Source organism: Peromyscus eremicus, chromosome 14 (genome assembly GCF_949786415.1).
Source record: "Peromyscus eremicus chromosome 14, PerEre_H2_v1, whole genome shotgun sequence".
Taxonomy (NCBI): Eukaryota; Metazoa; Chordata; class Mammalia; order Rodentia; family Cricetidae; genus Peromyscus; species Peromyscus eremicus.
Genome location: NC_081430.1, coordinates 70,489,532 through 70,626,749, shown reverse-complemented (window position 1 = coordinate 70,626,749; position 137,218 = coordinate 70,489,532). Strand labels below are relative to the sequence as shown.

General features: G+C 40.1%; 1 protein-coding gene, 2 long non-coding RNA genes and 2 pseudogenes across 10 annotated transcripts; 1 reads left to right on the top strand and 4 right to left on the bottom strand.

The window, feature by feature from the left end:
* Positions 1-13,004: 13,004 nt before the first annotated feature.
* On the bottom strand, positions 13,005-13,841 carry LOC131923991 (non-structural maintenance of chromosomes element 1 homolog; annotated as a pseudogene).
* Positions 13,842-30,086: 16,245 nt separating this feature from the next.
* On the bottom strand, positions 30,087-111,100 carry Lrrc9 (leucine rich repeat containing 9). Of its 7 annotated transcripts, none has more exons than XM_059279123.1 (32): positions 110,920-111,100; positions 103,641-103,721; positions 103,145-103,363; positions 102,196-102,336; positions 101,511-101,574; positions 100,939-101,009; positions 98,661-98,807; positions 96,685-96,840; positions 93,273-93,454; positions 92,200-92,331; positions 85,198-85,374; positions 84,754-84,886; positions 78,582-78,714; positions 76,067-76,189; positions 74,959-75,074; positions 71,428-71,640; positions 66,370-66,489; positions 64,062-64,253; positions 62,684-62,809; positions 59,664-59,798; positions 57,714-57,891; positions 55,783-56,003; positions 52,351-52,473; positions 48,225-48,355; positions 46,971-47,079; positions 46,228-46,367; positions 43,838-43,974; positions 42,670-42,887; positions 39,371-39,439; positions 34,374-34,514; positions 31,751-31,822; positions 30,087-30,309 (listed from the first exon to the last, which is right to left on the bottom strand). In XM_059279123.1, the coding sequence occupies exons 2-32, from the start codon at positions 103,686-103,688 to the stop codon at positions 30,097-30,099; spliced, it is 4,380 nt and encodes a 1,459-aa protein (XP_059135106.1). In that variant the 5' UTR covers positions 103,689-103,721; positions 110,920-111,100; the 3' UTR covers positions 30,087-30,096. The 7 variants fall into 7 exon arrangements, with proteins under 7 accessions (XP_059135106.1, XP_059135101.1, XP_059135104.1 ...); XM_059279118.1 differs by having other exon boundaries at positions 98,661-98,843; positions 110,920-111,099; XM_059279121.1 differs by having other exon boundaries at positions 84,769-84,886; positions 98,661-98,843; positions 110,920-111,099.
* A 6,193-nt stretch (positions 111,101-117,293) lies between these two features.
* On the bottom strand, positions 117,294-120,764 carry LOC131924201 (uncharacterized). The gene is made up of 3 exons (XR_009382818.1): positions 120,675-120,764; positions 117,835-118,979; positions 117,294-117,583 (listed from the first exon to the last, which is right to left on the bottom strand). It is a non-coding gene; the product is annotated as an uncharacterized LOC131924201 (long non-coding RNA).
* Positions 120,765-124,664: 3,900 nt separating this feature from the next.
* On the bottom strand, positions 124,665-129,212 carry LOC131924374 (uncharacterized). Of its 2 annotated transcripts, none has more exons than XR_009382873.1 (3): positions 129,106-129,212; positions 125,687-125,889; positions 124,665-125,545 (listed from the first exon to the last, which is right to left on the bottom strand). It is a non-coding gene; the product is annotated as an uncharacterized LOC131924374 (long non-coding RNA). The 2 variants fall into 2 exon arrangements; XR_009382872.1 differs by lacking the exon at positions 129,106-129,212 and adding an exon at positions 128,582-128,673.
* Positions 128,241-130,137, top strand: LOC131924373 (secretagogin-like; annotated as a pseudogene).
* Positions 130,138-137,218: the final 7,081 nt, after the last annotated feature.

Sequence of the window (137,218 nt, the reverse complement as noted above, 5' to 3'; positions counted from 1 at the left end):
CTCTTTCAAATTCTCAACACATATAAAAGTTTTACCTTATTATATTGTGGGTTACTAAGTGTTATATCTTAAAAGCATTATATCTTAAAAATCAATATGTATATCTTAATTACAAAACATTTCCTCAGGGGGGCTGTAGAGGTGGCTCAGCAGAATTCTTGACTCTCACCTAGTAGAACTTCAGCCAGACTCTGGAGTGAAAGACTTTTTTTTTTATCTTATCGTGTCCCCTTATTTTTCCCTTCCTAGTTGTCTCAAATTGATAAACATGTTTTGACAGTTCTACAGATTTGGTGATTTCATTTTTCTTCCACTTCTCCAGCTTCTCTATTTCTTGAGACAAAACAGTATTGGATTTGAGCCATTTGATAACTCTGGAATACTCTCTAGGCGGCCAGCTGAAGGGGAGAGCTGGGGAACTCTCACTTTAAATCAAAAGCTAGAATGACTAAGCGTGGTGAGTCAGGCATGGCAAAAAGCCAAGACAGGCTGAAAGCTAGGCCTCCTGTGAGGGGGATGCCCAAAACAGCTTGACCACACAGCTGCCATGACAGACTTAGAAGCTCAGACACAGCTTCTGGCAGGCAACACCTGGACCCAGGAAAAGCCATAAGCTGACCCCACCCAGGGAAGGCCTGAATCTAAGAGGAAATACCTGACATTCCAAATATTCCCTATATCCCTAGACAAATGTCAGCCAATCAGGGTCCTGAACCCTGGACATCCCCTCACCCCAACCTCTACTATGATTAAAAACCCCTCCCTGCCTGGGTTCTGGGCTCTCTGCTCTTAAGCGCTGTATTAGACAGGGAGTCTGAGCTTGAAAACAAAGGTTCTTTGCTTTTACATATGGGATTTGGTCTCCATGGCGGTATTTTGTGGGTCCCCATGATCTGGGTATAACATTTGGTGGGTCATCCAGGATCACCCAAGCCCACTGGGACCACCGCCAGTAGAGCTTGAAGCTGGCCAGTATGTTTTCTGGGTGTCTGTGGTTTGTGCTTTTTTATGTTAATTTTCATTTGGATATCCTTTTGTACATGGGCTTTTGGGATATCCTTTTGTAAGTGAGCCCAAAATTTGTGAGTACCTGCAGAAGGTCCTTTGGATGTGTTTGGATCCCTGTGGTTGACTTGTCTTTGAATTTGTTTTGTATAGACTGGGATGGCATGAAGCTGATGTCTGCTGTTTGGTTTTGTCTCTAGGTGTCAGGAGAGCTGTTTTGTTGCCTTATGTGTTGCAATTTTTTTTTTCCTGACTTATGAAAACTGTAGATTCTTATTTTAGGATTTTTGAGTCGGTCAGCTGACACCGTTTCCCTGGGAAATTGTTTGCCTTTTTGTTGGAATGTTCTGCCTATATGAATGTGTTAATGTGTGAGTAATGTGGCCATGTATGTGTGTTTTCTGCCTGGGCTAATGTGTTGTGACGCCAGATAAGAAACTATACATCGACAGCCTTTGGGGCTGGATGGGCAGCAGCAAGGACAGAGGATCCCCTTTGGTTGAGCTGGGACAGACTAAGAGTATTCCTACCCCTCATTGCTTCCTTGCTCTCTGACCCAGAGCACACATAGTGGCGGCGGGCAGGGGAGCGCGCTGTTGCTGTGCTACACACTGGGTGAGCAGCAGGGACTCTGGTCACAGCCAAGGAGTGGCGAATAGGAAGTGCCCCCCAGAGGGCCTGGCCGGGGCATGGAGTCCCTTCCAGTCTGTGCTGTCATGCACTTGAGCATCTGGGGTTAACAACAATATTTTGTCTCATGCTGTGTACTGTCCCCTCCCATGCTGATGGGTGGGGCTCCCAAGACCTGCCCAGGGGACTGCCCACCAAACCTGACCAAAATTTGGCTCCAACGATGCGATGGAATGTTACTGCCTATGGTTGCTAATTTTTACGGTGGCTATGTTATAATGCTGTAGCCTGGGGTGCTTTGATCATTCAGATCCAATAGATTCTTCATGTTGGTACAGTGTTGATACAAATTTAGAGTTATTCTTGTTATGGTATATGCATGTATTTCTGTTCTTGTTTAAAATATTGTAGCCATACAATATATTCTAGACTACTGAGGGGAATCACAAGAAAGACAAAATATCTGTGTTTAAAAAATAAGAAAGAAGGCAGGAGCCTGGAATAATAAAGAGAAGGAAAGGAAGAGAGGAACTTGTCTGAAGAAAATGTCTGAAGAATCAAAGGAACGGACTGAAAGTGCATAGAAGATTGTAAAAGGCCAGAGGGGATGTCAACTATGTTTGTTGTGGTTTATTAAACCTGAAAATACTGATTTTGAAAGTTAATTCTGGTTGGTTTGCATTTTAAAAATAGCTCATGATTCTTCACTGCAAACTGTTTATGTTAAAAATGGAGATACATATATGTATGTGTGTATGTGGACATATATGTGACTTGGATTTAATTCTATGTGTGAATGTAAGCTAACTTTAACTGTATGTATGTATATGTAACTTGGATCCAACGGTGCATACGTGTGCAAGTAATTATTGTCTAGAAAAACATTTTTTAAACAGCAACCACATGGCTTTCCTCCATCTTGGCAGGTGACCTCATCATGATGTAGGCAGACACGTAGCTGGCAGCCATCTTTTACTAAGGTTATAAAGATCTATTCAGATTAACAAAAGCTAACTTAGATATTTACACCTAAGTACTTATGTCTTTGTCAAGTGTTCAACAGCAAGCTTCTAGAAAATTTAAATAGATGGCTACATGTGTTTAATAAATAAGGTATTTTGATAAATATTAAAGCTGCATCTCAATGCTTTTATACACAAGAAAGTACCTTGCTCTGGAAGCTAAACTTTGTAACTTAATAGTCATGTAGGTGATAGTCATCAGAAATTGAGATGTTCATTTCTTGAGATGCAGCAAGACAATGACCTAGGAAAAGGGCTTGGAACAGCTTCTGACTCCATGAGTCTAAACCCTTTGGGGATTGAAAAACTTTTTAAAGAGGCAGCCTAGGATCACCTGTATGTCAGATGTTTGCACTGAGATTCATAACAATGGCAAAACTGCAGTTATAAAATAGCATTGAGAAAGCTGAGAACCAGAGCCTTACTCAAGGTCTATTAAGGCTTAAGAATGTATGTCTAGCTTCTTTGCCTTTGCTAACTTTGTTAAGCTTAAGCTATTTGGATAAACTAAGTCATATAAATGTTTTATATTGATATTTTGTTTTGGTTTCTTTACTGAATCTATATTTGGTACTAGAAGAGCTTCAATTTAAAATCATTGTTTAAGGCTACTTATTATAGACTGTTAGAGAACATAAGTAAATAGTCATCTTATAATCAAGTTCTTTAATTGTTGTCATGCTAAGTACTGATGTAATTAATAATAAGGATAAGCTTTACTCAGTCCTTTGCATATGTTTTCAGTGTTGAGCTTAAAATAAATAACTAGAAACAAAGTTTGTCTATTCAGGTATACCTGGACAGCCCTCATACTTCATAGATCTGCAGAATATGGCATTTAAAATGTTGATCTAAAAGCTTATTATATCAGACAGACTCCCAGATCCTAGCAGTGACCCAAGGTCTCCAAAGAATATTATGTATGGGATACCACAATGTCTCCACCTGGATTATGGCAATGCTGACCACAGGGCAAGATGCCTTAATGCAATACCTACTGCCAGGACCTGGCCCAGTCAGTGGACAAGCAGCAGGACATTGGAGAATTGATTGCACCCCTTTTGCCTAGACAAAATAAGATCAGTCTTCCCGTGTTCCTCTTCTACAGGGGAAACTCTGCCTTATTGGCCTGATGGCCAAAGAAGATTGATGCTGTTCTGATACTTTTACCACCAATGCTATGGAGACCTGGGTATGGACTGGTCCCTGTCATTTATAGAATTGAAAACTGCTTGGTCTGCACTCAGATATAATTCATTCTTCTTATATCTGTGATAGTACTGATGGCTAGGCTAGCCATAACTTTGTCAGCTTGGCAGCATCAGACAATCAGATCCTATAGCCAGCTTGTTAGCTCATTTTAAAGAAAATGTTCTAAGATATGAAAGTTTAAATAAGTCATAAAGGTTTAAATATGGGTCTGAAAAAAAGATCTGAAAGTCTATGAAAGTTTTGAAGGTCTAAGAATGTTTTAAAATATACAAAGGTCTGAGTGTATGAAATCTTATAAGCTTTAAGGATCTCAGAAAATGATTTAAGATATAAATAAATGATTTAGATTATGAGAAATGTTTTGGATTGCTCCCCCCTTCTATGATATAAAAGTTCAGAGCTTAACATTTAATAGAGTTCTGATAAGCTGGTAGAGCAATGACTACTTACTGTTCAATCACAAGCTCAACATTTTACATTTATTTTGGTTGTCATCTAAATATAAACTTAAAGTACTTCTCATCAGGCCAAAAAAAAAAAATCGCTGTCCAATTTATACCTGACTCTCTAGACAGAAAGAAAATGCACATGTTTTTAACTCAAATCTATAGTTCTTGCTAGGACTCAAAGGTGTGAGTCCACTCCTGCTGTTTTACAGATGTCCATCACCTGGTTTGTCTATGATATGGATTCCAGTACATATTGGTAATACTAATGTATCTAAAATTTTTATACCATTTTGTAAGATAATTCGTATAGGCCTCAGAGAATTAAAAGAGTAATAAAACTTGGATCCACTTCACAGAGGTTGGAAGGACTCCAGACAAGTATAGCTTACATTTTCCCAACTTTTTTATTCCTAAGTATGGTATTTTTTCTCTCTCCTGGTCTTGGGACTCCTGCTCTTTCCAATTACTAAGAATATGGGCCTAAAAATTCCAAATAATTTCATGAGTGTTAACTTCTGTCCCTACTTTAAATTTGTTTCAACAGTTTTCAACTTGGCTGGCAGACACCTCCAAACTTCAGTTGCTGACTACACTGCTCTGGATGACTATGAGCTCTGGACCTTTTGGAGGCTGACGTGGACCAGCCCAGCCAATGTGATTATTCCCTGTCTCTACAGCTAGGTTAGATAGCCATATGTTTCTGACAAATGTCCCATTGCCCAGCCTTTGACTAGCCTTTCAGTATTTTTGGGGGCCCTGACAACAACTCCCCAATGCCAGCTCAAAGCAGTTCCAGAAGAGAATACATTGGTCCATGTTCCCTGCCCAGAATACACTGAAATGTTGGGTCAAAAGGAAACTCCCTGGAATAGGGGACAAAGTGGCTAACTATAATGCCCATTGACATACCAGAAAAATAGGGTTAGAGTTGTCAGTTGACACAAAGATCAGAACTACAGGGCCTTAAGAATGACAATAGATACAGACGTCACTGCCGTAGAAAAATCTGTTAGCTAATGGTTCTTAGATCCCAATACCCTAAACCCCTGGACAGGTAGGACTCATGATTGAGTCCTGTCATTGGTACTTGTGAAGGGGGGATGTGAAGGGGCCCCAAAACAGCTTGACCACACAGCTGCCATGACAGGCTTAGAAGCCCAGACACAGCTTCTGGCAGGGAACACCTGGACCCAGGAAAAGCCATAAGCTGACTCTACCCAGGGAAGGCCTGCATCTAAGAGGGAATACCTGACATTCCAAATATTCCCTATATCCCTAGACAAATGTCAGCCAATCAGGGTCCTGAACCCTGGACATCCCCTCATCCCAACCTCTGCTATGATTAAAAACCCCTCCCTGCCTGGGTTCTGGGCTCTCTGCTCTTAAGCGCTGTATTAGACAGGGAGTCTGAGCTTGAAAACAAAGGTTCTTTGCTTTTACATACAGGATTCAGTCTCCGTGGTGGTCTTTTGGGGGGTCCCTATGATCTGGGCATAACACCCTGGATCAACCAACTAAGTTGTAAATGGAAAGTTCTTAAAGGAAATTAAAAGTGATGCCATGAGAACACACAGATGAAAAGAAATAACTGTTTTCTTCTAATATGGAGAAAACCTTAGTGATCTGGATGGAAAACCAAACCAGTTACACTCTGTTCAATTCTATGAAGGCTGGGAGAGGTAATGAAGTTACAGAAGCAAAGTTTGAAGCTAGATTAGGCCAGTTCATGATGTTTAAAGAAAAAAGTGATTCTGTAACATCACATGGCAAGGGAAAGCTGCAAGGACTAATAACGCAGCGATCGGGAGTAACCTGGAAGACCTAGTTAACGTATTGAAGGTGGTCACACTGAACAGCTGATTTTAGGGCCTGGAGATGTGACTGAATTACTTTATCCCATGGTAAACTTCAGTGATGAGGAGCTACATCTTAGGAATGAGCAAGAGGAAGTAATTTTTTTTTTTTAAGGCAGGACCCACTCCTGGAAAAGAGACTAATGTGTTGAAATGACTGTGGGAGCCCATTTTCAGGTTCCTTGTGGCTTTACCCAGCAGGTCCACATAGAGAGAATGATTAGGACCATGGGCCTGAGTACAGGTATCTGAGATGATCTGCACTTGGCTGTGCTGAGGGGAGGTCTTTTGCTCCATCCCTTGGCGTTTCTATAAATACCTTAGGGCAGAGACAGTCGGACCCATTGGAATAGGTTCCAGGCCCTCTTGAGGCTATCCTGTATTTTCTCTCTGTTTATCTCCACAATCTAAGTCCTTCTATCTAATATTTCCTGCTGCTTGCACTCAAGAAAACTCTGAGGGGGTGTGGGGTTGGTGGGTAAATGCCCTGCAAATGACAACAAAGAATTTAGCCTGTGTAAGTGTGCTTGATCAAGTAGTAACAAGGTTTGAAAGAATCAACTCCAATTTTGGAAGAAGTTCTACTATGGCTAAAATGTTATCTAATAGAATTACATGAAACCTTTTGTGAAAGCAATAAACCAGTGCCGAAAACATTGTTGTCTGAAGAAATGGCCCCAGCCACTCCAAAACTTTGTAGCCACCACTCTGAACCAATCAGCACTGAGATAAGATTCTCTACTAGCAGAGATAATTCTGAAGGATCATATAGTCATTAGCAATTCATTACCAGTAAAATATTTTACATTTTATTTTAATTTTAATTATGTGCTTCTGTGTGTTTCTGAGTATGGATTTTTGCATTTCAGTGTAGTTTCCTGCTGAGGCCAGAGGAGGGTGTTGTGTCCTCTGGCACTGGAGTTACAGGTCTTTGTCAGCTGTCCAGTGTGGGTACTAACTGTGGGGAACTAGTTGTGAGGAACTCAACCCAGATCCTCTAGAAGAGTAGCAAGTACTCATATAACTGCTCAGTCATCTCTCTTGCCCCCCCATGAAGTATTTTGTAATTAAGGTACATATTTTGTTTTTAGATATAATGCTATTATACATTTAATAATCTATAATATAATCAGATAGAAATTTTATGTGTATTGAGAAACTGAAAAACATGTGACTCTGTTTTGACATTTGATTTACTGAAGTAGGCCATGTAGGGTAAAAGGGGCAGCCAAAGAAACACACCCTGACACTGAAACCAGAGCCGAAGAAACACACCCTGGCCCTGAAACCAGAGCCAGTCAAAGAAACACACCCTGACCCTGAAAACAAAGCCAGTGAAGCAAACACACACTGGCCCTGAAATCTGAGCTAAAAGGTTAAAAGGGGCCAGTGAAGAAAACATGCATTGGTCGTCCTGAAACCAGAGCTAAAGAAACATACTCTGCCCTGACCAGTTGAGCACGAAACTAACCAATCCCTGACCATGAAACCAACCAGTCCCTGAGCACAAAATCCAGCCAATCTCCAAGCTTGTCTAATCTCAGGACTGAACTCTGACCAATTATCACCCTGAAAATCTTCACCCTGGAAAAACTCCACCCCTAAGAAGCCCTATATAAGCATTGTGCCTGTTCAGTTGGGAGCTGCCCTTTTCCACCCTGGTAGGCAGTCACTCTCTTGGATTCCTCACTCTCAATACATTTGTGAATGAGTTTTAGGTGGTGAGCTTTCCCAGGAGTGGAGCAGAGGCAGAGAAGCAAGGGACATCTCTGCTGGGAAACTCCCTTAGTGGAGCAGAGCAGAGAAGTAACAATTTTTGCCAGAGAGGGAACAAACTGCTACATTTCCACAAGGGTTTCCCCCTTAGCAGAGTGAAGCAAAGAAATAACAATGTTTGCCAGAGCAGAGAAGCAATGATATCTCTGCTGGGAAAGTCTCTTAGCAGAGTGGAGCAGAGCTGAATTGTAATGGTTCTCTCGGAAAGGAGCAGGATTGCTACATCCTGTGGGGAAACCATCCCTCACTGCAACACAGCTATAGGTATAGCCTGACTCCCAACAGTCAGGACACCTTTCTTTTCAGAGCTGTAGGTATACAGGATACCTTCCCTTCGTAGCTATAGATATAGCCTAGCTCCCGACAGTCAGGATACCTCTCCCTTCACAGCTGTAGGTAACCAAGATACTTTCCCTTCACAACTATAAGTATAGCCTGGCTCCTGACAGTCAGGATACCTTTCCCTTTGGAGCTGTAACGTTTGCAGGCCAGAACTAAACAAGAAGTATGTACAAGGTATGCTTTATATGTTGAATCTTCTCTTTATTTATATTTCTTTTTTTTCTATGAATACATTTGTAGCTGCATTTTTAGGTATAGAGAATGGCCAAAACCAAAACATGTTACTAACATACTTGTTTTGTTAATAAAGGAAAAGTTCTTATGTTCCAACTATTTCCTAAAAGCAGTGGATAATTTTTTAGTGCAGCATTCGATTCAGATCCAGGAATCTTTAAGACCCACTATTCTTGTTAAAATTTTACCTATACCTTCAACATCTACCACCCTGATTCTTCAACCTTATTTCAAGTTGTGGACATAACCTGGACACATTCCAGCTTGCCAGTTGTGAGTCCTCAAGGCAGCGCCATGAGTTTTAATGTTCATCTCAACTGACTCATCATGCAAGGGAACTCTGAAGCCAAGTTGTTGTTAGTGTAAGGGCACTTGTCTTTGCTTGTGTGAATGACATTGCACCACTCTTATACATTTGACACTCCCAAGAGGCTTCAGAACTGACATATTTGGAACTTAACCCAAAAATTATAAATGAAAATTAATTTTTTCCTCTAACTTATACAGTAATTGAGCCTTTGGGCTTTCAGAATATAATGGGCTAAAAATTTTGTGTTAATAGTGAAAAATAAACATGACTTACTTTAAAAAGATGAAACATTTCTAGATGTAAATTGTAGTTCGCCGAAAGCACATGGAAGAAACCTGTGAGATAGCACTGATATGCAAATGATGTGCAAATTAAAGACACAGTTTGCAGAGAGACTTATTGTTCAATGTCTTCATAGTTTGAGAGGTTATAAGGAGATACAGTCCTGGTCTACCCACATGACTCCCTCTTTGTTGGGGAAGACAAGCTCCATCACCCCTGGTCGGAGTACCAAGTTAAGTATCTTTGAAATTGCAGTCACTGCTAAGAAGTCCAAGGACAATGTGGTTAAGAGGAGACACGTCAGAGTCAGGAAGCCTAGATCAGAACTCTGACATCATCATTCATTGCTCATGTGATTTGGAGGTTGCTTCATTTCTTTGGTCTACAGTCTCCATGTCTTATGAAATAAAGACAATAGGTGTTTTAACCCACAGAAGGTTACGTAGATCGAGTTAAATCATTTAGCACAATAACTGGCAAAATTTAAGTACTTATTAATGGTGACCGCCTGGGTTTTTAAAATTTTTTTTATTTTATTTTTTAATAAAGAGGCTTTAAAATGCTCTTTATTCTCGGGAGTACTCACTGTGACCCAACTAGAATTAACCTGTCGTTGGTGTTGAAATAGCTGCTACTGATACATGTATTTTTTTCTCAATCTCTCTAAATATTGCACTATCTTACAACAGGCTATGAGGATGTTAAGTGGCAGGGAGTTAACAAGGGTATGTGAAACATATTGAAACATCTTTCAAAATAGAACTTTTCATGTCCCCCAGACACACATATGACTGTGGAGTAAACAATGACTAACACAATTATAGCTCTGACTTAGTTGGTTTTTAGCATTCTTGTAAGATGTATTTTATTGTTCTGAAAATTTTACAGTAATTCTTGATGGGGAATGTTACAGGGTTAAAAGGATAGCTTTTGGATTTTGTTATCAAGAATTTTAAAATCTTTCCCAGGGTTAGTGGTGCCCGCCTTTGATCCCAGCACTCAGGAGGTTGAGGCAGGCGGATCTCTATGAGTTTGAAACCAGTCTGGTCCATACAGAGACTTCTAGATCAGCCAGGGTTCAAATATTGGTTGCAGTATTAAGGCAACTCCATGTAGTTAAAAGGGAGGTTTATTTTTTGGGGTAACTTACAAGTAAAGGCATAGGTTACAGGGTCCAGGAAAGGTGTAGTGCAGTCCAGTGATGTTCTCTGGAAAACTCTGCTTGGTCTACCTCCAGCGTGCCTGATCCAGAAACCAAGAGCGTTGGCACATCCGGATCTTGGGTCTTAAGGGCTCCTGTCTCAGCCCTGCCTTGTAGGCGTGACAGTTACCGAAGCCTCAGTGGGGGTAGTACTTCCAGGTCAAAGCTGGAACCCACTACATTCAAAGAGAATTTTTTTCAAAGGAATTAAATTTCTTGGATAGTTCTTACATTTCGCTGTCATTTGCCATCAATAACCTTTTTTTGTGGTTGTTGATATTGTTCTTGTTTTTATGACAGGATATGGATCAGATGGTCTGAACTCCTAACAGTCTTCCTGTGTCTTCCTCTCAGGTGCAAGGGTTACAGGTGTGAGTCACACATCCAGCTTCATTTTTAAGGGTAGTTATTGTTTTGAACTATCGTTACTGGAAATTTGAGGGATATAGTTGTTCAGAAAGAGAACACAACTATTTGTATACTGGAAGCAATTACTGGTTTATTTATTTAAGAGTGTCTCATTGTGAAGCTCTAATTGACCTGGAATTTGCTATGTAGACCTCAGATTCACAGAGACCCATCTGCCTCCTGCCTCCTGCCTCCTGCATGCTGGAATTTCAAGTTGTGTGTCACCATGCCTGGCCAGTGTTGTTTCACTTTTAAATTATGGTACATTTAATAAAAAAAATGTGAAGATAAGTTCACTGGACCTTCAAATTTTAATAGTATTCTATTTCCTTAAGTATCTATCTATCTATATATATATGTGTAATTTATGTCTATAAAATTAAGTTACCCACATCTGAATTACAAAGATACCCCTTTATTTTGTCATCTACAATGGAGTTGATTATGCAGACTTCAGTCTTTACCCCAACATCAGAGACTGAGATTGGAACACAGCAGCTTCTGTTGACAGGGATATCAAGGATATAATGCCTTATTATTAATACTAATCTCTAAAGTTAGAGATATGGTAACTTGAAATAGCTATTCTTCCCTTGGTATTTGCCTTCTAAATTTTGATTATAAATGTGCTAGCCATTAGAGTCCTGTAAACATTATTTCCTCTTTTTTTTTTAAAGATCTTCATTTGCCTAGAAAAGCCCACATTAGTTTGAATTACTTCTTATAGTTTATATGGTGGTGATGTCTTCAGGATAATATAAACATTACAAATTAGAGATTGTTCATAGTTATTTAGAGGAAGTAAAACCACACTTAGAAAAGAAATTTTATACATAAAATATAAATTGTAGGTCAGAAGATCAATTTTTGAAATTTAGCTTGGCTGCAAAAAAATTTAAAATGCCTTTCCACTTAGAAATTTCATCTCTGGAAGTCTTCTTAATAGCTATCACACTAAGTGAGATAATGATTTCACAAAGATATGCTTAAAACATTTGTAAGAAAAAAAATAAACATTCCTTCAGTAGAGAATGAGTTAAATTAGATGTTTTTCTAAAAGTAGACCTTCAGGTAGTCCCATACAGAGATATCTAGCTTGTATTAAGTTAAAAAAAATCAATTTGTACAGTATCTTTAGATCTAGGTAAAGTGGATATAAGCCTGTGCATGCTTGGTATGTGTTTATTTCTGAAGGATAAAAAGAAACCAGTAGGCTACCTCAAGAGGTTAAGTGGGTCTTGAGAAGAGGAATATGTACTTCATTCCCTTTTGTGTTGTTAATAACAGTTTTAACCAAAAATTAGCAATCTTTAAATCATATAATTGCTAACAAGGATTAGCAAAAATATACTTAAAAAATCCCCCCAAGCTATTAAATGATTTGTCTATTGTGCCTTTGATAATAAGTCATAGTGGGCAGGGCAGTAATGGCACATGCTTTTAATCCCAGCACTCGGGAAACAGAGACAGGCAGATCTCTGTGTGTTCTAGGCCAGCCTGATCTACAGAGCAAGTTTCAGGACAGTCAGGGATACACAGAGAAATCCCGTCTATGGAAAACCATATGTATATATCTGCAGTGGATTTTTATTTCCATAATGGTACTTTCATACAGAAAGCAATTTGGAAAGTATCTTCCCATAGTAAAGAAATAATTACAGCATTAATACTTCCATAGGAAGAGGAATTCTATATTTTTGGTGCTATATATTAATGTTGAAAATTACTATAAATCATTGGTATACCAGTAATTTGGGGCCTATGATGATCAAGATTGCTTAAATCCTGGACCAGTGTACAGTGTAGTGTTATATCAGCAGGTCATCCTCTGAACTCCTTAAAAAATTAATGTTTTATTGAAAAATGGGAGTAATTCTCACTTATTAGTTTTCAGATGTTGCATATCCAGAGTTTTAGCGTATATGTAAAATATGAATATTATTGTATATACACAGATACAGATGTAAAACATTTGCACATATGTAAATGTATGTTATCTATAACATAAAAAGTAAAATACTTGGGAGTCTTGTAAAACCAAAAATGACTAAGTATCATTAAGAGAAATTTTCATATGCAGCTTCTCTTTAGCAATGTAATTTTAAATATAACAATTTTAATTAATTTCTGCCAAGGTTTTATTTTATTGGAGTTTCTTTTTAGGGTCTTAATTTGAATAAAAATCAAAGTAAAGAAGTGAATATTGGGATAAGTATTTTAACTTACTTTATTACTTATTTGCCAACAGGAACTTTTACTAAAAACATGTCAAGAGCCAGAATCAACAAGGGAGGCAGTTCATGTGCCCTGTAGATGGCCAGGCTCTGCCTAAGTGGGCCATGAGGGTCAGCTCATCAACAGCCGGAGCCATGCTGGATGCAGCCAGTGCTGCCTCGTCTATAGGGACTTTCTGCTGGGCTTGGAGATGCCAGCCTCCCTCTCGCTCTCAGGGTTGGAGACTTCTGATATGTCATGGGGCCAGTAGTCTTTACAGTGGGGGCAGTGTGGTTCGGAGGTGACTGACATACTCGGCCATGCAAGGGAAATACATACTAATACCCATGCCTCTCAGCTTTGACAGTGGATGAGGAGGCTGTGGCAGATCTTTGCATATCTTCACTGCATCCAGGCAGGTCTCTTCGGGCGAACTGCTCCACCTCCAGGATGGCCGGACCGTGCAGCGTGAACTCCCCTTCCTTCTCAATCAGCTACTCGCTCTGCACGAACTTCTGCAGCGCCGGCTCTGCTTTCTTCTTCCTCATCCTTTTGCTTTTGAGTTGATCAACCAGATTCAAAATGTTTGTAGAAGAAGCAAAGCCAGCTTCTGAGTCGATGATCAGTTCCAAGATCTTTCCAAACAGATCCAGCCCGTTCTCTACAAAATCAGTGGCCATTTTGGAAAATGAAGTTGTAGCAAGATTCAGCAGTGTATAAATGGATCTCCTTTATCCCAACATACAAGGACGCCAAGACACTGTTGATACTGTTGATGAAGTCCTTCAGCTTATCCACAGTAGCATTTAGGTCATGGATCTTGTCACAGTAGCTCTGCAGGCGCCTAACCTCCCACTCCTCCAGCACATGTGAGTCAGCCGTGCTGAAGGATATGATGGACATCCGTCACGGCACCCAATCTTCTGTGCTGCTCTGCACGTCCCAGGAAGCCTATGACTGGAAGCTGGCCAGTGGCTTAACTAACAATAACACTAAGTAATCTCAGTACATTTCCCCCAAACTCAGGCTTTTACCTGCCTCATTTATGTGTAGTTTACAAAATTTACAAATTAATTTACTAATGAAAAAAATCTATTTTTAAACTCAAAAAACCTTTATTGATTTCAAGCTAAATACTAGATACTTGTTTTTACACAGACATTTGCTTCCTAAAATTTAGTGGAACTTGCATATACAATTAAAGAAGAGCATGTACAGAAAAATGCATTTACTTATATAGATGACTGTTTATTAAGAAATAATGGATCATTTTTATTTGTGGCTTTTATATAAAACAAGCCCATGGACTTAATTCCCATATAAACTTTTTCTTATGGCATTATAATAATTAAAAGAAGAGCATTTTAGAAACAAAGCTTCTTTTAAGGGCTTATATACCTTGCTTTAACACATAAAATAAAAACACTCATTTCCATACTGCAAATGCCAAATGAAAATTTTAGTCTCAGTATAGAAGCATATACTCTGTATAAGCACATTCTCAGTATAGAAGCGCATACTCTGTATAAGCACATTCTCAGTATAGAAGTGTATACTCTGTATAAGCACATTCTCAGTATAGAAGCGTATACTCTGTATAAGCATATACTCAGTATAGAAGCGCATACTCTGTATAAGCATATACTCCGTATAGAAGCACACACTCCGTATAAGCACATTCTCAGTATAGAAGCGTATACTGTGTATAAGCATATACTCAGTATAGAAGCGTATACTCTGAATTTCACAGCTTACCCCCAAGTCAGCTTGTTACTATGTCATTGGGTTGCCCAATGGTACTCTAGAAGAGAACAGAGGGGCTGTGAAAACATTAGTTATATTTCTTCTTATTAAAACTCTGTTTCACTAAACTCCTTTTCAATAAATGGTTTAACACATAATATGTTTTTAAAATACTTAAGTATCAAGTGAGCACACCCAGAGGGAGTTTTTTATTATCTTTTCTACTGATGCACAGAACACAAAGCATTTGCTCCTTGAGCACCTCAGAACAGGAAGAGCCTGAGGTGATCATCTCCCTTTTGCTTGACGTCAGTACTCTATCACTGCCTCCTCCTGAGGAAAAGAGTTGTTCCCATTCATGCACAAAGCACCCCTTCCTGAGCATCTGGAACCCCATCCTCTCTGCATGATCGTCATTTATTAGACCAGTATTTCCTCATTTCTTATCAAGCATGAACTAAGTAACTGATTTTTGGGGGGGGGTGGGGGAGATGTTGTTTAATTAATGAGCATGGGTACTTTATTCAATTTTAAAATGATGAAAATTTTAGAAAAACGTTCTTAACTGGAGGAAAATTTTGACTTTCACAGGGCTATGGAAAACTTATTTGGTAAATACTGCTGTCTGAGTTCTAGTTTACTGTCTACTGCAGATTTGGTCATTTGACCCTGGAAAAGCTGCCAGACTCTCCAGTCTTCAGGGTAACACCCAGTGGTGAGAAGAGATTGGGATACAGGGCTGAGTTTCCAAGTAACTCTGTTTCTGCTCTTATTTTTTTTTTTTTTGGTTAAATTGATCATATTTATGGGTAGAAATAAAGGCGAATTTATAAAATTTTAGTGAAAGTAATCTTTTTCTTTAAAAAATGCATAGCTTTTCTAAATAGCATAGTTAGATTTAAGAATGAGCTTTACCTATTGCTATACAGACCAAAACCAAAACAGGATTTGTTTCTAACTGCTAACTTTTTCTGAGACAGTGACTTCTGTCACTATTGACACTGGGTAACATGCCACCTTAGTCAATTAGAATTCATTAAGAACCAACAGTTTACCCACTGAGAGCTTTCTCTTTAAGGTCAATAAAATAAAAATGTTAAAGCTGGCATTGTGAATATTACCCCTTGTAATGGTGAAGTTACTTTATTTTTAGCCTCTTTTTGATTAAAACTGTGGTCAAAGATGACAAAGCCCTCAGAAGTGATTCTGAGGGTAAAGTGCCGGGGCTACCCAGGCTGCAATCACAAACAATTAGGAAGAACGTACCAAACACTTCATTTCTTTTTCCAGGCTGCATGGCAAATTGCATTTAACATTTCAGGCTTGTTGCATTTTAAAATAAGGTCTCAAACTAAGCAATTTACAAGACAACTTCAATCAAGAGATACTGCTTAAATTTTTGTTATTGCTATAGAAATGAAAAGAATGATTGTCTGTGTGATTAGCCTTGAAGATTGCTTTGGGAAGAGTTTGACAGTCCTTGTAACATGTCTATTATCATTTACAATCTGTGTAGAATTGAATATTACATTGACTCTCAAAGACAGATTTACAAGGCTTCCTCTTTATCTGCTAATTTTAATTCCATAATTTTAACATGAAGAAGAAATCAATCCTTGTGGTGTTAATGTGTAGATAATGTACTTTTAATCATGAGCGAAATTGTTTCCCAGTCATTAAAAAAATAAACATACAGTGGAATAAATTTAACCCAATTGATGCCTCCTATGTGCAAAAATTTGTGCTAAAGAGTTTGGCAGACAGATATATCCAACTTGAAGATGTTGTGGTTTAATGACTAAAATTTACAAAAAAGAAAAAGAAATGAACAAAATGAGTTAAGAAAAATTGGCACTTTTGTGTTCTTATGGGTTCTTTGTGCATGTGTGTTTCTTATAATTTTTTTTTCTTTTTCTTAAATCCTGAATTTTAAAAACTTTGCTTGTTTTCTAGAGAGAGAGAAAGAAGGCATGGAGCTGGGTGGGTGGGCAGTTGGGGAGCATCTGGAAGGAGATGAGGAAGGGCGAACTGTTCAGAATACATTGTATGAAAATTATTTTCAACAACAAAAAAAGAAAAGAAAAACAGCACCGACTGCAAGTAAGTTGTGTTGAATATTGCCTGCACTACTTCATTTGCTATGTATAAATTAAATCATATATGGATTAAATTGGCCGTATGCTGCACAACCACAGAGGTTCGCTGCATGCCCACTTATTTTGTGTTTATTAGGTGATAGATAATTGGTTAGAGGAGTAGTGGTTCACAGGAGAATAGCAGGACCTCCTGACATGTGCTCTTCTGTTTAGAATAGTGCGATGATAAAGATGTATAAAACAACTTTGGAAAGAAATTTAATATTAGCAATGGCCAAAAATGCATATCTTTTAACTGATTAATATTTTCCTATGGGAATTATTGAAAGGGAGTATTTATCCAAAAATATGTTTTTTATATATTTAAAAGCCAGAAAATAATTTTAGCAGCTGGATGGTGGTGGCACACAACTTTAATCCCAGCACTCAGAAGGCAGAGGCAGGCAGATCTCTGTTTGAGGCCAGCCTGGTCTACAGAGCAAGTTCCAGGACAGCCAGGGCCCCACAGAGAAATCCTGTCTGGAAAAACAAAACAAAACAAAAAATTTAGCAACTTGAATGCTGCATCCTTTTATAGTTGAGAAAATTACAGTATTTTTCTTGGTTGAACATAATAGACCCATTAAAATTATAATTACTGCCAGGTGTGGTGGTGTACTCCTTTGATCCCAGAATTTGAAAGGCAGAAGCAGGTTTGTCTCTTTGAGTTTAAGGTCATTCTAGTCCACACACCTAGTTCTAGAACACTCAGGGCTACACTAACACTGTCACGCACACACAAAAGATGATTATGCTGTCTTTGTAATATCATGGAAATATTTAGATAGATAGTATAAAAAGTTGTATGTGGTATTCTAATTCTGTAAAAATATGCAAATGAGAAAACTTGGAAAAATTTAACTGACAATTTTGTTAACATCATGTGGTGATATATTGTGTCCCCCAATATATTGTGCACCCTAATAAAGCTTATCTGAGGATCAAAGGAAAAAGCTAGCCAGTATATTAAACATAGAAGTCAGGCAATGGTAGCATATGCCTTTAATCCTAGCATTTGGGAGGCAGGGATCCATCTGAATCTTTGTGAGTCCAAGGTCACACTGGGGAACAGAATCAGGCATGATGACACACACATTTAATCCCAGCACTAACCATCGAGGTCTGGAGATCTGTACAGACAGACAGGAAGTGATGTAGCTGGGCGGAGAGAGGAAGTGAGATGCAGAACAGAAACGTATATAGGTGTGGGTATACAGGGAGTAGGTCTCTTTGGCTGAGGATTTCCAAGTGGTAAGAACATGGCTGGCTTCTTTCTGCTTTTCTAATCTCTCAGTTTTTACCCCAATATCTGGCCGTGGGTTTGTTTTTTTTTTATTAATAAGACTGTTTAACATTTTGTCTTACAACATCATGATGATGTCTTGATGTCACTTTGAACAATCATTTAATGTCTTTTTTTCTAAGCATCACATATTATTTTGATATAGTAAACTATTATAGTGTGCAACAGTATTTTCGTGCATTGTTGTGGGGATATAAAGTGATACAGCTGCTGTGGAAAGTAGGATGGCTCTTCAAAAAAATTAGTTAGAACTACCATATGATAGCAATTCTGCTCTGAGTATGTACCTAACAGAACTGAAAACAAGGATTCAAGCAGAAATTTGTGCACATATTCATGGAAAGGTCACTTAAATAGCCCAGAGGTAGATGAATTGCTAAACCAAATGTGGTGTATGTACACAATGGATTCTTAGCCATCTCTAAGGAGGAGGAAAACTGTGACACACACTACAATATGGATAAACCTTCAAAGCATGCCTGGTGAAACAGTCCGCTCACACATTTGTTATACTGATATTATATATCTGCACTTATATACGGTATTTATAGCAGTCAGATCCATAAAGACAAATAGTAAAATGGCAGAAATCTTGCCTAGAAGAGAGGAATTTATTTAATGAGGACAAGGTTTGGAGCTTTTCAAGATAAAATGATTTTAAAGATGAATTATGATAATGATGATGGTTGGAAGAAAACTGTACACTTAAGATAATTTAAAATGGTAAACTTCATGTGCATTTCAATCTACATTCTACAGAAACAAAATGGCTAAGATGGGATGAGAGCTGTACTCGGTGGTCAAGGGCTTCCCTGCATTCAGGAGGACCCGGGTTCCATAACCCAGACATGGTAGCACACACTTCCTTATAACTTTAGCGCTCAGGAAGTGGAGGGAGTCCAAGTTCAAGGTCATCTCCTACCTAAAGAACTGGAGACCTGCTAGGCTTCTTAAGACCCTATCTCATAATACATACATACATACATACATACATACATACATACATACATACACATACACACACATACACACACATACATACATAATTTTGTAACATGTAAATTATATATAATATTATCAAAAATGAAAAAATGTTCTATGTATTTCATTGCAATATTTTCAGAAAGGGATCAAAAGTAGGGTCTTTTTTTCTGTTAGAAATAAAAAAGGGGTCTAGTTTACAAAATAAGGTTACAGTACAATTAAAAATTTGAATTTATAGAGCAGCTTGATAAAGAATCTTAAATGTCACCAAATTATATTCTGTATAAACCGAAATTAGTCATTTAAAAATCTGTTCTATTTGAGTATTTTCTATGCCTTTCTTTCCCTTAGTCCATAGGTGGTTGCAGAAAATGTCAATGTCAGTAGGTAGTAGCAAAAAATGTAGTCATGAGACTAAAATGAACTTTGAGCATTCAGTCACAACTTTAGAGGTGAAAGATGCTTACACAAGAGGTAAGAAGCTGGAGGTCCAAAGCAGTAAAGATTATACAAAGACATAATTACATAAACTTCTTATATAGTTGCTTGTTTTCATGGTTCTGTTTTGGGGATGTTATTTTTTATATTCTCATAAGTTTGTTTTCTCATCCTTTTGATCCTAAGAGAGGTTGTATTCTCTTTACTTTTAGGAGTAATATATTTTATAAATTTGTTTTACATCCCTACTACCACATTCTTGTCTTAAACAATATTCTTCAAATTACTGTAATTGAGACTCAAAATGAAAGTGATACTGTCTTTTGTACCCCAGACTGAAGTTAGGCATCACACTAAAAACATTTTTGGTTGCAAATGACAGCAATTTAATTGCCCCAAAGGCACGTCCTGGTTATGTAATTGGGAAGTCAAATGGCACGTCTAAGACATTTGGAGACTCAAACACTACTGCCAACAATATTCTTTGTTTTCATTGCCTTGTTCTTTAAACAAGCTCTTCAAGTGGCAGGCAAATGGCTACCAGAGACTTGTGCCACATCTTCACAGTTAGCCATTGTGATGAAGGACATAAACTAAGGAAATCGCTCCCTAAGTCCAGATCCCAGCTGCAGGCTGTGTGTGCCCACTCCTGTGACTGGTAATCCCAATGTTCACTCAGAACAGGGATAGACTTTCAAAGAAGAATCTGGAGAAGGACTGGGAAAATTAGGCACAACAAAAGAATAGTTTCATTGTCCACTGAGCCAGTGTTTTCCCACTTTATTATGGAGGCTTCTTTATTTAGACCACTGATCACCCCTGCTCCTGTCCAGTCCACTGTCTCAGCCAATGGACTGCACAGTTGTCCTCCTAACATTTGAATCCCTTTCTTTTATGGAACTTGCTTCCAGTTGAAAGGCTGACCACATGTCCTGTTAGGGAAGGTGGAAAGTTCAAAGGCTGTTCAAAGAAACAGTTCCAGTTCGTTTTGATGGCAGCCAGTACTGTTGGGGCCAGGAGCACTTATGTAGTGTGCCCTGCGTCTGGGACAGAGAGCAAGGCGCTGGCAACCTAATTAATGAATGACTTAATCCTGATGGTGTCACTCAGTTCCTGAGGTCTCATTCCAAAATCCGAGTTTTCCAGCCTTTCTGTTATGAGAGCTATATAATGACACCTATAAAGTATTTTTTTTTCTTTCAGGCAAAACAACTGCTTGGTATACAACTTATTCATAGTAGTTATTTTGAAGAATAATTATTTTCTTCAAGATGCTAATGATGGGAGAATTAAGGTATGATTCATGTTTCTCATGTATTTCACAACTTCAAATTCTAGAATTTATTATTTCATGGCACCTCTTTTATGATGATACTAAATTTATTAAAGCAAGAAAGCATATCAATACATTTAAGAAACATTTTTCTAAAATATAAAAAGATACAACTCTTCTTTCAACTAACTAAAGCCAGTCAATATTAACACTTCCATGTTCTATAAATAATGTGTGACATCTAGTTTGATTCTCTGTTTCAAGTTTGTTTAACTGTACACTTGCACCTTTGCTATTAATATAAATTAGCATCTTTTCCTTTTGAGTGGAAAGGGCTTGGCATAAGTACAATGATTGTTATAAGGCTGTAGAATTTACTATATTTATATGACCTATGTTTTCCCTTATACATAGAAATGCATATAAATATGTTTATAAAATACCAGGTGTAGGCTATGTTTTTTTCAAAATTCTAATGGTGGCAGTTTAAACACTGTTTTTGTTGTTAATAATGGCTCAATACCTAAAGTGTCCTTCCAAGGTAAATTAACCAGGGAAATGCACCAATTTTGACTTCATTGTTGAATGACTGCATTCATCCCTTTTAGACTTAGCTCTCCATTTGCTGTTCCTCAGCACTCTATAGAATTCCAGCTTGCTCCACTTTTCACCTATTTTTTAACAGTTTAACACAGACGGTTGGATCAAGTCCATTGCTCCAATTGTATGGAGCTTAAAAAGCTCGGCAGTGCCTCCCTCCTCTTCCCATTGTGTCTGGCTTCCCTGAGTGCTCTGCGCGCTGTGTTTCGCTTGGGCATTCTCTTTTCTAAACCTATTTACGCCCATTCTTTTCCGAAGACACTTGTTCATCTGTGATCTCAAATTGACTTCTCCCTATTCTCTGTGTCCTTAACTAAAAATGCACCATTAACGCTGATTGAGCTCTCGCGAAGCTCTCCATAAAGTGTGAAAGGCTGTGTGAGACTGGGCCACAGTGTTTGCAAATACCTGTCTGAGCCAAATCGAGAGGAAGAAATGAGAAATAATTGGAAACGTAAAAATGCTGTTGACATATATATATGTATATATATATATGTATATACATATATATATTTGTAACAGATTAGTCTTTTTGGCTGTTTATAGAAAGAGACAGTTATAAAACATTTTGGAGGGAAGAGAGGGAGCCCCATGTTACACTTAAAGATGGAATAAAGAATAAAGCCAAGTCAGTAAACCGATCACAAGAGTTTATGGAAAAACCCTCATTTTACAGCAAGGGAGATGTAAAGAGCACACAGGTCATGGATAATATCTAAATATCCAACTTGATTTTTTTCAAATAAAGTATAGCCATTGCAGTTATGGTTTATACAATAGTAAGATTATTGTCTTTTTTTTTTCTTTTACAAACAATTGCTGGTAAGGAATATTTTTACACATTTAGAAACTAATTAGAATCATTCAAAATTCAAAAGTAGAGGAACATTTAGAATTATGGGTTTACATTTACATAACTGTAAAATCATACATTTTAATACTTGTGAAAAGCACTCACCCTTGTTTACAGTCTTTTGTTTGGTAAAAATGTAGTTCACTTAAAAGTGTGCCAAGCTGTTTTATTCTGGTACACTTTTCCCTCAGGACACACGGAAACACTGTCCTGATTATAGATGGACCAGAAAGGAAGTGTTCTAATGGCCAGCTCACTCTTTCCTGTAGCTCCCAGCCAAAGTTGCAGCCTGCGATCGCTGGAACCGTGTGTGGAACAGGACAATGTAGAGACACAGAGTTATGTTGACTCAAATGACCAGAGTTAAGGTGAAGCCCCCAAAAATATAGAAGGTAATTAATACTTTCAAATATATTTCTACATTTATCCGACTAGCTATTCTATTTTAGGTTACAAGTTTTTGTAGTATTTTTCTATTAAATCACTAATTATAAGAAAATGTCATTACAAAAATAAAATTTTAAGATAAAAGTACATAAGTTGAATCTGAGAGGTGTGGTTGATGTATTGTGCACCCCAATAAACTTATCTGGGGGTTAGAGAACAGAACAGCCACTATATTAAACATAGAGGTTAGGCAGTGGTAGCACATTCCTTTAATCCTAGCATTCCGGAGGCAGAGATCCATCTGGATCTCTGTGAGTTCAAAGCCACACTGGAAATAGCCAGGCATGGTGACACACACCTTTAATCCCAGGAAGTGAGCCTTTAATCCCAGGGAGTGATGGCAGGAAACAAAGTTATACAAGGTGTGAAAACCAGGAACTGAGCTTGGTTAAGCTTTTAGGCTTTTAGCAGCAGTTCAGCTGAGATCCATTTGGATGAGGACTCAGAGGCTTCCAGTTTGAAGAAACAAGATCAGCTGAGGAATTGGCGAGGTGAGGTTAGCTGTGGCTTGTTCAGCTTCTCTGATCCTTCAGAATTTACCCCAATATCTGCCTCCAGGTTTGTTTTTATTAATAAGACCTTTTAAGATTCGTATTACAGAGAGGTACATTTTAAATAGTTTACAAAGTAAGTTAAATTAAAAATTTAAAGATTAATGATATAATAGTATGATTAATATTTTTATAAAATAATAATGTGTAGAAGCAGATTATTTTCAGTAAGATAACTATGTGTACCTAGCCAGTCTAGTTTTAAAAAGCAGCTATGAACTTAAATAGCAATTTAGTACTGATTTTCTTAGAAATATTTTAATGATGAAAGAAAGTCTAGAAAGATGAACAAGAAAATAGTTAAGTGCTCCAAGGCTGTTTGGGATCTCTAGGGCTTTTGCAGAGGCAACTTTTTCTGATGAAAAATCAGTTTCTAGTCCATAAACAAACTGACTTGATTAGATCTACTTAATAACCAAAGGAATTTGACCATAGTTGCTGTCTCTACTCATAACTAAGAATAATTTATTTCCTTTTATGTCAGTAACATTTCACTGAAGCTGTAATTAAGATCTAATATTTTAAAACATCGACTGCTTCTTATAATGTATAATAGCTTATGGGTACGAACATAATGCATGTTGCAAATACAGGATTACTTTAAAGCTAGTTGTTAGTGGCTATAAACATATATGCACTGTACACCTGTACAACAGGACATCATGCATATTTTAGACAAAAATATTTACAATCATAGTTAATTCAATAGAAGACTCTAGGGTTGTAAATTAGAGTGAGCAATAAGATCCTTACTGAACAATTATAATTACAGTTAATTGTCATCTGTAGATAGCAGAAGATTGACTTACCATCATCCACTTTCAGTTCAGCATAGTAGGCTCCTGCTCTGTAATTAAAACATGCTAATTTCTCACATTCCCGATTGCTTGTGGGATTGAAAATCAAGCCACAATGCATTTGATTGACTGCATGTAAAAATATGCCTATCAAGGTATTTACTGAGAACAAAGAAATAATACTTGCATTGTAGAAGTTATACTTTTTATTCAAGCCAAATATATCAGAGAAGAATGAAATAGTTTATAGTCTTTATGTACATTAGCTATATAGAAAGCTTACACAAGCTGCTGGCTAAATAGCACGAAATTATTAATTGCTAATTCATGTGTATTTGAAAAAGCAATGGATTTGGAGTTGAAAAAAATCTAAGATTAGACATGTTATATACCATCCTTTTCGTATGCCACACATTCTTTAAAGAGATAGTACATGGCATGCCTATCTAATAAGAGTATTAGAATAAGTCATTCAAAACGTGTGCCAGGAATAGAAGACATCTACAATCACTCCTATTAAAAACATCAGTTACATTCCTATAAAAACATCAGATATTTTGTTCGTTTCATTAAATAGGAACGGGATGGAGACAAATTATTGCCTATGAATAACATGTAGCTTCACCTACTCGATAGTCCCAGAGGAGTTGTGCATCACATCAGTGACATCTGCTATCATGGCAGAAAAATGTGGTGATATATTGTGTCCCCCAATATATTGTGCATCCTAATAAACTTATCTGGAGTCAGAGGACAGAAAAGCCACTAGATAGACATAGAGGCCAGAAAATGGTGGCACACATGCCTTTAATCCTAGCACTCCAAAGGCAGAGATCCATCTGGATTTCTGTGAGTTCAAAGCCACACTGGAAACAGCCAGGTATGGTGACTCATGCCTTTAATCCCAGGAAGTGATGGCAGGAGGCAGAAAGGTATATAAAGCGTGATGACCAGGAACTAGATCTTGGTTAAGCTTTTAGGCTTTTGAGCAGCAGTTCAGCTGAGATCCATTTGGAGGAGGACTCAGAGGTTTCCATTCTGAGGAAACAGGATCAGCTGAGGAACTGGCAAGGTGAGGTGGCTGTGGCTTGTCTGCTTCTCTGATCTTTCAGCATTCACCCCAATACCTGGCTTCAGGTTTGATTTTATTAATAAGACCTTTTAAGATTCGTGCTACAGAAAAAAAAAAATGATCTGCTGTGCCAAATCATGTTCAGAATCACCCCCTTATTGTTTTCATATAAAAATCACCATTATTTACATGAAAAGCTACTGAAGGCTAGCTATGTGTTCACTGTATTCTATACAGTGCCTGGCAATGCCTAAACTCATGTTTATTATTATTCTTTGTGTCACTATTAAGTTATGTATTATAATTATTTTACATTCAATAAGAAATTCAAATGTAGTTAAAATAATATTTATAAAATATCCCTGAATTAAAAGAATTAACATAAAAATAAAACACAACATTTATGAAAAATCCATAGGAGAAAAAAAAATCCCAGAATGTTAAATAGATGTGGTATAAGTTATTCTTTTCTGCTTTATACTTTTCTGTTCCTAAACACTTTTCCCCAGTGGAAACCTATTACATGTATTTGTCCTAGTATTTTAAAAAGACACATTTTATTATAAAAGTTTGATATTCTTTTCTAATCATAAAAGGAAACAAAGAGCATGGAGTCCTAATTTCATGATGGGTGCACACACTGTCAGACATTGCAATGTTGGAACTGCAGTGCAACCCAGACACCTTCTGGACATCTTCAGAACTGCACAGTTATTCTCTGAACAAAGGCCTGAATGCAATAACTATTTAAAAACCACATGTCAAGAAGTGCAAAATCAATCTGTAATTAGGTTTAAAATTTAACGTATTACATGATTAATTTACAAAAACCAGTATTTAAAGGATTAAAAAGGTTTTGCATGCATATTGGAATGATAGTTTCCAAAATACCTTTGGAACTATTTTCAGGTAGATTATAGGGTATGCACAGTCGGATAAAGACGCCTTATGTTTATACAAGTAACATTGCAGTGCTATGAAATTATATGCAATGTAGAGTCAATACTTTGAATATAGGGTACTTTCTAAATTGTGCAGCCTATTTATATCAAAATATGACTGGCAACTTATTCATCATTTTTTCTGAGACAGGGTCTCTTGTAGCTCAGGTGGGCATCAACCTCACTATATAACCAAGGATGACCTTGAACGTCTCATCTTTCTGCCTCACTCCCCTGATAACTGTTTGCCACCATGCCTGGTTGATGCTGGGATGCGAATTGAACCCAGGGCTTTGTGCATGCTAGGCTAGGCAAGCACTCCGGCACCTGAGTCACATCCCCAGTTCCTTAGTCATCAATTTAAAAAACTTTATTTAACAACCAAAGTCAAACCCATATTTGATTGTTTTGTGCTATTTTAGACAATATAAAAATTTAGCAAAATTTCAGATGAAATATAATTATTAAAGGTCAAAACTTAGTTTTGAATGTGTATTCTTTTAGCCTGAAACTGCTTGTAAAATCATATCACTACAGATGCAATTGCTTGAATAGGAATTAAGACTCAGCTGTAACTCTGAGTGCCCATAGCTGGCTACATTTAGGAGCTAGCAAGGATGCCCACTTTTTACACTCATCTCTAAGCGGGTTTGATGGCTGTCCTGGCTTAAGGGTCTTTCTTTTCTCCCCTTGCAAAGCATAGCACTAAAGAGTGGCAAAACTCACCTTGCTTTAGCAATGGTTGTGTTTGCTTTGCTGGCTCCTGGTCTCCGAGTTACAGCAATCTTATTTCCTATACAAACGGTTGTGTTTGTAGTGGTATGATTGTACAAGCAGTCTCAGGCTGAAAAAGACCTGGTCAAACTGAGTTTTGACCTTTAATAATTAATCAAAATTCCAATAAAATGGAGTTTCATGTAATTCTAATCGAGTAGTGATTCAATAGTAAAAGTCTTCACAGGACAGACCACAATGAGATTTCAGAACTAACTGCTTCTAACGCTGGAAGCAAACATTTGGATTTCTAGAATTTGCTTCATGTCCTATCACTTTTATCTTCTGAGATTGCTGTGTACTATAATAAGTAGCTCATGACTGTTATAGAAATTGGGGGCAAGTACCTAAAATACCCATAAAGTTTAAGACCAATGGTATTAAATCAGATTAACCAAGGGCAACATCTTCATATGGAACTGAAGTACCTCAGCTATATCAGTAACGTAAGTTTTTTTAACTGACTACTGTCTTCTAGCTTTTTCATGACAGCTAATATAAATGTTTGCTGGTTCATGCTCATTTATATTTAGGTAGTTACACCTTATTTGATTTGAGACAGTTACTCCCAGGAATTCTTTAAGAAACAAGGTAGGTATCAAATCACATAATGGCCGCTTACCAACTTAATGGTTCAGATAACTGGAGGTAACTTTGCAGTCAGTGCATTGTATATACATCCAGTTCCCAAAAGACAATGTAAGGATAGAACCTCATTCTGATGGTTTAGAAATTATGTCAGCCTGGAGATTCACCTGACTGCAGCCAGGGAGTAAGTTCAGCAAGCTGGAGCTGTAGGGGTGGAGCTGTGAAGAGGCTGGAGGATGATGGGCAGTTCTCGGAAATTCAGGCAGGGAGGTGTTGCACAGTGGAGCCCACTCCAAGTGAGCACAAAGTGGGGGACGTTCTTATAATAGAGTTGGACTTGGGGGGGTGGGTCAACACTGGAGACAAGGCAAGAGGGAATTTTAAAGAAAGCTTGGAATATTTACAAAATTCTCTGCCTTCACAATTTCCGAGTGTCAAATTTATTTGCTGTTTAAAATACACGTGAGCGGCATTCCACACTCCTGGAGTGCGGTGAGTCGAGAGAGCACACAACCGTGGCTGCTCTGGAGTTATTTCGATGTGTTCTCACTAGTGACTACTTCCTATGTTTGGAACATTGTTCAATCTTAATTGTCATTTTAAACCTTTGAATTGTTATACAAAACTATGAGGTTTTGACAAAGGTTTCATGTATGTGGGAAGGAGGTCCTATGCTAAGAGTTTTTTTTCTCAGCAAGCAAAGTAAGCTATAACATATATGGCAACAGCCACTATTTTTATACATGGTTAGCGAGTTTGGAGAGTTTTTACACGGAGAAGAATGCTAACAACACACAGATAGCTTTACCCTCCTCCGTCTTGATGGATCTGGTACATTTGTGCAGTTGGAGATATAATGTTCTGATGTGATAAAGGAGGACAGAGATTATTCCTCTGAGTTGCTACAAAGCTGTTTCTATATGGAAGCTCCAAAGATTATTTTTCAGAATGCGTCTGTTCTTGTTTTGTTTGTTTTTCTGAAATCAGGAATTCAGATAGTTAGGTTATAAAATAGTAAGGAGCATTAAGCAGAGTTCCAGGATAATCAGAGGTATGTAAAGAGACATTGTTTCAAAACCCAAACAAACATCCCCCAAAAGAAAAACAAAAAAACCTTCTAAGAATGTCATAATTACTAATACTCAGTGTAGCTTACATTTTTGCAAACTAGTCGATTTTATTTTATTTTATTTTTTTTTTTTGTTTTGTTTTTTGAGACAAGGTTTCTCTGTGTAGCTTTGACCTTTCCTGGAACTTACTCTGTAGCCCAGGCTGGACTCGAACTCACAGAGATCCTCCTGGCTCTGTCTTCCCAGTGCTGGGATTAAAGGCGTGTGCCACCACTGCCTGGCTCAATTTGATTTTTTAAATTCAAAGAATGTAGATATTCAGAACTGTGTGCTGTAGTAGGAAGTATACACAGAACTCGGCCATGCTTTTCAAACTAAGAATTTGAGCAGTATAACTGGAAAATAGCAGAGTAAGGATTTTTCCAGAAAATCCTAAAGAATTGCTGCATGACAAATCTTGAAGAACAAAGACGGAGTCAGGACTGAACTCATTCAGAAGATAAATCAGCACCCCTAAAGACGACATTATACACTCAAAGAGACTGAGAACTACTTGACAGGTCCAACTGTGTGTAAGCAGAATCTTTTGAACAAAAACATAATGAGCCTCATTATGACTAAAATGCTACTGTCACAAAGATGTAGAAATATGAAAACTAAGATAAATACCACAATGATAAATTATGCTGAGTCTCTCTATTACATTTATTTGTGAGTGTGTGTGTAGGTAGGGTGTGGGTGGTGCATTTGACAATGAGCGGGGAGTGTTCAGAGGACAACGTTCAGGAGAGGTTTTCTTGCTCCATCATGTGGGTTCTGGTCCTCGGGGTTGGTTTCACCCATTGAGGCAGCTCACCTGGTTTCCTTTACCAAGCTCTTCTTTAAATGTAACAGCCATGTACGGTAATCTCCTGCTCTTAGTAGGCTCCTAGATAATTTTGTCATTATTGTGAACAAATAAGGGGGAATTTAGAAGGAATGTGAGAGATTCTCTCTCAAGCGGGGACACTATCCCCAGCTGTTCAAAAACAGAGCGAGTGAGGATCTGCAGTTAGGGAACAGGCTTCTTCTAAACCCTAACTAAAACGAACATACTAAAATATTTTCCATGTCCTGTTCTTTTACTATAGTCCATCCCTTAAAGCCCTGGTTCTCAAAATCCTCCCTCTTGCTAGCTTCTTGAGTTCCTGATACTCCCGAGGAAAGTGCGCTCTCTTTGGAAGACACTCTGTGTCTCTTTGAAAGACACTCTGTGACTACAAGATTCTGTTATGTTTTAAATTCTCTGATTTCTGCTTTCAGCAGAATACTCTGCTGGACTGGTTTTGGTGGTTGTTCACTCTGACATGCATAAAACGTAAAATCATGAGAAGAAGTCAGGGGATTCTTGTCCACATGGTGAGAGTAGATCAGTCTCAACCCATTCGTACTAACATAGAAAGAAAAAATAGCATGGTATTTGAAATCGGCATGGCCACAGACAACCTGCCAAAATGTGTACTACTAAGAACGCAAATGAAACCATGTAATTTTAAGTTTCACTAGAAGCCAAATGAGATTGCCATTTCAAATGTTTTTTTTAAAGTTTTTTATTGTTGTTGCTGCTGTTGTTGTTTGTTTGTTTTTACATTCTCTCTGAAACTCTTTGTAAAAATACCTTCAACTTCAGGAGTTAAGGTGAAGTCAGGTCCCAAGAAATGGCTAAATCCAGCAGGCAGAATAACATTCGTTATTTTAATGGGAGAGGCTTTAACGTGGCAGAGGGATCCACCGTCTGTAGGAGAGCTGGTAACGGGCACGAGCTACATAATAAAATAAAACAGTGAAGAGCATCTTCCCGCTGAAGCGGAGATAAGTAGGCATCCTTATCACAAGACCCACTACACAATCAACCTAAAAACTTTTACATGCTTGCCTCAGCTCGGGATTGGTACCTCTGTAAATAGGGACAGGGTAGAACCCTGCAGGCACGGGGCTGACATCCCTCAGATATTATATATGGTCTGCTTTCCTACTTTCAAAGCTCTTAGCAGGGAAGAGCAAAGCTGTGAACACGAGAACGTGCTTCCTTTGTAACGGTTCTTTTCCTTTCTTCAAATATGTATTTTTTCCTTTGTGTGTATGAGTGTCTTGCTTGCTTGCATGTACGTATGTGTACCACATGCATGCTGGTGCCAGCACAGGTCAAAAGAAAGTGGTGAACCCTTTGGAACTATAGACAGGTATAAGCCACCATGTGGGTGCTGGGAATGGAACTGCTTTCTGCATAAATGTATGGCTGCACTATTTCCTCAGGGCTGTGAGCTTGTTTAAAGAGATGAAGTCTGAACATATGGTTTGATTTGTTTAGAGATACAGGCCTTTGCTCTTTGTGGGGAGTAACCAGCTTGACTTCAGCAAGCACTACCCAGAGTGCAGCTTTGAGTGGGCACCTAGGCCCTTTAACTAAATGCCATGCAGTCCTCAGTGGCCCGACAGCTCATTCCTGGGAGTCCCTTTCTGTCACTAACTTGGCATGCTGTTAACTTTTCTATTAAAGCCAAACCCCTAAAATGCTGAGGTGTAAGTGTCTAGACCGTACTTCTTTGCCCTTCTGCTGTTAAAAAGAAACAGCCACAACCAAAATAAAGAAATGTGAACTGAGAAACTTGAAGTCTTTTCTATTCTTGTTTATTCTAAATAGCTAAAAGAAATAATAGTTCAGTTTTGTTCTAGCCATGAAAGTAAGAATTATTATTGAATTTTAAAATACATTTTTGTAAGACAAATATTTTAAATACTTCATTTATTTTGCTGGGTATAGATGGATCAAAAATAATTTTAAATAAGATGTTTGCTTATGTAACAAAAGTAGATAGTTAATTTATTTTTTATAGCACTATTCAAAAGGCAAGAATAATTATATTGAATAAATCATTATAATGTTAGAGTAATGGAAAATAGAAATTCATGAGAGAAAATACACAAACACTAACGAAATGTAATGCTGAAGGTTGAGTCTATATATTTTTTGATAAACTAAGCCAATTTCAAAATTATATATTAAGAAAAAGGTGTCTTAAAGTTATTGTAAGTGATGACTTGCTTTAAAATTTAGCAATATGACTTTAAAATAGAGCTTACACATTTTGACTAAACAATAGTTCTTCCACGTGTCCCTGTGGAACCTCACATTGCAGTGTGGTAGGAACATCTTCCCCACAGATGATACTAGCCTCATCTCTAAGCCTATGAAGACCTTACCTTACATGGCAAAGGAGCTTGCAGGTGTGACTGAGGTAAGGACTTTGAAGTGGGGAGATTACTCTGGATTATCTAAAAAGAGGGAGACAGAGGGTCAGGGTGTGAGAAAGAGCTGTGAGGATGGAAGCGGAGGGGGAGGGAGGCTACTGCTGGCTGAGGGCAAGGAGCCACGGTCAGCTAGAAGCTGGGAAGAACGCGGACTGAGTTCCTTTCCAGAGCTTCCAGAAGGAGGAACACAGCTCGGCCCATGCTTCCGTCTAAGCCCGTCTCAGATTTCTGACTTCCAGGGCTGTGAGTCAGTCACCACGTGCTACGTGAAGCAGTGAATTTGTGATGATTTGAGGCAAGCACAATAGAAAACTATTTCACGGGGCATGTGTTTTTTCAATAGGTGGCTTGAAGATCAAGAAAGAGGGCTTAACCACTGAACTAAATTTCACCTGATCTGTTGTTCTCTTTTGGAAGAGTGGAGCCTGCGGCAGGAATTGGAGTACATGGTATTAGACAGTACCATTAGCTACACTGGTTGTTAGAATGCAAAGTTAGAACTTCAAGTTTTTTTAACCTATAGATCAATCTCTTTTTTTAAAACTATTTTTTATTAACACTGAACAATTATGAGCCTCGAGGTCCCTATATGTCTAACTCTAACTTGTTCTAGAAATGCCTTTATCAAAATATGTCAAGATGAATTTTTAAAAATTGGAGTTAAAAAGTCAAGGAATCAATAAAAATTGCAAGTAGGGGTAAAGTTATTTCTGAGTGGTAGGACACTTGCCTAGCATGACCTGTGTTTGTCCCTCAGCACCACAAAAAAAGAAAAAAATACCAATATAATTCATATTTATCTTTTAACAAAATTTCAAATGTGCATATGTTTGATGAAGAAGAAATCTCTGCCTCTTTGGAGGCAAGCTCTCAGGTAGCCCATGCCAAGGATGACTTTGAACTTCTGATCTTCCTGTCTCCCAAGGGCTGTGGCCATAAGTGTGCCCCACCATGCCTAGTGAAGGTCATCTTCTAAGCGAGGGTCTATGACTGACAATTTGCCTAGCTGGCCTTTAAGATTTTGCCTATAGTTTCTTCTGCTGGTTTCTTTAAGACAGCACAAATTTAAAGACATGGAGAAAATTTGGAGACAATAAGTTCTCTAGATTTAAAAATTAGTATTCTTACATAGTTTCTCTAAATTTGTATCTTTTCTCCTGCATTTTATAGCTTTTTAAAATCCCATTCCCATTTTGACTGCGCGCGAGTGTGTGTGTGCGCGCGCGTGTGCGTGTGTGCGCGCGCGTGTGCGTGTGTGCGCGCGCGTGTGCGTGTGCGTGTGCGTGTGCGTGTGTGTGTGTGTGTGTGTGTGATTATTCTTTATCCAGACTTTCCAAAGTATTGAATTTGGTTTTCATATGAACATAGAAATCATATTTTAAAGTTTGAACTTGTGTTTCATCTGCTGACTTAATACAAACCACACAGCAGGTTTTTGAAGAAACAAAGCCATCTCTCTAGGAGTGTGTGACTACTGCTGACGGGAGAAGTAAAGCGAGGAGAGTTGAGTGGATCAGAAGGGCCTGAGGAGAACCTGTCCATCAGCACATATTCATCCTGAAGCTGAGCAAGAGCCCAGGAGGAGGGCATCTGTCTGGAACAACCTCACCTGTTCCTCCTTCAAAATCCTGTTCTTTCTTTCTTTCTCTCTCTCTCTCTCTCTCTCTCTCTCTCTCTCTCTCTCTCTCTCTCTCTCTCTCTTCCTCCCCCGCCTCTCTGGCTCAACAGGATTTCTCTGATACCCTGGCTGTCCTGGAACTCACTCCTTAGACCAGGCTGGCCATGAACTCAGAAATCCTCTTGCCTCTGCTTCCCAAGTGAAGATCCTGTTCTTAATGAAACCTTGGATCCTTGACTCCAATGTCCTTGGATTTTTGCTTCTAGTTACATTAAAGGTTCAATTACACCCCCTTCCCCACCTGCTCCAGGTCTTTGTGACATCTCTTTGATTGCCTTACAAGTTTCAACTGGTTCCCCTCCCTCCTCCATTTCTTCTTCAAGCTTTGCAAAGGTTCAACTCTGATAATTCTACGTGTCTGTTAAGAAGCATCATCCTTCTGTGTTAAATTTGGTCTTTAGAGGATGATCATGAGCAAACAGAAGTGGCTATTGATTAAACTCTTAAAGAGCCTGTTTTTATTGTTTCTTCATTCTATAACTTTGTTTCTGTCATTTTAGGGCTCATGAGTAAAGAACCCAGCACTCTTACAAATCTGTAAGAATAGCAGCACACATCTCTATTAGGTGAACTACACAGTCCAGAAAGTTGAGATCAAAATGCCCCTTCTTCCTCTCTGCCTAAAGTGAAGCAATTTTATGGATAGTTTTATAAAAATGGCATGTCCCAGTTTCTTACCTTCTAGTATCATCTGAGCACTGAACAAACAAATGTTAAATAATCTGTCTTATATTAATGCATTATTAGGAAAAAGAGCTGCCTTTGACAGTAGTCACTAAGTAAATACTACAGTTTACAAAACCCCATATGCCTAAACATTTAAGTCAAAATGTACATGGTATCATGTTCATTTACAATAATCTACAATAAACAGAAAAGTGTAAATAGCGTAGTTACCGAATTTTTCTTTGCTTGTAGTTCAGAGAAATGAAACTCAGCCTTTGCCCTATCATCTGCATTTATAGGGATTCCATCCAACATCTGTAAATTAGGCAGGCGGAATATGACCACATGGCGGTGCACCATTTTTCTACAAATCTAAAGAAATGTAAAATAATAGTTTATTCCCCAAATCCCTTTCATTAAAAAATTAACCTTCAAAAGAGAGCAGTTTGGGAAAGGACACAAAGATGATGATAACAGCTGCTTTACAATCTTAGGCCAGGCGGTGGTGGTGCACGCCTTCAATCTCAGCACTTGGGAGGCAAAGGCTGACAGATCTCTGATTCTGAGGCCAGCCTGGTTTACATAGTGAGTTCCAGGACAGTCAGGGCTTTCCAGAGAAACCCTGTCTTAAAAAAAAATCAAAACCAAACCAAACAAACAAACAATATTAGATGCTACAGGTAGAAACTTTTTCCCGGAAGGTTTCTCAATCCTCTGTGACGTCCAGTGAAAATAGAAAACATTTTTAAACTAAGGCTCCTCTTAAGAGGTTTAGTCTCTCTCCTCTGCTTCTTCCTCCTTTTCTTCCCCCTCCCCTTGTCTTTCATCACCCCCTCGATGGATCCCGGGCTGGTTTGAACCAACAGTCCTCTGGCCTCAGCCTCCGGGTGCTGGAATCATGGGTGTGTGCCCCCAGAATCACAGGTGTGTGCCCCCACACTCAGACTGCCATCCCTCTTAAGGCTGTAGCATTGCCCATTAGCTAGAGAAAAATCTCAGCTTGTGGGTAGAACTCTATGAAAGTTCACTTATAAGGAATTAGCTTATGTGAGGTTTTCCAAAAGACCCTATTCCAGTTAATTCAACATCTTCTGGTCGGTATGATTGGTCTTTTCAAAGCATTAACCTGCTTTAAAAATATTGCATATATGCAAAAAAGGTAGGTAGAAAGACTTCAGTAGAGTGGTCTCTTGGTGTTAGAAGGCTCTGCTGGCCAGGATGGCTCTTGCTTGGGGTTTGGGACCCGGACCTGGGAACGTGCTTATTATTCCTTGGATGATAACGGTAGGTGACTATATCTTGATAATTACTAAAAATAGTAGGATTTATACTCAACCTCTTTCCCATCTGGAATTTGGAATTGCAGTTCTTGATTGAGAAAGGGTGCCCATGTAATCAGTTATTGGAATGCTGAGTCTCTAAGGGGCTCCCTTGAATAAAAACATAACACATAAGAGATGCCATCTTTGTGGCTGAGTGAAGAGTGTGCTCTGTGTCCCCTGCCATGGGACAGAAAGCACAAGGAAGAACACATACAGAAACTTCCAGACTCAGTCTTTCTCTTCCTCATACCCTGTGGTTGTGCATCCTCACTATGCCATTATAACCAATCTTGATTGTGTATCCTTACTATGCCATTATAACCAATCTTGATTGTGTATCCTCACTATGCCATTATAACCAGTCTTGATTGTGTATCCTTACTATGCCATTGCTACTGATCTTAGTCATAAGGAAAACATGAAGCTGATTGAGTCTCTCTAGAAAATCTCTGAAATGCTGGTGATCTTGGGGACCCCTAATACAGAAAGTGTACAGCACTGTATGTAATAGCAAAGAACAACAAATTCTTGGAGACAGATGACTAAGCTGGGCCGCCTGGTGGCTCGTGCCTATCATCGAAGCATTCTGGAGGTTAATGCAGGAAGACTGCCATGAGTTAGAGGCCAGCTTGGTTTCTATAGTAAGTTCCAGAGCAAGCTAAAATAAAATAAAAAAAAAAAAACTGAAAGGAAAATGAACAAACTGCTTGAAATGAATGTGGTAGGGGTGTGCTCCGTGATGGAGAAAGACCTCCAACACATATAACAGCCAAACTAACCACTGACCACATTCTAGGTTACAAAGCCATTTTCTTAAATACCAAAGAATATAGAGCCTGCTTCATCTGACTGAAATACTCCAAAACTGGAGGAAAATGATGAAGATACAGCTAGGAACTAGAAAAAATAGATTTAAAATGAATGGAAACATATGCACAGCCCTCAATCATTTACACATGAAAATAAAGTCTTTTGAAGAGTAGAAGATTTTGAGATATGAAGATTAGTAAAAGCAACATATATAAAAACTTTCAGGACATTGTTAGAGCAGCACTGTGTAACCTACAACTTACTGATTAGAAATATATTGAAAATTAATATTAAGTTAAAATGATTAAGAATGAGAAATATGAAAAGTAAAACTTTCTTTGAAAATTTTCAAGAAAAAAAAGAACATGATAAAGAATAGATGTTGATGAAACAGAAAGCAAACAATGCCCTTGATAAGGAAAACTATGGTGTTCTAAAGAAACAAGGTTCCAGCAAGATTTATCAAGAATAAAACGCAAAAGTAAAAATTGATAACCTTAGGTATAGAGGGGTGACAAAATAGGTACAGTGGAGAATTAAAAGGACATCACGAGCTTACTGTGATAGCCATACATTAAGAGTCTAAAGAACAATATCTAGAAAAATTTAACTTCCCAATGTGAGCTTCTGAGGAAGTAGAAAATATGATGGGATTTATACTCGTGGAGGAATTTGAGTAAGCAAGTTAAAGTCTGGCTTATAAAATAACTGGAGTCGAGCTGTTTTAGAGATAAGGTCCAGTTACTTTTCAAGGACCATACGGGTCTTTAAACCATCCACAGACTAGGAATAGAAGGAGTGCTCCCAAATAAATCTTATAAAGCAAAAGACATTATGCCAGATTTAAAAGTCTGGGATAAAAAGACAGAATCATAGCTTTTATCTGCATAGATGCAGATATGCTACATCAAATACTATCAGATTAAATCTAGTAAGATATAAAATAAATTATATTCACCCCAAGAATTTAAGGGTAGTGTACTCTATTAAGTCTGTTAATGCAATTTTTTTGGGGGGGTGGTTTGAGACAGGGTTTCTCTGTGTAGCTTTGCGCCTTTCCTGGAACTCACTCTGTAGCCCAGGCTGGCCTCAAACTCACAGAGATCCACCTGCCTCTGCCTCCCGAGTGCTGGGATTAAAGGCGTGCGCCATCACTGCCGGGCTGCAATTAACTCTTAATGGTTAGAGTGCCTAAGAAAAATCCTCAGGCCAAAGCTGCTGTAGTTATTATTCAATTTCTGGCATAATACAATGTTTCAAATTTTATATCTTTGTAGAATTTATTTGTATGTCTAATCCTGGCTCTACATGAGCTAACTTTTCTAACAAAGAAAGGTTCTGACACCTCATTCTTTTATCATCTTTCCACACCATTCTTTATCCATCAGTAAAAGTCCCTAGGGCAGAGGTAACTTCAGCTAATCTAACTTTGTTGCTGTATAAGCCACGTAATTGCCTTAGCATATAGTAGAAAGAGTCTTGTAATCTGATGTGCGGCCAACTCTGCTAGCCTACCAAATCTTGTTGACCTTATAGGTTTACTTTGTTTTGATTATCTTGTTACTGAGTAAGTACAGGGACAGATGTTTCAAGAACATCTCGTAACCTTATAAAGAGACCTCTGGCTTCTTTATGTGTCACAACATCAAGGCCTAAGGAAGACCTTCAAGTAGATAAGGATATCTCCCTAAAAGCTGGAGGGGCAGTATACTCAGGACTTCCCTGGGGAAAAGTAGAAGCAGTACTCCTGGGAGAAGGCATAAATGATTCTTAAGAGATTTCCCATCCCCCAATACCCCCAATTACACAAATATTAAAAGTCCCCCAAGTATGCAACACATAGAGATGAAAACCGAAAGTGGCACATCAGCCACCAGGTGGCTCAGCTCTGCTGGATCTTTGTCAAGCAGCTGTGCTGGCTTTATGACTTCTGCCATTCCCACCAGCTATGGCTGTGCCAAGCTCTCTCCTCCCACACAGAGAGGTTTCCACCAGGGCTTTCCTGGTCCTTTGCAATCAGACTACATACTTCCGTAAATCTATCAGCATGCCTATTCGGTATTTTCAAGACAGGCATCCAGCCTGACCTGATCACTGCCATCTTGGGTCACGACCCCTGCAAGAGTTCCCAAGCAGTCCTGACCCATTTCCCCACAAAGTTTCCCAGCACTATAAATTAAAAAAAAAAAAAAAAAGAAAGAAAGAAAGAAAAAAAACAAACAAAACATTAGAGCATCGTGCAAAGCTTTCTGACTGTGTCTGGATGCCACCACCAACAGGAATAAACTTGACCTCTTTGATCCCAGCTTGAAATGAACTATTCCGGCATAGACGAAAGACCCTTTGTCCTAACCATCATATAACCCTCCCTCTCTGACTCACAGTCCTGCTGCCCTTGACGGCCTTCTGTGAAACCCTGGACCTAGCTGCCCCGTGGCCTTTTCAGTCTTACACCTTCTGCTGTCTGTTCTTTTTGCTGGGTTTTCCTGGAACACTCAGCACACTACACATCAGGCCATCACTCGGTTGCCATGCTTCCCGGTTCGCTTAGAAGTTAAACGGGCATGGGTGCTAGTTATTCGATCCCTTCAAAGACTCCAATGAGAAAAGCAACTAATGTCTCCCAAATTAACTTACAACAAGTGCAATTCGAATTAAAACATCAACAAACTTTTCCCTTAACTTAAATTGCTTCCTAAAATTCACAGGAAAGTGAAAGGGTCAAGAATAGTGACGACAATGAAGAAATTGAAGGATCTAATTAGAAAGAAGAGACGGAAGAGGAGATAAGGAAAAACACTCTCCAAGAATTTAGACAATACAAAATGTTAGTAACTAACACAGCATAATATTATGGGCACAGCAACAGGCTGGTGAGCCAAAGGATGCTGCAGTGCAGAATGGGAGGAACACATGCTTACATCTGACAGTAATGGCTGGCAGTGCAGTCATGTGGAGACAAGACTAAGCCCCACACTGTGCTGCGTTAACTAGCTATGTATGTAGAAATAGAAAAAGCAAATAACTTTCTCATATCTTCTAAAAATTTACATATGATAATCGGGAAATTACTAGGTTTTAAAGGTAAATACTCACTGGATTGCCATAGACAGTAAGCTCTCTGAGAGAAGGGATGACATCAAGTTTTTCCAGTTCTGTGATTTCCTGTGTAAAAGGTAAGGAATTGTCATCTGGTTGGCTTACATCTCCTAACGTAAACCTCTCTGAAGTAGTTGTGTGCAAGTTTTAGATTTCAAGTAGCTCTAACTGGATCCTCTGAGTGAACCCAAGTGAAGACTGTAGACTCCCAATACATGACTTGCAAAGACAGCACTGTGACATGGAAAATGAGCCACACAGCAGTACTTGCAAGAGAACAGCAAATTTTCCAGAAGAGTTATAAGCCACCCTAGGGCTTAGATGACAACCTTAATAATAGAAGAATGTGTGATACTGGCTATACTCTGATACACTAGCTGTGAAAGACAGAACAGATTACAACTGTTTCTCTGGTTAAATGTTTTGCCCTCCACAATGCATAGGACTATTTATTAGTATCCACTTAACATCACTGTAAATTTCTAATAGTGTAGCTTTGGCAAAATTTTAAAAATTACTTATTTTTATTTAATATGTATGTATTTTGCCTTCATTGTATGCTCAGATAAGTTTAAAAGTAGTGGAGAATCTGGATGTCAGACAGAGGAGTCACCTAGCTATGGGGATCAAATGGGACTGTGAAGCTGAAATTTTTGTTTGTGGTGCAATGATTCTTAGACCCAACACAACAGACCACACTTTTCTCAGTCTACATTATTGGACATATTGGGGAGGTAAGTCAAGAGCTCCACACCATAGCCTATAGGTCAACGAGAGACCACATCTACCTCTCATCTGAAGTACTCATGCTTTGTTAATATTTAATAGGTTTTTCTCTTGTCCTATCATTCTTGGCTAACCCAGACATTGTATTCTGACTGCTCACTTGTAGAATTAATGCTTGTATCAGGTTGCCCAAATTGGTATGAATGCAGAGACAAAGTCTCTCCTCAAAAGACAATCTGAATGGACAGCCAAGGTTTTGAAAGAACATGGTTTCAGAAGAATTCAACTAGGTTTCCAATTCGCTCTTACTCCCAAGCCTTTATTTTCTCCTCCAGTTAACTGTGTATGGTCACACAAAGGTACAATAACACCGACTATCAGCGTAAGCTCAGTGGTAAAACAACCCATCTAAACTCACTGATGAATACCATAAGAGTAAAAATTAAAGGCTAAAATTATTCAAGAACCGCTAAAACTCAGTCATTCCTTCAGTGATTCGTGAATAGTCTCCTGTGATTTGTCACCGGTTACCATATAGTGGTATTACATTTGACAGGAAACCCCACTAAGCATGATTCTGTTCAAGTTGCTGAGGAGGGTGCTACCATACCAAGCTCATCTACCATCTCCTCCATCCCTTATGGCAAGCAGGGTGTCGACAGGTGAGCAGGGACATCCTGAGGAGAAGCTGGTCACCTAGGCTAAGCTCCTTTAAGCATACTGTTAACTGAGTGTCCCGGCAAACAGAGCAATGGCCTTCTCCAGGAAGCTTCTTACTTGTGGCATTCTCTTAACAGATCTCTCTGGATGAAGACTGCTTATAGTCAACTAACCTGGAATCTACAGAATTACAGGCCATGGCCTCTAATAAGATGATTAAGTATAAATGGAAATGTTTCAGGAAACACTCCCCTACTCTGAGACCACTGCTGTGGGATGGTCTGTATGTCAAATGTGCTGCTGATTGGTCAATAAGTAAATCACTGATTGGCCATTGGCTAGGCAGGAAGTATAGGCGGGACAAGGAGGAGAAAAAAGCTGGGAAGTGGAAGGCAGAGAGGGAGACACTGCCAGCCACCGCCATGACAAGTCGCATGTGAAGATCCCGGTAAGCCACGAGCCATGTGGCAAGGTATAGATGTATGGAAATGGATTAATTTAAGCTGTAAGAACAGTTAGTAAGAAGCCTGCCACGGCCATACAGTTTGTAACCAATATAAGTCTCTGTGTTTACTTGGTTGGGTCTGAGTGGCTGTGGGACTGGCGGGTGAGAGAGATTTGCCCAGACTGTGGGCCAGGCAGGGAAACTCTAGCTACAGACCACTGCACAAAATCTGAGCTGGATAGCCTGTGTGGTGTGGGAAGAAGGAAACCAATCAAATGTCCAAGGCGTCAAGTATTAATGATTGAACTGATAAGCAAAGCTCATGGAGGGTTTGTTTGTTTTTGCCAGGCTTTTAAAGCCAAGGCTTTGGGCATGCTGCACACACGCTCTACCACAGAACTGCTCCCCCAGCTCTAAGTCTCTTTGGTAAGCTCACTTACTGTTGCCAGAATATTTCCATAGAACATCAATTTTTCCAACTTTTATTTCTCCTAAATAAAGTGTTGGAAAGCTCACTGCCAGTTTGGACAGGCTTTCCTCAGACTGGTGTTTGAATCTGGATAACTCAGGTACATACATGCTATTTTTCTCACTATGTGTGTTTCTTACTTGCTAAGTTAAAAGAGACATCACTCATGATTTTCTTCTAATCTTGGAAAGACATTTCGTATTATCCCCGAAAAGACTTAATGAACTGTAGCAAATAGAGCCACAGACAAATATTTGTCGTGTCTAGTGTCTACCTTGTACCATGTGCTATAGTGACATAAATATGGACAAGATGGACACAGGTCCTGCTCGTGCAGGGGGAGTGTACAGTTCAGCCTGTCTTTGAAGCTACCTTAGAAGTGTGGGTAGCAGAAGCAGCATGCGTGAAAGTAGGTATGTAGGTCATTATCAAAACGCTGATACAAACACCAGCTCTCGTACCTGTATACAACCTCAGGAGACAGTCTAAGAAGGCCCAGCTTTAAAAATTCAGCTTTTAAAAGTAGCAGCTGAATTCCGAGTACATAAAACAAGGTACTGACTAAGGAAGACCTGAGTGGGAAGAGCTGTAGTGTAAAAGCCAGGTCAGTGAGATAGACATGAATACCAAGTAGACCAAGGACACAAGGCAGAGTGAATGGGCTAGAGGAAGGCTTCAGCTGAGCCTCAGAGACTGCCTAGACCATGAGCATTGAGGACTAAGTACAAACTGTGAGAGAGGATTGGCGAGACCAGCTTTAGAACTAAACTAAACTAACATCAGTGGGTGGGTGCGTATCGTCTGGGTCCTAAGTCTAGACGTGGTGAAGACTTCTTTGTATCAGAGTACAGCACATGCCTTGTGATATGCCTGAGATAGACTTGATGAACAGCGGTCACAACACTCTCACTGGTGTACTTGGGAGCTTTATGCTCACATCACAGGGAATTTCAACTACATAAACCTCAAAACGACAACACCCCCAAAGAATGTTACCTGGATTTTATTATATCCTAGGAAGAGTTTCTCCAGTTTGACCAAAGACTGCAATTTGCCCAGCTCTCTCAGTCTGTTTTCCTCTAGATGAAGGGTCAGCAGGGAACTCGGCTTGGCGAAAGCGCTGTCATTAAATGCTCGGATGCGGTTATGGTCGACAACCAGCTCCTGAAGGACGATCAAGTTGTCCAGCCCTTCCACCTGGCTGATCTCATTTCCTAAACAGTTATGACATGCTGCATGAGCCCCGACTTCCAGAATCAAAGTCTATGTACCCATCTTTATTTAAATATTTATCAAATGATTTCTAAAACTAAAAAAGAACATTTATTTTGATGTCTCAAAATTGTAACACAAACTGGTCTTTCCCTAACCTCTAATGAGCAGCCTTCCCCCAAAAACTATCTAGCCTTAGCAATCCAGTTTATCAATCTGTTAATTCAGTTACAAAATAATCTTGGACTAGTTTTCCTCTCTTCTTGATATATCTAACTAGTCATTTAATCCTAATATTTACTCCTTTACAACTGACTTTTAGACTTACCATTTCTATTGATATCACTGTGGGCCAGGTCATTATTGGTATAGGTTAATACAACTCTGAATCTAAACTGCATTTGCTTTCGAATTAGACAGACCTAAATACCGTAACACATTGGTGCAAACTTGGGTACACTATTTAACCACATTGAACCTCAATTATTTCTTCTTCCCTACTCCAGGTGTCCAACAGCAGGGAAATAGTTAAGAAAGTATGATGGATAAATATACAATAGATTTTTTTTCAGTCATAAAGAAGAACAATAATATACTCTTTGCAAGAGAATGCATGCAACTGGATATAATCACAATAATCAGATTACAAACTTCATATGTGGAAATGAAACTATCTAAGGAAACAAAGGGGACCGACTAATGAGGGGCAGAATGGGGAGGCAAGGGAGGTAGAGAATACACTCAGCCTACAATATATAGTTGTATGAAAATGTCCCTATATAATAGTACCTGGTACAATGAGTATATGCAATCAATTGTTTAAAATAATCATATTTGATAAATTTTTGTTGTTAGTGATCATTAGAGTAATTGATGATGTTTACACTTGCTTGTTAAAGCAAGGTGATAATCCAGTCAGTTTACAGGGTTTATAAACAGCATGTCTACTCACCCTGTAGAAAGAGGAATTTTAAGTTTCTTAGTCTGTTCAGTTGTAGCTGGACTAAGTTACAAATTCCATTGTATCCCAAATGAAGAACCTCTAAACTTTGCATTATTGGAGGCAAATTTTCATTGTTCATTGCATCTCTGAAACACAGTTATGTTTGAGGTCATTAACTTGATTTGAAAGCAATTTTATCATAAAAGAAGGTCTGAAGTGTACTTACTACAAAGTGAAAGTAAGATAAAAATTTGTATGAACTTTTGATACATGATAGTTGAGTAGTGCTTTTATAATAACAATAATAACTTTTATCTCTTAAAAATGTTTATAGGGAAAAGAATAAAGTACAGAAAGCCACAATGAAAAGTGAAGTCAATACAACCAGGTGAGAAAAAGAAAAATGTTGTATTTCATTAGAAAGGAATAAGTACACATACCTTTATTCTCAAAGGACATAATTCCTGTATTATTAAACTCTAACAGATCTACCAAAAATGCTAATTGAGCTAATAAATTACTTCATCAAAGCTACAAGATCAAATAATAAAAATGTTATGAAGTTCCAGTGCCAATAAAAAATTTAAAAATAAGCCGGGCGGTGGTGGTGCACGCCTTTAATCCCAGCACTTGGGAGGCAGAGCCAGGCGGATCTCTGTGAGTTTGAGGCCAGCCTGGGCTACCAAGTGAGTTCCAGGAAAGGTGCAAAGCTACACAGAGAAACCCTATCTCGGAAAAAAAAAATTTAAAAATAAAATTAAGAAAACAATTCTTACACTTTTTACAATAGTGTAAGAGAAAATAATTTCAGAACACTTTAGAATAAATTCCAAAAAAGAAGCACAAAATTTATATATAGATAAATACATACAAGTGAATGAAACTGATGAAGGTATCAGTAAGTAAAAAAATTATTTCATGTTTGTGGATTAGAAGTCTGAATATTATTAAGATGAATTCTTTCAAATTGATGAGTAGATTAAATACAATCTCGATCAAAAGCTTTCTAGGAGAAAATGAACTGTCTTAAAATTTAAAAAGAACTCAAAGAACTATGAACATCCAAAACAATATTGAAAAAAAAATAAGCTAGCTGGCTTACACTCTTATAATCTATATATTGAAACAGTACATAGCACGGTAGTGAAATTAATCTCTGGCCCCTGCAGTGACAAGGGACAGGTCTCAAAGGCAAGCTAAGTGAAAGGAACTAGACACAAAATGAAAGTAAAAGGAGGGCTTGGAGGTGGAGGAAGTGAGCAGTGGGACGGAGCAGGATACGATAACAGGGGATTGGAGATAACCAAAGTATGTTATGTACACATAGGAAATGCCATAATGAAACCCATTATTTTGTACAATTAATAAATGCTAATAAAAATGAAAAAAGTATGCTGTGGGATAATGCTGTACACTGGTTTAATAAAATGCTGATTGGCCAGTAGCCAGGCAGGAAGTATAGGCAGGATAAGCAGACAAGGAGAATTCTGGGAAGCGGAAGGCTGAGTCAGGAGACGCCAGCCCACTGTCCAGGGAGCAGCATGTAATGGCACACAGGTAAAGCCACAGAAAATGTGGCAACATATAGATGAACAGAAATGGGCGGAGTTTAAATGTAAGAGCTAGTCGGTGGTAGGCCTGAGCTAATGGCTGAGCAGTTTTAATTGGTATAAGCCTGTGTGTGTTTACTTGGGTCTGAGTGGCTACAGATTGGGCGGGACACAGGAAAACTTCCAGCTACAGAAGTACTTTCTATGTAATTCCAATATTATACAATTCTAGAAAAAGGCAAAGTTACAGGGAAAGAAAGCAGATCACTGGCCATTGCCAAAGGCTGGGATGTTGGGGAGGGGGGTTGTAAAGAAAAATGAGGGTGTTTTGAGGGGCAGTTACTTCACACTGTGGTGTCAGCTGTGGTTACAGGGCTGAATATATTTGTCAAAAATCATTAAATGGCACACCGAAGGTGGTAACTTCGTTATATGCAAACTACCTCAATAAAGATGGCAAACACAAGGAATGTTCTTCATTGAGAAAAATGAAAATAAAAATATTTTGACTTGGTGATACACACACACATTTCACATACACATGCACACATACCTCTGTCAATCTTTCCATCTGTCTATCTGTCCACCTGTCTATCTGTCTAGCCACCCATTCATTCTTTTATAGATGTGTAGGAGAGCAAGAGATATGTCTTGAGCTTCACAAGTGATATATTTCCCATTAATGTTAGAATTGGGGAAAAATGACAGACTCCCTTTTTATTCGTGAAGTTTATTTTTGGCATATAGTTTGTTAAAATAATTCTTAAAATCAGCCAAATATGTGTATTAGATTGTGTTACTTCTTTGGTTGTTTCTAAGTGTGACAAACTAGAGACTTTCAGAGCATACCTGTTTAGTTTTGAGGCTCCTTGCTGTCCATAGCCACTAGAAGGCACTTTCTGGTAGAGTAGCTGTCTGTTGCTTAAGTGAGTCTGAGGTTTCAGTCTAGGTATGATTGATTCAATATGATTATAGTTGAGGCATAAGACCTACAGAAAGAACATCTTATTAATCAAATGTCCATGATACATTGAAATGGTATGACTAATACTTGGAATAGAGAACATAATTCATAATATATTATTGTGAAAAATAAAATAATTTATCCCAAAGTATTTAGATTTAGCTTGGAATGTGTTTTTAACAAACTTACATGTTGGGGAATCACTACAAATAAAATATCCAAGACACTAGCCAGCCATTCAGCTTTCTCAATCTGCACTCCTGATTTGTCTAAGCCTGATACAGATGAAATAATTACTAAGGAAGTATTTTTGGTCTGTGTTTAGATGCTGAGAATCACCTCATTCTCAACTTCATTTCATAAGTGCTCACTAGAGACATGGCCTCGCATCCCATCTCCTACTGAAGAGTGAGATCTGTTTGTAAGTCAATGATGTAAGATAGATTGTTAAAAAATAAAAACTCTGGAAGGGAAAACTAAGACTTTTTCTTGATTAGTGAGAACAAAATAAAATACAATTGAGGGAATAATTTCGACACCTTAGTAAGGAAATACATTTTAGTGTAAAATGAAGATTAAAACTTGTGCTGAAGTCTGTGAGAGGAAAGACAGCTTTGCAGCAACATGCCTTCACATTGGGCAGGTAGATGAGGCCGCTGAAGGAGGTGAGGTTGTTGTTCTGCAGGTTCACGTTGCACACGTTCCTAAAGTGGTCAACTGGAATCAGATCCACAGTCCTGAGTTAGAAAGCAAATACAGTCATTACTTTAACGGGACAGGGTGAGCTCCCTCTAAACGACTCCCAAGTTCTGTGCAATGTCAAATATTGGAAATCCATGTCCAGCTAAGTGTATATTTTTGTTGCACCGGTATGAAGAAAATGACATAGAATTTGATTACTTAAAAAACTACCATCTCTATAACCATTAAACAATTACTGTAGAAGACACTTATACAATAAACATTTCCAGTTGATTCACAAATGAACATACAAGTCCATGAAATCACAGCAGACTTGATAAAGTAAGTCTATCAAGTACGTAAGATAACCAGGTTGTAAGCGTCCATGGACATATGTGAAGTGGGCGGTTTCTGAAGTGGCAAGAAGTGACAGGAGTGGACAGGAAGGAGACAGTAGTAAGGGCGTCGAAACCAGACTTTTCTGAGATCTGTGGAAGACCTGCAAAGCATTGGTTTCAACACTCAGTTGAGAACGGTGTTTGCAGCCCATGGTTGTTGAGAGGCTCTGGAGATCCACATGCCAGACAAGTCGGAGCCTGAACATAACAATTCCACATTCACATTCTGTCATGGGTCTAAGGATCCCGTTAGAACTAACAAGATACAATTAAAAGTGTTAACAGGGTTTTTTTTTTTTTTTTTTTACTAATTTTGATTTTCATGCTTTTCTTCAGATGTAATTATGTTTTTGCTATTCCTTAAAAAAACCAACCAATATATACATACTAAACCTAATATGACTAGTGGTAAAAGAAATAGGTGAAACGAAATCAGATGAAAAACAAACCCTCATGGTAACTTTTTTTGTTTTCTGTTTTTTTTTTTTTCTTTTGAGACAGAGTTTCTCTGCATAGCTTTGTACCCTGGAACTCACTCTCTAGCCCAGGCTGGACTTGAACTCACAGAGATCCACCTGGCTCTGCCTCCTGAGTGCTGGGATTAAAGGCGTGTGCCACCAACGCTGGCCATGGTAACTTTTTAATCATAATTTCTGATAATAAAAATTATTACATCATTTCAAGTGGTGTCTAAGATAGACTAGGATAATTACCGAGTATATTTAAGAAATGAGAGTTCAAAAATGTGGTGATAATTATATTTGTAATTATAATGACAAATAGACACAATAAAGTGATTGTACCTGATGGATGATGAAGTCCAGTTTAGTTCTTGCATTTGGACAAAGTTTGAGTGGCCTTGGCGTTCAGCAATCATGTCAGACGTAAGCCTACCACCAAACAAATCTTTTGCATTCTCGATCTCCGGAGGTTCCTTGAAGGACATTTAGAAAGTGATGACCTCTCTTACCGATGACCTCTGGTTACAGATATAAATGACCTGGACACACTTACTCTTTTCAGTAGAAACAGCTACTTCCACCTACCTAGCACACTGTATAGGTAAAACACACACAAGATGACCAGGGCCCTAGGGACCTTGGGGCCTGAGGAAGGATACCTTGATTTTGTTTTTTGCCTCATATATGTCCGATTGGGTGCTGGGGAGCCAGAAAATAAAAGAAAGCCCATAACCATCCAACTTTCTCTAGTCAGCAGACAAGCAGAGGAGAGCCTGGCATGACAATAACTGTGAAACTTTTAGATACGAATAGACCTGTTCCATCCAAGCACCAGAAAGTAAACTTGGCCCGACCACCAAGTACAGAACAGGCCTCTCAGTACTGCCAGCCCAGTACTGCCAGCCCAGTACTGCCAGCCCAGTACTGCCAGCCGACAGCAAGACACTCCTAGCTTTCCTTGTCAAAGGAGAGACTGAACCTGCATTTCCTCTCAGCACAGTGCAACCCCCAGAAAACAACAACCAACCAAACCAACTTTCACCACCAAGTGTTTGTTACTGGGGACCACATGGTGGGGGCTGGACTGGGTTGCCACTACTGTCTATCATAACAGGGGTCCCTGTGGAGTATTAACAAGGCATTCCTGTCTCTCACAGCCAGGATGAATCCCTGGAGGCCCACGGAGGATGTATCAAGGTATCTATCCTAGCCACACAGAATCAATCATCTTCCCACTGGTGCACCATCGGGGAGGGCTGCTGAGACACGTCATCTCTGCTCTGCTGCAGACCCAGAATTGCCCACTGAATAATTGAAAAGTCTTCTCTCATCATATTAAAAACCAAGAAAGTGCTCAGTGTGAAAAGACAATCAGCAGATCCTCTGGAATGGCATAGATATGAGTCATTACTGACAATCAGGCCTCACAAAAATGCTTCAGCAGTTATGAACACACTTGCATCAAATGAAAACACGAACTACCAGCAAGGAAATAAAATAGAAGATATGAAAAAGAATGAAACCAACTTTAATGCTGAAAAACACCAGAGCCAGGCAGTTATCCCAGGGCAGTAATTTATCAGTCTGTTAGATAAAATTGATAAGACATTCATTCGCTCCACATTTACTTACCCTCCCTTCTCAGATTCCTAACTCACAAAGACTTCATATTTGAAATGAGAATGAATATTCTTCACTCAAGATGATTTTTTGCAAGCAAGAAATATGTACGGAGATGGAATAAAATGAAATTCCAGCTACCTAGACAACACCTTAGTTCTTCATAGACTATGACCTCCCTTAGTTAAAATATATATCAATAAAGACCTGCCTAACTTGAAACAAGCCGTGTGGTATCTCTGAGCTGCTGTGCGCATCCTGCCTTCATCTGCGCCATTCCTGGTCCACTCACACCTCAGAATCCTCCAGGGATGTGCTGCCCTTCGCATCCCCCTGCTCCCTCTTTTCACTGCTTTTTCTTTCTTTTTCCTTTTTGTTTCCTGAGCAAAATATTAAAGCCTTATTCAGACTTCCTTGCATCCTCTATTCTCTTTCTTTAGACAGTTTAACTATCTGCTATCTTCAAACTACTTTTAAATCTTAAAAAAAAAAATGAAAGAAATTTTCATGGCCAAAGTTAGTCCCATGATTTCAACTGCCTGCTTGATATTTCTAGTCAGACAACCTAAGGTCTCATCAAACACAGTATGTCTGCAAGTGGCCATCTCCTCCCCCCAAGCTGCTTTTCTTCTGCTCATATTGCAGTATGAGGTCTTTGGCTACAGTCATCTCGGAGAACATCAGGGCTCTGTTGAGGCTCATTAGGGGAAAGCTATTTCCTCCTGGTCAAAAGCATGGAATCTACCTCTGGCCTGAGTGGAGACATGAGATACCCTCCCCCAAGAGCTAATTCACCTGGGCCTGTCAGTGACCGTTCCAAGAGAATTACCCCTCAGGAAGGTTTATTCACTTAAAGCCATCCTAAAGAGTTGGGAAGAATAATTATTCCCTTAATGAGATAATGTACTTTTCCTTCAGGAAATATCATCCTCAATGTAGTTATTCCCGGACCCACCACCATGTTGATCTTTTAAGGTCTATCCACTAGAAAAGTGTAACTTTCTCTTTTCCTTTTCTATCTCTTTCTTTTAGATACTAACCAAAGCCTAAGCATGTTTTCTCTGGCATTTTGGGTTTTCTTACTCCTGTTCTGAAGCTGTTGTCATGTGACTAGTTGCTGACCTCCATTGCTGAACTTGTCGACCTAACTCAGAAGGCGTGGCTTTCTCTCTTCCTCCATTTCATAAGCCTCCCAATGGCTGCCGAGATCTATAATTTGCTTGCTATGTTGTTTTCTCTTAAATGTTAGTAATATTGACCTTGAGCTTCCTAATGAGTCTCTTTTAAAATTCTTTTTGGAAGGATAAGAACCCAAAGAGGTAACCCCAACTTCCCCCATAACGCTTTTATTGTAGTTGTGAACTTTGTAGACAGCTTTCCATGTTTGCTGCCCTTGAGTAATAAATTCTGTTAATTTCCTCTAGTAATTCTCTCAAGTTTCAGCTTTCTGTTTCTGTTTGTTTGTTTACTTTTTGAGACAGGTCTCTTTACATAACCCTGGCTGCCCTGGAACTCACTATGTCAACCAGGCTGGCCTCTAGCTCACAGCCATCCGCCTGCCTCTGCCTCCCTCAAGCTCCATGTAACAGGATAAGAGCTTGACAAACATGGAAACATGGGAAGAACACAGTTTCCTAGTGTAATGTTACCTAGCTCTCATCAAATAAAAACGTGCATCAGACATTCTAGAAAACTGAGAGACAACTCTTGATGGTTTAGTACTCTGAAACACGCTGAAAAGATTACTAATCCTAGCCCCGCATTTTTCAGGGTTCCACTGAATAAAGCATCATCATTCCAATAAATGAAAATTCTCCAGAACGGTGTATGTTGGGCTTATTCAGTCACTAGCTTTCACTAGGGGTGGATTCGTTATGTATATATAGTCTTGTATAACTAATATTGCATTTGCTCTAAACGTGCTGGAGCTCTTATTTCTCTTATTTACATGTCCTCCTTTGAAAGGTGTCATGAGAAAATACTTCTAGAGATAAATGTAGGTAAATTGTTCTATTCACTGATGATGGGTATTATGTAAGTATTTCTCTTCTCACTTTAGCATCTCAAAACCTCAGAGCCAATTTTATGATTCAATAATAGACACGTATAGGGTATTGTATTCTCTCTGTCTCTAATTCTAGTTTTTATCTCTTCTAACTTATACTGTTCTTAGTCTTGATATTCACTATTTATTATTTATTCTTTTATTGTTTTCTTATATATTATGTTTCCTATAAGCTGCTATATGTCTTTTGTAGAATGGGGTATGTAAAAAATCTATGAATTAATAATGGAACATGAAGAATAGGCTGGAGAATTGGACTTCAAATTAAAGGGAATGGGGATGCACTGAATATTTTTCAGAAGAGTGATTATATATCCAGAACCATATATTAAGAACTTTCATCTAATAGCAATATTTATGGAAGTAGAGGAAATAACTGTTCTTTTTTAAGTTACTAAAATATTGCAGGATCAAAATAATGAGAAACTGGGCAGAAGGAGGTGACTCAGAAAGCTGGCTGGGTATGGGGGTGCACACCTTAATCCTAGCTCAGTGCCTCACGGGGTCTTTTCCTGCTGAACCCACTCTTCACTTTGGAGGCACTGTATGAAAAGGTAAGCACCCTCTTTCTTCTCTGTCTCATGTAAGACGATTAAGAATCGGCCAGGTGAGAAAACTGTGGAATCCAGATCCCAAAAGAGCTTTGGAGATGTAGATTTTAATGAGCATGATGAAGTTTAGTATAATACAAGAGATAAAGCAATATTCAAGATGCTTATGACCTATGAGTATGCAAATACATGCACTGTGGATCAAATGTTATGATTCACAAAAACAACTTACAATTGAGATTCCATCCAAGGCCTTCAGTTCCGGAAGATGAAATATTACAAACAACCGGTAGTTTTCCTGATTCCATATAATAATGTTTCCATACATGTCTAGAATGACCAAGTTGCATAAACCCTAGATAATAAGGATACATTCAATTTATGTATATATATGCAAATAACACTCCAGCAAGTTATTTTTCCAGGAGTTAGACAACCTTGAATTTTAATATTTGAATTATCTATAATTCCATAGAATTTGAGTGCTTTTAATTATACTTTAAGTACAAAGGTTTCCCTTTAGACCAGTAAGATGTAATTGTATGCAACATTTCTGTGGTCTATGCTATATATCATGATCCCTTTTAGGATATTGGTATTAGATGTATTATCATTGGCAAAGGTGTAGAGAAAATGTTCATATACTTAAAGCTATATACCTTGATCATGGAGTAATGGCTTATAAGGTGGTATGTTTATGTATTCACTATGTAAAGGGGATGAAAAACAATGTCACTTGAAAAGAAGACCATCTTAAAGTGCATCATCAGCTCTCTGAAAAGTTAGGACAACCAGTCTTATGGAAAAATTTACCTTTACAGTAAAGGAATGGCCCTGAGTAGGTATGGGAGGAGGAAATGAAGCTTCTCAGTACCATGGTGGGCTTGTTTTCCACTGACACTGTTGGTACCCAGGTTGCGTCTGTAGCTTTAGAAATATATTGGGGAAGAGGGTGGAGAGAAGGCTGAATTTAGGGAAAGACTGATACAAGTTGCTGGAAGGAAATACCATCACAGCAAATGAAATAATGTGTCACGCATAGGAAGTGGCCAGGAACTGAAGAGACAATGAAGTCACACATTGCATTTGAAGCTAATCCCTTCAGTAAAGCCTGTTATACAGTAGTCTTGAGTTAGTAGTTTCTTAGGAAAGCTAAAGAGATCAAATCTGAGTAAAGGGCTGAGGATAGCACGCTTGCCTACATGCTTAAGGCCCCGAGTTTGATCCTCAGCCCAGTACTAGAAAAACAAAAACAAAACAAAGCAAAATCCAATAAACAAATAAACAAAACTGGCCAGAAAAGTTCAGAGAGATAAAATACCATAGGCAGTTATGGAGAACTTGTACTGAGAACAGAACTGTTAAAGAATGCCTGGTTTGGGAACCTTTAGAATTGTTGAAGAAAGCATTTTTGATAGAAGGAAGGTGTCTTAGTTAGGTGACTATTGCTGCAATGAAACACCATGACCCAGAGCACCTTGGGGAGGAAAGGGTGTAGTGACTTACATATCCCCAGTCACAGTCCATTGAGGTAAACCAAGGCAGGACTCAAGCAGGGCAGGAACCTGGAGGCAGGAGCTGATGCAGAGGCCATGGAAGGGTGCTGCTTACTGGCTTGCTCCTCATGTCTTTCTCAGCCTTATTTCTTATAGCACCCAGGACCACCAACCCAGTGGTGGCCCCATCCACAAAGTGTTGGGCCCTCCCACATTTGTTATTAAGTAAAAATGCCCTACAGGCTTGCCTACAGCCTAATTTTATAGAAGCAATTTCTCAGTTGAAGTCCTCTCTTCTTAGACGACTATAGCTTGTGTTAAGTTGACATAAAACTAGCCAGTACAGAAGATATGGATTCTTATATTTGAGCATGAAGATGAGATTGATTTCAAACTACTTAGGAGCCATGATGAAAACAAACAATAGAACAAAAGCTAGTGTGGTTCTCAAATCAAAACAGACGTGTAGATTAGTGGACCAGAACAGAAGACCCAAGAACATGCCCGTGCAGATGCAGCACAGCCTTCTGGATCCGACAGATATAAACATTATACGCTGGGTAGAATGACTTCCTTAATATGTAGTGCTGGGGAAACCGGACACCCATGTGTAGAAGAGCAAAATTGATCCCCATTTCTCACTCTGTAAAAGCATCAACTCAAGGGCAAAAGAGAAGACTCAGTGGTTAGGAGCATTGTTGTTCTTGCAGTGGACCCAGGTTCAATTCTCAGCACCCACATGGCGGCTCACAACCACCTGTAGTTCTAGTTCCAGGGGTCTGATGCCCTCTTCTGGTCTCCACAGGCACCAGGCATGCAGGTAGTACACATACATACATGTAGGCAAAACACTCACACATAAAATTAAATCAATCTAAAACCCAAAACAAAACAACATCAACTCAAAATGGATCAAAAATCTTAGTGTAATACCAGAAGTAAAGTTAGAACACTGAGAAAATGCCTGAGGTAAAGATACAGGGAGTATTTAAAAAGTCATCCAAAGCAATGACTTTCTAAGAGGAGTCTAGTATCCAGGAAACCACAGCAAGGTTTGACAATCAGGATTGCATACGTTAAAAAGACTCCTTCACAGAAAAGAAACATTTACCAGAGTGAAGAGACAGATCACGGAATGAGAGAGACTCTGGTTTAACACCTAAAATATCAAAAATATTAAAAACCAAAAGGGCAAATAATCCAATCAATACACGGGCACATAAACAGAACAGGCACACACAAATGAAGACATCCAATGGATAACAAAAGTAGGCACACCTACAAAATAGGAAAATGCAAATCAAAACGACATTGAGATTCTATCTTATCCCTGGCCAAAAAGGCTGTCAGCAAGAAAGCAAAACAAAGAAAAGAAAAAACAACCACAATAAATATTGCAATGATGTGAGGAGAAAGCAACTCTTACATGCGATTGATAGTGATGTAAGTTATTCCAGCCACTATGGAAATTAGAATAGGAGTCCTTATAAGATGAGAAGATCTACACACTGCTCATGAGTGGACGGCCCCCAGCTAAAGTCAGCTGATCATGCCGACACATGCTTACTGCAGCACGTGTCACAGCAGCGAAGCTGCAGAATTAGTTCCCATGCCCATTAATGGATGAACAGATACAGAAAATATAGTATATATGTATATGTTATGTGGTATTCAGCTGTAAGGAAGAACAAATATACGCCATTTGCAGGACTGCAGATCACTATGTTCAGGGGGAAAAAATGATAGCCTCAAAAAGACAAGTATTGTGTGCTTTTGTTGGTATACGGTGTTAGTGCGGAGGGTAGAAGGGAGACTTTTTGGGGTGCGAGAGGAAAGGAGGGACAGGAAGGGGAGAGGGCAGTAAAGGGGGAATGGACATGATCAAAGCAAATTGTATGTGCCATACAGATGTCATAATGAAAGAAAGAATTTTGCACAATTAATACATGTTGATAAAAAGTAACCCTATAAATCTATCAGGTTGCCGTCATATTGGTGTCATTTATGTACTTGCATTAAACGAAAGCAAATGTATTGCACTAAACCTTGTTATTTGAGCTTTCTTCTTTATAGTTTTCAACAAACTCTGTTCAGTGAGCGTGGCTTCCATAGTGTACACAAACAGTAAATGCTTGGAAAAGCAGAAACTTGTTAGCTCAGGTGGTCACCTTTAAGTTGTAGATCTCTTGATTCACAGCTATGTAGTTATTGCTTAGGTACAACTCTATCAGAGTGAACATCTTCTGTAAAGCACTCAGTGATGTGATCCTGTTGTTCTCGAGAGAAAGGGAGTGGAGATGAAGCATGTTATCAAAAGTATGCTTCTCCAAGCCAGTGAGGAGGTTGTTGTTCATGCTGAGGCGACTTAATTTAGTCAGCCGGGCGATGCCTAAAATGCCAGCAAAGTCAAGGAGCAATTCAGACAGTAGGTTAGTTTCAGACAGAATGGTCTAGCCACTGCACTGATGCTCTTAACAGTACATTTAAACAACTTGAAGGACTCTGTGACAATAAATCATTCCATCATTTTTTCTTTGTGTTTCAGAAGGACACAGTCATGTGCAAAAGTTCCACTCATGCACCAAATTTTGATTTTGAATTTCTAAGTAGATTCATTTCCTTAGGTGTTAAAGAAAGGCACTTTGTAGGCAACAATTTCTCCTTCAAAAAATAAAGATAAAATCGCTACAGCTCTCATAAAACACTGAAGATTAGAAACCAGAGTGTAACCCTCTGGAAATTATAGAATCAACTGTATTAATAACAACCATTTGGCCCAAATTCTCATATAACACGCTTAAAATTATTTTTAGAATGAAGTTTTGAAGCTGGCTACTCCAAGCAGGCTCTAACCTTAGTGTTTGCAGCGGAGAAGCATGCAGGCAATGGAGAAGCATGCAGGCAATGGAGAAGAAGCATGCAGGCAATGGAGAAGCATGCAGGCAATGGAGAAGCGTGCAGGCAATGGAGAAGCATGCAGGCAATGGAGAAGCATGCAGGCAATGGAGAAGCATGCAGGCAATGGAGAAGCAGGCAGGCAGGAGAGAACAGTTGAAAGGAGGAACTTTTTTTTTTTTTAAAGATAAGGTTTCAACATGTAGCTCAGATTGGCTTCAAATTCACAGTTCCTAGTCCTCCTGACTCAGACACCTGAGTGCTGGGATTACTGGCATGTATCACCACACACCTGGCAGATAGATAAGAACTTTGTAGTCATAGTTTGCTACAGGAAAATGATATAAATACTCCTCCATTTCCTCAGCTGTACAAAGGGCATGTCACACCTACTTCTATGGGGCTATGGGATTAAATAGAATAATTTTTAGGAAGGGAGAATAAAGATAGTTTTTAACAGAGCACAGAAGATTTCTTTCAATTCTTGCCATTAAAGGCCTCAAGTGAGGGTCAGGAGAGAATCTGAGACAGTCACAAGAATATTTAATTTTGTATAGTTTAGAACATGCCATCTAAATGTTGAGCTTTTTAGTTTCAGGTAAGCACAGACTGAAGTGATCTGAAGAATCTAGGATACTTGGTGGGGGAAGGCAATTTCACTTTACTCTCTGGTATAGGATAAATGTTTTTATTTTAAACAAAGTAGTCAGAACATACTCATCTCATTATGAATGAGGCCTTATTAATGCAGAGTAATTGGTTTGTAAGTGAAGTCATAGAAAATGTATACACATTTTCCATTTTTAATTTCCAGTAAGTATAATTTTCATTTTTGTTCTTCTTTACATTTCTAAATATAACCTTAATTCCTTGCAAAAGGTAGTGGACTGTTTGATGTTTTTCCAAGTAACCCTCATCCATACATGTCTTCAACGTCACAAATGTTAATGGCCACCTCGTTTCTACTCACTGGGTTTGGTAATAGATGGTGATTCCTTGCATTAGGAAAGGAAAGAGCCATGACAGTCGGCTGCCGCAGCTCATTATGCTTAGAAGTTCATCACCAGTACTGTCAACGATATTCAGAAGACCCAGACCCAGGCCTTATCGAAGCCCCTCTAGACATCCTCCCCTTTGGAAACTCTGTCCTTAGCAGTACTGAGTTACTTGAGACTTGGTGGCTCTTACCAAGGTCCTGTCTCACCTTCTATTTTTGAGATACAGTTGCCATCCAATATGAGCTCCTCCAGGTTGACACAGGACTCCAAGCCTTCCATTTTGGAGAGGTTATTATTGCTGAATGATGCCCATTTCAAATTCTCCAATTTTTCTAGATTTGTGATTTCAAAGAGATGTTGTCCATCTAAATTTAAGGCAGTTATCTATACAATAATTCATATTACATGTTACTTCTGAATCTTGCAAACAAATTCAAAATCATTAGATTTAAAAAACTAACAGAACAGTCCAAATGTGACAAGTAAATGCTAGAATTCCTTTAGGAACTGGAAATTCTTTGTTTACGGGAAAGGTAAAGCTTGAAAAGACTCTAACAGGGGTGTTTATTGTGTTATGGACACAATGGTGTGGCAGTTGAGCTCCCGCTGCAGCTACAGGGGGAGGGGGGACATCTGCTGGCAAAGAGCTCAGTGCCTTTGGGGACAGCCTCAGCTGCAGAGGCACTTTCCCTCGGGGATAGTCCTTCCAAGCTTGGCTCATTGTTAGTTGTAGATGTAAAAACCATTTGGGACACATTTAAAGCATCATTCTGATTCCAGAACTTGGGACCACCAAGGCTTTTACTCAGCCTGCATTGCAGCCCAATATTACCATATATTATACAATAAAAATGTCACCAATATTTCCCATTTTCAAGAGTCCTATTAGCTTCATTGCTGTCCTTCATGTCTAGAAAGGACTCTGAGATGGTCAGGTGGCCTTATACAGCCAGAAGCTGTCGGGGTTGTGACTTGTCCCTGGCTGAGGCCTGGATAACTCTCTGATTCTCTTGCCAAAATTCCTGCTCCCTCGTCTTTAAAATGTTGGCTTGATCTCTGGCTCTGAGCATTAAGTTGGCTGAAACTTAGTATAAAAATCTACCCTTCAGTTTATAGCCAACCTTTATCCTAAATCTCCAATTCTGTGATAACTACAGTTGAAGACGAGCCCCTGTAACATTTAGAACTTGGCCTTAGCATTTCATGTTTTATACATACATACATACATACATACATACATACATACATATATACATACACACATACATACATATGGTACATTTATTATCTTAAAAATGATAAATTGCCTCATATGTTTTCTTTATTGAAGCATAATTGACCAATAAAATGATTAATATCTAAGGTATGTCATTGAATTTGATAGCTTTGTGTTATAAATTAAACTGTGATCTCAATTAGATGTGGAATCTAGATAATCAACCTCATGGAGGCAGGGAGAAGACGGGGGGTTTCTGCGGATGAAGATGGGAGCCCGTGGGAATGGAGTTGAAGGGCACAAAGTTTCAACTTTTCAAGAAAAACGAGTTCTGAGGGGTTAAAATATGTTATGACTTGCTGTGGGATGTATGGCAAATGTGTTGCTGATTAATCAATAAAACACTGATTGGCCGTTGGCTAGGCAGGAAGTATAGGCGGGGCAAGGAGGAGAATAAAGCTGGGAAGTGGAAGACTGAGTCAGAGAGACACTGCCAGCCGCCACCATGACAGACAGCATGTGAAGATGCTGGTAAGCCACGAGCCATGTGGCAAGGCATAGATTAATGGAAATGGGTTAATTTAAGCTGTAAGAACAGTTAGTAAGAAGCCTGCCACGGCCATACAGTTTGTAACCAATATAAGTCTCTGTGTTTACTTGTTTGGGTCTGAGTGGCTGTGGGACTGGCAGGTGAGAGAGACTTGTCCTGACTGTGGGCCAGACAGAAAAACTCTAGCTACAATGACTCCCTTTCAAAACAGTGTATCGTACAGTTGACATTTGCTAAGAAGGAACATCTTAAGTCTTCTTTCCTGTTTTACTTTATCTCTTTAATTTTTGGCCCTCATCTGTCTGTGTCCTCTTCATGGTTCACACCAACACTGGATACAAAGATCCATTTAAATAAGATGGTATACGGTTTGTTAGAATGAGCTGTTACCTTCGCGTACCAGTTCCCAGTCAGATGAAAATGTGGTCCTAACTTGTAAATCTGTGTCAGAATTTTGGCAGAAGGCCATATACTAAGCATCCGAGGTCTTTCCTCCTTAGAACTAGAGTTCTGTAAGAGAGTTAACTAAGAAAATAGAAAATATGATTAGTAAAAGTAATAGCACACTGATGTTCATTTATACATAGCTAAGAAGTTTTGTTTCCCAGGAAAGATGAATAGCCTAATAAACGATTTAAAATCATTTCCTATCTCTTAAATTATCCTCCAAATCCATGTAAGTTTTAACTTTCAGTTTTTCTTGTTTTGCAAACATTGAGGCATGCTAAGACAACACACAACTTCAAGAACGCTTATACTCCACAACCCATATAACGACCTCAAGAGACCGACTTACGATCTAGAACAGTACTGCTGTCACGCAAGCTCCTGTGGTCCCATCTCAAGCCCCTCTGCACCCGTCCCTATGGCAGCATTTTTGTCTACCATTCACTTGCTTTCTTCTCTCTAGTCTTGTTTGTGTCCATACACAACACGTCATTATACCTTACGTTGTTTGAACTATTTGGAAACCAACAGTAAGTTTTCTGCTACATTGCTCCTTTTCAACATTAGGAGGTTTATGCTTCACCATTTAGCTGGAATTCATTGGTAGTCAGTAGCATGTAAGCTCCCTCTCTGTGACTCTCTCTCTCTCTTCCTCAGTCTCTTTTCCAGACAGGGTCTCATGTAGCCCAGACAGTCCTTGAACTTTCTATGTAGTTTAGGATGACCTTGAACTTCTGATTCATCTGCCTCCACCTCCCGAGTGCTGGAGATTTTGATGTGCACACCATGCCCGGTTTATGCAGTGCTGAGGATTGAACCCAAGGCTTTTTTGCATGCTAGGCAAGCACTTGAGTACTAACTGAGCTACATGTCTAGCCTTGTATAGTATTCTCTTAATGACTCTGCTGACCATGAATACTGATGTTTTGTCCCAAGCTTTTGTTATTAAGAACACTACCATGGTGGCTATCATTGTGTCCTTGTTCATGACTCCTGTACATACACAAGGGTTTCTTCAAAGAATATGATCCCAAGCAAAATAGAAGTGTGTGTGTGTGTGTGTGTGTGTGTGTGTGTGTGTGTGAGAGAGAGAGAGAGAGAGAGAGAGAGAGAGAGAGAGAGAGAGAAGACAGAGACAGAGAGACAGAGAGACAGAGAGAGAGAAGAAAGAAAGAGAGACAGACAGAGACAGAAACAGAGTCAAAGAAAGAGAGAGAGAAGAGAGACACAGAGACAGAGACAGAGGCAGGAAGTGAAGAGAGGGGTGAGGAGTCAAACAATTTTTCTAAAGTGATTGTAACAATTATAATTACTATTCCATATTCTGGCTGAAACTTACAATTTTCACCAGTCTGTAAGATTAAGGATAATTGACTGATTACTGTGGTTTGAACTTCATTTTTTAATTCTAATGTGGTAAAGAATCTTTTTTCTAAATTAATTGACTGTTCTGATATCCTATCTAGTAAAATGTCTTTTAAACCCCTTCCTCCCCCCCCTCCCACTTAGTTGGTCGTCTTTTTCTGTACATATTCTGGATATTGAGAGAGACTACATTTTGACACTTGGGTTGTAAATTTCCTTCCCTGGCATATTACCTATTTTTTCTTTCCTTATAGTCTCCTTTAAGGAAAGGCTGTGCCAGTTTTATTGTAGACAAAATCTATCTTTCACGGTTATGCCTGTTGCTCCCTTCCTTGTGAATAATTTCTTAAACCATGGTCACAAGAATAAATCACAAGTATATTTTCTTCTAAACCACTCTTGGTTTCGCCTTTCCCAGTGGGGTTTTAGTGCACTGGCCCTAGCACTCTCTACTGAGCAGCCAAGATGGTCTGTAAAGGTGAGTCTATTGTCTGTCAAGCTCTCCCACAGGTTTGAGTCTCTCCTGGGTCTATGATCCAAGCTGTTGGTCTGTCTTTGAATTTGGTACCAATATCACATCTTAAAAATTTTAGTGGTCTTTGATTTCTATTGGGACAAATCTCTAAGTCTTTCTCAATACATTAATTATAATCTTATCAATAAAAGTTTTCTTCCCTTCATTTTGAGTAGATCCCAAACAAATTGTCATTTAAGTTTTCCAAAAAAATTAAGGCAAAAGAGCTAGCATCTTTTTTGAGCGTTGGGGATCAAGTCCAGGGCCTAACCTGAGCTGAGTAAATGCTTTGTCACTGATCTACAAGCCAACCACCCAGAGCACAGGATTCTTTATCTGTATAGTGTAGGTACTTCTTTCTCCACAGGCAAACAGGCTAGTTTTTTTTTTTTTCAGCCAGTTACACATAATACTGGTACTAAGCAGATACTGCACTAACTACTTTCTCAAAGCCTTCTAAGCTTACTGAACACACAAATACTGCTATTTGTGTACAGGCTCTAGAAAGTTCATGAGACTAGAAAATAGTTGCCATGGAGATATTGGGGGGGAGGGGAGTGGCATTTGGGGCTGTTCCAAGGTAACATTTATATGGAGAGGTATGGAGTAGGTCCATTGAAGTAGAAACATCGTCAAGTGGTAAGCACACTATATATTGATTTTTATTAATATGTTAGGAGAGAATGTCAAACTTAATGAAAGAAAATAAGCACAAAAAGTATTTGTAGGGGTGATTGTCTGTGCTTCACCCCTGAAGTAGTAGGCAGCCCGTAACTGCCCGGGGCAGAGACAGGGACCCCTTAAGACCTGAGATGCCTACATGCTCGCTCTCTTGGCTACCTTGTGATCCTGGATGATGGATGCTGGACTGCAGACCAAGTCAGAGTTCTCCAGAGAACCATGTTGGACTGAGCCTCACATCTCCTGGATCCCGTGACTGACCCCTTTGCTTGCTGTAAATTTACCCAAAATAAACCTCTTTTGACTATCAGATAAACTATGTGGAACTGCCTCATTAATTTCCACTATAAGTATTATTTATATGTTCCACCTAACACAAGGAATAGTAACCTACTACTCCAACCTGAGTAATCTTTGCTCCATTAATGAACTTCAGAGCTGCTTTGGTTTCTTCTTCAGAGATGAGGAGTCCATCTAAGTGTGTAAGAGTCTTTAGTCTGCCAATAACACTCAGCCTCAATGTGGTTGGCTTGGGAAAAAAAATATCAAAAAGTTAATTTACATAAAACATCACATGTATTATGGCATGGGAAAGTAGTTCTTTCCTTTCCACATAATTGAGAACTGTACATCTCTCTTCTGACTATATACTTATAAAACTTAAGACTTAATTTAATTCTTTGAATAATAGTTGGAATTAAATTATGTAAGGATAAACCTGTTGGATTTTTTTGGTGTGAGTCTGCCACTCTGGGAAGGAGATACCAGGAGCTGTTGCAGAGTGTGTGTGGTGAAAAGGATGATAAGGAACCACGGTGGTGATTCCTGCTTATGAATAGGCAGGAAGCCAGGCAGCTCCGTGCTGGACTCAGCACGGATCTCCTGCCTTTGATGTCCAACTTGACTACAGAGAGACAGTGACCATTCAAGAAGTCTGCTTTGGCCAAAGAAAAACATTGTTCATTTTTACTTAGCTTAAAAGAAGAATTTCAATGATATAAATTATTTAATGGAATTGGTCATTTTACTAGTACTTTTAAAATAATAAACATAGCCTTACAAATGTCATTTAGTTATTTATTGAGATGGGGTCTCACTACAGAACATAGGCTAGCCTTGAACTCACCATTCTTCTGCTTCTGTTTCTCAAGTGCAGTGTCTGGCTCTATGTATATTTTAGAAGCAATGAAGATATTTAAAATTACAAATTTGGGTTCATTTAAAATACTTGGAGATAACCTTAAATGTATACCATGAACAATAATAAAATAATGTTCAAATTTTCTTTCTATAACAGAATATGATTTTATAATTCAGGTTTAATAGGGGACACGATTGCTGCATTTAAAAGAGAATAAATAATGAAAATTGCAAAGTAAACTTATATGTTTATCATCTAGGGTTTAGGGCACATTGTAAAATGCTGTTCCCTTCTTAACAGTATGCTTCCCTCATCGTATCGTATTCTCCTTGGCTCCTGTGTGTCATTACAAAAGCATTCTAGCACACTGACATAGGAATTCTCTAGAAGTTTGCAAACGGCTATGACATCAATCACTCTTAGAGCAATAATGCATTCAAACTGTCACAGGTTACAAGATACCTGGCATGACATCACATTCGATTCATTAGATCACCACCCTAAACTCACTTATGAAGGACTTTAAAGGAAGTACAAGACACAGGGGTGGCTTGCCTATGTCTGGCTACTATTGGCCAGCAAGGCAGAAGAACGGCTCTGAATGAGAGCATCTGCTTCTCTAATGGTGTCTGTCACATACCTTCTGCCAGGGGTTGTGCTGAATGTCAAGGGTGAGAAGGCTCGTGGTGTGTTTGCACAACACGTTGATCTCCTCACTAGTCTTCTTTAGCTGGTTCCAGCTCAAGTCCAAATGCTTCAGTTTCATCAGGCCTCTGAATCCCTCCAGAGTTATCACGTGGTTATGGCTGGCATCCAGATACTCAAGGTTATACTGCAGCACATACAGAGAGGAGTCTGTGTTCACCAAGTGCTTTTCTCCACTTCTTTTAACACATCCCATGCTTTCTTCTAAGGCTCACGAAAACCTACACAAGAGTCACTCTGTCATAGCGTAACAATACTCTGGGTCAATTTTTCAGTTAGATTATGGCTTTGACAATGGTGGATTACTGGCACACACACACACACAATACCAATCCTTCTCAGAGACTACAGCTTAGGTTTCCCATTTCTCTGAACACAGAACTGCAGGGTCTTTCTGCACAAGAGGGCAGGCAAATGGTGACTTGCAGGACAAGTTGTTACCCACAATAAAATATGTCTTTACACCTAGACTTCTGGTTATAGTTTTGAAACAGCTTCATTCACAGAACACATCCTTGGAAACAGAAATGTAATTTTGTTCTATAATTTTCTTTTCTTTTTTCTTTTCTTTCTTTCTTTCTTCTTTTCCTTCTTTCTTTCTTTCTTTCTTTCTTTCTTTCTTTCTTTCTTTCTTTCTTTCTTTCTTTCTTTTTTTTTTTGAGGTGCACGAGTCTCTAAAGCTGGGCCTCATGGTATAGGCCCATGATCCCTGCTTCTTAAGAGGCAAAGCAAGAGGATAAGAAGTTCGAGGCCTGTCTGCTCTACAGAGAGACTTCAAGGCTGGTGTGAGACACTGGTTGAGAACCTATCTGAAATAAAAAGATGGGGCAGTGCTAGCACGTTTACGTAGCATGCACAAGGCCCTAGTCTCAATCCCACCAGGACAGTTAAAAATCACACAGTTTTAAATAATTTTTCAATAATAAATGAACACATTATTTATTGAAAATTTGGAAAAATAAAAGATAAATAAAAGGAATAAAACTGGAAAGCATTTGTAAGTCTATTGCTAGAAAGAAGTGATTGTTTTTGTTATTTTCACATGTATACTTTCCTATCATTTCGTATGCTTTTGGGATTTTCATTCATTACATATTGTCCAAAATGATTTTTCTTTTTTTGTTTTTTTTCCAGCTCTTTTGATTTTTAAATGCCGAATGCCATTTATTGAAGGAGGGAGGAGATCTTAAATACAGGCTTACAGCACAATGGGAGAACCCTGGTCTTTTCTGTGTCGAACACACAGACTGCAAGCCCAGCGCCACTTTGAGATCTTTGGCAGCAGTTAACTCTACAGCTCACACACAATTGAGCCTATATAATAATGAGTATTCAGAGACGGGTAATTCTTGGGGGGCACTCACCAACCTAACACAGAGCACCTGTGTAGCCTGGGCAGGTGTCTCCATGACAGGTAAGGTGACCTGCTGATGTCCCAAAATGATTTTTCATAGCGGCATATCATAGTATTTGGTGTGTTACTATTTCTAAGAGTCTTGCATATTACACTACGATGTTACACTTCTAGTTGCTAGCAACAACACAACAGACATTGCCAAGAAGGACACTAACTGCTATGCTGTGAGCTCTTAGAACCAAAATTTCTCCAGGTAAACAGTGGGGAATGATACAGGATCCGAAGGAAATCTTTAAGAGGGACCTGAAAGGCATAATGCGAAGATACAATTTCTACACGGTGGTGATAACCTGTTTTCTGCTATTCTAGACTGTTTGTGCACTGCCTCTAAAATCAATGATTAGAAATCAAATAACTGGTTACCAACAATAAAATGCGTTTTTCCTAAGATGACAAAGCCAAACTATCATGGGAGCAATGTGCACTTGGGTGGCAGCACTCCCGGGGCCAAGTGCAGGACAGGATCTAGCAGAGGGATCTAGGAAGCTGCACAAGGGGGCTTTGGCCCCAGGTAGCAACTCCCCTCTCTTTCTATGAGGGCTGCTTATGAGCAAGCTCTCCTTTAAGAGTACTCCAAGCCACACATCTGCATGGTTTATTTTAATATATCTTCATTTTATTTGTAGTAAATAATAAAATACATAATAGGGCCACCTAATTAACACAGCGACCACCTGTGCTGTACATTAGATCCCCAAAACATGTTTGTCTCATAATTGAAAGTGTCTCCCCTTCGACCTACATTTCCTCTCCCCCTAGGTCCAGACCATCATCCCGCCTCTATGCATTTGATTTTGTGTTTACATTTCAAAAGAGCAGCTCTTACCAAATGGTATACATCATCTAAGCAAGTAAATTCATTAAAGCTAATATTCAGTTTTCGAAGTCCGGTTAACTTGGAAAGATCTCTCAGTTTACTCAAGCTATTCCCATGTAGATTCAGATTCTGAAGCAAAATAAAATGTAAATTAAAAAAACAAAATACGTTACTTTCTGCAACACAATCTAGGTGTTAATAATATCTAACATATTTAGAATAATTATCATCACTTCTTGGCCTTTTGGTTAAGCTCAAGTGTAGAATAATTAAATCATCTACAATAATGCAAAACGAGAACACAGTCGTTTTGAATAACATCCAGAGAATGCTAATACAGTAAGTAAATATGCTGCATGATGTTGAAAGTTAAAAATAGTTTATAACAACATCAATGGGCCTGGTATATTGGCAAAAAATATTTTTAGTGAATAAATATTTTGATTAAGGTATTTATTAGAAAAGATCTGCTTCTCAGGTTAGCCAGTGAACAATGGAGGCTCTCCTGATTTAAGACATCAGGCAGAAAACCTCACAGGAAAGAGATGACAGGGTGCACCTTGGCTGAGCCACTGGACCAAGGAAGAAATTCTGAGAGTCTTGAAACAGGGGGCAGAATGTCAAAGAAGGACATGACAGACCATCTAAGACCAAGCCTACACCAGAAGGGGGCCCAGATGTTCTCTCTGCATCTCACCCTCAGATACACAAAATGAACATTACTGCAGTTTTATATTTAGAAGTTCTCATGACGCATACATGCTTCTCTGTCTTCAAAACTCCCTGTTATGAATAGTATCAAGTGAAGAGGCATTTTTGGGTAGACTATAAAGTTAAAAAAAATGGCACAAGGAAATGTACCATACAATTAACCAATTACAGTAGGCACACGAGGCATTGTGGGATAAATTCGGGTGTGTACTGTCAGCATGATCACACACTGTAATCATTTTGTGCTGTGGATACAACCGATTTCCTCTCGGGAAGAAACAACCCAATTTCCAATAGTATTTAAAAATTGGCTAAATGTGTAAGAAAGGCTAAGTTGTGCAGAAGATTCTGAAAAATCAATGACAGTTTGTACATCACATTTAATTCATCTCAAACAGAATTCATCTTCTCCACAAGGCTGCCTGGCTTAAGAGTTTCACTATCTATTGATTACCCTTCCCTTTTTTTACATATACATTTGACTATAGAAATATTTTTCAAGCCAGTTGTCTATTTTCACCCATACCAGTGCCTTGTACTGACTGATTCCTCTTTGGACCACGGCTACAGTTCCTACTGGATCTTCACACCACATGCCTGACTGTGCCGTTAAGACCACCCACAAGATACCAAAGTTAGGATCTTTAGAAGTGAGATTCTGTTCCTTGAATTATAAAAACATTTGAATTTGGCTTCCATAACCTATCCCATAATGTGGCTCCAATCTCCTAAATCTCCTGCCTTGGCTTCACACATCTTCCTTGAATTCCAACACACGCATCCATCTCCCAACATCACAACCCTGTATTTGAGTTAGACTGAAGTTCTCAGTGTTCCTGCAAGATACTAATATCTTTCAAAACCAAGTTCCTATAAGACAGAGTCTTTTCTCTGTCTGGCAGCTATAAACAAGTAGATTTTTCATATCCTTAAAAAAATCCATAAAAAACTCGTCTCCATAAAGCTTGTCCAGGATTCCCGTCTTCCTACATTGTTTATATATCTATTCACTAAATGAAACTGATGTTGTTGAGGTGAGGAGAGTAATTTATTCATTTTCAGTACTGTCCAGGTTAGTTTTTGTCAACTTGACACAAGCTAGAGTCATCTGGAAAGAGGGACCTTGGTTGGGAAAATGCCTCCATCAGATGGCCTACAGGCAAGTCTATGAAGCATTTTCCTGATTAATTATTGATGTGGGTGGGCCCATCTCACTTCCAGGCCAGGGGAGGTCACTCTGGGTTGGTGATTCTGGGTGGTATAAGAAAGCAAGCTAAGCAAGCCATGAAGGCAAGCCTGTAAGCAGCATGCCTCCATGGCTTCTGCATCAGCTCCTGCCTCCAGGTTCCTGCGTGACTTCCTTCATGATGGACAGTAAAGCTTAAGTGGAAATAAATGCCTCCCTCCCTAAGCTGCTTTTGGTCAGGTGTTTGTCAAAACAATAGAAGTCTAATTAGAACAGGCAACTAACAGTTAATTCGCTGCCTTTAACATAGCTAATTCTGAACAAATTACAGGTGAAAAAAATGAACTTAAGAGTCAGATTTACAACTGACAACTCTAATTTTAACACTTGATTGCTTATAAGAGAATATAAAATTCAGTGTCATAAGACATAGGGATATATTTTTATTTTATTTTTGTAAATTTTGTTTCCTGATGTCATAATAATACCAGTGTTTAAAAGGAAAATAAGAAATGCACTCTGAATTTCTTTTATCATACTGACACACACACGAAAAGAATAGAAAAGACAATGTCTAGATATTCCTACGACGATAGTGAGGACTTCCTAGCAGTCCTAGAAATTCCTGGTTTTGTGCAGTATAGTCAAATCTGAAGTGAAAAAGTCTAGCTGTTTAAGTGTCAATCAAAGCAGTCATCTAAGTGTGAAGAAATCCCCAGCAGGCCAAGTGCCATGAAATCTTATTTGCTCCTATTTTTATTTTTATTTACAACACCCACTTTTTGTGGGTGTTTTCCTGGTTTTTATTTAATCCCTTTAAGTTTAGAGGAACACATGCTGCTGGGTTCAGTCTAATCAAGTACATTCATCTTTTAGGTCTCTAAAAGATGTGGCAATTTCATTACTAAACTTTATCATGAAAGTTTCCCCGCTCTTATGTGGAAATCTCAGCCTTGTAGTTCAAAGTATTTTTGTCAACATGTTAACCGAGAAGACCACTTCTGTAGTTACCATTCTGCACTTTGACAGCTCAAGAGACGATGAGGCCATGAAGTCCCCATCAGTAATGACAACCAGTTAAGACAGACTTAACCTCATCTAGACTTAAATATCCAGTGGATGGTGACAATCCAGTTCCATGAACACAGTCTCTTGTAGCACTCTGAAAGCTATGTTTTCTGAAATTAGGAATTTAGGAAATAGACTTAGAACTGTCAATTTCCCTTATTTTCAACCTTGCACTCAGTCGTTTTAGGATTTTCTTCTTGAACCATGAATCTAGAAATGTGGCACTGGAGTCATGTAATTAAGTTCAAAGATCAAAATCATTTCTGCGTCTTTACCTGTATTTCAGCTCCCATGGTACCTACAGTGAGATACTGCAATGTGGGAAGAAAACTTGGTTTCTCAAGGTGCATCCATTTACTACTTCTGCAGGTTCAAACAAGCAACCCAGTGTCTCTGGTATATATATATATTTGTGTGTGTGTGTGTGTGTGTGTGTGTGTGTGTGTGTGTGTGTGTGTAAGCATTTTGAACTAGTAACTAAAGACCATCTAGTGTATGCCACATACTGTACTGGGTATTGCTGGAGTTGATGGCAGTCCATGGAGTTCTTATGGGTTATTTAAGAAAAAGCCACCTGCCCTTTCCTCAATATACCTTTGTGTCTAACTTTTAATTTTTTTTTTTAAGGTAACACTGGGCTGATAAGAAATTGTGTCAACAGCTTTAACTTGGCCTATAAGCTATTGGCCAAGTTAAAGACTTTGGGATCATTTTAGAGTAATGGCAAAACATTTGAGGATTTTAAGTAGGAGTATCTGAGATGGGATGAAACTAACAAGATCAGATTGGCATTTTGAGAAGATTATACGAGGTTGAGTGAAGCAGGCATTGGGGCAGGGCTTTGTTGCACCTCCCAGAACCTCCCTCCTATTGATTTTTGAAATATGATACCATGTCTATTTTAATCTATCCATCCACTTAGTTATTTATATGTAGATGTGTGTGCCATGGCACACATGTGGCGGTCAGAGGACAAATTATAGAAGGCTCATTCTTCTACATGTGGTTCTGGAGTTCTGACACAGGTCATCAGGCTTGGTGGCAAGCACCTTACTGGCTGAGCCATCTTTCCTGCCCTGAATTTTGTTTAGTTATATATTGATTAGCAGACCACAAGGTGAATGGTAATTCCTGGAGTTCAGAACTGCCATGATAGAGTTCAGAAGGCCTGGTTAGAAGGCTACAACAGTAGAGTAGGTCAGAGATGGTAGTAATCATGGTAGCAGCACATCTGAAACTGGTAAGTCTCAAAGTCAGAAACACAGGTAGGTTGCCATCTCAAGTAGAGTCAACTCAATGTACGTATGTCACTCTAATCAGTAGCTCAAATTCTGCTGACACACATGTAAAGACAAAGCTCTCCTGTACCCACTGATTAATACCAGATGCTGATTAGAAACTTTTTGCTTTGTTGATCATTCAGAATAAAAGCACTTGCTGCCTGGAAAGCCACCTCATGTGGCTATTGAACATCCAACACGTGGCTAGACTGAATGAAGACATGGCATTGGTAGAAAATACACTCAAAAATAAAGACTTAATACTAATATGTCTCCTTAATAAATTTTAACAATGATGGCATGTTGAAATATTGTATATATTTGGGTTAAATAAAATGTATCATTAAAACGAGTTTCGCCTTAACAAAATTGTGACAGAGTCATTGGAGAACTTAAAAAGACACACGTGAGCCAGGCGGTGGTGGTGCACGCCTTTAGTCCCAGCACTTGGGAGGCAGAGCCAGGCAGATCTCTGTGAGTTCGAGGCCAGCCTGGGCTACAGAGTGAGTTCCAGGAAAGCTACACAGAGAAACCCTGTCTCAAAAAACCAAAAAAAAAAAAAAAAAAAAAAAAAAAAAAAAAAAAAAAAAAAAAAAAAAAAAAGAAAGAAAAGAAAAAAAAAAAGACACACGTGGTTCTCTCTTGGTTACTACTGGAGAACCCTGGTCTAGTCTGCACACAAAGAGGGGCTGACACTTTTCAATCTAATTATACGATTCCTGGCAACAGGAGATAGTAACCTATTAACTTTAGACTCCATAAACTAGATTCAAACTTCAAATTCAAGTTTCCTTTTTCCAATTTTATTCTCATAATACTCACCACAATATGGCTGTAAACGTTAGTCTTAGCAAGGGAAATTATCGTCTTATCATCCAAACTAATGAGTTTTGGGCGGGGTTTAATCTTGGGCTCCATCTTCATAACTTCATCATCAAATTTCAAATCCTGTGAGAATACTAATCCTTCAGAATATTTTTTGCCTTCTTCTAGAATAACAGTGTTTAATGTAGAAAATAAAGAGTGAACTTTGACCTAAAAAATATTTCAAATGTTGAAAATTCAGTTGCTTACTTGTTACTTTAAAAACAAAATAGGCTATATAGAAAAAAAATTGACTTTTGAAGTTATACAATAACATCATATCTAGGATAATAAAAATCCTTTTAGTAAATATATAAGCATAGATCAAGATTATGAGCTAAGCATGGATGTGTCCATTCTCACCCATAAAGATTTTTTAAAATTGACAGAGGATAAATTTAAAACATTTTATGACAAAGGACACAAACAAGTGTTGAGAAATGATTAGACATGAAGCAGAAGGGATTGACGTGGCAGGTAAGAGCAGAAATATAACTTCTTAGCAGAAACATGCGGATGATAACATTTAAGAAATGGAATGTTTGGAATAAATAAATAAAAGTAGGAAACTACTCTCTGTAGTTACCAGGTAAGTAGTTACATCAGGAACTGTGAATGAGCAAATAAGAGCTACATGAACAAATGAACTTGACCCTAGAAGAACACAAAATAATTAACCAGAGTATATTTTTTAAACCTAGGAAAATACAGAATCTATAATAAAATAATAAGACACTGCACAAAAGAATAGGATAAATACTACAATAAATACATAAACAACTACTAAAATAAAAATACTTAGTAAATATTAAGAAGCCAAATGAATGTAACAACAGATTAAATTGTCAGCCTGGAAGCCAGTACTGAGGAAATATTTCAGAGCAAAGAATTAAGAGGTGCAATGTGAGAGAAAAATAGAAAGTCACCTCCACATCTTTTAAACGTGAGTTCAGAGGCCCTCCCCCAGTGTGGATTTCAGAAGACTTAACAGAGAACTGAAAAGAAGAAATAATCAAAGAAACTAAGAGAAGATAACTTCTCAGAAGTAAAGACAAAACTCAGTTATTACAGAGCTCTTCAAGTGGTGACCAGGCAAGCATGATGTCTTGCTAGCATCGTTAACCTGGGTTGCCCTTCCCTTGGCTTCTTCACTATGTGAGTTAATGAAAGACTGCTTATTATTTGTCTGAGGTTCTGTGTGCTTGACTGGTAGAATCCCCTTGTGAGAACAGTAAAAAAATATAAAATGCCCAGAATTATATTTAATACCATGTATTAAATATATAGAGAGGAAAATGTGAGAGCATACTCGAATGAAGTAAGCCATCATGTTTCTAGACAAGAAGACAAATGATTCAAAACAATTAACTCAGGGCTAGAGAAGTAGTGCAGTGGGTAAGAACAGTTGCCGTGCTGGCACAAGGACCTGAGTTATAATCCCCAGCACCCACGTAAAAAGCTGAGCATGGGTATGTGTGCCTGGAACCCCAGCACTGGGAGGCGAGGCTGGGCTATCCCCGGAGCTTGCTAGCTAGCCCGCCTGGAACTCCAGCACTGGGAGGCGAGGCTGGGCTATCCCCGGAGCTTGCTAGCTAGCCCATCTAGCCCAAGTGCTGAGTGAGCTTCTGTCAGTCATAGATCCTGTCTCAAAGTAACAAGGTGGACTTAATAGAAGAAAACACCTGAGGATGTCCTGTGCTGGCCTCCATATGCACACACACTCATGTGCACACACTACACACAAATCTATCACACAACCAACACACACAAACACACAAATAACACACACACACACACACACACACACACACACACACACACAACCAATTCATCCTAAATGAAGTTTCAGACTCAATACAGTTTCAATCAAATCTTAAAATAGAACTGATAAACTGATTTAGAGTTTGGGAAAAATGGTCAAGAATTTTTTAAAAAGGTGTTTTTAGTAGAAACTACTGAGCTGATTCTAATTTTTCTTAGGAAACAAAATATTCAAGAATAGGTAAGAAAAGTTCTTAAAAGATGGGGCAAGAAAATTTATCCTATCCTATATTAAAACACATTATCAAGGTTATATTTAACCAAAATAAATGTCTAAAGGTAGACAGTCAATCAATGGAACAGAACAGAGACTGAACATGAATTCCTTAAATTTTAAAATAGTTATAATGAGAGAGAATATTTCAAAACATAGCAAAAAAGACAATGAGTAGACAGTATCCATTAATATTTAAGAAAACAAATGGATTAATCCTTCAAATCACACAATGTAATGTAATTTCAAGGTAATATTTGAAAAGCTGAAAGTTTTAAAATAAGCTAAATAAGCACTGAGGAAAGACAGGATATTTGTTATAAAATCTTTGAAAAAAAATACAAAAAATTAAGAATCCACACAGGGGAAGATTAAGAGAACTGAAATTTGAGAAATTCACAAATTAGAAATTAAAATGTTAGCCTTTTGTTACAAGTAAAATTAAAAGACAACAGAAAATATTGGCACTATAAAGTATTAATATCTACAAGATATAACTGTAAAAATCAGTATGAAAACAAGTCTCACAGAAGTGACCCAAGAATTTAGCAGATGGCTTGCTATATTGTGAATAATTTTAAGCATATGATGTTTGAAATATTCTGCTTTTTGCTTAAGAAAATGGAAAAAAAATTGATAGGGTACCATGCTGACAAGGATGTAAGAAAACAGGGTCTGCCACACTCTGGGGGACATGAGTAAAATGGTCCAACCTCCGTGGAGGAAATGGGCAATGTCAAAATTTTAAATATCTATATCTGCTGACTTTCCATTTTTTCAATAGATCTCTCTTGCATAGGAACTTCTATAGTCATATAAAGACATATATAAATAATCTCCACTCAAATATTATTTTAAATAGTTAAAACTACACACAACATATTTGTTATCAACACAGGAGAATTTGAATCAGAGTTTTGCTGGATAGTATACAGCCACAGGAAGAAGAAATTATACATCTATGTAACAACATATGTTCACAATGTACTATGAGAAGCAAGGTGTAGAGCTTGATTCTACTAGCTAAGACTGTGTGTTGTTGTATATGTCAACAGAAAAGGATTGCAGACAAACCCACACAATTGTTAGGTGGATGCGTTGGTAAAGAAAGTGCAGGAGGTTAAGGGGGAAGTAGCTTCCCATGTTTACTCTATAGGCATCCACGGGCTTTGAATCTTTCCCAGTGATATTACAGTTGTATAATACTCCTATAATATGCTCACATAACAAAAGTATTCAGGTGCCATAACGGTATGCTTTGGAAATGCAGTCCTTTACAGAACAGCCATTGTACATTCTCTCTCACACACACACATACACATACATACACACACACACACACACACAAAGCATGAATAGGCACATATAATACAAGCTCAGCATAACACTACTGTTCTGTTGTTCAACTCCCAGTTAAGGAATCCCTGCTTGAAAAAATTGACAACAATGCGTACCACTGTGAGATACTCAAATTCAACGATGTATTCTGGCAAAACAAGGTCATGGTCAAAGACAAACCACTTGTACTGCCGATAGCCACAATCACAATGTCTTTGTCCCAGGATAGAATCTAGAGTAAAAAAAAAAAATCAAGCAAGACAAACATTCAAAATACAATAAACCTTTTTACCCCAGGACAGATGAAGAAGTAACAGTAAGACCTTACCAACAATTTCCCACAGTTATAAAAATCCTCCCGTACCCCAACATGGATGTCAGAACCGTTACAGCCCTTTCTCCAGAGCAGGGTTAATGCTTGTGCTTATCATTTTACCAACGAATAAAGGACCATGGAGTTTTGATAAATATAGCACTCTAAGACCTTTATTAAAGGTTCCTATTTTAATCATTTGAAAACTAATACACACATACACCTGTGTGTACACACTTGCACACACTCACACATGAAAATCTCCGTCTCCATGGCTTCTGCAACCATAGATTCAAAAACTGCTAAGCAGATATATATATATATATATATATATATATATATATATATATATATATATATATATATATTGTCTGTAGTGAACACGTACAGATTTTTTTCTTGTCATATTCCTGGAACAATGAACATAGTCATGATTTGCAGTCTTTCATTTGTACTGTATTAGGTATTAAAGCAATATTGAGTTGGTGTAATGTACCCAGGAAGACTGTATAGGTGACATGCATACACTACACTATTTGATATGGGCTTGAGAATCCATGAAGTTTGGTATCTATAGGTGGTGTGTGTGTGTGTGTGTGTGTGTGTGTGTGTGTGTGTGTGTGTGCACGGGCAAACTCTAGAACTAATTCCTCAGATACTGAGAGTTGAGTGTAGGTGTGTAAAAATAATTAAAATTGGTGAAATAAATCACACACACACATACACACACACACACCTCATTGATGTAACAGAAAAATCATTAGTATTCAGAAGTAGGTTTTTGTAGAAAAGTTTATAGGTCTTGTTACATAGAGGTTAGATCACTAGCTATGTTATAAACTATTGTATTAAGTAGAGATGCTTTGTACTGAGAGGTATGAAACCACACATTTTTCTTTTTGGCACCATACCTAGCAAATGTCTCTGCGGCATGAACACCGAGTTAACCGTGGGATAGTTGGCTTTACTGATGGGCTCCTGTTCACGAGCCTGAACACTCTGGCCAAGGAAAACCTTCGAAATGAGGATGGTGCCTAAATGTGAAAAAGGAGACTTAATTGAGCAAATATGACCTTAAGCCATCTCCAGTGTAATCTTTACTAACCTCAAGCATGACATAACGTCCTGTAAAGGCAGAGGTCATGGCTCTCTTGCTTGCTACTATATAGTACACAGCACAGAACTTGATTCCAAGTAGGAGCTAAGACATATCTGTTAAAGGAATGAACTGGTCACGAAAGGAGCTACAGTGAACTCAGCTTTAAGTGTCGGGCACGGTGGTTCACACTTATAATCCTGGCACTTAGAAGGCAGAAACAGGACTCTTACAATTTTATTTATTATCCTTATTTATGTGTATATGTATGTGTCTGAGTGTGGGTTGTGTACATGAGTATAGTGTCTGTTCCAGAAGAGAGTGTTGGATTCCCTGCAACTGGAGTTATACAAGGTGGTTCTGAACCACCCAATGTGGATGCTGGAACTGAGCTCTGGTCCTCTGGAAGAGCAGCCAGTGCTCTTACCCACTAAGCCATCTCTCTAGTCCTATTTTTTTTTTATTTTCACCATACATAAAATACAAAATGTAAATCAGGAGAACCTGCTTTAGAAAACACATTTTGGGAGGATTAAGTAAATAGTAAATATGAGGTTTTTCTAATAATGGGAATGGAAAAGAATGGTTTAAAAGTGTCAGAGTTTTTCAAGGAAAGAGTTCTTGATTTTGCAATCAGCTGGAGTTTCTGAGGCTATTTAACTACATGAAGGAAGGGGAAATCAGGCACAGTTTACAGTTGGCCAGGAAGCATCCCTGAGGAACTGTGGGCTGATCCTGGAAGGCCAGTCTCAAAGACTCAGTAAGTACATGAGTGCTGCCAGGGCTTAACCCTAAGGCTTGAGGCATGCCAGGCCAGGCAGGCATTCTACTACCATGCCACAGCTCCAACCACAGCAGGTGTCCTGACTGAGCACAAACCACAGTGTTGCCTATCCAATTCTCAGTCAGTTTGGTGATTAAGAGATTTAAAAAAAAAAAAAGGTGCCCTTAATCCCTAGCCTGATTATTTATTCTCTTTATTGTATGTATCAATATTTTATATTTATACTTATTATAGTAACTGTAACTTTGTATTTGATTACATGATTATTGGTATTTGGAGGCACGACATAGCAACTGGTTTAGATAAACCAAACAGTGCCTAACATACAGTAGCACTCAATTAGTTCATATGGAACTAAGGGTAAACGGTGGAAGGCGGGGCAAGAGAAGGCTTGATAAGCTGGCCTTTTCTCCCAACCTGGAAATAAAACCTTCCAGAGGCGGCTTGCAAGTTGGTTCTTGTTCTTACCCTGTGCTGTTGGAATTTAGCAGAGTCGCTGTATCTGGGATAGACATTAGAGTGAACAATTGTTTTCTAGAAGTACTTTGATCTTGAAGGATCAGTGTGGTAACCAGTCAAGAATCTTTGTAGAAAACAGTAACTGTTTTCCGTGATTTGTAGAATTGTTTTACTGAAGGGGCGTTGCAGCCTTTGTATGGCTTTGGTCACAAGACACCCTGCCACACCTGAGGCTCTTGGATTATTGTGTATTGCAAATGATACATAATAAAGAACTAAAATCATGAGGAAATGTGATGCTTTCCTTTAGTGAGACATCTAGATTAGATTAGGGATCTTGCTATGGGAAATGCTTTACCCAAAAAAAACAACTTTGTGTAATAATCAATAAATACACCTTTGTATGGCTGTTCAGGGTTCAGTCCATTAGAAAGGCTGGACCTTCCTGCCACATAGGCCTTAAGATTTCATCTTGGAGTGACTTCTTTCTTCAACTGACCCATGCTATACTGAACACCCCGACAATGCTGACGTTTATCTAAGTGCAAGGATAGTATTTAGTGACTGAATACATTAGCATGCAGCTTGCCTTCTAGAGAACAATGTCTAATCCACATGCCTCCCAGCCTGTCTCCTGCCGCAAGTCAATCAGGTGTTCTTACCACCTTAGAGTGATGACTCAGATCAGTGGAGTCCAACCTCCCTCACTACTTTATCTGATTATTTCACACACAAGACGGTTCTTTGCTCTTTCTTGTGAAGGTAGTGTGTGTAAAGAAATATACGTACAGACCTCTGGGTTCATTCTTGTGATGCAACATAACAAGAACAAATGCAGACTCTGAAAAGCATGTGTAAGTTGGATGAAATATCTGAGTAACAAAGACTCTTCTTCCTAACGCTGATACACAATAAAGACTGAGTGTTAGCTGACAGTGCAGATAACACAATAGAAACATGACACTATATTGTGAGGATGACGTAAAACAATTTGGACAGAATCTTCTTGGATAAAACCGAGAATGAAGACAACTCGGAAGAGACTGAGGAAGCAGTCTAGCGACTTCAGAAGCACTGTCTGTATTACCGTGTCTGAAGAGGTCGCAGTCTGCCAGACTTCTCATCTCCTCCTTACACTTCTGCTGGAGGAACTCAATTCGGGGGCACTCACACATACTGAGGCTGTTCACAAGGGTGACGGCTTCGTTTCTGAGAGGGGGCTGTAAGGGGAAAACAAATCTGAGGACTTCTTTTTTCACAAAACTGACAACATCCCTACTTCAATGCAGATGGCTCTCATTTTGTTTCTGCGTCAGCCAAAGCAATCTGCAGAGAAATAGATAACCTCCAGGTGCAGCTTCATTATGCAAAGCCATTTAAATATTCAAAATTCACATGCAAATAGGTCTATAAAGAAGTGATAAGGAGCAAAATTTGCTCCCAGGAAGCCAGCCAGAGTCAAGAGCAGCCACAGTACCATGTGGTGCAGGGCTCAACAGCTTTCAACACGGACTTGTGGAAAACTCTTGTTAACTCCAGAAAGAAGGCCCCATGGAGGTGAGGTACCACATCAGTGAAGGATCCCGTTCATCTCCGTGTATACCATACAGTCTACAAGATTTTCCAGAAACAAAACGTTTCTAATTGTGCACAAACATCAGCTTTTGTGTGACAAACTTCACTTCTTCCAAATTGTATCAGGAATAATTACAGACCACTCTAAAGAGCAAATAGATCACTGTTCTGAGTAAGAAAATTAGAGCGATAAGTGATTATATGAGTATCCAAAGATGGGTGTAGAAGTTGGCAAAGTCATGACTTGAACTCAGATCTACTTGTCCTTGTCACAACCTCAGAGTTTTAAATTTATCATTAGTTTTCGAGTAACAGCCAAAATTATTTAGAGTTATGTCTTTTCTGAAATGTCACACCCACACACACACACCCACATACACACACACCCACACCCCACATGCACAGAGGTTTCTTTTTTCTTTTTTTCTAATTGAAACCCAAAGCTACTTAAAGAAGTTCTTTAAAAAAACCAAACACTTAAAGCGTCATTCCTGGGACTACAAATTCCACACTTGAGCAAATGATCTTCTCACCCTGCAATGAACATCACCGCTTAGTTACAGTCTCAGTGCATAGCATTGGGAAGCTTCACTCTAACCTTGCCTCTCAGGGGACAGAGAGAAGACAGGAACCATGAACAGGAACTAAAAGTATAAGACATCTCAAGATACATCAGACAAGGCACCCTTCTTAAATGAGTAGAAAGCAATAGTGGACCAGTGGCTTGGGCTTTAAGACAGGAGGGAATCCAAAGAGAAATTTAAAGGAAAATTATTTAAGAGCAGAAAATGTACTAAGGTACATACATACATAGGAGTTATGACCATGTCCACTCATTCAGTACATTTTTACTAAGAATTTGGTCCATAAACATAGTCCTTGCCCTTACGCACTAGTAGAGAAAGGTTTACAAATGATGGCATTGCAGCACATTGAAAGTTCTGGAATAACAAGTGATTGCTACTCAAAGAACTCAGTGCTTAGCAATTTGGAGGGCTAGCCAGAGTTTTCCATTCCTGCTCTTTAATCTGCAGCACAAGGGCGGTTCAAAGATAAGATGCTCCCTTTAAAAGCAGGGAGGAACTTCATCCTATCCAGCTGCTGCATGTGGACCAAGAGCCAATCAATTTTATTCTTAAACTTGTCAAGCAGTTGTACTTATTCTAGAAACCATGCACAACACAGAAAGCAATGAAATAAAAAGCAGGAAATTTGTTTCTTTGAAAACTAAGTGGAAAATTGAGTGAATTTTGTTGTATGATTTTTGTTTGTGTTCTGACAAATAAAGCTTGCCTGGAGATCAGAGAAGCAGAGTAACAGCCACTAGAGACTTCTTATCTCTATGAATTCTCAGACTGAATCGGGGGAAATCCTATCTCCACCTGCCTTATATTCCTGTCTCCACCTCCTGATTGTGCTGGGATTAAAGGTGTGAGCCTTCCAAGTGCTGGGATCAAAGGCATGAGCCTTCCAAGGGCTGGGATCAAAGGCATGAGCCTCCCAAGTTCTGGGGTCAAAGGTGTGAGCCTCCCAAGTGCTTTATTTGTCACAACACAAACAAAATACCACACAACAGAAATTCGGTCAAGGTTAGTTGTTTAAAACCGCTTCCAAAAATGTTTGGGCAAAGCCAAGCCTAAGTTGGTGGGAGCCAAGAAGGCTCCTACAAGCTAGGTGGCTTTTGGGCTGAAGATGATGTTTAAGAACCTAAGGACCATCCAAAGTAGAATGAGATGTGGTTACGGCCAAGGCCAAGACGTCTAAGAGGGCCGATTTCACTGTTGAAGATTTAAGCTGACAAGCGTATGTAAATCTACATTTGAAGTTCAAGGATTTGTTGGGTTGTGTACAGTTTGCCATCTCTCCCCCACTTACTTGGGACCGAACCTATTTGTCTCCCAACCCTAGCTAGGTAAATGCTCTACCACGGAACTGTAATCCCAGGATTCCGTTTATTTTTTATTTTGAGACAAGGTAGTTGTCCAGAGTGGCCTTGGACTTGCTCTGAAACCTAGGCAGCTCTTGAAATTGCAATCCTCCTGTCTCAGACTTGCAGGCAGCTGGAATGAGAGGCCTGGTTGTTCTTTTTTTTTGTCTAGTTCTTCATTTTAATTGGCTTAAAAAATTTAACTTGCAAATTAGGAAAGAGTGCTCCAACTGTTTAAGAATCAGGGAAAGCTACAGAGAGAACACCCTTAGCTGAGTCTTGAAGGATGAGAAAGTTTGGCCCAGGAAATGAGGATTCATTATTTTACCAGAGAGAAAATTGGTGCTGAGTTAGGAGACTCTCAAGTACAGCCCACACTTCATCTGGCCACCTGCTGTATCTGGTAACAGGAACATAGACTGAAGCCAGGTTCTTCTTCTCTGCTCCAGCCCTCTGGTGTATAAAACACAAGCAACCCAAGACATGCTTCTTGTCCAAACTACTTATCAGAGTCTGTCTCCTGATGCATAACCCAAGTGCTTATCTCTATTCACTGGGTGCCATTGTGGTATACACATTTAGCTCATCTGGTCTTCTGGGTGCTTCACAATGACAGTGCTCTCATTCCTCTGATCTTCTCAAGGTGAGTAACTGATGGTATTTGGAGAGAGAAGACTGTAAACTTTAACCTCATAGTATTCCCATGTGTAGAGGCAAGGAACAAAAGGAAAATGATGGCGGAACAACCAAGTGTGAGAAGGATAAGTCTGGAGAGATGGCTCAGTGGTTAAGAGCAATCGCCACTCTTCTGGAGAACCTGGGTTCGATTCCTAACACCCACATGGCAGCTCAAAACTGCCTGTAACTTCAACCCCCAAGGGCACCTGAATGCATATGGTGTACATACACACACTTAAGTTAGAAGGACAGAAATAGTGTAGTATGAGTGTCTTAGTTACTATTGCTGTGATGAAACACCATAACCAAAATCAAGTTGGGGAGGAAAGGGTTTTGTTCCACTTCCACTCCATATCACTTTTCATCACCGAAGGAAGTCAGGACAGGAACTCAAGCACGGACAGGAACCTAGAATAGGAGCTCATGCAGAGGCCACAGAGGGGTGCTGCTTACTGGTTTGTTCCCCATGGCTTTTCTTAGTCTACTTTCTAATAGAATCCAGGACCACCAGCCCAGGGATGGCACTACTCACAATGGGCTGGACCCTCCTCCATCAATCACTAATTAAGAAAACGCCCTATAGGCTTGCCTACAGCCCCATCTTATGGCAGTATTTTCTTAACTGAGGTTCCTACCTTTCAGCTGACTCTAGCTTGTGTCAAGTTGACATAAAACTAGCCAGCACAATCATGGATACCAAAGGAGAGCTTGAAAAAGGAGCCAGAGGGAGGAACTGATGTGTCTTATGGTCCAGATCATAATGGTAAAATATCAGAAACTATCTATGTTCTAAGCAGTAATCCAAGGACTTTTCATGTAAACCTTAATAACCCAGTTTGTTGATTGAGTATATCCAAAATACTGTCATTTCAACACATAATCAACCCAAGAAATGAGAGCCATTTTTTCACATCAGGAAAGCTGGTGTTTAAACTTTCGGCACATGGGTTTAGACTAGCCTCGCTTCCACTGCTCAGTATTCATAGGAAGATGGGGATTGCCCCAGTTAGCAGAGCAGCACAGACAGCTATCGGGAGAATTAAAGGAGACAGTTTGTCTCTCAGGAGAGGCAGGGGATTAACCACTCAGCACAGTGTCTAGAGGGCAGTGAGCACATGGAGGGTGTGAGCATCCTCACCCCACCTTCTGTGCCCATGATAACTCAGAGTTCTCTGAAGTGAATGTGAGCATTCACTCTGCCTTCTAAAACCTTAAATTCCCCACTTCCTTCTTATTTCCTTTCAAGAAGTCACCACGAGGACACTCACTAACCTGCCAGAATCACTTCCTCCTGTGGCCTGGGTTGTCACAGTAGCTCTCTAAGTCAGTGGCCTGCCATCTGCTCCTACTCCCTCCGATCCATTCCCCAGAGTTCTCTCCAACCCCCGTGTGTGTGTGTGTGTGTGTGTGTGTGTGTGTGTGTGTGTGTGTGTGTGTGTGTGTGTTCTGTATGTGGAGGACATAGGCAGACACTAGAGGTGTCCCCTATCACTTTTGACATTATTTTTTGAGACAGGGTCTGTCTTACTTGCCCTTGGCTAGACTGGAAGCCAGCAAGCTCCTAGAACTCTCCTGTCCCCCAGAGCTGGGTTGACAGGCATTTACCACCATGCCCAAGGTTTACTCAGGTGCAGCAGATGGAATTCAGAACCTTGCAAAGCAAAGACTTTACCAGTTGAACTGTCTTCCCAATTCCAGAATACATTTTTTGGTCATTCTTTTTTATTATGGTAAAATACACACAAGATAAAACTGACCATTTTAACTGTTTCTTAAGCACAGAATACAGTGTCATTGGTTATTTACATTACTGTGACACCATCGTCCCCATCCATGGCCAAAACTCATTCCTTAACTTGACCTGAAACTCTGTACATAATAAACAGTAAGTCTTGTCCCTCATCTACCCCAGGACCTGGTGATATCTGTTCTTTATTTTATCTCTGCCTTTGTGTGGTGTAGTACTTAAATAATATTTTTCCCTTGGCTTATTTCACTTAACATGGTGATTTCAAAGTTCTCCTGTGTTGTATGGATTCATATTGCAGAATCTCATCTCTTTATATCTCTATTTATAATCTTCTGTAAATTAATGGCAGTTTTTATCTAATCTCTCACCTATTGATTGATGTGCATTTGGGTTGTTTCTACTCTTTGAATGTTTAATAATGATGCATGAACTTTGGTATATAAATACCCAAGAGCATTTCAACATACTCTTTAAGTCCTATTAACAATTTTGCAAAATACATACCACTATCATTTTCATTTACAGGATAGACAGAAACAGGCACAGGAGATAGGCGTGCAGCTCCGTTGGTAGAGTGGGCCTGGTACACACAAAGCTCTACTTTTGGTCCCCAGCACTGTATAGACTAGGTGTGATGGTGCATGCCTTTCACTCCAGCGCTTGGGAAGTGAAGACGGGAAGATCAGGAGTTCTAAGTCATCTGTGGCTACACAGTGAAAAAAGAAGTAGGCAGAGGCAGGTGACATGATACGTTGGGAGAGGAGTGACGTCGGGTTTCAAACCTAGCAGTGTCCTCACTTATGTGGGCCACGGTGTGAGGTGGGTTGGAAGCAGTGCTCTGTAGCAGTGGGCTACAGCCACCTCATCGGGGCAGTGCAGGGAAGTGGGATGGGTGTGTTGGAGCTCAGGGGCCCAGCGATGAAGTAGTGTCAGCAGTGAGGACAGAAAAGTAGAAAGGAAAGAAGCAGAGGCAGGAAAAGGAGAAAAGAAACCTAGGTGACAATTAAAAAGCCCAGTCAAAGTCAGCTAACGGGATGTTCTCAACACGGAGAGTTGACAGTGGTACTAGAGGGTCCCAATAGTTTTAGAGCCAGTTAAATAAGGAGATTTCAAAGTCACCGGTAAAAGTAAGACTCCAAGAAGAATGAAGTCAAGTCAGGCAAACAAGCCATGGTGGACTTCCTGTGCTGTCCTCCTCTGTGCCTGTCTACCATGTCACCAAGCTTCCAGGGAAACAGGAGCAGAAGCGTGTTATCACCAGGGACGCAGGGATGGGGAGACACGCTGGACCGGTGGCAGACCATGGGCTCTAGCAAGAGGATTACTCACAGTGACGGATACTACCTTGCTTGTCTCACTCTCCTGGAATCCCTTTTCAAGGATTTGCAGCAGGTGCTTCTTCTTCACCGTCACTTCAGGATCAAAAACATAAAACAGACACTCCAGCATCTTCCGATAGCTCCTCAGAACAATGGAGACAGGAGGAGGTAAGTTAACTGTGCACCCATGGTGAGGCTCCTGTGTGCAATGGTAGTCCAGTCATTTAAACCTCCAGTGCTCCTACCCTACTCTCAAAAAACAGGCCCAGTATGGACAAATCAGGAAGCTGTCTCAGCCGTGGAAGATGCAGGACCAGAACAATTTACTAGCAGGGTGTGATTTTCATACGGTTAACTTTTAAAACAGGCTATTCATATTCTCCCACCTCCCCCCCAAACAAAACAGATCAAAGGCAGGCTCTTTACAGCCACTGGTTACAGAAACGATTCTTACTCCAAATCATGCATATCTTCATGATCCAAACACTTTTGGAATTTCTCTTCAAATTTCAGTCTCAGCATTCGGTTGTTAACTTTAATGACGCGGTTGACTTTCACTCCTGTGATACCATATGCTCTGAAGTCCCAGGTACAGAAACGTGAGAGAATTAGTTCATAGCAGGAATTAAACCTATGCGGGGATACAAAACACACACACATACACACAACAGAAGACGCTGAAGGACACAGAGAACATGTAATAAGAGCTACAGTTCCTATTTTTGTGATTATTTTGCTAAACATACTTCATCAGATCATAATAACTATATTTTTGTTCCAATTGGCATATTTAACCAATAAAATGTGCTAAAACTTGAAGCACAGTAAGATGTTTCTTTTATTATCTATTATCTGGCTCTTCCACTTAAAGGCTATGTTGACTGAATACTCTTTCCTTCCTAAGTCTGTTTGATTGGCTTTGGCATGACCTTATTTTCTTGGCTGCCTTCCTACCGCATATGTCCTTCATTCCCTCCTCCCGCCCCGCTGACTCCCTGAAATGATTCTATCTTAAAATTTTCATTTATTTTACATTTTTAATGGTGCTGAGGATTGAACCTAGGACCTTCTGTAAGTAGGGAAGCCCTTTGCCACTGAGCTACATGCCTCCAACAGACTTGGAAAGGTTGCTTTTCCCCGGGAACTAGAATGTGGCTCTCTTGTTTCCACTCTCCCTAGGTGATTTTATTGGCATGTAGTCATATGCAAATATTCATTCTACCCAAACTTAGCCGTAATACCCAGATCTGAGTGTCTGACAGTTTTCTAAAATACTCGCTAGAGTATATGAAGCCTTTCAAAGCTGACTTACTCAGCATCTGGCCCCAACCTGCATTTAAAACCACAAGTGACTTTCCACTCTTCCTCATTCTTCCTCATCTTATCCTTCAGCACGCCTGCCACCACATCTAAAATGCATGCTGAATCAGATTCCGGGTCATCATCACCGCTGGTGCTGTCCTTGTTGGAATCATTATCTCTGTGTCTATTACAAGAACCTCCTAATTAAGTTAGGACACATGAGTGAGAGAGGACAGTGTCTCTGGTTTCTCTCCTAAGGCCTATATTTCAAAGCGAGTGGGTATACAATAACTATATAGAACCATAAATATAGCAGATTCTAAACTGATGAAGACTTGGAAGAGAAGCCTTGGGTGAGGAGTGCAGAGGGCGCCTTCCTGAAGTCTTAGGAAGATCTTCCAGGAAGAAATGGGATCTGAGAACCAGAGGTGGACTATCCTGCCGCTTTGTGAAGCTCAAGAACAAGGAAGGATGCGCTCAACGACTGGTCGGCTCTCTGCTGCCCTCATCTGGCCGTTCTCACAAAATTACAATTTTGTCTTAAAATTGTACAGGATGGAGATTAAGATGAGATTGAAAAACAGGAAGCAAGTGACCCTGTATGGGATACACTTATCTCATAATCATTTGAATGTGTCTGAGAGCTCAAGCAACAGAGGGACGCTTCCTGATGCGTGGTTTGTGAGCCCAATATCTGAACTCCTAGCTTAGAGAACCCCACTTTTTCACTACTAGAGGCTTAATCTGTATAGGCAGGGACTGCCAGCCACTGTTCTCCTAAAGTAAAAAAACCGAACTTGCCAATTCTAGTTAATCCTGTGGGAGCGTTGGTGATTCAGTGGCAGAATTCCTGCCTATCAAGTCTAGGTAATCCAGAAGAGTCCAAATCTAGTCGAGCAGGCAGATATGAATAGTGTCACAGTCTAGTACAATGTCTGCCTGGAGTTCAAAGGTCCCACTAAGTATCCACATTAACATCTAGGGTGAGAAACCCACTGGCCCTTCCTATAAAGGGACTGTTGGCTGGATCTATGTTCTTCGAGTCTCCTCTAAATAATATGTCAGGAATTGCCCGGACTCTCAGTAGTTCACTTCCTACATTTCAAAAGGAGCTAGTTCTCCAGGCATCGCAGAGACACTTCCTATCATTCAGTGAGCTTCTTAGCAGAGGACTAGTGTTCTCAAGAATCGTGGCAGTGATGGACAGATTATCAGACTTCTAGATCGGTTTCTCAGAAATGTATGAACCAAAAACAGACAGAAAGCCTCATGAAATAGAATCTCTCACAGATCTTATGTGTGTGTGTGTGTGTGTGTGTGTGTGCACGTGTGCGTGTGTGTGTGTGTGTGTGTGTGTGTGTGTGTGTGTGTGTAGTAAAGATAAAGGGGGGCTGAGGGACCCAAAGGCATTCAGTTTGAGTGAAGGAAGCAAAACAAACAAACCCACAGCCCACGGCCTTGCTCCCAGAACAGTGAGGCACATAGATCAGCCACAAAGAGTGACGGTAGTTGAGAGAGAGTTAATGCTCCACCTCAGGCCAAAGGTCTAAAAGGAATTTGGAAACTCACAGGCAAGGACTTTCATTTCATTTTGTCTTTAACATGGTGCTTTCTGAGTAAAAGCCAGCTAGCAAGGGTCATTTTACAGAATGCCCAGGAGCTTTCCTGGTTGGCCAACACCGCATCATTGGGCAGATGCCATGCTGGGTTTTGTGGTCCAGGTAGGACGCTATGAGAACCGGTGTACAGGTGGATTGAATAGCACGATGACAGCATGTGCTCCTGACTGGATATGGAAACTGAGGGAAAGAATAAAGTCAAGAACGGCTTCAATGTTTGTGCAGCCTGGATTAACAGGAAAACGCCGAAACCAAAACCATAACATCAAACACTAAGTATTTCCATATTACTTTGTCTAATCCTATCTGATTATTTTCTCATTTCCCACATGAGGCTCAAGGGGCTAATGGTATTTCAAGAGCACACAAGCAGTTTGGATGAAAGGCCTTTCTCTTCTCAAAGTGGATTCCTTCTGTATTTGTTGAGGTTGCCTCATCAATTGAACATCCAGATAGAAATGTCCAACGGACAGGAATGCAGGGTATGAATGAAGAGAGAGAGAGAGAGAGAGAGAGAGAGAGAGAGAGAGAGAGAGAGAGAGAGAAGGAATAATTTGTAAAAGTTCAGGAAGACACCGTCAAGGAAAAACATGAAAAGAAAATGGAAAATGTTTAAGTACAAAACCCATGGAAGGAAGAGAGAATGGTACCAAGTATTTCAATACCGAGGAAACCGAAGGTTCCTCACTGCCCATGACCCTCACTCATTCAATGCGGCCTGACTGTGTAAGCCTTCACACTAATACACACCACAGACTAAGATACTCCATTAAAACATACACATATGTTTTAGGATGTTAAACACATACTCTTTCAAATGGCCCAAAGAAACTCAATCTCATCTATGAAAATTCACTTCCTGATTCTAGACAAATCTTTAGTGGATGGCAGACGTAAAGCACTGTCTTGTGAGTGCAGAGCATGACATCCCACTGCCATAGCTCCGTAAGTATTGCTGTGGGATGGTCTGTATGTCAAATGTGTTGCTGATTGGTCAATAAATAAATCACTGATTGGCCAGTGGCCAGGCAGGAAGTATAGGCGGGACTAACAGAGAGGAGAATTGAGAGAACAGGAAGCTGGGTGAGAGAGACACTGCCAGCCGCCACCATGACAAGCCGCATGTGAAGATCCCCGTAAGCCACGAGCCATGTGGCAAGGTATAGATTAATGGAAATGGATTAATTTAAGCTGTAAGAACAGTTAACAAGAAGCCTGCCACGGCCATACAGTTTGTAAGCAATATAAGTGTCTGTGTTTACTTGGTTGGGTCTGAGCAGCTGTGGGACTGGCGGGTGAGAGAGATTTGTCTTGACTCTGGGCCAGGCAGGAAAACTCTAGCTACAAAGTATTATAGTCAAATATCTTAATATAGACTTGGGGAGTGGGAGGGAAAAGTGGGAGGGTAATGTGAGAGGCAGGTATGATCAAAGTACACTACATACATGTATGGAAAAAGACCCCAAAATCATTATTTTTCATTAACAGTATACTTTAATAAAAATGAATATAAAGGGATCAGTTACTGAAAATCATCATATGTTAAAAAGTTAGATTGTTAAATGAGCACTTATAAAGTGATAGAGAGATTACAATCAGTAATTATGTATGGGGCTGTGAACCCAGCCCTGTGGAAGAGGTTTGACTTAAAGGCACATGAAGCCTCTGTCTTCCCCCAGGAGCTCACAGGGTCACCCATCCATTGTTTCATGGAAGCTTTCAGGTTATTTTTCTTCTAACTAGACTACATCTGTAATGATGTTGTAAGCATGTCAAGGGCAAGGACCATGTCTTTCATGCTTCTGAGTCCCCACTTGCTGAATGTCACATGAAACAAATGAGTTACTAGAGGAATAATTTGCTTCTAAAATGACCGTGCTAACAGCAGCAACCCGCCACCTGACTGGCATGTATCTGTAAAATAAGAAGCTTTTGGAAACTGAAAAACATGGTAAATGTATTCATGAAGGAAATGATGCTGAGAAACAGTGAATGGTATACAACTAGAAATCTGCAGGGATTTTTTTTCTCTTCTGCTGAAGAAATACAAGTTATTCTAATAGAAAATCTAGCTCTACTCAAGCACTTCCTATTTAAGGAGAGATCCTTGGCCTTAGAGTATTGATGGAAGAGAAGCCAATGTTTAAATAAAACAGCCAGAAATGAGGCACCTGGATATTTAAAGCATTTTAGTTGTGATTTTTTTTTTTTTGTCATACATAAGAGAGCAGAACTTGAATGGCCAAGCATGTGGAATGCTTAAAGCAAGTAACTGGCCTTGAAATTCTGCCAATATACCTTTGATTATCTCCTTAAGATGAGTCAAGCTGATCCTTATTAAATCCAAATGAATGCTTTGTAGATACTCATTAAAAGCCATCAAAACTATCCAACTTACTATCAGGGCTGACATAATAACAGAAATGGTATTTTGGTGATTTTATTTTTAAATATTTTTTTACTGTCTTGTTTTGTTAAGAGGTTAAACAGAAGCAGAAATAGGTTATTATCTCTAATGGAAGTTCTACTGTCTATTACTCTTAAGTAGGCTGAATGAATGTAAATAAAGACTACATCTTATAACCTATAGAACTGTTGAGTTCGTGCATTTGAACAACCAAGACCTGTCTATGTGGAAAGTGGTGTGAATGTCTTTCATGGCCTTGTACATAAAAACCAAGTATTGTGGTCAAATAAACATAACTGCAGGGCAAATTCACGGGTAGAAAAGATCCACTGGTACAGAAGAATGTATTTTTAAAAGCCCCTTTCTCCCATAGGGGGAGAGCTGCTTACACTTCTCAACCAAGGATCCAAGCTTTTACTCTCAAGGGTAAAGTCCTCTCCTGAAAGCAGCTGTTGATCTAAGTGATACCTGGCAATCACATGTTGTTTCTAAACGTTGATGAGACCTTGGCATCGTGTGCCATGAACCTCAGAACCTGCCTTGCTGCTGATGTCAGGTAACACTGCACTCTAGGGCCATGTATGGACCCATCCTGTAGTTCTACACATCTGACTCTGCACATATCCAGGTCTCCAGTATGGTTCCAGAGCAACCTTTGGTGTGTCAAAGGCATTTTGGTTTGAGAAAATGACTTCAGAAGTATGAAACTCATAATTAATAATAGTTTTCATCAAGGCTTTCTTTTTCTTTAAGGGTTATTTCTAGTCATGTCCTCTAGTTGAGACAACATACCTGCTTGCTTATCTCACTGACAGGAAGACCATGGTTCTGAGGTATGGATGACTGGGCTCTACTTCTGTCTCTGGTGGTCCTCTCCAACTTTGTGTGGGGTTTTCACTTGGTGTTGGGAGCACAAAGGTCTTGCACCCACAGATCATTGGGGAAACCAGTAATGTTAAGCGTCCAGGATTGTCTTTTCAAAGAAAAGATGTATAATCTGTTCTCCCACCCAGAAGGCTGGGAATTGAAGGTGGTCAATAGTCTAGGTGATCTGCATTATCTGAAGGGCCAGGCCATATCAAGCTCCCACAACCAGGGCCAGAGGTATTTAATAGTCTAGATGATCCTTACACTATCTGTATAGCCAGCCTCCCCCGCCCCAACCAAAAAAAAAAAAAACCAAAAAAACAAAAAAAAACCCCAACAACTCTCAAAACCAAGGTTGGAAGTGGCTAATAGCCCAAATGACCTCTGTGCTACTGTATGACCAAGATTGTGGCAGATCGTTTCCTGGACCCTTAAGATAATACATGCAGCCTATCTCTAGAATCTATCTTCTTAGAAGAAAGGACACGTACTTTTAATTAAGTTTTGATATAACTATGTCTCCTTGTGCATCAGGGATTATATTACATCAAGAAGCTGTTTTTCCAAATTGTACTGTGTTTAAATATGTTACAATAAACTGCCTGGTATCAGACTCCAGAAGTTTGATCCAGCCTGGCTGCCTACGTCAGGCTGAACTGAGTGTCATCCTTACCTCACCTGGTTCCCTGCCGGCTGTGACACTTGTAGGGAACCCCACAGCCTGACGTCTGGCTTTGCGGGCCTTCTCCTGACACACAGGGACCATGTGCTCGCTGACTGCTGAGCTCCCAGCAATGGCTCCCACTCTGACTACAGGCCTGCAGGGCAGCCAGGAGGTGGCCCTCCCTTGTGACAACCTGCTGTTGCCTATTCTGCTGCAGCTTTCTGCTCTGTTCTGGTTTTCAGCCAGGATTCAGAATCCAGGGCTACAGCCACCCGGCAACGGTATAAACATGCAAGAGGACAACAGTAGAACATAACCTTTTTCTTCAAATTTCTATACACTTCCCATAAGCTTTTTTCTGCTGCCTGGCTAAGAAAAAATGAGCAAAGAGTAGCATTGTTGAGGTGTCCAGAGTTTGGCTCACGACAATAAAGCAATTGGACAAAGGTACAGATGGGAAATATGTAATAGCAAATTTTCAACAGATGACTATTTTGATAAAAACTATTTTCAGATGAGACACTCTATAAGTTGATCATCCGGCTCAGGGTCCTAAGTACAATTATCTTTAAAGCTACACCCAAAGCTCAGATTTACCAGTCATCAGCTCGCGTGCCTTCTTCAAAATGGATGTTCCCCACAGTCTCCAGCTCGGTCAGCAAAAACGGGGTCAATAAGCCGTGGCTCTTCCTCTTCTGTTTTACTTCAATATGATAAATTGCTTCAATTCTACCAGAGACAAAATACACAAGCAGATATGTATATGATATGGAAAACTCACAGTAGTAAAGCACAGCGGTTTATTCATGTACTGTAACATGTATTCAGTTCATTCATGTGCTGTAACATGTATTCAGTTTGTTCATGTACTGCAACATGTATTCAGTTCATTTATGTATTGCAACATGTATTCAGTTCATTTATGTACTGTAACATGTATTCAATTCGTTCATGTATTGCAACATGCATTTTAATATCAGTTACTTTTTGCTTTCCAGTGGATGAGTAAGGTTAATGTTAGCAGCTAAACCAGGAACGAGATACTCTGTTTCTGGCAGTGAAAATAACCCCCGATTTTGTTACCCTCGCTCAGAGTATGGAAAGCTAAGGAGACTGCCTGGATCTAAGAGCATGGCCGCCAAGTCCTAGACAGGCCGAGACAGTACCACAGCATCCTCAGTTCCATGTCAATACCAATGGTACTTACGTCTAAACGGCTAGTTTAGGGTCACTTGGCATGGAGCAACCTCCTACCTCCAAACGTTACAATCCTGTTCATATCATTACGGGGCCAGTCAACTTCTTTCCTCGATGGCCCAGTGAATGAAAGCGCAGTGTGAACCAAGCAAGGGCCGTGGCCATGCCTGGCTGGGTCTTGTCTGCTGGCTGAGTTTCTGAACTAAGGAAAGCCCAATTGCTTTCTTTTAGTTTGTGGACAGAAACAGACGTGACAGCAAGCTGAGCGGAGGAAGCTCACTGTGCTTTCCTGAAAATGGCCTCAGCCAGAGCCCAGCCTTGAGCAGGTGGGAGCCCTAGGAGCCCAAGCGCCAACACAGGCCCTGTTTTGTTGCCTCCCATCTCTCAAGGGAATTGATCTCAACTCTTGCCCCCCAATAAGGTTACTATTTTATATTTTCAGTCTGAGTGACCAGACAGTTCACCGAACCTACTCATTTAGTTTCTTGTTCCAGAATGTGACCCTTTCATCCAGGGCAGTCAGTTTGGTGAGGATCTTCTGCTGAAGACCTGAGTCTTGTGCAACAGTCTCGCTAGTCTTGGGTTTCTCGGCCTCCAGTGCGTTGTCATTTTGTCCTTTACCAGGCCCCTTGAGTTCAGCCAATTCCCGTTCTAACTGTTTTCAACAACACACCAGAGAGCAGATTAACAATCAAACACTAAGGCAAAGCCTTGATTCAGACATTCATTTTGCAGTGAGATTTATTAGTCAGTTTAGATGATCAAAGTAGAAATCTAGGTAATAGGGAGTTCCGGTTCATAACAGTCAAAGGGCGTCTTCAACCTTGGTGCAAGTTCATCCCTCATCTATTGAACAAGTGATGGTTTGGAAAGAGGAAGCTCGGTAGTCTCTTAACTGAGAGCGAGAACGTTAACAGACCACGGAATGTTGAGCTTGCTTGTTAAAGCCAAAGAAAAATTACAATCAGCGCTGGTTTGGGAGTGAATAAAACCTTAAACCTCAAAAAATGAGATTTTAAAAACATACTTACTTTTCAGTGTTTTTCAACTATTTCTGGAGAGATATAAACCATAGAAAACACACAAAGGGGAGATAAAGTTTTCCTTTGTTTTACTATCCGACTAGCAAAAAAAAAAAAAAAAAACACCAAAAAACAAAAACTCATTGTGCCAGGCGGTGGTGGCGCACGCCTTTAATCCCAGCACTCGGGAGGCAGAGCCAGGCAGATCTTTGTGAGTTCGAGGCCAGCCTGGTCTACAGAGTGAGATGCAGGACAGGCTCCAAAACTACACAGAGAAACCCTGTCTCCAAAAAACAAAAACAAAAACAACAAAACAAAAAAATACACATTGTATCAGATTTTAATATTTTGGGATTTGTTGTCCATAATAGGGTTTTTGGTATTAATTGTGATATTTAAAATATTGCTTTGAATATTATTTATCTTGATTACTTAGCCTTTGAATCACACCTATAAAGTTTGGGTCCAGGGCAAATCTCTTGTACGAGTTAAAGCTAAACTATAACTCACAAAATTTATAAAAAGAAATTTACTAGTTGGCTACATTTCTTCACTGATATAGCTACAACTGGCTGCTAAAATCAAATTACATATTTAAATATTTGTGCAGCTTATATGACATATGTTCCTTTTCTTGCTTGCAGATTTTAATTAATATAGTTGAGTATCCTTAAGCTGAAATTTGAAGTGCACCTAAATTTGAAACTTTGGACATGTTTCAGATACTTAGATAAGGGATGCTCAGCTGGTAGTGTCCATGTAAATATTCCAACATGTGAGAAACTCCAAACTCTGAAATCCATTTGGTTGTAAAGCATTCTAGATAAGGGATTCTGAATCCACATGCATGAAATGGCACATTATAAAATGATTTTCACATCTTGGTCTTTCTGTGGTTTTTAATCAAATAATTTAAATTTAATTAATATTTTACTTTAAGAATATCCTTCTGATTATAAAATAAAAACATGCCCATTTGTAGAAAAGACCATTAGATATATTTCAAACCTCTTTTTTAAAAATAAGTGTCATTTTTTTCTAACTTTTAAATGTATGGATATGTGGGTTTGTGTAATGAGTGAATATGCCTATGAAGGCCAAAGAAGGCGCTGGATCTCCTGAAGCCAGAGTTACAGGTGGTCGTGAGTCACCTGGTACGGGTGCTGGGAACCAACTGGAGTCCTTTGCAAGAGCAGCCAATCCATGCTCCAGCCCTAGTAGTCTACTATAAAAACGATTGACCTATTCTCTTGTTAAATATTTATGTTGCATCTAGTGTTTTGTTACTGTTGATGAGGTGGTGATAAATATCCGTAGAATAAAGTACATGAGTAGACTTACTGAGCTGAAGGCTAGGAGCTCCCTGAAGCCGTGTGACCACAGCTCACTTTCATGAGCACGGGAGAGTGTATGGCGCTCATCTGCACCACCTACTGCTGTTCTGTGCTGCTCTTTGAGAGTTTCATAGGTAAACATGGTTTTTCACACTGCATTAACACTTGAAAATTCACCAGGGAGTGCTACATTCAGGTGTTCGTCAGTCATGGTAATTTATTCATTTGTAAAGTGCTGATTTATATATTTCCTTCAATTTTTCTATTTGCACCTCTACTTTTAACCTTATCTTACTTATGGACACATTTGTACTAAGGATAAAATCTCTTTGTGCACACATCACGTTTCTTTAGGATAGTTTAACTTTCTCAGACATAGTTTTCCTTAATGTATATGTGAAGGGCATGTGCTTGTGTATATACAAGCGTGTGGAGGCCAGAGGTCAGAGATGGCATCATTCCTCGGGTACTGTCCACATAACAATAGGGAATCTCAGTAGCCTGGAGTCTGCCAAGCAGCCGAGGCTAGCTGGCTAGTGAGCATCAAGGGCCACCGCCCTCCACTTCGCCAGCTCTAAGATAACCAGCACATGTTACCATGCCCACCTTCGTATATGGATTCTTGGGACTGAACCCAGGTCCTCATGCTGTGTGGCAGCACTCTATCTACTGAACCACCTCCCTAGCCCGTGTTCTTACCTTTTAGGAATAATGCCTTTCGGCACAAAATAATCTTACTTTTTGGTTTTGCAACTGAATCTATGTTTCTTTGCAATTTATGGTATTTCTTTTATTTGGCAGGTTGAGACCCGCTAAATCAATTCATCTACATACTTATTCTTGATATTTTTTCCTCGTTTAATTTTTACCCCCACTGATACTTAGTTTGGTAAAGTGTAAAACCAACTCCCTCACTCCTAAATACCTTGACTCCTTTCTAACACTATTTGTTGAACAATCCATTGTTTCTTTATGTTTTTGAGAAGTTACAGAAAATTTTACACATGCTAGGTTCTATTTTCAAGATCTAGTAACTTTTCAAGATCTACTTTTAATAAAAGGAATATAATTATTCTGAATAAAAAGCACACATACTACTAAAAACAGAGTTTGAAGTTCCCCATTGTATACCTCTGTGTGTGTGTGTGTCTGTGTGAGTGCAGGCATATGCATGCCACAGGACATATGTGGAGGACAATCCCAGGTTTTGGTCCTCGCGTTCCACCCTGTTGGACTGTTGGAAACAGGGTCTCTTTGTTCTACATTGCATACGCCTTATCTCCAGCCCCCAATCTCACCTTAGGAACACTGTGATTACAGACACAGACTACCAAGCCTGTTAGAGTAAACCTGACTTGATATTGATCTTCAGTATTAATCACACACACACACACACACACACACACACACACACACACACACACACACACACACTCGAGGGTGGGAATGGGGACAGTTAAGAATTTACTATTTTGTCTGATAATTTTCCTACAATGTAGCCATTGGAATTTTACATGATGAAATCTTACGGTTTTTTTTGCAAAGTTGAATAATTTTATCCGTTCTTCTGGTAGCTTCTGTAACTTGCATTTTTTGTCATTCAGTTTTTCAAGTTCTTCATTCAGATGTCTCTGAACAGTTTTTATTCGCATGTTATAATACATTATTTTCTTCATCGCTGTGGTCTGAATGTAAGAGAGTAAATAACACGGGATTAGATAAAAACACATTACAGATAGCTCTGCTGGCTAGTTTTATGTCAATTTGACACAACCTAGAGTCATTTGGGGAACTTCAATCGAGAAAATGCCCCACCAGATTAGCCTGTGATGCATTTTCTTGATTGATAATTGACATGGGAGGGCCCAGCTCACTGTGTTTGGCCCTGGGTTCCATAGGAAAGTAGACAGAGCAAGCCAGTAAGCAGCACTCTTCTATCAGCTCCAGCCTCCAGGTTCCCGCCTTGAGTTCCAGCCCTGACTTCTCTGGATGATGGAGAAGTAGGCTGAAATAAACTCTTCCCTCTCCAGGAGCTTTTGGCCACAGCAATAGAAATCTGACTAAGACACAGCTGTCAATGGTAGTGCATGAGCACAACAAGTTCTTTATGAAGTTGGAAGCTGGCTAGCTCCATTAGAAATGCCCATGATGACAGCAGATGTGATGACACTCTCGGGATTTATTTAATTTAATACGTAAGTCACAAAATCTCAAAGAACATCTTTGTGTTTAATATGTGAGTATGTGGCATACACACATCTATTTCCAGAATTTCCAATAAAGAAACTGCAGACATAATTTAATTTATAAAACAGTATATTTAGCTAATAGGACACAGGACTGGAGCAAACATTAAACCACTATTCCTAGTTTATTAATTCAGGGAAAGCAAACAAATTAAAAGGGGTTAAAAGCAAATGTAAAATTGAGTACAATTTTAAAAACTTTGACAAAAAAAAAAAAGGTTTACCCTGCCCCTCAGTCTGCAAAATGATGCTCTAAGTGAACTATCTTCAGACTGAGTAGGTCATTAAATTATCACTCTGCTGCAATTATCTCAAACCTTATATTTAATACTAGTATACCATTCAGTTACTAATCAGCTAATAATAACAGATTGGTTAAATAGCCCATTATGAACTAGACAAGCTAAATGATGCCTGAGAATTAGATTAGTCAAAATGGTCTGACTAGACAGTCTACCTAGAGGATCAGTTCGAGGTTCAGTGAGAGATTCCCTCTTGAAAAATAAGGTAGAGAGCCAGAGAGCGAAACACCTGACATCCACCTGTGGCCTCCACATGAGCACACACAGGTGAGCACACCCCCACACACATGTGTACACACAAGCGTACAATTCACTACAAGCACAAACACACATATTAAGGAAGAAAGGAAGAAAAAAGAAAGGAAAGAAAATTGGGAAATGATGTTTGTTGTTATTTTGAATATTTGGGGTAAATGGAAAATCCAAAACAAATATACTTGAGTCACTGAGAGCTAAAAGAATTTCAAATAAACTCTTAAATCTAAAATACCATGTGTTGTGGAGTAAAGTGTTTATTTTCCAGACAAAATAGTGGATGCTAAGCTAAATTTCAAATAAACGACAAAGTATTCACTAAACTTACTTGTATTTATTGAGTTATACCGAGACACTCTTTAGTATTTATATAAAATTCTAATTTAACTCAGATTTTTGCCATGTGGGAAAAAAGATTTTAAAAATACTAAATTTAATTTGTTCTAAAATAATTTTAATAATCATGTATTAAAAATTCTATTCCCCACAGACACGCGTTTCCCATTTTTGGTATGATCACTGAATTCCAGCATTAACGTTATTATCTGTATACTTTTAGGTGAAACACCTGCTCTTGGGGCAAGAGCAGACAGGAGACAAGAGCTGACCATATAATACCACCAACCACATGGGGACCCAGGCGGAGAAAGCCATGAACCAGGCAGCCTTGCGTCACAGACAGCTGACTGTGGACCCACTTACATCTGCCAGCTCCTTGATCTGCTTTGCTGAGACATCAAACGTGTCGAGTCGTTGAAGAGAGGGCAGGTGATACAGCACGTGGGTAGAGTAGTTACACAGCTGGCAGACGGGGTTGGTTTTGTACTGAGGATCATTCAGAGACAGATCCTGTAAGCGAGGCAGCCTGGTCAAGTTCGTAAGGTCCTAAAACAGCGATGGCAGTGGTAAGTCCGTTATGAAAGGACTTTGTGGAAGGAGGTGTTTTAGCACATAAGGTCACCCACAATCTCATGTAACACATTCTAATCAAACACCTAAGTACATATGTTAAGTGATCCAGATGGCACTTAGAACTCTAGAAGAAACTCTAGAAGAAAAGGTCGGCCTTTGCTATACAGATGGCAGACCACACAGCCATGCATTTTCTGTGCCAGCTGCTGCTCCAAACCAGAAGAACACTAACTCTACTTTACGATTCCCTAGGGAGATCTGTGATCGCATTATAATGGCCCCTTGCTGGAAAGCAGTGACCGCTCTGTGTTGTCTATCAAACACGGCCACCATTGGAGATCTGATTAGCCTTTTAATCGCAACTCCCATGCTCTCACGGGTACCCTGTGTTTGAGCCAGATGACAATGCTCACACTACTCAAATGGACCCACGGTTTCTCATTTCCTCGCTCTTACGAATATTCATCTCCCCCTCTTAGGATGTCCACTCCCACGGCCCGGAGGAACCTCCTCCAATGCCTGTTACAAGGCTCCAGCCTTTCCTACTGGTTTATTCCTTTGCAATTTGACTAATCAGGTTAACATTTTACTCAGATTTCTTCTTAATTTACTCTTTCGCTGCTTTGCAACACCCTTTCATTTTTCTCTGGGTTAAAGACAACCCATTTACACTGGGGGATTGAGAATTGTTCCTTACTCCTCTTTCTCTAATATTTTCACCAGGTGTGCTGGACCCTGTGCCCTCGATCCCACGTTGTCAGAATTACATCGTGAACACGATGGGAAAGCACGGGCAGGTGTTGACAGGAGAGATTTATCATAGCATCCTATTTCAAAGGGCTCCAGCAAGCCCTGCTGTACGGAAAGCAGATTGAGACTAGAGAAAAGAAAAGGGTTGAGAAGGCGGCTCAGCAGATAAGGGCACCCACTGCATGTCCGACAGCCCGAGCTCGACCCCTAGGGCCCAACGTTCAAATGAGGGAACCGCATCCTCCTGCAAGTTGTCCTCTATCTCCACATGTGTGCCATGACAGGCACGCGTGCATGCGCGCGCACACACACACACACACACACACACACACATTCTGAAAAATAGGGAGAATTGTGAGGAGTTGTGTTTTAATTTTTCCTCTCAGTAATGCAGATTGGTACCCATAGTAGATAGTGATCCAGGCAGTAAGACTCTGGGCATATTCCAAATGGGCACTAACAGGATTTGCTCATGGATTGAAGGTGGGGTATGAAGGAATAACAGGAGAAAAACAGAGCTGTAAGGATTTTTGCTTAGTTAAGTGGAAGAGTAGAAATACCATTTAGAGAATCAGAGACGTCTGTAGGGAAAGAAGCGTTGGGGAGCAGACATCAGTTTGAAGTCGGTTGAGGTCTGTAGTTCAGAGAAGTCATCAGGGTAAGTAGAGGGACTAATTTAGCAGTAATTAGATTAGGTGTATTTGCAGTCATAAGGTATGACGGGATTATTCAGAGAATGAATAGAGACAGAAATGAGGAAGAGACCTCTGGACTGAGAAGGGGCAGTCCACTTTTTTAGAGGTTATTAGAGGATGAACCTCCTGCAAAATAGATGTAGCCAGAAGGCCTAGGAGAAAGTTCAGAGAAAGTAGCACCCTACCAGTTGAGTACTTGTTTTTTGTTTTTTTGTTTGTTTGTTTGTTTTTAGTTCTAAAAGGATCCAATCATTATGGCTAATTGAACAGATGCCTCTCAAACTCCCTAGAGCAGTGGTTCTCAACCTTCCTAATGCTGTGACCCTTTAATACAGTTCCTCATGTTGGGATGACCCACAACCATAAAATTATTTTCATTGCTATTTCCTAACTGTACTTTTGCTACTGTTAGGAATCATAATGTAAATATCTGATACACAGGATATCTGATGAGACCCTCAAATGGGTCACAACCCATAGGCTGAGAACCGCTGCCTTGGAGCATCAGGAAGCACAAAGTAGTGAAACTGCTCCTTGAGGGAAGACTGCTGGCTGTAGTTTTTGATCTATAGCATTTGTAACTCAGGTTGATAAACAGAAACCAATCATTTAGTTGAACATACCTTGAAAGAAGTAATTTGGTTTCCAGAAAGGTTTAGTTTTTCCAGTTGTTCATTGGGGTCAAGACATGGACCTTTAATTTAAAAACAAGATTAAAGAAACATTAGGGATTAGGCTATAGCTCAGTGGCAGAGTGCTTGCCCGGCATGCCAAGGCCCCGAGTTCAATCCTCAACATCACAAAAATAATTAAATTTCTTGTTCTACCTTTATTATATATCCTGACATCCTTGTGAGTTAAAGACGACCATTATTTCCTGCATAGCAATAGAATTCATGATACCACTGTATAATCAGCAATAGTTATTACTGACTGATAGTTACATATTTGAATCATAGATTTCAAAATAGGTAGGGAAGTGGGGGTGGATCTGGAAAGAGTTGGATGAGTGTAAATATGATCAAAACCCATTGTGAGAAACTCTCAAAGAAGCACTATCTAAAAACCACGATCTAAGATAAAAATGTATGCAAAAGCAAAAATGCTTTTCAATGACATAAAGTCTAATAGAAACGACTCTAAGCACGTACTTTGAAAATGCATTAGCCCAGAGTCCAGAGGAAATAGTACATACCAATGTTGCTTATCAGGTTTCCTGCAAGATTGAGGTCTTTTAAGTTCTTCAGCGTCTGTAAGCCCTGGAAGTGTAGACAACATGTAATCTTAAAAACCATTAACTCTGATCACCCTGGTTATTTCCTTGGGTGTTCTACAGAGGAACATGGGTACAGTGAAGCCACCCCCTCTCACTTTAATGGAACCTGGAGAGAATTTAAAGAAGGAGCAGAAAGGAGTGGAGGAGAAGAAAAGTGGAGTGAGCGGAGAAACAACATATCTCATAGCATGTTTATAATTATAGAGACAATGGTTCCTTCTAAAACACAACCTACACATTAGTTCTTCTTTTTACTTTATTAAAAAAAATTGTGCATGAGTGTTTTGCCTGCATGCACGTCTGTGTACTATGTGTGTGTCTGGTGTCCAGAGGGCTTTAGGTTCCCTGGACCTGGAGCTACAGACAGTTGTGAGCTGCCATGTGGTTGCTGGGGATGGAACCCAGGTCCTCTGGAAGAACAGTCAGTGCTCTTCACCGCTGAGCCATCTCTCTCTAGGCCCACTTCAGTTCTTTTTGACAACAATAACTATGCTATTCATAAATATTTTGCCCTCAACACTGACTGTATGATCTCGGACACTGTGGTTTAAATGCCGTAACAGTATGAACTGGCCTTACATGCAAATTATCAAAATTACCTCACCTCAATATTACTTATCATATTGTGGTTCAGCCAAAGAACTTCCAGTTTTATTAATTTCTCTAAATTTTGTATTTTGGAAATTTTATTGTAATATAAATATAATTTTTCCAAATTTCTACATTCTTGAAGACCTTCAATTTTCTGTGGAAAAGGAGATTGGAGAATGTCAATTATTTTGTCATCAGATTCAATGCATCAGATAAAGTAGGTTTCTGAGTCTTTTTTCTTTTAAACACCACTTCACTGCACTATCAACACTTGAAAAGATAAACTAAAAATTTAAAACATACAACTTCTTTGCTGAAATACAGCTATATTTAATTTTGTACACTTTCTTTAAATTTTAATCAACTACATCAGCTTTATATTAGTAAAATCACATACATCTGATTTTATAGGTGGTTTTCTTTTTGCCCAAGACCACTAACAAATTTTCATAATTTTTCAAAGTATAATATTTAATGATTACAAAATATTTTGTGAAATTTATAATAGTTTTCTTTAAAATTACCCTATGTGCAGAATTTTCACATTAATTATTGTGAAAATGATGTAACAAACACTTTCACGCATGTGACTCCTCTCTGCTGTTGAGTTACTTCTCTAGTATAAAATTCTTAGGAAAAGCATTTCTGAGTTAAAAGGTGTGTACATTTCTATTGATCATGATGCATTTTGTAGTGTTGCTTTCTGTTATACATGTCTAACCACTTAGTACCTAATTGAATCAATTTTACTAGTAAGCAAATATTGGCTGTGATCTGATTTGATATGTTTAACAAAAAATTTGTTTTGATTCCTTAGGCCTGCTTTCACATTGTACACATTTTTATCTTTGCCCATTTATCAGTTTTGATCCACACATACTGAACATATTTTAATGAATTATTTTTCCAAAGCCAAGAATTCAGTATTAGATGCACCTCGTCATTTATCTTTTTAAACTTACCTCTATGCAGCATTCAGCAATCCAAAGTTCTTTAAGTTGTGAACAAGTCTCCAACCCTGAAATTTCCTTTATATCTTGAGCAACAATTGTAAGACTCGATAAGCTAGGAAACAATGATAATCCAACTATACGGGGATACCCTGAGAAAAACATCTCCAGTTTTGAAGTATCTGATCCTTCTTGTCCAAGCATCTCATAAGATAAACCATTGCACAAACACTGTTTTAAAAGAAAGAATTTCGATTATTATCTGTTCTAAATAGTTAAAAAATTGTATTTTGACATCACAAACTATTAACTGCCCATTGAACTATACCATTCTTGTACTCCCACAAAAGAGAAAGTTGGATCACATATGTGACTTCTGTGCTTCCAAAAGTCATACGAGAGAAGGAATATCCCTCCTGTTGGTCCTCACCGCTCCGTGAGGAGTGTCAAAATGATCTACTTAATATTCTTGCAAATATTATTGAAAAGAAATCGGGCTTGGACTCACCAGTTCTTTAATGATGTCACTTGAAGTTAAGTTTTCACTTTCAATCATCTTCCTTTAAAAACAATGGTCATACTAATATATCTATCAAGGAAAATGGAAGATTGAGGTTAGTCCTAGCGTCACGGCAGTCCAAACGGAGAGTCATCTGAAAGCTACCAACTGGGGCATTTCTGGGTCTCCACACAGACCTCCTTCCATCTCTGAAGCGTCCATCTCCAAACGTTTTTAGTATTTTGAACTTAATACTGCCTCTCCATAACTCTTTCTATTTCGTTTAGTCCAAATAAAACAAATACAGTTTTTCCTCTAAACAATGAACCTTCAGAATACTTGAAGAACCCATCTTTCACCCTCCCCCAAAACTTCGAATTGTTACTGGGTCTTCCTGCTTCTTTCCCACACATGGACTGTAGCTTCGGTTTCTTATCAGGCTGTGGTGCCCCAAGCTGAACCCAGTTCTCTAAGCAGCAGAACAAGGATTTCTGGAATGTCAATATAGTTTCTGATCTATATGCTAGCTAAAAAACTGAAATTAGATACCTAGGAGCTATGTGATTTCTATATATAATAATAGATATTAAAGAAGAATTATTAAGGATTATATGGCATGGCAATAAATATTCATTAAAATGAGGTCACTGGTATCTCTTTTGACACAGTTGCTCAATTAATATCTAAATGGCTTTAATACAATTTAATTAAATGTTCATAATTTTAAATATTTTCATTACGTAATTCATATACTAAAAAGTGGAGGGATCTTGTTTTTTAATACAATGCTATAACAAGATGTGGGAAACACTGTATAATTTCATTAACCCTAACTCCCTCCTAGAAGTATCTGTAAATAAATGCGTGCATATGCGTGATTATTGTAAGCATTACAGCCTAGAAGGTAAGGAATGCTGGCAGCAGGAACCAAGGAATACCACAAAGTCACACCACACAACAAACCTCACGCGGAGATTTATTGGGAGGGGAAAATCCAGGAGGATGGCTGCTCTGCTTGGGTGAGAAACAGCAGCAAACTGAGCAGGACACAGGGCTTATCTAGAGTTTCTCGGGGAGGGGGGTGGAACTTTCGAGGGTGGAGCTTTCCAGGTGGAGATTGGCGACATTTTGTGTCCAGAGATTGAGCTTTTTACTCTGTAGTGTGGGGGCAGGTCCAGCATTCAGGGCAGTTAGAGTGTTCTGTGGGTGGAACCTGGTAGCTGGAGGTCCTCGGGGGAGGGGCCTGGCCACTCCAGTGCCTTGAGGGGCTTCCAATTACGTAAAGAGAAAATGTGGAAATGTACATTTTAAGTCACTAGCGTGAGTTACTCTGAGGGTAGAAAGCCGACGAGAATAGGTTAAGAGTAAAAGGTAAGGTGAGGAGAGAGGCGAAAGGGAAAAAGAAAGAAAACAACGTTATTTTTGAAAAATACATTTACTATTATAGAGTCTGAGTGTCTAATTGTATTTTAATTTATTGTACTGTTGATACACATCTGGACTGTTTTTCACTGAGGGCCAGTGATGTAAGTGCGTGTTTTATCATGCGGGACAAAGTTCAACACTTCTGTTGGGTTCATGCACAGGAGTGAAATGACAGACAACTTTTTTATATGCAATGTTGATGGTTTTCATAGGCACGATCTGAAGCGGAAAATGTACACATATGATGATCGTGTTTTCTACACCAATTCACATGTAAACTGGAAACAAGCTGTGGTCCCAGGACCCTGAATACCTGCGGTTCAGTCACAGGTGGGTTAGCAGCAGGGAGTAAAAGAGGGCCTTTGGGGACACAGATAAAGGTACTGGAGGAGAATCGGTGGGCTATCTGTACATATGTTTACCTGAATCAAGTTTCACTTAAGTTTTATTAGGGCCCCTCATTCAATTATGTTTATATCCATGCTCAGGAACTTACACAAACTAAGATGTTAACAAAGTGACGATTTGAATCCTGTGTTTACTACCTGTGTTTAATCCTTGGTTACAAGTGCAAGACCCACGGCAAGCTGAGAGGTCTACCTGTGCCAGGGAAAAGCTCGACCACTAGGAAGACTGACGAAGGTACTCACGTTAGATTGGGAGAAAAACCGTTTGTGCAAACCATGCCAAAATTCAAGACACCAAAAAGAGAAGTTTTACTAAGCTATTAAAAAAAAAAAATTTAAAGCTGTTTTCAAACTCAGAGCAGCAACTGCTGGTAAAAGGAAGCTCTGGAGCATTCACGACGCAGCAGTGTTAGAGCAGCGTACAGCTTCTGTCTTTGTACGCAGGCTTTGTGAACTGGGGACACTCCCACCACGATAAAGGTGTGGCTTGCATGAGGACCCTCCAAAGCTCAGGTGCCGTCAACAGAGTGTCATTAAGAGAAAAGGTCTTTAAGAGATCAAGAGGGTTCCTTCCCTCAAGAACGGGACCTAGGGCCCTAATCACAGCCTGATGGAGGGATCTTGGTCCCCTTTTCCTCTTCCGCCATCTGCCATGTGAAGATCTCACCAGATACCGGAAGCCGGCGCCTTGAGCTTGGACTTCCCAGCACACAGAACTGTAGGAAGCAAATGTCTACTGTTTCTATTTGGCTCTGGGTATTTTGTTATAGCAACATAAAATGGACTAAGGCACTGAGCTAAGAAGAAGAGCAGGGACCCTAGCCAGTGTCATAGAGCAGAATGCAACCAGAAAATTACCCCAGCCATTTATCCCATCACTAACTACACACCCAGGACGGAACAGGTACAAGAAAAATGGCCAAGGAGGGGAAAGAGAAGCCAGCTTCTGATATGGTGGAATTTGAGCAAAGAACTAAATACATAAGGTAAGTCATGAAGGAATTTAGATTACATGCATCCAGGCAGAGGGAACAGCAGTCAGACTGACAGAGTGAGCATATGCTCGGCATATGTGCAGAACAAGGCAGATGGGTGTGATGGACCACTCTAAAGAAAATGGAGATGGACAGGACCTGCAGCCAGAGGAGCATTGCAGGACCAGTACCCCTGCTGCCTCATGGGCCCTTTCTGAGGACTGGATTTTTGGGCAGCAAGAAATAGGACTTTGGGTGTGGCATCAACTGTGTCAATATTGAAAAGGAACCCTCTGGCTACTCCATTGAACATAACACTGTAGGGATGAGGTGATTGGTTCTGTGATGGCTAATCTTGGTTGTCAACTTGACTACATCTGGAGTCAACTCTAACCTAAGCAGCTGGGCACACCTGTGAGGGATTCTTTTCTTGATCAGATCATTTGAGGTGGGAAGACCCACCTTAAATCTGGACCATGCCTTCTGCTGCAGCCCACATAAAAAGGTACGGAAGAAGGAAGCTTTTGCTTTTTGCCTGCTTGCCTTTGCTCTCATGGGCAAGCCCATTTTTCCAGCTTCTGAGACACCACTTTGCTGGTATTAGAACCCTACTTCCTCAGAATTCCAACATAGACTGAAGACTAGCTGAGACATCCAGTCTTGGCTCTAGTTAGAGACAGCCGTTCTTGGAATAGTCAGACCACACCCACAGCCTGTAGCCATTCTAATAATTTCCCTTTTCACACACACACACACACACACACACACACACACACACACACACACACACAGAGAGAGAGAGAGAGAGAGAGAGAGAGAGAGAGAGAGAGAGAGAGAGAGAGACAGAGAGAGAGAAAGACAGAGAGAGAGACAGAGAGAGAGAGACAGAGAGTTCTCTTCTTCTAGAGAACCCTGACTAATACATACTCTTAAGCCTCTGATACCACAGGCCCAGAATGACACTTTCTTCTGTAACTTATAATGGTTGCCTTGGCCATGGTGTTTGATCATAGCAATAGAAAAGGGACTAATACAATTCCCTTCTCATTTTTTTTATGTTTCTTGGTTAGTCTTTCTTATTCATTTTTTTTATGACTAAGACTTAACATTTTGTTGTTGTTGTTTAAGAAACTCTGTCGTAGGGTGGGAGAGATGGTTCAGAGGTTAAGGGCACTTGCTGTTCTTCTAGAAGGACCCACGCTCCATTCTCAGCACCCACATTAGGGGGCTAAGAACTGCCCCTGCTCCATAGATCCCATTCCTCTGGCCTCCCTAAGTACCTGTGCATCTTGATCATACCCACACACACAATTAACATTCAAAATTAAATCTTAAAATTCTGATTTGATAGTACATCACAAAAATTAATATAGGAGGGTGTTCACCTTCACAGTGCCAAGTCTTCCCAAAAACAAAGCCCCAAATCTCTGCATTTTGTCAAGGAGATATTTTCTGGGTATACAATGTGGATTATCTCTCAACTTGCATTATTCTGTGTTCATAAATCCCCCAAATAATCCTATTCTAACTCAGTAGTTAATTGACAAGACAAAATTTACTGAAAACTCCAACTATGTTTGAGCCATGAGATGCTATGCCCCAGTTACAGAGGGGACTGTTTCTGTGTTTCTCATTAGCTTCCTTTCCTATGGGGAGGATTAAAGACGAAATCCTAGGACACATGACAGTATTCTAACGTTCACCACCCCTTTCAAGTTTTTTCCTTCTCTCCCTTCATTCTTTCCTCCCCCTTCCCTCCCCCCTCATATCTCTTCCCCCATCTCTCGTCAGATGAACTTGTCCTTGTCCTCATCGTCAAAGAAAACAGGGCTGTCTTAGGATGTGCTCCCTTCAAATTTCTTTTCTCCTTAAAGACACGTTCTTTCTTTCCCTTAGGACTTTTGGCTCAGTGGACACACTCACTTTGGGGCTGGGGAGGATGACTCGGTGGGTAAAGTACTTATGTTTGCCGTGCAAGCCTGAGGACCTGGGTTTGGATTCCCAGCACCCATGTGAAAGCTGGACATCCCAGCCTGGGAGTGGAGACAGAAAGGACCCAAGAAGTTGTGGGGTCGGGGTTGGGGTGGGGAGGGCTTGCCAGGTCAGACAATTTGGCTGAATTGGTAAGCTCCAGGTTTACCTAAAAAAAATAAGGAGCAGAGCAATGGAGGAACACTCTTGTATGGGTATGCACACTCCCAATACATGGGCACATGTATCACATACAATAATAAATAAATAAATAAATAAATAAATAAATAAATAAATAAATAAATAAATTCATTTTGTCTGAAATGAATCTCTTTTTCTGTGCACTGATCCACCCTTTTCTACCTCCATTAGAGCATTGTTCTGTGAGTCTTTCATCTTTCTTTCCATAAGATCTCCTTTCTGGCCGGGCGGCGGTGGTGCATGCCTTTAATCCCAGCACTCAGGAGGCAGAGCCAGGTGGATCTCTGTGAGTTCAAGGCCAGCCTGGGCTATAGAGTGAGTTCCAGGAAAGGCACCAAAGCTACACAGAGAAACCCTGTCTCAAAAAAAAAAAAAAAAAAAAAAAAAAGATCTCCTTTCCATAAGGTCTCCTTTCCTCTGTGTATGAGTACCAGGTCTTTCTATTTAGAAAAGTTCTTTCTATCTTGCTTTTTTTTTTTTAATGAAGAGCTATTTTTGATACGTTCACAGGGAACTTTCTAGACAATCAGTAGCAACAATTCACTGCCTCCATTCAGTCCTCAGCCCACTGTCATGTGAAAGAAAACGCTCAAGCCACTACAGCTTCTACTTACTGTTAAACAAGACCAACAACAGCCTTCAAATTGTCAAAGGCAGAGGACATGTGCTGGCTCTCAACTTGACCTTGACGTGACATTGAGCAATGCTGATAACACTAAGCAATGCTGATGACTGCTAACTTTTCTGCCTGGTTGCTTTCTATCCTCTCCCTCACACCCTCCCTCTCTGTGTAGGCACATGCAGATATAAACGCTGGTGTATGCATGTTAAGTGTGGAGGCCAGAGGACAACTCTCGGGCCATCCATCAGGTTCCGTCCACCTTGATTTTCTTTAGAGAGTGTCTCCCTAGCCCCTACTTGTTACTTTGCACTAATAGTGTCTTTCTTTGTAAAAGTCACTCACCTTTATTTTCGTCTTTCCTGTGCAATAAATCCCAAAGCCCATGTGGAAAGCTCCATGTGGACGTGCCACAAGCATCACAAATTCACTGAGTCCCAAACTGAGCTCATATTTCCCAACCCATGCAGTTTTCCTTAATGAACGCTTTCTCGTGATAAAGGACGCCACCATCCCCTCTTCATCCAAGTTGGAAACATGAGACTTACCGCCATGTTTTCCCCAGGTTCACTCCTCATCAAATCCTTTTTCTTGTGTACCCTAGTCTATCAGGGCTTTCATGCTTCCTCTCCATCCTCTGTCATCATGTCCCCTTCTCTGGACGACCTTCCCCACTCCCTACACCCCTGGGGCAGCCAGCCTCCTGAAGTGGACATTTGCTTATGCCACTCCTCTTGGACGTGATGTTTATGGCTAACACACAAATCTCTCAAACTCCTGTCCAACCAAAATAGCACTACAACATTGCATGACTGGCCGCAACTCCAGTCCTGTGATGGCTGACATAGCTGTACTTCTGAAGATGCCTCTTTCTCTCCTTGAAATGTCTTATCTCCTTGATTTACTCCATACATCTTTGAGATGACGCTGAGTCTTCTCCAAAGACTTGAGTTTTCTTTGGTCTTACTATATAAATGGTCTCTTTCATGTGACTGGGTTAGTCTAGCACATGCCCGGTAGATAGCACTATCACACTGTATTGGGATACTTGCAGGTCTTTTCTCCCAACATGCTCACTCAGGACAGGAGCTATGTCTGACCCCTGGTGGGTATTCAATGTAATTTACAAAATGGTTCCAATTAACTGTCACACCACACATCCTATTCAATATAATGATAAACATTATTCTGCATGACAATTCAGAACACAGTTCTACCTAGCCTGTAAAGAGCTGTTTCTGTCTGCCAGAAGAGCTGAGTAAGCATCCATTCTAGGAAACTACACTTTTCTACAGAGCAGAAGCCCTATGTGGTCCAACTGTTTTCTCAACTGAGTATAAAGGGGTCAGGATCCGACAGTTCTCACTGATGGCCCATGTAAACGCCCTTCTCTCTCTAGATGATCGGTATCTGGTTGACCAGTGAACACTCCAGTCTTCCAGTCCAATACCCACCCGAGACTGTGGCATACCTTTCCTCCTTCATTTCTTTGGGGCCTTCCTCTAAATTATTATCATTCCTTTATTATTATAACTATTATCATAATATTATTATAATCCCCATTGCACCATTACGTAGGTCCCTTGACCTGTGTGCTGCTGTAGATTCCTCCACGTGTTGATTAAAGCGAACTCCCTGGTCTTTCCAATAGGGCAGAGACGCCTGGAGGCCATCGGCGGACGGATACCCACCTTATTCCAGAGAGAGAATGGATTCCGGGGCTGTCCGAGACAGGTCAGAGTGCACTCCGACCTCCTAATCCCTGTGTGCAGCTGATACCACACGCTTTCCAGCCCCGGGCCTGCTGTGTACTGACCGCCCACTGCGGTTGCCTAGGAAACCCGCACTCCGCCTCCCCTGACCTCTGGGTCACGAAGGGGATGAAGAGGGCGGGGAAATCAGCCGTCTAGCCTTGTCTGCATCACGTGGTGGTAACCTCCAACCAATCAACATAGGCAGGGAAGACACCCGCTCCCGCCCCCTACCCCCAGACTCTACCCCCTCCCTTCGCTAGTGCTCCTGGGGAAGCGGTGGGAGCCGGTCGCTACCTATAGTTCTCTTAGTCTTGGGTGTATCTTACACCTTGTTTGCTTCCGAGGACTGAGTGACAGTTTGTGGGCAAGCCGGTGGGGACCTGGTCCAGGCATTTTCACGGTGAAAGTTTTCGACACTTGGAGTCTCGAAGACAGCAGTATTAACCGGTCTTGATCCCCACCATGGCAGAGAGCAGTGATGTCACCAGACGGTCCCCAGATCCGCCCCATTCCTCAGAGGATGATCTCAGCCCCAGCTGGTGCGCCCCTGCAGCTTTCCGAGCCTTGTAAGTCCCGAGGGCAACTCCAAGAACCGTGCAGACAGAGGGAAGTCTGGATGCACTTTCTCCAAGAGATAGATCCCCTTGGGTCTTCCAGGAGTTCTCAGGCAGGCTTTTGAGTGTCTTTTAAGTTTGACAGAGTGCTCAGGAGGCAATAATTATTTACAAAATAGAGTAGAAGTTAGGGAGACAGTAAGAGACTGTCTGAGAAAACAATGAACTTAGAAAACAACCCAAATCACCCTCAGCCAGCCCTCAACGTTCTTGAGATTCACGCTGTCCACGGGAGTTAGCCACTAACCACAACCGTGTATGTGCCCTCGAAATGGGGTAGTTCAAACCGGTGTGCAATAAAATATACTTTGTACTTTAAATGCTTACTATGCGAAGAAGCAATGGAAACGATTTCATTAATGACTTTTACGTTAGCCACATGTTGAAATATTTGCGGTGCATTGGGTTAAATAAAAACTTTTTTTTTTAACGTTGAAAATGTGGCTACCAGGGCAATCAATAATTGCTTGGGAACTTGCATTGGGTTATTTTGGACAGAGTATGCCGTTGTTTGCTGTCTATTGTAAGTGATAAACACCATGACCAACCACAACTTGAGGAGAGGGTTTGTTTGACTTATATGGCGAGGTCACAGTCTTTCGAGTTGGAAGACAGGGAGGGGACTGTGGAGAAATGCTGCATACCGTCTTATAGCCCATTGCTTGTTCACCTTGCTTTCTTACACAGCCCAGAACCACCCGCTCAGGGTGGTATTGTCCGCAGTGGGCTGGGCTCTCTCCTGTCAATCACTAATCAAGAAAATGTCCCATAGACATGACCTCAGGACAATTTGAAGGGGCAGTTCCTCAGTTTAGATTCCTTCATCCTAAATTTGTATCAAATTGACAAAAAATTGGTAAAAATTTGTTTGTGATGGCACTGCGCTAGTTTTTACTATTCAGTGGGGTTTTGTTAATATTTATGATCTTTGGGTCTTCTTGCAAAATAGTGTCTGTGATGCCCTTTTCCATCACCAGATGGCCATTTTGCTCCGACTAGTTTTAAATTGCTTTCTTATGAGAAATTTCAGATTATAAATTCTTCTATTTAATGACTCAAGAGTGCAACTCATTCGCTGGCTTTACTGTCTGTAATATTGTCTGTAAACAAACTCACAGAAAAGGTAAATTAATTCTCCCTCTGTGTTTTCCTTTCACTGAGCATTGTTTCCTCTTGTCAGCATCAGATTAAGAGTAAGTCACGTAAAATATCTGTGGCTTAAGGGTAAAACTAATGCCAGGGTTAAAACAACACCTGATTCATGTTTTACTAGTATGATATTACTCTCTGAAAATCTAGTTGAACAAGATAACCTACTCTTGGAGAAGCTTTCTTTTTAGACTAATAAAGACTAATTAGAAGGTGATAGTTTTGATTTTATAACTTTAAGGAGATTACATCATGGATCAGTTAGACAAAATTATCTACTGATGCATCAAAATTTTCACTTTGGGGTATGCTGGTTAGTTTTTTCTTCCTTCCTTCCTTCCTTCCTTCCTTCCTTCCTTCCTTCCTTCCTTCCTTCCCTCCTTTCTTTTCTTTCTTTCTTTCTTTTTTCTCAACTTGACACAAGCTAAAGTCATCTGGTAAGAGGAAACCTTAATTGAGAAAATGCCTGCATCAGATTGGCCTGAAGGCAAATCTGTAGAGTATCTTCTTAGTGATTGACATGGCAGGTTGAACCCAGCATTCCACCCTTGGGCAGGTGGTCCTGGGTTGTATAAGAAAACACGGAGCAGGCCATGGGGAGGGAGCCAGTAAGCAGCCTTCCTCCAAGCTTCTGCTTCAGCTCCTGCCTCCAGGTTCCTTCTTTGACTTCCATTCAGTGATGGAGTGTGCTCTGGGAGCTGTAAGATGAAATAAACTCTTTCCTGTCTAAATTGCTTTTTGTCAGTGATGCTTATCAGAGCAATAAAAAGCCAACTAGAACAAAAAGAATGTAGTGTTTGGGGGTGAAAATACAGGGATGATCAGAATACATTGTTTTGCTTTGAAGTATAGAAATCTGCTGTGATTTCCCTACAGGAGAAGGTGCTAGCATATGCTGCATATTATATAAAAAACGATTTGTGTGTGAGTGCACATCTGAGGAGGCGAATCCTGCGTCACTCTTCAGGAGCCATTTATCTTGTTTTCTGAGACAGGGTCTCTCACTGGAACCTGATGCTCCTGGAATTATGGTAGGCTGGCTGGCCAATGAGTTTCAGAGATCTGCCTGTTTCTGTCTCCCCAGTGCTGGGATTACAGGCACACACTATCTATCAAGAGTTTTTAACACGCACCTTTCCTGCTGAGTCATCTGCACACACACACACACACACACACACACACACACACACACACACACACACACCATAGGAAGAGAATTCTTTTTCTCTAGAGAAAGCTCAAGGACTCTGCCAGCAGGAACTGTGTCAGCATCTTCTACAAGTTCAGAGTAAAAAGCCTTTGGTGATTTGTCAAGTTCAAAGCGCTGTCCAAAGTAGCTTTTAAAAGATTGCTTGCTTGTTTCAATACTCCAGATGTCGTTTAAAGCAAAAGATGCTTGCAGTTCCAAGCCTCAGGGCTGGTTTTCATTGATCTCTTCTCACTCTGAGATTGCTTTATTGTACTTTTTTAATGTGTCTGTAAAACACAAAACAAAACAAAAACACCCTAACAACAATGGAAGTGAGATCACTAACGGAGCTGAAAGGAGAAGTGGACACGCGCCCCCCCCCCCCCCCCCCCCCCGTCCCTAACCCAGAAGCTGTCTGCAATCGATAACCACTTGCAAATGAAAATTTAGTTTTCTCCGGGGGGGTGGGGGGGGGAGTCTCACTAGGAAACAAACTCCTCTTAAGGGCAGACTGCATGCCCAGCAGTAGATGGCCAACAGAAAATGAACTCCATGGCATCTTTGGAGGTTCCTTGTCTCATAATGTTGTCAGGACTCCTCCTCATCTTACTTTTTATTGTTATTTATTTTTGTTTTACGCTACAGGTCCTTTTTGTATATATTACAGTTTCCACTTTAGTGTTTTTATGAGATTTCTGAGTATGTGAGTGAGTGGGTCTCTGTGTCTATATCTGTTTCCTGAGTCTTTTCTTGGGCTCTTTTCCTTCTGTTTGTTTTGTCCTGTTCTGATGTGTTAGTTTTTGTTTTATCTTATTATGTTTTATTATTATCCCTTAGAAGCCTGTTTTCTAATTAGAGACAGAAAGGGGTTGGATGCAGGTGGGAGCGGAGGTGGGGAGGAACTGGGAGGAGTACAGGGAGGGGAAACCATAATCAGTATATATTATGTGAGAAAAAAATCTATTTTCAATAAAAGGAAAAATTCAAAAGGAAAGAAAAGCTTGAATGGCGTAATCATTCATTAATTAAAATCTTTTGGATTGGCTATTAAATTTATTTATCTAGGAAACCTATCATTAAAAGAGAATGGCAATGATATCTAATTACAGCTCTGCTTCATTATCCCATCCAATGTAAGTCCAAAGAATGGAAAGTCTGGAGACTTCAAGTGCTAATTGGAATGTTATATTCTTGTAGACACTTGATCTTTATACAAATGACTGCTTCCCAGCTAATGATTTCATTAGAGCGTCTGTAAAAGTTCACTGTCTCATGCTTGAATTTTACATGTCATAAAACCTCACAAATGAAGATTTACTCAGGCAGTATAAGGAGTAATTATGTGGTACTTACAAAGTCAGCATCAGAGGCCTTCTTATTAACATCTAGCAATGAATATTCAAATTCTATGAAATGAATGTATTAAGATATAATTAAAAGTTAGACGCTGTTCTAGACAAACTTTTAATTGGGTCAACATAATTCTATTTCTAAGTTTTCTACCTAAAAGAGTTTGCCGTTGGCTATGATTTATTGATGCATAATTAATGGACAGAAAAAAGAACTTCCTCCATCTCAGGTAACTTCCCCTCTTAATTTTTCATTCTGATTATGTTATTTACCTCTAGGCAGTAGCCCAAAGACAGTGAATTCAAGCCAGAGCAGGTGGCTTAATTCACTGGAGAGATAACTGGTCCTTTGTGAAGGAGAATCCTGTCTCCACCTTTTCTGTACTAAGAACTTAGGCTGAAAACCTTGATCATATTCTTAGATCTGAGCACATTACCAGCTAGGCATAACAAAGACCTTCTCCATTTTTGTTTCTTCTTCAGCTTTTGTCTGTATCCTACCCTCTCCCCAGCCATTGACACAAATCAAGGTTTCTTATTAATATTAATGCATGTTAATTACACAGAACAATGGGTTTCTTTGTGATATTTTCATACATGCATGTTACATATTTTGATGGTATTCATCCTCTGGTACCCTTTCTTCCTCAATAGCCCTCTGCATATTTTCATGTTCTCCCTTTTCCCCTCTCCCTTCTCCAGATTCCATATATGAGAGGAAACATGCAATGCTTGCTTTTCTGAGTCTGGTTTATTTCACTTACCATAATGACATGAAGTTCCATCCATTTCCTATCAATGGTATAATTTTTACGCTTAAAGGTGAATAGTATATTCCAGTGTGTGTGTGTGTGTGTGTGTGTGTGTGTGTGTGTGTGTGTGTGATGTATGTTTTTCTTTATCTGCTGACTTACTGATGAATATCTAGACTTATTCTGTAAATTGACTATTGTGAAGAGTGTCTTAACAAATATGGCTAAGCAGATCTCTCTATTGTATGCTGCTTTTGATAACCAGGACTGGCATAGCTGGGTCATATGGTAGATTTTTTCTAGTCTTTTGAGGAATCTTCATACTGATTTCCATGGAAGCTGCACAAATTTACATTCCACTAAAAATAGAAGGAATCCTCTCCAGCTTTTACTTATTTATTTTGTATTCTTGATGATAACACTTCTAACTAGAGCAAGATAAAAGTCTCAAACTAGTTTTGATTTACATTTGTCTATTGGTTAAAAATGTCTAAGATTTTTGTCAAGTACCTACCAGCTGTCTGTATTTTTTTGAGAAGTGTCTTTAGTTCATTTGTATATGTATTGATTGGATTACTTATTCTTTTGGTGTTAAAATTAAGTTCTTCTTTGTTTTGTTTTCCAAGACAGGGTTTCTTTGTGTAGCCCGGCTGTCCTGGAACTGGCTCTGTAGACCAGACTGGCTTCAAACTTGCAGAGACCCACCTGCCTCTGCCTCCTGAACTTGAGGATTAAAGGAATGCACCACCACTGCCTGAAAAAATTTAAGTTTATTTTTAACATTATGGATACTATTCCTCTGTTGGAAGAATAGCTGGCAAGGGTTTTCTCTCACTTTGTAGGTTGTAATTCTGAATATGTTTAAAAGACATTTATTTATCATGTGCATGTGTGTACATGGGCACACATGTGAAATGGCATGCATGCAGAGGTCAGAGGACAACTTTCAAGGATTAATACTCTTCTTCTATCATCTGAATCCTAGGGATTGAACTCAGGTCACTGGGTTTGGCAGCAGGTGTCTTTACCCACTGAGTTAGAAGGTTTTTAGCTTGATGCAATACAATCAAATACGTTTTATAAACCTCATAAATTTATTTTTAAATGCTTTGTCTGTCTGTATTTTTATGTACATATACGGTATTTTGATACAAATTTTATTTTGATTTTTAAATCTTGTGCTATTTTAATATATGTCTATGTTTCAACATGTACATCCAATTAGCTGGTTCTGTAGATTTTCAAGTATAGCTAGCTCTCCTGCGGCTCTCACTGGTTATACTGCACACTGGTATTTCTTTCAGGATGGAGTTGCATGTGGGTGGCTTTATCAGCCTTCAGTGTGTGGTCCGAGGGGTGACTTTCTCTTCACATATCCTTTGGCCATTGCTTTTGTTCAGGCTCTACACACTCTTAGAGGTGCATACTCTGCAGATGTTGTGAGCTAATCCACTCATTCAGCAAACACCAAATAGTATGCCACATTCAGTTGCAGCTTCTGTACATCCTTGACAAAAAAAGGTGGCATTCTTCCTGAGGTTCTGGTGACTGAGGACAGGAAAGGACAGGAAAGGATGGTGGTGAAGAAAGGATATTACAAAGGGCATTGTACAGAATACTGTTTGTTTAGAGAAAGAGTTGACAAACTTTGGCCTGTGGTTTAAGTCCAGTTGGCTCCGTGTTTTTGTAAAGTGAGTTTTCATTGGAACACAGCCACAGCCATTTGTTTGCTCATTACAATAGCATGGTTGACTAGTTATGCAACAGAAACCGTGTCACCGGCAAAGCCTAATATTTACCATCCAGATATTTGCAGCAGCTTTGGCAACATCTTAGATCAGATCTCAGCAGCACAGAATGTGGAACAATGGTTATTTTATGAGTTTTAACCAAGACTGTGACTAAGGATTTCCAAGACTTGAATTCAGAGACATTCCCAGAGTTCTTGATCCATCTGTTGAAGAAACACTTGCCATTTACTGCTTTTGAATGAGAGCAGTGAGCAAACAACATTCCTTTCCCTCTTGGAGCTGCTATTCTATTGAGAGAAGCTACTCTGATTCCGAACGTGTTCCCTGCAACCGATTCTCACTTACCAGCTTCCAGATTCAGGGTAAACGGGTATAAATTCTGATTGGCAGAGATCGGTAAAGGACCCAAGTTTGCCATGCTGGATGCCTGGTTAATTTTGGTTGACAACTTGACTGGACCTGGAATGAACTAACACACAACTTGCTGGACACCCTGGTTGGGGGGGGGGGCGGCGGAATTTTCTCAACTTGATTATTCAGAGGAAGGCCATGCTAAATGTAACTTTTGCCTGCTTGTCCTCACTTTTTTAAAAAATATTTTTTAAATTTAATTTCTTTATTAATTCTTTGGGAATTTCACATCATGCATCTCAATTCCACTCACCCACTCACCTCCCGGTCCCCACCGTAATCCTCCCTGTAGCACTGTAATTCACCCCTGTAGCAGCCCCCAAAAGAAAATTTTAAAAAATCGAATCAAAACAAAACAAAGCAAGCAAGCAAACAAAAACAACAACAACAACAAAACCTCTTTGCTTCTCCATCTTTCCCGCTTCTCCAACACCTCTTCATTCTTCCTGATGGCATTGGGGGTGGTGTGTCACATGGCATATATACCCTTTTGTCCAATCAGCTTTACTAGCAAATGCTCATTGCAGTGAGTCATTGGTCAGGTTGAAGGCCTCTGGTTTCTGGTACACTGTCCTCACTGTATCCTCAGGGACACTCCCTGGGGTCTCCCACAGCTGCCGAGAGTCGTGGAGATCCTGCTTGGTTCATCCACACTCTTGTGGCAAGTTTATCCCTTTGCTGTGGCATTCCTCCACCAATATTAGAAGCTATGTGTTTGGGTTTCCAACAAGGACTGAAGACCAGAAGCTCTCCAGGAATTCTCTCGTCTGGTGGTTCTCAACCTGTGGGGTCACAATTCCTTTGGGGGTCACATATCAGATATCCTGCATATCAGCTATTTACATCATGATTAGTAAGAGCAGTAAAATTACAGTTATGAGGCAGCAATGGAATGATTTTGTGGTTGGGGGTCACCACAACACGAGGAATATGTAAAGGATCACAACATTAGGATGACTGAGAGCCACTGATCTAATCCTTTAGCACAATTGGCACTGCTGAGCCAACCAGCCTTGTGGACTGAAGAACTCTTCAGCACAGGACAACCATCATTGGATTACTCAGACCACACTGTGTAAGCAAATCTAATAATTGGGATATTCTGTCAGTTCTGTTCCTGTTCCGAAATTCCTGACTAAAACACTGGCTGAGAAAAGAAAGACCTTGTGGAATGATTCTAGCAGGGGAAAAAAGTGGGGGCGGTGAATGGTTTCCTAAGGGCCATTGTTCTCTGTATTGGGTTCAATAGTGTCTCCCCCCAAATTCAGAATGGAACTTCAGAGTATAACCTTATACGTAAGCCTGGCTGGTCTAAGACTCACTATGTAGACCAATCTGGCCTTGGACTTGTGGCAATCCTCCCTTCTCTGCTTCCCAAGCTCCAGACATGTACCGCCGTAGAAGTAAGATGATTAAACATGAACTAGTCAGGAACAAGATAATACACATTAGGGTGGGCCCTACCTAAACCCAATGATTGGCATCTAGAAGAAGGCCTTGTGCAGTCCGACGTGACTGAAGGAAGAAAGGTCATAAAAAGACAAATCAGGAATTGGAGGGGGCAGTCACATGCCAAGGGTGACCAGATGGCTGTCTACCTCTAAAGGGCAGGAAAAAGAGAATAAAGTCACCGAGAGCCACTAGAGGGAGCATGACACTGTTATTGCTTTGATTTGGGACTTCTGGATTCCAGAAGTGGGAGAAAAGAAATTTCTGCTGTTAGTAATAGTTGTTACAGCAACCCTAGAGATGCATTGTAGGGGCTCTTAGGAAGGGGACATACCTTGTCCGCAGTAACCCGTAGAGCACCTTTTTGGGAACAGAAAAGGCTGTCCTTCTGGGAAGACATAACTTAGGGCTAGCACCTTTGAACAAAGAAAAAGGAGGCCCTTCCTTCTGGAAAAGATCGTGGTGCATGGAAAGCAGCTCAATCTGGGACCTCTCTGCCCGTGCCCTTGCGTGGTGTTCAGACAGCCTTCCATGGGCCACGGCCCTGTCCAAAGTAAACAGGAGGAGGTAACTACTGCCAACCTCACTGCCAACTAGGTTTTGAATCACTAAGGAAACGTACTTCTGGGCATGTCTATGAACTGGTGTCCAAAAAGGTTTAACTGAGAAGGGAAAACCCACGCTGAATATGGGAAATACCATTTCTTAGACTGAGGGGTCCCAGACTAAATTAGATGGAGAAAGCTTTCTGTTTGACCAGACTGCTTACCCTATAAACAGTCCTTTTCATTTCTTTCCTTTTCTTTCCAAGACAGGGTTTCTCTGTGTAACAGCCCTGACTGTCCTGGATCTCACTCTGTACACCAGACTGGCCTCAAAACCACAGACATCCGCCTGCCTCTGCCTCCTGAGTGCTGGGATTAAAGGCGTGCGCCACCACTGCTTGCCTAAATGGCCTCTTTTCTAGTTGCTTTTGTCAAGTGTGCTGATAAATAACTAATAAAAGGCCCATCTGGGTTTCGACCAACCTACGATCTTGTGTGGGAGAGACTTGGAGTGATACAGTTGAGGCCAGAGGTAAGTCCAGAAATCACAAGGTTTACCACACTAGACCTTTGGATAGGATTTAAGAGTGAATGAGGCAGGGATGTTCTAGAAGGCTAGCATCCATGGCAACAAAACAGACCACTGTTGGAGTCTGATTGGGGCACCAATCGTGTCTTTCCTAGTTTCTCTTTCCACAAATGCAGTATTTTTATTAAGAATTTGTATATAATCTATGTGCTTTAAAAAGTGTCCTGTTCTTTATCGAAATAGGCAAAGAGAATTAGAACTTTCTTCTACATTAGTCCAGATTGATTTTTATCTAACTTCCAGTGTCTGCCAATTAAATGGCTCCCACTGTATCACAGTTGTGACCAGCAAGTAGAAGGGCACCCACAGCCAGAAATCACATCTTTAGGGCTCAGGTGCTATGCTTCTTCTTAGTCAGCAATAGCTTTAGCTAGGGAGAACAGCATGGCAGTAGTCAAAACAGCCCTAGGGACTGAATGGTTCCTCTAGGCCCTTCATTCTCTCTGACATGGCCACGTCTTTCTGGTACGAGGAAAGGATGGTGGTGGCTGTGGACCAGGTATAACCTTCAAAGGCTAATGTCCAGTGACCTACAGCCTCCATCTAGGACCACCTTCCAAAATAACACCACCAGCTAGAGGCCAAACACCGAACACGTGAGCCATGGGGGATACTTCTTATCTAAACCATAACACAGAGCGAAGAAAATCAAGTGGTGACAGGTTGAGGACTAATTACAGTCTGAAACTTACAGCGTGAGAAGACAGAACTGGGCTCCAGGACATTTGAATATTTAGAGGTCAGAGATGTGAGAGGAAACGAGCAAAAATTCACCCTCAACCAGAAAGGGGAAGAAAGGGGGGAAGGAGGGGGCTCCAGAAACCCAGTATGTTAGTTTTCCACAGCTGTAACCAAAACTACTCCCTAACGATCCAATAACATTAAAGATAGAGTGTATTAACGATGAATGGAAGGGGAGGAACTAGAAACTGATGCTTGTAGACAATTCTTTAAAAGATTTTTGTTATGAATGAAGGAAGAGAAATGGTGCAGAACGTAAAGAGAAGTAGGGTCAATACAAGTTCTTTTTAAGGTAAGAGAATAACGTGTGCTTCATGGTGTTAGAGAGCAAGGTTCTGAAGAACTGAGAGGAGATGAAGACAGGCCACAGGGTTAGCTTTGGCTTGGGGAGGGGAGAAGGTGGGTAGATAGACACAAGAGGTAGTTACGTGTGTATAGGTGGTGTGGCGGGAGAGGGTTTAGATGTCCCTTTCTCATGGATTCACTCTTTCAATGAAGGAGTTCAATGTCATCCAAGAAGGGTGTGGAGGCTGATGGGAGGAGGGAAAGATGACTTAATGGTCCAGAAGAGAGGGCAAGTGGATGGACTCCACTAACAGAGTGTGATTGTCCAGCAGCATTTTCTTCTTGTACAGTTAGTGGTCTGAAATGTAAGGCGACATCAGTTGGCATGGTCTTGAGTTTTCTACGTCAGTGTTTAGCTGTGTGTGTTAACATGGCAGACTGCAGGAGCTGGATGGACCAAGGTTGTGAATTACCATAACCAACACAGAAAAGTGAAAAAGGAGCAGAGGTGTTGAAGACATATCCACAAGGTGTTCAATAACGACTACCCTTGGGGTTTAATCTGGGGAGGCGCATAACTTCACAGGAAAGGTATGGGGATAAGTGGTTTGATTGATGGCTTACACATCCTGTGGGGCACAGAGAACAAACCCCCTATTTTAATGTTTCACAAGACTAAAGCCAACTTACGTCTTTTGTTGTTTTATTCTCTACACCCCACCATGCAGGAAATCCTCAAGTCACACAAAATTTATAATTTCCAGAATATTCTGAGACTTTGTAGACATTGTCCTTTCATAGCCATTTGTCTATAGGTCCAATGTTCATTTTCTTCTCTGGCTGTCTACCCCAGAAACTCCTTTTTAAGCCCTTCAATATCCCAGCAGAGTGAATCCGTCTCCTTTCTTGGCTTGCCCATCCAAACTGCAGTTGACACTTCTTCAGAGTTCACACGGTCAGATGTCTGGGCTTCCTGAGTCAGGATTATTTGTCCTTCACAGTTGCACAGCAGAGAACTGAAACTAATCCCCAGCTGAATAAATAAGTGAGCAGATGCCACCAGAGAGAATGACCTCCTCAGTCTGGACCAATATTTTATAACTCGATTAAAATCAATTGCAAGTGGCAGATTATCCTTTTAAAACCTAACAACATATTTTATAGAATGCCATTTAGTAAATTAAAGTGGACTCATAAGTTTGTGTCTTTAAAAGGCCTCTCAAGTTTTATTAATAACCAGTGCTGTTGGAGGCATCCTGATGAAGTACCAAGCTACATTCAAAAGCTGATTCCATTGAGGAAAATGGAAACTCAGTCTTTTCATCTCCCTTAGAAATATACAAATATTCTTGATTCAAATGTCCACTTCCCCATTGTCCTTTCCCTCAAAAGCTAGTCAATTGGCAGTAATATATTCTAATGGACAATATGGTACTTCTAGGGGAGGATTCCTCTTACGGTACAATTGTAGGCTATGTAGCAAATGTCTAATACTTGGGTTTTTTTTTTTTTTTTTTTTTTGTTTTTTTGTTTTGTTTTTGTTTGGTATGTGTGTGAGAGAGTTTATAGATAAGGAATCACTTTGATGTTAAATAAATAAATTTTGTTGGAACGACTTTAAGGAAAAATTAAAGGGATCTATTGATTTCGTAGGTACCAGGTAGATGCCTAGGCATACGGCTGACACTAAGCCAAGCTGTACACACAACACTAATTCAAACAAAGCACAAGCCTGCAGAATGTCTCCTTGACACTGATCTGTTTTCATGGCTTTTGTGTCTAAAGAGGGCCATCTCCAAGGAGTTCAGCCTGGCATTTTGTCAGCTGATGGACCCCAAGAGTGGAAAGGGGCCCTTTCTCTAGTACTTTTAACGTAAGTTCTGGAATGTAGGCCTGTTGATGTAATGTGGGTCCAGGCTCAAAGAAAAAAGAAACAAGTAAAATTGATTTGAATATTGCATTTTACCCAACACTACAAGCGTTCTCTTTTTAAAACATTTATTTATTGCTGTAGGCCACAGGAATATATCATAAGAACTCAGCTGGTTATAGCAAAGTCACTACCTGGAGGGATCATGGAATTCCTCCAGAGGAAGCCAAATTCCAAGGAGTTTTTGGTGTTACTTGGCTTGTTATTTATCAGCTGTATTCTGTTATGAAAATCATGTGTGCTTTCATAGTTTTTCCAATTGACTTTCCCCTAAGAAGGACTAACAGTGTAGACTGATCACTCTCTGGACATACACATTCCAGGTATTTGGAGAACAGCCTCAGGAAAGGTTTTCTCTGGAATCAGATTATCTCCCTTGGCCACTTTCAAGGACTACAGGAAACACCACCCAGGTGGTCGCCCAATTTCCGAGGATAACAATGATAACAGCCCACGTGCAAGTCTCCTGACTTATGGTAAATTCCACAAGGAGACACCACCTAGGAGAGGTGGACGTTAAGTAATAGCTTTACACAATTTAGCTCGGACCCTCCCTTTATATACCGGGACTTCCAGGGCACGGGTTGGACAAGAGAAAAGAGAACGGAAGAACTAGATGGGTAAGAACTTGAGAGGAACAAACTGAGATGGGGAGGAACTAGATTGAAGGGCTAGAAGAGAGGACTAGAGGAACGAGATGAAAGATGAGGAAGAGCCAGATGGGGAAGAACAAGATGAGGAAGAGCCAGATGAGAGAGAAGGAGATGGGAGAGGAGCTGATAGGGGAAAGAACTAGATAGATGAGAACCTAGAAGGGACAGAACTAGATGAAGGAATTAAGATAGAACCTGAGGGGACAGTAGATAAATATAGAGAGAAATCAGGCAAGGAAGGAGCTAGACATGAGAGCAGAATAGAAGCTGTGTAGAGAGCGAACTATCACAGAATAATAAAGTGTATGAACTAAGGAGTTTTGTGTACATAGATTCATTTCTTTTCATCAAAGATTAATTATCAGCTGGTTGTAGCTTCTTCCCAGACCCTGGGAGGGGACTATCAAGGGGCTGGACCCTCATAGTCCCCGATAATTTATGATTTATTTTTTTTTTTGATTTTGTGTATGTATTTTGCCTGCATGTATGTTTGTACATCACTTTCATGCCTGGTGCCCCTGGAAGTGGAGTTATGGATAGCTGTGAGCCATTATGTGGGTGCTGGCCATCGAACCTCTGGAAGAGTGCTTTTAACCACTGAGCCATCTCTCCAGCCCCAAATAAAGGGCTCTCAATGAGCTAGTTTACTTGTTTTTTTGAGACAAGGGCTCTTTGTAGTCCCCAGTGGTCTTTAACTCATAATTTTCTTACAGCAGCAGGCGGGTGAGGCTGCAGTTCCCCATATCTTGGTAGAACAGGAATCATTTTTAAAAGGAATTATTTTATTGTTTTAGTTTTGTAAGTGAATGGATTTGTGACTGGGTTCTTTCACTTGTTCAAGAAAGGGATGGAGATAAAAAATGGATATGATATACCCCAGGCTGCTCTTCCATGGAAGTGGTGTCCTTGCTGGTGGTCCCATTGAGAGATAAGTGTGCTAAGCTCAGCAACCCATTGATGAACCACAGCTGAATGGACTATTAGGAAGTGGGACTCAAGTGGGGGACAGGTCACTGGGAGTTCACTTTTGAAGGGTACGTCTCAGGGAGCCTCTTGCTTTCTGCTCCTGGTTTCCAGGAGGTAAATAGCTTTCTTTGCCATGTGCCACCATCACTACGATTCTGCTTCTCCTCAAGCCGACCAAGGACTGAAGCTTCTGCAACCATAAGCCAAACTAAGTCTTTCTTCCTGTAAATTGATTTTCTCAACCCCCCCCCCCCACATCAATGGAAAGCTGACATAGAATCAGTCAGGGGAGCTAATACATCGTGTAATCAAGTCATTGGGGAAGAGTCACCATGTCTACTTGGATCTCAAGCCATCATCTTCTCTGGTGGGCAGAAGAACTCCTGGTGAGAGCCCCTCTCTCAGTCTGCTCTCAGGTCTCAAGGACGTTCACGCTCATGAAGCGGCAAGTGTGGGTATGGTGAAGCGACAGAGTACTTATGGGTCTTCTTCACGAGACAGATCCAGGAAATAACCTGGAAGTACTCGCTGCTTCTGTCCACAAACAAAAGTTAGTTAAATTAAGATGATGCCCGAATAGAAATTATTTTAAGGAAATTACTGTAATCCTTCCCATATCTGACTCTTTTAAAGGGCTTAATCATAATTGTGGCTCTAATTTGCCCCACCGCTGTACCTTGATTGGGTACAGAGTGGAAAGGAAAGAGAAAAAAAAAACCAGAGAAATGAGATGATTGTACCTCACATTCTTCAGTTTTAGATGGTTCCTTCCTTGGATACTTTCCCTAGTTCTTACGACTTTTGCTTTTTCTTAAATCAGCTGTAGTGGTTATCTAATCCGTCTGCAGTCTTAGTTCTGAATGCTTCTGTGCTCGAGATTGACATTAAGAACCTTCCAACTGGTGGTACATTTAATGAAATAAAAGCTCAGCCTCGCAGGCCTTTAAAAGAGTGGTGTTTGATTTTAGGGGATTTTCTTTCCACTCTCTTTCACTCGTAGTTTAATAAATTGCTACATAGCAGTAGTGCTTTTCGAGTCTGAAGCATAGGGACTCAAGTGGGAGCTACAAAAGGGTGCTTCGAAGTATGAGTTTTTTAAAAATAACAACAATATATTTTTGCTTCCTCTATGTAGAATATTTACCCAGTTGTGTAGACTATCAAACAACATTTACCAGTTTTTAATTTAGACTTTAATCAGGTTGTGTCTGAGTGCTTGCCTAGCATGCTGAAGGGCCCAGGTCCTATCCCAGTACCACAGAAAAAGAACTTTTTTTTCTTTTGAGACAGGGTCTCACTGTGCAGCTCTGGCTGTCCCGGAACTCAAGCACTATGCAGACCAGGCTGGTCACGATCTCACGGAGATCTGCCTGCCTCTGCCTTCTGAGTGCTGGGATTAAAGGTGTATATCACCATGCCCAGCAAGAACTTCTGATTATAACAATTATTTTCAAGCTTTTGGATCTCCTCCTAACTCTTAAAAATTATTAACGTTCCCTAAATAAGTTTTGTTTAAAATTCAGAAATTTAAGATGTATGTAGTGATATAGCCTAAATCAATCTACTCTGGAGGCAGAAGCAAGATCTCTCTAATAAATACCTTACATGTCAACATAAATAATGTATTTTTATAGAAGTAATGGTATTTGCTGAAAGGAAACTTTCGTGAGAAACATATTGCTTTACAGTTTTAAAATAATTCTCTAATAGTTGGCTTAAAAGAAACTGTCATTTACCATAATGCATTTGTAGTTAATCTGTCTTAACAGAAACATGAAACAGCCTCGACTCAGGAGCCCTGACATTACCAGCCACAGCTGAGAACCGCTGGTTTAGAACAACAGTTTTCTCATGAAGAAAAGAAGCTGCAACAGTCGTGACTAACAGTGGATGTGTCTAGAATAGAAGGCTTAGAAGCTAGTCCATTAGTTGTTACAATGTATTTTACAATATCTTTTCCCTGGGGCTGAGAGGTGGCTCAGTGGTTAAGAGGACTTGTCTCTCTTTTGGAGGTCCTGGGTTCAATTCCTAGACTCAAGGTGACAACTCAAAACCACCCTAATTACAGCCCCAGAGGATTGTGACCTCAAGGGGAGCCAGGCACACACATAGTGCATATTCATGTATGCAGGCAAAATTCAATAAATATGAAAATGCCTTTACAACATTTTCTTTTGTTTAAGTAGAAATTCATTTTTAAAATTCTGGACAGAACATTTGTATGTGTTTGATTTTACTACGTGCTAGTAACAAAGATGTGTGGAGAAGGAGAGGGAGAGGGAGGGGGAAGGGGAGGGGGAGGGGGAGGGAGAGAGGAGAGAGAGAGAGAGAGAGAGAGAGAGAGAGAGAGAGAGAGAGAGAGAGAGAGAGAAAGTATAGTCTTTAGAACTTGTCAGTTGGAAGTTTACTGCGACCCCAAAATAGATGATAAAATTAGCATGTTTACTGGGAAAAGCTCTACGTTCTGAGTTCTACCCAATTTTTGGAATTGACTGGTTTTGTAAATTTGGGGAAATCACTTCACTCCTCTGAGCTCCTCCCCCGTGTGTGCGTGTGTGTGTGTGCGTGTGTGTGTGTGTGTGTGTGTGTGTGTGTGTGTGTGTGTATGTATGTGTGTGTGTGTGTCTGTGTGTGTGTCTGTGTGTGTGTCTGTGTGTGTGTCTGTGTGTGTGTCTGTGTGTATGTGTGTGTATTAATCGCTATACTACGTATTGGTTGAGTCCTCTCACAGTCAGCTCCGATATTGATGGCTAGTGAATTCCACCTGGGAGCAGGTGGGGGCAGTGGTGAGCTGCACGAGCCGGGGAAGCTGGACCAAGTGTCTGCTGCAGGGGGCTGCAGGGAAGACCTGAGTGAGGAAACCGCAGACCAGATCCAAGCGTGAGGGAGCGGTGATGTCAGAGGCCCGGACGCCTGGAGTAAACAAAAGACTAGGAGACAAAACCCGCTGAACTCAAGGCGAACAGGGGAATGAAAGCCTAACAGTGAGGGGGCGGATCACAGAGCGGAGCCAGGCTCAGGCCTGGATAGTGTGTAGAAGGTCCTGCAGGGAACCCCGGGCTCTCTGGTTGAAAGCCATGAGGATGAAACACCCATAGGTGATGGCGTGGGTTCGTGACATAGGCTTAGCCTTAAAACACAAACTACACAGTGGGATGGGGACTTCATTAATATTGTGTGCATCCAGCCAGGATAAGAGGTTCCTCCTCCTTCGGCCCCAGATTACCTCTTCATCTTATAACAGAAATGTTCTGTTTTATTTTCTGTTTTTCTGTTGGTAATCTGACCTGAGGTGACCAACCTCCTTGTCCGGTCTGGAACTGGGGGTGGGGGTGGGGGTGGGGATGTTCCCTGGCACTTGACACTCTGCTTTACAACTGGACGAATTCCAGGTGGACTAGAATAAGCCGGTCACTCTGCCTGATGTGAAGATGCTTCTAAGCTGGACTAAGTCAGTGGGATGGATGTTGTGAACAGCCAATGACCATCGCCTTATGGCAGGGAAAATATCTGTCTGAAGACAAAATGAATCCCAAACCCCACTCAACACTTCCATCCAGCTGTGCCCCAAGCAAGCACTACAGGACTTGCTGTGGCATGAGTTAGAAATCCCATTTTCGAGAGACACTGCCAGCCGCCGCCATGACAAACAGCATATGAAGATGCCGGACACTCGTATGGAAGAAAACGTGCAGAGAGTGAAACAACAGTTAATGACTGTCCGCAGTGTCTCTAAAGAAGGTCACATACGGATGAAAGAGCTTGCCAGCATGTTCTTATCTGAGGATGAAAATTTCCTCCTGTTCTTTCGCCTGGAAACTCCCTTGGATAAGTGTGGAGTTCATACAGATTTGGCGGGATGCGGACAGCAGCGGCTTCATATCAGCTGCCGAGCTTTGCAACTTTCTCCGAGATCTTTTCCTCCACCACAAAAAGGCTATTTCCGAGGCTGAACTGGAAGAGTACACCACTGTCATGATGAAGATCTTTGACAAAAACAAAGATGGCTGTTTGGATCTTAACGACTTGGCGAGGATTCTGGCTCTTCAGGAAAACTTCCTTCTCCAACTTAAAATGGATGCTTCTTCTCCTGAAGAGAGGAAGAGGGAGGGACTTTGAGAAAATCTTCGCCCATTATGATGTTAGTAAAACTGGAGCCCTGGAAGGCCCAGAGGTGGATGGATTTGTCAAAGACATGATGGAGCTGGTCCAGCCCAGCATCAGCGGTGTGGATCTTGATAAGTTCCGGGAGATTCTGCTTCGCCATTGTGATGTGAACAAGGATGGAAAGATCCAGAAGTCTGAGCTGGCACTGTGTCTGGGGCTGAAAATGAACCCCTGACCCCCGGCTGCTCGGCTCTCCGCTTATGTGTCTGTGCTCTTACCATGAGAAGTGTGTTTGTGCTTTGCTCTTGGGCCCCGGCCAGTAAACCTTCTCACTGATGGAGTGGTAATCTTGGGCAGAGGGAGGGACCCTAGGGTGCTGCTTCCAGAGGCAGCCATGATCCTGCCCCATGAGAAGCCCCCATGCAGCTTCTTCTGTCTTCTCTCCTTGACCTTGGCCTGTCTCCTCTAGAGCCTCAGTTTACCTGCTGGTCTTGCTCTGCTCAACTGTCCCCTTCACCTGGTGGACAGGGGTAGCCTAAGCTACCATCTCCTGTTTGTCCTTGAGCATTCTACTCAGAGTGTCACCTGTGCCCTGATGTCACCTCTACAAATATGTCCACATGCGGAAATAACTCTGTAGTCAAGAATAAAGATGTGTGTGAGTTTAAAAAAAAAAAAAAAGAAAAATCCCATTTTCTTCATAAGTTGGGGTTTGGTCTCTGTCATGTAGTGGTCCCAACTGGAAAGGAGTAGAAGAAAAAAAATAATCTTGGTTGATGTTGCGGTCCCTGGAGATGGATGAGCATGAACAGCAAGGATCCTACTCTAATATGAGACTAGTTTCAAAGTTACGTGAATCTGTCATCCCACAAAACTGTGTGGTGATATATTGTGTCCCCCAATATATTGTGCAGCCTAATAAACTTATCTGGGGTCAGAGGACAGAACAGCCACTAGATATAGAGGCCAGAAAATGGTGGCACACACACCTTTAATCCTAGCATTCTGGAGGCAGAGATCCATCTCGATCTCTGTGAGTTCAAAGCCACACTGGAAACAGCCAGGCATGGTGACTCATACCTTTAATCCCAGGAAGTGATGGCAGGAAGCAGAAAGGTATATAAGACGTGAAAACTAGGAACTAGAGCCTTGATAAGCTTTTAGGGTTCTGAGCAGCAGTTCAGCTGAGATCAATTCGGATGAGAATTCAGAGGCATTCAGTTTGATAAAACAGGATCAGCTGAGAAGTTGACAAGGTAAGGTTAGCTGTGGCCTGTTCTGTCTCTCTGATCTTTCAGTGTTCACCCCAATACCTGGCTTTTTGTTTGTTTGTTTTTATTAATAAGACCTTTTAAGATTCATGTTAAATCTGGCACCCAATGTTCGTGGTACAAATTTATGAAAAAGCCACTTGCCTGTGGCTTTGCAGGCCCCAGCTCAGGCCTGAGCTAAACTCAGCTGGTTGTGATGGCACACTGGTTGGATTTACTGAAGGAGGAAGAGGCAGGAGGATCCCGAGTTTGAGGCCGGCCTAGGAGGCTTGCTAAGGAGAAGCTGAGGCCACAAACGGTGGTGGTGGGACCATGGAGGCAGCGGCTGCTGCTCCGAGTTGCTGGCTCCTTCTCATCGTGTTGGTGACTGCAATGATGCTGCTACCTGGGACGAAGGGTTTACTGCTACTTGTTCAGAGAAGAATTGCCAGGACCATCATGTTACAAGAATGCATCAGCAAGGCAAGTGGTGGGGAGAAGTTGCTTTGAAGATAATCTCTTCTAGGGAAGACCATTCATGGTTCTGAGAGACAGACATTTATCAGACTGTGATTGCTCCAAACCACAGAGGAGGCACACACACACACACACACACACACACACACACACACACACACACATCTGCAGGGAACCATAACCATGCCTAACAGCAACTTTGAAATCTTCAAAAGGATGACAGGACCCCACAACAATGATTTCACAAGGACTATGGTAAAGCCATTAAGCTGACTAAGACCATGGAAAGATTGGCTTTGGACTACAAACTATCAGGACAATTTCAAGATGGCTAGCTGAGATGATCCAGATTCACAGACAACTCGAGCAAGGACTTGAGACAAGCCCTATATTTTCCCATTATGCAGAGACTGGACAACAAATGATACAGCTATCTCTCCCAGGACTTGACAATTAACCCTAAAATTTTCTTTTCAGGATCCCCTAAACATGTATTTGCCCCCAGAAAGCAGGAAATAATTTTAAGAAAACAATGCCCACATTCCCAAGAGGTAGGGTGGGTGGTTTTTGGTCTTTCAATGACTTATGGATAATTGTTATTATTTACGATGGTTGGTTACAAGTTGTTAATTGTTAATGGTCCAAAAAAAAAAAAAAAAGCTAAACAAAGGAGGTTAGATACAAGGTTCTTGTTTAAAAAAAAAAAAGAAAAGGAAAAAGAAAAAAGAAGATATAGAAAAGGATAGATCATTGAATCTACTCTGAAAAGGGGGAAGATATAGAAATGATAAGATAAAAGGTAGATTTTTTTGGATCTACTCAAAAAAAGAGAATATGGATATGATAAGATAAAAGGGAGATTATTGAATCTACTTTTAAAAAGGAACGACTTGTTTTAAATAGGATATTTTCTTTTTTGCTTAAATTGTCACAGCCCAAGCAACCAGGAGAACTATGAACTTCAGAAGGTGACATGTAACCACTTACCTATTGTTTCACTCAGTGTTTTCCCAAGGGAAAAAATATTCCATGTCCACTGCATTCTGTGTGAACAGCATCTCTGTGGGTCAAAGACTGTAGCAAACGTGGCTGCCTCACTGACATGAGGTCATACGTGTTGTCTTCTTACCTCATTCAGTCCTCACAACAGTCCTGTGAAGAGCATGTTATTATGATTTTGAAATGAGACATTGAGGCACAAGTATAGCTAGTACCTAAATCCAAGCATCTCTATGACTCATCTAATGTGACCATCATGTTGGTCCTAAGAGGTCTACACCACAAATAATCTTTAACAGGTTGCTATTATTGTAGATAGTATTAGAGAAGCTAAGGCTTGGAGAGAGTTGTCGCTGACTTTTATCTATAACCAAATAAGGTCACTCCAAGATATTTATCCAGGGCCACTCCAAGATGGATGTTTATCTAGGGCCACTTCAAGGTGGATGTTTATCCCATTTTGCTTTCTATCACTATAATAAACAGAAGGAACTTGGGGAGGAAAGGGTTTATTTCATCTTATAGCTACAGTCCATCATGAAGGGAAGTCAGGGTAGGGACTCAAGGCAGGAATTTGGAGGCAGGAATTGAAGTAGAGGCCATGGAGGAGCACAGAATTCTAGCTTGCTTCTCATGGATCGCTTGTGAAGATCATAGAAGCTTGTTTTCTTCTACAGTCCAGGTTCACCCACCCAGGTGTGACACCACCCACAGTGGGCAGGGTCCCACCATATCAATTAGTAACAAAGAAAAGGTCCCACAGACTTGCCTGTAGGCCAGTCTGATGGAGGCATTCTCTCAACTGAGTTTTCCTCTTTCCAGAAAATGTTAGCTTATGTCAAGATAAAAAACAAAACAAAATAATAACAACAACTAAACAAACAAACTAACCAGAACCACAGACAACTGCTTATTGAAGTTTGTGACCTATACAGTCCACAGATTTTTGTGTGGTCCTGTGTGCTCTCTTATACCACTCATCAAACATAATACACTCCATTTTTATTATGAGGCATATGGGATTATAAATACAGCCTAGCTCTGACCCTTATATCAATATATTCAACAACTTCCAGTGGCGTCATGTTCTCAGGCTTCCACTTAGGTATCATTTCAGTCCCTGCCTTACAGTCCAGCCATGCCTACTGGCTAAATTTGGATGGAAAGAAGAGAAAGGGAGAAATTCCTCTTTGGATTTGCCTGCTTTCAAAATCTCCAGGGACACAGGATTTCCTAATGCACTTGACAGGTTTAACAATTAAGCCCTATAACTTAAAGAATACAGGCCTATGGAAAGTGATATAATACGCTTTCCCAGGGAAAGCTGGGTCCATATGAAAAAAAAAAAAAAAAAAAAAACCATGAGAGTCCTTTTGATTGAGATGAATCCACGCTTTTTACCAGTTGTCTGGGGCTTCAGGAACTGCAGTTTGCTGCTAGAAGGGAAGGCTTCCTCTGGGCTCTGTGAGCTGTCCAGGGTTCTGACCTCCACACAGCACTACAGCATCTTTCCTCTGCTTGGTCTTCAAGGTAACATATTGCACTAAATGCTGAATTCTTTGGATATAGTTTATGATCACTGATCCTGGAAGGCATTTGTAGTTAACCTCCATCTTTACTGAGCTAGGCTCCTGTCAACAGAATACAATATTTTACCAGAAAATTAATTCTACAGTTTCAAGACTTACACTGGGGGTCACGAAGCATAGAGTTAGGTAGATGATTTAGACCTTAGTAACATCTGCCTTAGGCAAGTGACTTTGAAGAAGTCTTTGAATTTTTTGGAACTTTGGTTTTCTCACCTTCCTTGGGCAATAAGATGTGAAAATGATGGAAATACAACACAAAGAAAAATTTGAAATACATGAAGGAAAATGCCCGATTAAAAAAGCAAGCACAGAACTCAAAGGCCATCATAAAAACAAGAAAGAAAAAGTACGCACATCACATACACAAATACACTAAAATTGGATAAAATACCTAAATGTGAGATCTTAAGCTGTGAAAATCTTATAAAGACACACAAGTGCGTATCCTTGTAGCCTAGAACTATGCAACAATTGCTTAGATATGGCCCCAAACAATTTAAGCAAAAAAGAAAAGGAATTTGAACATTTATCTCAAAAATAGTAAACACTTTTTGGGCTACAAAGAACACCATCAAGAGAGTTTTAAAATTCCAGAAAATAAGAGATAAAATGGCAAATCCCTTACAATGGACTTACCTCAAAAATATATACAGTCTCTTATAATTCAATAATAAAAAAGGCAACCCAGCTTAAGAAAGGGCAGAGAATCTGCACAGACATTTTGCCAAAGAAAATATGCAAATGGGTAATGATCACAGGAAAAGATGTTCAGCATCAGCTGCCAGGGAAAGGCAAGTCAGCATCATGGCGTGATACAGTTCTGTATTCATTATTTGTCTCATCCCTGTGCCAAACATCTGATGTAAGAAACTGAAGGCAGGAAGATTTGTTTTGAACTATAGTTCTAGGGGTTACTGTAGCCGGAAGTTTTCCTGTGTCCTGCAGCTGCTCCGTCCCAAATAAACACATGGAGGCTTATATTAATTACCAACTGTTTGGTCGATGGCTCAGGCTCATTATTAACTAGCTCTTTTATCTTACATTAACCCATATCTATTAATCTATGTATTGCCACATGTCTCATGGCTTTACCTGTATTCCATTACATCTGTTCCCTTGGTTGCTCTAAACATCTGTGCTGACCCCGCCTTTCTTATCCCTGTATCTTTCTTGGATTCCCTACCTGGCTATAACCTGTCTTACCATAGGCCAAAGCAGCTTCTTTACTAACCAATGGTAGCAACATGTATTCACAGCATACAGGAAGACAATCCCAAAGCACGTTACTGTCTGTCATGGCAGCGAAGGTGTGGCAGCAGGCCAGGGGGGTATCTGGTTACATTGTGTCCAGAGTCAGGAGGCAGAGAAAGATTGAGTGCATGCCTAGCTTTCCTCCTCCTTCTTACACAGTCCAAAATCTCAGCCCATGGATCTCACCCACAGACATGCCCACAGATTTGTTTCCATAATAATTCTGAATACCTTGAAGTTGACAATCAAGATGAACTATAATGACTTTGTACCAATTGAGAAGGTTGCAGTTTTAAAATGAAATATAACAGTTGGAGCCTTTGTACACCTCCAATGGGTTTGTTTATTTTGGACGATGTTTAGGGTATGTTTTTAAGTGCAACGATGGAAGCTATCAAAAAGAACATTTTTTTCTGATTAATATGTTGATATTAAGAAGAAAAGAAATGAAAATCAAAACCTTCCATAGCCACAGATGCCGTGGCAATCCAACTCCATTGAGGTCCATTAACCGGCCTAGTCACACCCTGACTGAGCAGGGGTGCGGTCTAGATTGTCCTTGGTTCTTTGTCTCTATGTCATTTGTTTCTTTGGATGAAGACCCATCTGTGTCTAGAGTGCTTCCAGCACCCTCCAAGAACTGGACCTTAGATGTGTCCAGGTGCTGATCTGTTTTAAATAGCTGTTTCCCATTTGTCTATTTTTGTCTTGTTTCATTTTTCATTCTTGTTCTTTCATCAGGTTCTTTGTGACTTTCAAAACTCCTGCATCAAACACAGACTCCCAAATTTAATAATCTCTCAACTCTTGATCAGGAGTGCCTCCTTTGCTTTTCATTCTGTTTGTTTCCTTAAAAGATTTAGTTTCATATTTATGTGTGTGAGAGTGAGAGAGTATGTGTGTGGGTGTCCTCGGAGACCAGAAGAGGGTGCCAGTGTCCCTCGAGCTGTAGTCACACACAGGTGATTGTAAGCCCCCCTACAGGAGAAACTAAAGTTAGGTTCTCTGTTAGAACAGCAAGTGCTCTTAATCACTGAGCCGTCCTGCCAGCCCAGCAATGATTGATTTTCCCCCTTTATTGAAAGAGGATTTTATTCTCACATAACATATCCTGATTACAGTTTCCCCTCTCTCTATTCCTCCCAGTTTCTTCCCCACCTTCCCTCCTCTGGTGATTTGAATGAACATGGCTCCCATAGACTCATAGGGAGTGGCACTATTAGGAGGTGTGGCCTTGTTGGAGGAAGTGTGTCACTGGAGATGGGCTTTGAGGTTTCAAATGTTCAAGCCAAGCCCAGTGTCTCTCTCCCTTTCTGCTGTCTGCTGACCTGGATGCAGAACTCCCAGCTACCTCTCCAGCACCATGTCTGCCTGCATGCTGCCATGCTTCCCATCATGACGATAACGGACTAAACCTCTGAACCTGTAAGCCAGTCCCAATTAAATGTTTTTCTTTCTAAGAGTTGCTGTGGTCATGGTGTGTACAACAATAGAAACCCTAATTAAGACACCTCCCATCTGACTCCTTTACTGTCTCTCATTAGAAAACAAACAGGCTTTTAAGGGACAATAATATAATAGATACAATATAATTTATATAATTGAAACAAAAACTAACACATTTAGATAAAACAAACAAACAAAAAGGAAGGATAAGAGCCAAAGAGAAGGCACAAAAAACCAGAGACCCACTTGTTCACACGTTCAGGAATCCCACAAAAACACTAAACTGGAAGCCATCATATACAATCAAAGGACCTGATACACACCCGTGGAGGCCTTGTCCATGCTGCCGCTGTCTCTGTGAGTCCATATGAGCTTTGATCGTGTTGATTTAGAGCACCTTGTTTTCTTGGTGTCATTCATCCCCTCTGGCTTTTACACTTTTTCTCCCTCCTCTTCTGCAGGGTTCCCTGAGCCTTAAAGGGAGGGATTTGATGGAGACACCCCAATTTGGGGTGAGTGTTCCAAGATCTTTCACTCTCTGCATAATGTCTCACTGTGGGTCTCTATGTTTGTTCCCATCTGCTGCAGGAGAAAGCTTCTTTCATGATGACTGAGCAAGGCACCGATTTATTAAGTATAGCAGAATATTATTATTAGGAGTTGTTTTATTGCTATTTTTTTTTTTAGAACAGTAGTATTTGGTTTTACCCTAGGTCCCTGGGATATCTAGTCTCAGGTTCTTGG

Excerpts from the sequence above, each read along its gene's own strand:
- Lrrc9 (XM_059279118.1), bottom strand. The coding sequence starts at position 103,688 with ATGATTGAAAGTGAAAACTTAACTTCAAGTGACATCATTAAAGAACTG. Across the intron at positions 103,364-103,640 it reads GTGACATCATTAAAGAACTG|TGTTTGTGCAATGGTTTATC; the intron begins GTGAGTCCAAGC and ends CTTTTAAAACAG. Across the intron at positions 66,490-71,427 it reads ACGTTTACAGCCATATTGTG|AATCTGAATCTACATGGGAA; the intron begins GTGAGTATTATG and ends ATTTTGCTTCAG.